We start from the raw sequence: 144,179 nt of genomic DNA on the forward strand, positions 1-144,179 counted from the left end.
GTTTCCATGCTCTTCACTATGGCCAGGATTGGACTTATTTGCTATTTCTGCCGCTCCCTACTATTGAGCTGATTTGCTGATACTGTGAGCCGTAGATCCAGCTGAAGTCACTGGGGGCAGAGAGTAGAACAGAGGATACTCCAATCCTATGTCCTTTGTCCTAAATGATATCTCTCCTAAGTCCTGCTTTCTCTTCCCTGTGTTTGTTGGGGTTGCAGGTTGCTATTCTGCTATATTTTGATAATTAGAAATGAGAACTTGGGCTGACCTTGGGATTCCTGTGGCTCTCAGACGAGGCACAGGGTCTGGAAGGGGAGAGAGTGTATGTAGGTGCAAGTGTGTGTGCATGGGGTGTGCATGTTTGCCAGGTGGCAGGGTCACTGCCTAGAAAGCTGAAGGGACATCTTCCCCACCCCTACATTGGGTTTATTCCCCTCAAAGTTCTCTGTATTCTCAGTGCCTTGGCCTTCAACAACTCAATTTGTAGTTACAGTAGTGCTTTTATGGATAAACGATGAAAGAACGAATACAACTCCAGTTCTAGATCCATTGCCTAGAACCTTCTAGAACTTCTTGACACAGTAGCTTGGATCCTGCAGGTTTACATTCAGATTTTCAATATCTTCTCTACCTTCTTTCTTCCTTCTTCCCTTTCTCCTTCCCTCCCTCTCTCCTTTCTTTCCTTCCATTGAAACTAGGAATGTTCTAACTTTAAGCTACATCCCCACCCCTTTTATTTTGAGACTTCTAGATATAGTAGCTAGAACCTTGCAGAAGCTTCTACACACAGTAGCTTGAATTCTGCTAGTTTACCTTCAGGTTTTCAATGTCTCCCTATCCTTTGGATTTTTTTTTTTTTTTTAAGCTGAGAATTGAATCCCAGGTGCTTTACCACTAAGCAATATCCTTGGTCTTTTTAAATTTTATTTTGAGTCAGGGCCTTATAATTTCCTGAGAGACTGGCCTTGAACTTATATCCTCCTGCTTCAGCCTTCTGAGTTGCTGGGATTAAAAGCATGTGCCACTGCACCTGGCTTCAATGTCTCTCCATTTGTATGTAACATTCTGGAATTTTGGAAAGAACTCGGGCTTGGAAATCAGACATACTTGGGTTCTAATTTTGGCCCTGCCTATCTGAAGCTCTATGATATTTAGGCATCTCAGTTGACCTTGCCAAGCCTATTTTCTCATCTGTGCAGTGGGATGATGCCATTTGCTTTGCAGGATGGGGAGGAAAGATCCAAAGAGGCCAGGAGCTCAGAGGCCAGCCTCAGGAGGGCCTGGTTACCTAGAAGAGCCCATTTCTTCCTGGATTTAGTTTTTGAGTATAGGTCAGTGCAGATCACCTGTCCCAGGGGCTCTCCAGGGGGCTGATGAGCTGGCCATGTGCACTGCTGTGGCCTTATGTCCCCTGCTGGGTCCCCTCTTCACTCATCTTTCAGCTTCCTTGGGGAAGTGTCCCCTCACCCTTTGCTCTGGTCAGATGCTGTTGCCCTTTTCTAGAGCTCCCTCCTGGCGCCCACGGTACATATACTTGTCTTGTGTCTGCCTCTTCCACTGAAATGTGGGTCTCACAGGCTGCAGGGCTGTGTTTTGCTTGTCCCTGTGTCCCTGTTCCCGAACACTACCAAGTACGGATGAATGGCTGGATGAAGACGCAGGGTGTGGGTTTAATGCAGAGTGTGATTTTAAAGCCAGCCTGGCCTCGACAGCTCTGCCATCCTCAGTGTGGCCTCTCATCTCAGGTTTCCTTTTTTTGTGGTAGCAGGAATTGGGTGGAATCCCATTCCCCCTCCTTTTTTTTTTCTTAGCAAGGGAAACTTTTCTCCTCTTTCAAATAAAGTATTATGTGGGACATGGACATATAGATTGCCTCAAGTGGAGCTGGAGCCAGAGGTGAAGGTGTGGTAAGGGGACCTGGCTCCCCTGCTCCCAACACCCAGCCCTTCTCACATCTAGCCCTCAGCTTCTAGGAACCCACTGAACACAGCCAGACCAGAGTCACTGTGCAGCCTTGGTGTCCCAGAGGTTGTCCTGTGGGTCAGAGAGGTGGGCTGCAACTCTTGTAGACCACAGTCTTCTGGAAGTATTTTCTTTTTTCTCTTCTTCTTCTTTTTCCTCCTCCTCCTCCTCCTTTTCCACATCCTCCTCCTTCAAGAGTTAAACTCTTGGCACAAACTGAATTTCTCAATGGCGAATGTTTAGAACTATAGAAAGTTCGGCTGAGGAATACTCTGGGCAGCTGACAGCTTTACTGTACGTAATTTACCTGGAGCAGAAGGGGCCTGGAGCATCCAGATTTGGGGTCCCTCTCTTTTTCTCCTGGTCACCAAAGTGAATATTTCTTTGCTTTCCCCAACCCCATCAGCTGGCAGAACTGAAATCCAGCTAAAAGAACAATATAGCTGGCTGCAGTGATGCACATCTGTAATCTCAGCTGCTCAGGAGCCTGAGGCAGGAGGATCGTGAGTTCAAAGCCAGACTCAGCAAAGTGAGGCTCTGAGCAACTCAGTGAGACCCTGCCTCTAAATAAAATACAAAAAAAAAAAAATAAGGCTATGGATGTGACTCAATGGCTGAGTGCACCTGAGTTCAATCCCTGGTACCTTCCCGCCACCCAAAAAAAGAAAGATGTGGTTTGGGAATGGGGTGGGGGCTTGTGCCAATCTATTAGGTGAAAATCAGTCACAGTGCTTTTTAGTAATAGTTTCCATCCCATGATCAGAAAATAGGACAGGAGGTTCAAGGGACTAGAACACAGGATGGAGACTTTTCTAGGGAAAACAGAATAGTAGGCTCCAAAGATGGACTGAGTGTGGCCTCTGTGATCACAGCCTGCTGTTCCCATCCTGGCTCAGCCGAGTATCACTGTTTGATCTCAGACACCTCTGCTTGGCCACTCCGTACATGGGGGTCCCAGTGACTCTTGGAACCATGCTAGAGACCCAGTGCACTGGCCTGTGGGACAGGACCTCTTAACTGTTAGTCATGTGAGGGGCCATAGGCAAGTCAAGTGTTAGAGGTCAGGTCCTCAGGCATTGAGAATAGAGCAGAAGGTGCTCATTGAGACCTATTTGCACCAGACTGACCTGGAAAGTTTGTCAGAATGCATGTTCCATCTCTCCTAAGCCCTTGGGGCAGAGGTGGATAATGATGGCTGATAATCTGATTTCATCTGTGAAATGGGGGATAATCCCTAGCTTTGGTAATGATGGCTGATATTCTGTAGTTTTAACCAGTGTCCTTAGGGGATTTATATGCCCCCTCAGAATGGGAAATTAGAATCAAAGGAATTGGGCTTTGGAATCACAGTATTAACTAAGCTTGTACTCATTAGCTTTGTGTTACATCAACAGAATACCTGAGGCAACCAACCTTATTATAAAGAGAAGAGGTTTATTTAATGCGTAGTTTGGAGGTTTGAAAGTCTGAGATTGGGCAGGGGTTTATGTAGGTTTTGGCCTCTAGTCAGATAGCAGTGGCCTCAAATCAGAGAGAGAGAGAGAGAGAGAGAGAGAGAGAGAGAGAGAGGGAGGGAGGATCATCTTCAAGGGTACACTCTCAAAGATCTGAGGACTACCTCCTAGTGGTTGCCCCACCTCCCAATAGCGCCCTGTGCAGATTAAGCCTTTAATCTTGGAGGAAAATATCAAAGCCTTAAATGTCGATCCTAGCCTTGCCTGGTCTCCTTCAAGCCTCAGTGTCTTCGTCTCTGAAATGAAGATAATCCCTGGCTACTTTGCCTGGCTGTTTTAGGGCTCACACAAGGCATTGAATGAGAAAGCCCTTTGTAAATCAAAGCAATATTTGGAAACCAAACATTTTCCTCCTGATTTGGAAAGATGACTTCCAAGGCTCCCTGCTATTTTGGACTTTGTCCACCAGAGGGCAGGTGATACACGCACAAGAAATATGCCCACCATTCTACAGAAGCTCAATGCCTGTGTCACATCTCTTTTTAGTCATGGAGCCCCTGGGCAGGGATCAGAGCCTCAGGGAAATCGAGGTAGCTCTGGAAAATTTGTTCAGGAATGGGTTTAGTATGTCCTCTATTATTTGGAGGCTGCAGTTAAAGTGTTTCATCCTCCCAAAGAAGAACCCGAGGGAAGTCATAGTGCCCGTCCAGGTTAGCTGCAGTGGCTATTTAATCCATTCCCTTTATTCATTCATTAGATTTGAACTGAGCCTCTTCTCTGTGCTGGGCACCAACTAGGTCAGCCTCTGGGGAGACTAAGGCCAGGCAGGTGCTCATCTTGCTTTGATGATTCTGGAACTTAAAATGTCTGGGGACCACCCCTAGGGCAGGTATTGTTCCTGACATGAGTCCTGTGAGTTAGGCATTATTCTTCCCTCCCTTTGATAAAGGAGGGAACTGAGTCCTGAAGAAGTTGACTCAAGGTCACCCATGAGGGGAGGGTAAGGGATTTGAGACAGGTCCTTGAATTGCCACACTCTCTCTGGGTTAGTAGGGAAGCAGATGTATAAAAAAGTCACTGAGGCTTGAGTCACATGTGATTCCCAGGCCTGCTGCTGCTTCCTCACTTTGAGCCCCTGGTCTGTCCATCTGCCACTTTCTTCGCTTTCTTCCTGTGGACAGTGCAGGGAAGTAGGGGTATTGCCCCTGGGAGTGATCCTCAGCCAATGACCCCAGCTCCTACAGTAGGTCAGTTCAGTAGCATGTTCTTTACTGCCTCCTAGTGTCTCCCAATGGGACTGCACTCCAAGTGTCCACAGGGCTACCCCATTCAATACTGTATCCTCCCTGGCTCCCTTCCCTATATTCCTACCATTGCTTCCTGAGATTGCCTTCCAAATAAATGATTCCCATTGAAGATCTTGGTGCATGGAACCCAGTCTGTGACACTGTATCTTTCAGAATTTTCTATCTTTTTTTTTCTTCAAGTTGTAGATGGATACACTATCTTTATTTACCTATTTATTATTATGTGGTGCTGAGAATCGAACCCAGGGCCTCACAACTGTGAGGCAAGGGCTCTACCACTGAGCTTCAGTCTCAACCCCAGAATTTTATATCTTTTAAAGAACAAAGAGTTCAGTCTTAGTTTTAGCTGTAGTCCAGCCCAGAACACAGTAGGGACAAACAGAGTGGAATCAGACTCACTACAAACATTTGGGGACATTGCTTTATGCCCATGGGGTGGGGGGGATAGAGAAGGCCTCTCGAAGGGATGACATTTGAGTTGCTGGTTCTGAACACTTCCCGCCCCTGCTGAACCTCCTATTAAATGGGGTCCTCTCTCTGATTTCCTCTTTCTCTTTAGAATTCATGCATTTCTCTGAAGTCATAGGAAGCCAGGAACCAGCCTTCTAGAGTCCCCGTACTCTCTTTACCTGGACTTTTATTCTTTTTTATTTTTAATATTTTTTAGTTATAGATGGGCACTTTTATCTATTTTTATTTGGTGCTGAGGATTGAATTTAGTGCCTCACACATGCTAGGCAAGCACTGTACCACTGAGCTATAGCCCCAGCCCCTGGACTTTTATTCTTGCAATGTATTTATCAGACATATTAAACAGTTGGCTGCTTCTACTCAACTTTTCTGTAGCCATTTAAGGCCACAGATATTCTCCTAGAGCCTTGTTCCTGTGTCAGTAAAGTGGAGACGATAAGCCTTCCCTCACAAAGGGCTGAAGAGTCTCCAGCGAGAGGTTGGGAACAGCTCAGGGTTTCCCTGAATGGAGACCTCAGCCCTCCCTGCCGCTGGCTGTGGGCTGTGTCTGGGTCAGCCTTGGTGCCCAAAGGTGGCTCAGTCACCAGTTGCTTATATCTTCAGCCCTGCTCTGAAGTTGGACACTTTTTCAGTCTCATCCTTGACCCCCTTTATGGTTTCCTGAGTTTCTAGAGGAGCCAGAAGAGATGTTCTACTTCTTTCTCATCTTTTTCATGTCCTTATCACCTCCAGAAGAAACCAAGTACCGCCTTTGAAGGACTCAGGTCCAAGCAGACTCCCTGACACCATGCCAATTTCTGTTGGGCCTCCCCGCCTTGTTTTTTTTTTTAGTAATTCCTGCATGTAATCTTTTGAAAAAAAATTTTATTGGTCAGATAACAATTATACAGAATTGTAGCATATTTGTCCATGTATATTATAGAATTTGAACAATTGCATTCCCCCTTCCTTTCCTTTCTCCTTACCACTGACCTCTTCCTCAATTTTATTGGTTTTCCTTCTATTCTCATGTGATTCCTTTTTAAAAAAAAAAACATTTTTTATCTCTAGCTTCCACTTACAAGAGGAAACATTTGACCCTTGAATTTCTGAATGTGGCTTATTTTGCTTAACATGATGCCCTTCAGTTCCATCCATTTTCCTCCAAACAACACAATTTCATTCTTTCTAGTGGCTGAATAAAACTCTATTGTCTATTTGTTACAAAACATATTTTCTTTATCCATTCATGTACTGATGGGCACCAAGGCTGATTCCATAATTTGGCTATTGAGAGCTTTGCTGCTATAAACATGGGTATGCATGTATCATCTGCAGTATGCTGACTTTTAATTCTTCAGGATAAGTATTGAAGTCTGGTATAGCTGGGTCACATGGTGTTTCTATGCCTAATCTTTTTGTTTTTTTTCCTGGGGCAGGGGGGTACCAGGGATTAGACTCAGGGGCACTCGACCACTGAGCCCCATCCCCAGCCCTATTTAGTATTTCATTTAGAGACAGGGTCTCACTGAGTTACTTAGTGCCTTGCTATTGCTGAGGCTAGTTTGAACTCAGGATTCTCCTGCCTCAGCCTCCTGAGCTGCTGGGATTACAGGCATGCACACTTCCACAAACTTCATACTGATTTCCAAAGTGGTCATACTAACTTAATTTTCCAACACTGGTCTATCAGAGTTTCTTTTCCCTGACAGCACTTATTGTTATTTATATTCTTGATGACTGCCATTCTGACTGCAATGGAATCTCAGTGTAGTTTTGACTTGGATTCCCCTGGTTGCTAAAAATGTTGAGTATTTTTTTAATATATTTATTGGCCATTTGTGCTTCTTTTGAAAAGTGACTGTTTAGTTAATTTGACTACTTACAGATTTTGGGGGCGGGGGTGTTAGGTTTTTTGAGTTCTTTATAAATCTTGCATATTAATCCTTTGTGGGAAGAGCAGCTGGCAAAGATTTTTCTCCCATTCTGTAAGCTTTCTCTTCATACTCTTATTTCCTTTGCTATGCAGAAGGTTTTTAATTGATATCATCCCTTCTGTTGATTCTTAGTAGTATTTTCCGAGCTATAGGAGTCCTATTGAGGAGGTTGTGGCCTGCATTTCTATGTTGGAGAGTTTCCCTTATGTTTTCTTCTAGGAGTTGCTAAGTTTCTGGTCTTCCTCCAGATAATCCTAACGGCAAACATTTATTAATTCTTCCTCAATTGCTAAGCGCCATTTGAACCATTTTATGAAGGAGACTCTTCCTCTTCACAATGATCTTATGAAACAGGTACTCTTTTCATTCCCATTTTACAGATGTGGAGATTGAGGTCCAGAGAGTTTAAATTACTTGCCAAAAGTTAGGGAGCTGGGGGTTGCAGAGCCAGACTTTTTTGGCTTTGAATCTTGTGTGTATGTTATATGAGAAAAGTTGACTCCCAGGGATGCCCAGGGATGAATGTGCAGATCAGCAGACAGGGACAGCAGACTCCCCTAACCCCCAAAGCCTGGTGGGGGGACCCTGGGGCCAGTAGTGAAGCATCCCTGCCAGGAACAGCTGTGACAGCTAGGAGGCCCCAGCTGCCAGCTGCTGAGTGGAACTGGGTCAATCTCCTTGGGCAAAAATTTGGGGCTCCTTTGCTTGGTTTTCAAGGCTAGCTTGGCTTCTGGCAAGGTGGACTGGGCCCAGGTACCCTCTTTAGCCACACTTGAGATTAGAAAGATCTTCATTTTGGAAGGCAAACCATAGGTCTCCCCACCACTTCCTGTTGATGTCATTGCCCAGGGTGGGATTGACCAGCAAAGCTCTGTGTGGATCATCTCCCTGTCAGTTGTGTGTCCGACTAGACCCCCTGGAAACTTACATTATGAAAGATATGATATATTATACAACATATGAGTGTGAAAATTCTCTTTCCACAAATTGAGAATATGATAAAGTGGCCATTTGCCCAAGACATATACATGTATGTCAATATACATAATATGTAATATATAATAAGTTTTATATTTATATATAACATATTGTAAGATGGCATTTATCTTTGAATGCATCTTGGCTCTTCCTTTTCCCAGTCCCCAGAGGTTGACTTCTCAAATCCCTCTGAACTTGGTATGCTCATCTGCAAAATGGGCATATGAGTGGTATCAATAGGTATTGCTCCTAGACTTGCTGTGAGGACTAGCAACAGGAGTGTATGAAAGTGCTTTAGAGCAGAGCCACACACCTGCTAAGCTCTCAGTAGTTGTGACCATTGATAATCCAACGTTGAATAGCATTGTCATTATTACTGTTACTTTTTTTTCTTGCAAAATGGCCACGGGATTTCAATGAGACAGCAGAGTAAGTGTTCATTCGTGGTGATCTATTAAATTGCTGCTGTGATTGGGTTTCACAAAGTTCTATTTCCCTCCTTTGAGCCCCACTCCAGATCTGAGGGAAAGCTGGGATTCATTTTCTCATATGAAAATCATTGAAAAAGGTGCACACAAAAAAGCAAAATGTCTCATCACAGGTTTCCTGAACAGTAAGCTGTGATTGAAATTTGGATATGTGGGCTCAAAATCCCATGCCCTCCTTCCTAACCACCAGGAATTCCCAGTCAGGGCTAAGGTCTTGAAGGCCTTCCTCAGACTGCCCCCCTGTTATACAGGAATATAGCCTTCTACCAGCTACTAACTGCCTCTTTGGACCCAGATGTTGTCCTTGCAACATTCATGTGCCAAAACCTAATCCCTGTTGTGATGGGGTGTGAGTGTGAGTGACTGTGCCCTTGGGAAATGATTAGGTCACAAGGGTGGAGCACTAGGGGGTGGGCTTAGTGAGAGTCCTTGTAGGAAAGGGGAGAGAGAAGGAGGGAGGGAGGGAGGGAGGAGGAGAAGCAGGAGGAGGAGGAGAAGGAGAAGGAGAAGAGAAGGAGAAAGGGAGGAGGAGAAAGAGAAGGAGCAGGAAGAGGAAGAAGAGGAGGAGGGAAGAGTGAGGAGTAGTACTCTTTTTGAGGATACAAGGAGGTGCCATCTGCTACCTGGAAGAGAACCTTCTCAGAACCTGCCCATACTGGCTCCCTGGTCACCCACTTCCAGCCTCCAGAACTATGAGAAAGACATTTCCATTTTCATAAGCCCCCAACTCCAATTTATGCTATTTTGTTATGGAAGACAAACTGGATTTATAAAACACTGTCCCATCCACCATCCCAATTTAATACTCTGGTGACTCCTTTGAGGCTTCTTTAGTTTGAGACCCATTTCAGATAAGAAACCTGACGTTCTAGGAGGTTGAGCATTCTGTTCAAAGTCACCCCATGAGTTGGACTGGAACTGGAGTCTTTGGTTCTGTGGTTACTGAAGAGAGCCCCTCTGTGTCTAGCAGAGGCTTGGGATATTCCAGGGAGTGCTACCTCCATAGATGGTGGCTTTCCCTCCCCATCCTGGCTGTCTAGTAGCTCCTGTGGTGTGGGATGGCCAGCTTCTGATTGTGGCCTCTGTCCCTTCTTCTAATTGATGCCTCCTGGCAGCAGGCTGTGCCTTAGAATTCAGCACACCTAGCTTTTCACAGCTCAAAGTGGGGAACTTCCTAAGAGCCTGTGTCACCATTCGACCCCTGGTTGTCCCTGGGTACTGCTCCTCTGTTCTCACCTCAGACCTGCTAGCACACAGTCACCTTCCCACCATGTAGCCAATCAAGGGCTCTCACCCACCACACCCTGCTGTCTCCAGAAAGATATGCACAGGATGGATGCTGTTACATTGCCAGCAAAGAGTGAAACAAAGAAAAAGGAGATGTCCCCCATGGGCATTAGGATACTTGGTTGCAAGTGACAGAAACCCAGCTCACCTGAGGGAGGCAGATTATTGGCCTGCGGAACAGTCTGGGCATCCTTCCAGCTCTGGGCCTGGTTGTTCCTGGAGGTTCAAACAATGCTGTCAGGAACCAGCCTTTTGCCAGCTTCTCTCCCTGCTGGTGGCAAGATGTCTACACTTAGTTCTGGGCTCAGGGTGACATTCTCAGCCCTCCAGCAGCTAAGTGCATGTGGCTTTCCTGGTTGCTTTAGAAATGGTTCTGCAACTGAGACTTGTTGGGCCCAACGTCCTGGCTTGGTCTTGCGGTGAAATGAATGATTAGCCAGAGAATGGCATCAGCTGCATCCAACTCTCCTGGATCAAGCAGCAGGGAAAACTGGCTCTGCAGGACAATGCAAAGCCACCACCAACCAGAGCAGCTTTTGTGCATGCACTAGCCCAATGGGTTCCTCAGCTTATGTCTTTCATTATAAGGAAGTAAGCTTGGGTCTGTTCAAGGTCACACATGAACTTGAGAAGAATCCACTGTGTGTTCCTCTGAGGATGCAGGAACTGGACTGCAGATTCCCTGTCTACACCAGCTTGAGTCCCGTCTGAAGCTGGTCAGGAGCAGCAGGCTCCCAACCTCCCTTCCTCCCTGAGGTCTGCAGCATCTATGGATATGACCCTGCCTGCTGGAGGAGGGTTGCTGAGGAGAACAGATGCTGGTTGTTTCTAAGGGACATACAGTGCTCTCTTCTTGGGTATAGAAAATGGATTCTTCACTAGAGTGAATGAGGACACGCCAGGCTGCAGGAGCCAATGTGGTCTACCCTCAGGGAATCGATGTGCAGACATGGGCAGGTGGCTTTGAGTCCGTGGTTGTTTGTGAGCACAAGGGAATCCAAACTCTTGCCGAGGAACAGATCTGATCCGATTATAGAAACATGAAAATCCTCCTGGATCCAAGCATCTGCTTATTTTTCTCGTTCCCCAGCTTGGCTCAGAGACAGTTTTGTCAACGAAGCTCCACTGAGTGGCTGCCCCTTACAATTAAAGAAAAGCCTTCATTTTTTCCCCCCTGAAGCACATCTCTGTAAATGCAGCAAATGATCCACGAAGGGATGGGATTTGTATTGACACACACATGTTTATCCAGATCAATTAGGGAAAATCATTTTCTTCCCCACACTCCCCAAACAGGATTTTGAAGCTAATAATGATTTTGAGCTGTGCAACATGAACGCCAAAAAATGTGTGATGAGATGAGAAAGCTGTTTGCCAGATTGCCTGTTGGGAAGACAGGGTATGGTAGGGGGGAAGAAATGCCCCCATGGCGTGGATAACTGGGAACAGAGGGCAGGGTGCTCCCTAAATCGCTCTGCATAATTAAGGAGGGAGAAATTCAGAGTCAGGGAGGGAGCCATGGGATTTAGCAAAGCAGACCACTACGTGGAGGGAGGGCAGGGGAAAGGGAAAATACCGACACTGTGGAGGGAAAAGGGGCCTAGGGAATGTTGATGTTTTCAGGTGGGAAATGTTGGAGGGAAGTCCAGGATACTGGGTGATGCACACTTAAAGTCAATAACAACTGTTAAGAAATCTCCAGGGGCTGGGGTTGTGGCTCAGTGGTAGAGCGCTTGCCAAGCATGTATGAGGCAGTGGGTTGGATTCTCAGCACCACAAATAAATAAATAAAAAACAATAAAGGCCCATCAACAACTAAAAAAAGAAAAAAAGAAATCTCCAAATGTTTGGTGGGCTGAATCTTGTAATTTTGTCTCCAGAGACACTCTCCGCTTCTCATTAGGTCTGAGCATTGGAAGGTGGTTCTGCAGGACTCCCCTGCCCACTGCCCACTTCTCCCAACTTCCTTTGGGCTCAACCAATGAGAACCCTCATTTGGATTTGACTGACAAAGACATTTTGAGTCTGACCAAGAGGGAGGGCCATGCAGTAAATACCTCCTGCCTCCCAAATTCAATGGTGAAATCCTACCCCTACCCCCAAGATGATGGTATTATGTTATGAGGGTGGGGATTCGTGCCCTGGATGGAGTTTGCTAGGGTCTTTCTTCAAGGCCTTGGTCCCACCCCCAGACCCTGGCTTCACCCCCCAGATCTGGCCATGGCACCAAATCCTACCTCTATTGATCTTCGTGAGTGTGTTTTTATTATAATTAACACATTAATTGTACAGATGAATGGAATTCACTGTGATATTTCATACATGCCTACATCATGCATTGGTCATGTGTACTTTGCCTTATTCTGCCTGCCCTTCAAGTCCCCTCTCACCCCCGACTCCAGTCCCTAGTAATCCTCCTATTTTCAGATTGAAATTTTTTGTTTCCACATATGAGAAGATACATGTCTTTCTGTGTCTGACTTCACTGGAGGTGATGTTTTCTAGTTCCATTCGTTCTCCTGTGAATGACAGGACTTCATTCTTCAGTACTGGACAATACTCCATTGTGTAGATCTGTAATATTTTCTTTACCTGTTCATCAATGGCCAGATACCCAGGCTGGTTCCATATCTGAGCTACCTTGAAAAGTACACCTGTAACCATGGGAATGCAGGTATCTCTTTTGTATGCTGACTTCATTTCCTTTCAGTATGTGCCTAGAAGTGAGATAGCTGGATCACATGATCAATCTATTTTTAGACTTTTTAAAACTTTAAAAAAATTTTAAATTTGTTTTAATTAGTTATATATAACAGTAGAATGCATTTATGCACTTTGATATATCATACATAGATGGGGTATAACTTCTCATTTTTCTGATTGTACATGTTGTAGAATCACATTGGTCATGCTGTCATGCACGCGTGCGCGTGCGCACACACACGTACACACACAAGGTAATAATGTTTGTTTCATTCTAGTATCCTTCCTATCACCACATCCCCTCCCCTCCCCTCCCTTCACTCTCCTCTACCTAACCTAACATAACTCTATTCTTCTCTAATGCCCCCCTTATTGTGAATTAACATTCATATATCAGAGAAAACATTTGGCCTTTGGTTTTTTGGGATTGGCTTATTTCGCTTAGCATGATATTCTCCAACTCCATCCATGTACAGCAAATGCCATAATTTCATTCTTCTTTAAAACTGAGTGATAGTTCATTAAATGAATATACCACATTTTCTTTATTCATTCTTCTGTTAAATGACACCTAGGGTTGGTTCCATAGTTTAGCTATTGTGAATTGAGCTGCTATAAACCTTGACATGGCTGTGTCAATGCAGTATGCTGATTTAAAAAATTTGTTCTAAATAGTTATACATGACAGTAGAATGCATTTTGACACATCATACTTAAATGGAGTATAACTTATTCTTCTGATTGTACGTGATGTAGAATTACTCCAGTTGTATAATCATATATGCACATAGGGTCAAATGTTTGATTCATTCTACTATCCTTCCCCCCCATTTCCCCCCTCCTTTTTTCTCCCCTCTATCTAATCCAAAGTACCTCTATTCTTCTCTAGGACTACCTGCCCTTATTTTGAATTAGCATCTGCATATCATAGAAAATATTCTGCCTTTGTTTCTTTGAGATTGGATTATTTTGCTTAGCTTGATATTCTCTAGCTTTATCCATTTACTGCCAAATGCCATAATTTCATTTTTTAAGGCTGAGTAATATCCTATTGTGTATATATACCACATTTTCTTTATCCATTCATCTGTTGAAGGACACCTAGGGTTGGTTCCACAGATTAGCTGTTGTGAATTGAGCTGCTATAAATGTTGATGTGGTGCATCATGGCAATATGCTGATTTTAAGTCCTTTGGGTGTAAACCAAGGAGTGGAATAGCTGGGTCAAGTGGTGGTTCCATTCCAAGTTTTCTAAGGAATTTCCATACTGCCTTCCATAGTGGTTGCACCAATTTTCAGTCTCACCAGCAATGTATGAGTCTCCTTTTTTACCACATCCTCCTTAACATTTATTGTTGCTTGTGTTCTTGATAATTGTCATTCCGATTGGAGTGAGGTGAAATCTTAGAATAGTTTTTATTTGCATTTCTCTAATTGCTAGAGATGTTAAACATTTTTTATATGTTTGTTGATCACTTGTATTTCTTCTTCTATGAAGTGTCTATTGAGTTCCTCTGTCCATTTATTGATTGAGTTTTTTTTTTTTTGGTGTTAAATTTTTTGAATTCTTTATATATCCCAGAGAAATCCTATCTGAGGTGCATGTGATAAAGACTTTCTCCCATTCTGTAGACTCTCTTCATGTTATTAATTGTTTCCCTTGCTGAGAATAAACTTTTTAGTTTGAATCTATCCCATTTAATGATTCTTGATTTTACTTCTTTTGCTTAGGAGTCTTGTTAAGGAAGTCAGTTCCTAAGCTGACATAGTGAAGATTTGGGCCTACGTTTTCTTCTGTTAGGCTATAGTGCCTAAGTCTTTGATCCACTTTGAGTTGAGTTTCATGTATGGTGAGAGATAGGGGTTTAATTTCATTTTGATACAAATGGATTACCAGTTTTCCCAGCACCATTTGTCGAAGAGGCTATTTTTGCTCCAGTGCATGTTTTTGGTGCCTTTGATTGAGATAACTGTATTTATATAGGTTTGTCTCTGTGTTTTCTACAGTGTACCATTGGTCTATGTGTTTGTTTTGGTGCCAATACCATGCTGTTTTTGTTATTGTGGCTCTGTAGTATAGTTTAAGGTCTGGTATGGTGATGCCACCTGCTTTACTCTTCTTGTTAAGGATTGCTTTGACTATTCTGAGTCTCTTATTTTTCCAAATGAATTTCATGATTGCCTTTTCTAATTCTATGAAGAACATCATTGGGATTTTAATAAGAATTATATTAAATCTGTATAAAGCTGTTGGTAGTATAGCCCATTTTGACAATGTTAATTCTGCCTGTCCAAGATCATGGGAGATCTGTCCATCTTCTAAGGTCTTCTTCAATTTCTTTCTTTAGTGTTCTGTAGTTTTCATTGTAGAGGTCATTCACCTCTTCTGTTTTTTTTTTTTTTGATGGGGGAGGCTGTTGTGAATGGGGTAGTTTTTCTAATTTTTCTTTCAGTGGATTCATCACTGATGTATAGGAACATGTTTGATCTATGGGTGTTGATTTTATATCCTGCTGCTTTGGCTGAATTCATTTATTAGTTATAGAAATTTTCAAGGAACCTCCATACGCTTTGTATAGTGGCTACACTAATTAATATTGCCACCAACAATGTGTAAGGGTTCCTTTTCTTCCTCATCAGCATTTGTTATTTTTGGATAAGGCCATTCTGAGGTGAGATTGTATCTCATCCTAGTTTTGATCTGCATTTCCCTGATGACTGATGATAATGGAACATTCTAAATATATTTATTGACCATTTGTATTTTGAGAAATGTTTATTCAGATCACTTGCCCATTTTAAAAGTGTGATCGCTCCGTTTGTTCTTAATGTTTTTCTTGAAAGTTTTTTGAGTTCTTTATATAATTTAGAAGTTAACCCTGGGTCAGTTGAGTAGTTGGCAAACATTTTCTGCTGTTCTGTAGTTGTCTCTTCACTTTGTTGATTGTTTCCTTTGCTATGCAGAAGACTTTTAGTTTGATGGAATCCCATTTATCAGTTTTTGCTTTTGTTTCTTGTGCTTTTGGGGTCCCATCCGCAAAATCATTGCCAGTACCTATATCTTAAAAGTGTTTTCTCCTTGTAGTTTCAGAGTCTCAGGTTTTACATTAAGGTTCTTGGTCAATTTTGAGTTGATTTTTATGTAAGATGAGAGAGAAGTATCTAGTTTTGATATTCTATGTGAACACCTAGTTTTCCCAGCACTATTTATTCAAGAGGCTGTCTTTTCTTCAAGGTGTTTTGGCAACTTTATCAAGAATCTGTTGGGTGTAGATGTGTGGATTTATTTTTGGGTTCTCTGTTCTATTCCAATGGTCGATGCATCTGTTTTTATGCCAATACCATGCTGTGTTGGTTACTATGGCTCTGTAGTCTTGTAATAAGGTATTATGTTGCCTCTAGCTTTGCTCTTTTTGCTCAGGATTGCTTGAGTCGGTCAGGGTCTTTTGGGCTTCCATATGAATTTTAGGATTTCCTTCTTTATAGTTCTGTGAAGAAAGTCATTGGTGTTCTGATGGGGATTGCATTGAATCTGTACATTGCTTTGGGAAGTGTGCACATTTTTACCAGCCTTAATTTATCCATCCCATGAGCATGGGAAGACTTTCCACATTTAAATGTTGTTTTCGGTACTTAGCAGTTTTTTTGTTCTGTAATTTTCATTGTAGTGATCTTTCACTTCCTAACTTCAGTCCTAGGATATTTATTTTTGTGGCTATTGTGAATGGAATTTCTTTCATGAATTTTTTCTCAGGAAATTTATTATTTATTATTAGTATATCAAAAACCTATTGGATTTTGTAAATTTATTTTTTATACTGTTTTATATATATATATATATATATATATATATATATATGTATATTTTTTTGGTACTGGGTATTGAATTCGGGGCCACTTAACCACTGAGCCACATCCCCAGCCCTATTGTATTTTATTTAGAGATAGGGTCTCATTGAGTTGCCTAGTACCTGGCTTTTGCTGAGGCTGGCTTTAAACTCACAATCTTACTATCTCAGCCTCCTGAGCTACTGAGATTATAGTGGATTTTTTTTAATTAGTTCTTATAGTGTTTTGGTGGCATTTTTTGGATTTTCTATGTATAGACTACTATCATCTGCAAGTAGGAGTGATTTGGCTTCCTCCTTCCCCATTCTAATATGCCTTTTATTTCTTTCTCTTGCCTAATTGCTTATGCTAAAATTTCTAGTGCTATACTGAGTGAGGGTGGTGAGAATGGATACCTTTGTCTTGTTTCTGAACTTAGAGGAAATCTGGTGTTTCATCCATTCAGTATGATGTTGTCTATGGGCCTATTATATTGAGGACTTATCATTCTATCTAATTTATTCAGGGTTTTTCTCCAGAAGGGATGTTGAATTTTTATCAAATGCTTTCTTTGCAGGTATCGTGATGGACATGCCTTTTTTAACCTTCATTCTATTTATGTGCTGTATTACGTATATTGATTTGTGTATATTGAACTATCATTGCTTCTCTGGAATGAAACTAACTTGATCATGGTGTCTGATCTTTTTGATGTGCTGCTAAGTTCAATTTACAAGTATTTTGTTGAGGATTTTTGCATCTATATTCATCAGGGATATTACCCTATGGTTTTGTTTGTTGTCTCCTTGTAAGGTTTTGGTAACCATATAATGCTGGCATCCTAGAGTGAATCTGGAAGGGTCCCTTCCCTTTGAATTCTAGAGAATAGTTGGAAAGTATTGGTATTGATTATTCTTTAAAAATTTGGTTAAATTTAGCAGTGAAGCCATTTGGTTCTGGCCCTTTTTTGGCAGGGCGGGGGCTTTTATTGCTGATTTGATCTCATTTCTTATTATTGGTCTATGCAGGTTTCTTATAACTTCTTGGTTCAATTTTGGTAGGTCACATGTGTCCCCAAATGAGTTCATTTCTTCTAGATTTTCTAATTTATGAGCATATACTATTTCACAATATTCCCCAATAATTAAGCTGGGCGTGGTAACTCATGCTGGTAAACCCAGCATCTTGGGAGGCTGAGACAGGAGGATCGTGAGTTCAAAGCTAGCCTCAGCAATGGCGAGGCACTAAGCCACTCAGTGAGACCCTGTCCCTAAATGAAATACAGAATAGGGCTGGGTATGTGGCTCAGTGGTTGAGTGCCCCTGAATTCAGTCCCAGTACACCCTCTCCCCCAAATGTCCCTAATAATTCTCTGAATTTCTTTAATATTATTTAATATTATCTCCTTTCTCATCTCTTATTTTATTATTTGGATCTTCTCTCTCTCTCTCTCTCTCTCTCTCTCTCTCTCTCTCTCTGTCTGTCTCTCCCCTCCCTCTCTCTCTCTCTCTCTCTCTCTCTCTCTCTCTCTGTCCACATTAGCCTAACTAAAGATATGTCAATTTTGTAATTTTGTATATCTTTTGAAGCAACCAACAGTTTTTTTTTTGGCTTTTTTTGGTATCAGGGATTGAACCCAAGGTGCTTAACCACTGAGCCACAATTCCAGCTCTTTTAAAATATATTTTATTTAGAGGCAGGCTCTTTCTAAATTGCTTAGGGATTCACTAAGCTGTGGAGGCTGAGGCTGATTTTGAACTCGTGATCCTTCTGCCTCAGCCTCATAAGCTGCTGGGATTACAGGCATACACCACTGTGCCTAGTTCAACAGTTTTTCTATTGATTCTTTGTATTGTTCTTTTGGAGCACTTCATTTATTTATGCTCTGATCTTTATTGTTTATTCCATACTATTTTGGGGTATGCCTTGTTCTTGCTTTCATAGGAACTTGTCCTACCTCCACTGATCTTAAAGACAAGCCCAATGTTAGTGAGTACGTGTCGTGCATGAGGGCTTCTCTGGTTTCAGAGTAATAGGCGCTTATTTTCTACTTTCCAGATGCTTTCCCCCTCTATTCCACCACTCCTGCAGAAAGGGATGTATTCTACTACTCCTCTGGGATCTATTCCACCACTCCCTGGAAAATGATGTGATGACATTGGGCTTCAGCCCAAGGAGAACAGGAGAGTTTTGGCAAGTTCATGGTATGTTGGTGCCAACCCATTTAGAGCAAAAACACTGTAGGTTGCATTGATATGGAAGAGCAGATGGATTCAGAGATATCACAGCCTCCCCCAAGAGACTCCTTGGGTAGTAACATCACCTTGGAGGAGAGTGAACAGAATGTGTTTGAGAAAGAATTTACATCGTGTGGTGCTGACAGGTATAGATATTCAACAGATAAGCAGATCTGGAGCTGTGGCTCTGTAGAGACCACCCATACCAAGTCAGTTCTGGTACGGGAAATGCATATCTCATTCAGTAGTCAGGGGTTCCTCATTTGTGTGTGTTAGTGTTAGAACTTTCTTAGGGCCTTTACCACTGAGTTCAGATTGGGCTCATATAAGTGCACAAACATGTACAATGTATCCCAAGTTTATGTTCTGTTGTATTATCCATTGTGAGTGATAGATGATGTCTGTGGATCTGTTTAGGGCTGCTTAGAGCCACTGGTACCCAGTAAGCAAGTATTAATGAAGTCCAGGAAAGCAATATGGAACCTCTAAGCTAGGTCATTAAATCCAAGGCTGAATGGCATAGTGATGAAGAGTTGAACTCTAACGCTAGACTGGGTTCAAATCCTGACTATGTTGCTTACTTGGTGTGTAAAGATGGGTGAGTCATGCAACCTCTCCAGGTTTTCATCATCTGTAAGATTAGCTGGATCACAGCATCTCTGCTAATGAGGCCACCAAAATAACTAAAACAGAGTCTAAGCTCTTAGTATGCAGTAAGTGCTATTAATTACTGATGGTGATGATGGTAGTGGTGATGTTGATGGTGGTGGTGATGATTGATGCTAATGGATGGTGTTGATGATGTAATAATAATGATAATGTTGATAATGGTGACATAATGATAATAGTGATGGGATGGCAATGACATTGAGACTGGTGATAATGATAAGATTGTGATGGTGATGGTGGTGATAGTGATAGCAGTGGTGATGGTGGCATGGTGATGGAGGTTGATGATAATAATGGTGAGGATGGTGATGATGATGGTGTAGCAATGACAGTGATGATGATGATGGTGACAATAGTAATGACGGTGGGATGATGACAATAATGGTGGTTAAAGACAGAAGGGATGGAGATGATCAGTGGGATTTGGCAGGGAGTCAAGGCTGGCTCCCAGAATTCTAGGGCAGAATGACTAGAAGAGCCCTTTAAAAAAAAGCACACAAAATAAGTTCCTATATTCGAATACTTTTGTACAAATAGAAAAGTTGGCCTTGTCCATTGCAGGGGCTCAGCTGCCTTCACTTTTCACTCTCACTTCCTCCTCTCTTCTTCCTCTCTGCTGTCTCTTGGGTTGGGTTCTCTTGGGGCCACTCCCCCACGGTCCCCTGCAAACTTCATTAGCTCTGTGTTAAATCTATCTCTGTTCCCTCACAATTTGCAGAATGTGCCACTTGTATTTACTTAACATTTCTAATACTGTCTTATGGTTGTACAAGGGAAACCAACATCATTTCCATAGATAGATTTGGGTTTAGAACTATAAATGATGGTCATCAAGCCAGATTATTCAATATTGGGTTGATACTCTTACCTATAGATACCCCCAAATTGAGACCTACTTGGTCTTGATGAAACTGGAGATTAGCTAATATTAGCAAGGCGGGAGGGACGGGTACCCAAGTGAGACTTTCTCCTTGACGTAACCATCAAATCATGAAAAGAACTGCTGATAGCGTATGGTGAAGTCTGGGTTTTCCCTACACTGTGAACAGTCCTGCCCCAAAGATAGGCTGTCATAGCTCATGCCATGTGACCTCACTATTCAGGACCTGTGGAAACTGACATCAACAGGTGGACACAGGTAAAAATTAGCTCAGAGCTAATCAGCCTGGCCTCTCCGCCTGGCTCCTGCAGAAAGGCAAATGGGGAGGCATTATCAAACAGAGCTTCTATTTCGAGAAGGCATCTGAGCAGCTGGGCTGTGGAATGGGCCAGACTCTGCAGAGGGGCTGCTTGATCTGCAAAGCAGACTTGCTGTGGGTGGGGTGTCGCTGCAGCCAGTGGGCATTTGCCCAGCTCAGAGGTCACTGTGAAGCAATTCCAAGCATAGGAAAGGCTCCCCTCTAGGGCCATGTGCAGTGAGGAAGAGGAAGCCTCTGCAATGAAGAAGGCAAAAGCCAGTAGATAGATCTTTCAGAAAAGAGGCAGGAAGTGAGAACAAGCGACATTTTTGCGATGTTTTTTTTATGAGTATGCTTCTTACACTCCCAGTCTTGCCCAGTAGCCGTTTGCTCAAATGACTTCCAGGGAGACTAATGAGCTCTAGAGTAATTCTGGACACCCAAACCCGGCCTTGGCTGAATATTCACATCCTCTATGACTCTCTTTCTAGGCAGTGGCTTGGCAACAGGGCTCAAAATATAGGCACCATCTCCTTCTTTTATTTTTAATTATAGAAAATTTCAGACACACTGAGAATTGTCAGAATCATGAGCCCCCCTCATCTCCAGTCCCCTGTTTCAGTAATTATGAACTCAAGGCATTACAGCCCCTGTCATCTCTCCCCATTAGGTTACTTTGAAGGAAGTCCTAGAATCGTGTGCATTCATCCGCAAATACATGAGAGTGTATCAGGCTGTGTGAGACAAGTGCATTTAAAGTGGAATTATTTCTTTGGAAGAGGATTCAAACATAGCTCACTTATTTTGACAGCACCTTCGGTCTCTGACTTTCTTCCTGGGTCCCCTCCGTTTACAGTCACCCCTAAGAGCAGACACTTGAAAAGGAGGCACATTTGACCTTAGAGCTCCCAAGCTCCTCTGGACCTTGACTTCTCTCTGTGGGATTTCTATCAATCCCTTTAGGCATTCAGAAATTGTCTATTTTCTTCCTATTTTTCATTATCTATTTATTTTTTTCTATCTGACTTTATTTTTCATTTTCATATTTTCCTCTTCTTTAAGAATTTTTATTTTCAGCAAATCATAATTCCCTGAAGAAAGAGTTTCCTATGGTAAGAGGAGAACCAGTGGTTGGGGGGTGCAGAGGCCTCCTGAGTCATTCAAGGCCTGGGGGCTGACATTTCTAAGAAAACTTTGAGGGTGGGAGGAGACCTGGGTCTGACCCTCAGCCTTGCCATTGCTCTGTGACCCTGGCTAACTCACTCAACTTCTCTGGGCTCTGGTATCTTCATATGCAACAAAAGAGAATGTTTGTTCACTTATTATTTCCTTTCTTTTCCCATCAGAGTCTCACATATCATGGGCACATGCTCATATCTACTAAGTAGGGGTCATGCTATCCACCATGGTTAAGACTCTAGCCAGGCCTGCGTTACTCAGGGCTGGATACCACCTCTCATCCTGGACTATGTTTGGCTGGTTGAATGGAGGGAGAAGTGTATGGGGCAGTGGAGGCCACTTCTTTTTGTCCTTGACTGAGTGTCCGCTTTCTGGGCAACAACCTGGGTCCCATTGCTCATCTCTATTTTGGTCATCATTTGGCATGAGTCACTGGGGCTTTGGGCCCTCAGGGACAAAAGTCCAAAATCTGCTATAAGAATGGTAATTTGAGGAAACTTGGCCCCCTGCCCCTGGGGCTTCGCTGTTCTCTGGGACAAGCGGGGCTGATATCAGGGACTTAATTACTTTCTGCATAGGGCCCTTGTCTCTGGGCTCCAGCAGTGTGAGGACCCAGGGAGCCTAATTTAGGAAAAGGAATCAGTGGGATAGCAGCTGTTTAAAGTGCTTGGCTTCTCTCTTTAGCTGGAGAATGTAAGAAACAGGTGCTTGGAGACACCTTGCAGCAGAGACAGGTCTCTCCTGAGGCTTCTGAGGAAAAGGCTCAGTTCTTGGAGAGGAGAGGCCTGCAGAGGTCATCCGGGCTAGTTAATACCCATGTCTCCGTCTTCCATGGAGATGCTCATTCTGCCTGTGTGTGGTTACATCCAGTGACAGGGAGCTCAGTCTCTCCAGAGATAACAATTTCATCATGGGATCACGTGTTAGTCGGCACCACGTGACTTCTACCTAGCCCAGATATGTCTCCATGTCACTTTGCTACCCTGGCTTCACCCTGTGGTGCCAGAGAGAACAAGGTTAAGTTCCTCTTCCTTGTACTGGCTCTCCAGATATTTGAAAGCAGCTCTCCTGTCACTCCCTGAGTGTCCCCAGGCTAAACATAGCTCTTTCAGCATGGCACACATGACATGGCTCCAGACCCCCTTACTGTCCTCATCAGTTTCTACAGGACAGGAGCCAGTTTTCACTGTTCTCCTTAAAGCCTGGGACCCCAGAGTCTCTGCTCAGAGCTAAGGCAAGTAGAACACCCCACTTTTTCCAGACCCTCCCACGTCTGTGATCGCAGCTCAGCTTGGCAGACGCCGTGTACTCTGGACACACAACAGAGTCCCCCACGACTTTCTCACACATGCCGCTGTGAAGCGGCGCCACCCACTCTTGAGATTTGGCAGCTGCACTTCAGGGCCCAGCATAGAGCTTTGCACCATCTGTCCCTGTTAAAGCTTGGTCTTGTTGGACCCGTGCTGTGTTGTTCCAAGCTGTCTGGGTATTTTGCAGTCCTAATGCTCTCATTCAACGTTTGGCAGCTCCTCTCAGTTCTGTGCCACCAACACCGTCCATTTACAGGCGGCCCATTTCCCTCTAAGTCATTGATAACCATGCTCAGCTGTGTTGGGCTTGGGTGTGGCTTTTGGGGTGTCATTCAGCACCCTCTGGGGGATGGTCGTGCTGCACAATACAGGTCATACTATGATGCAGCTCCCATTTCTTCACCTACCCACAAGAGTGTTTGGGAAACCTGATTGCAAACCAGATATTCCATAGCAACACAAGACCCCTGACCAGCGTGCCCCATCTTAGTATTAAAAGCGATGAGTTGAGTCACCCATATCCTAGGCTGGGTTAACCCCTGCTGCCTCCTAGTAATTGCTCCTTCTAGTTAGGGAGTCAGCAGAACTCTGGGTTGCCCTGAAAGCAGAAGAGAGCAAGCCATGAGGTAGCAATGGTGGTCTGGGGTCTGGGATACTGATAAGCAGGTGGTGAAGACTGTTCCAAGTCACTAGGAAGACTGAGTTTGGGGTGACAAATGGAGGGAAAGGGGATCCTTTTTCCTCCTCTGTAGGTCAGCTCCAGAAACATTTTCTGAGGCTGGGCTCAGTGGTTTTTCTCATTAGAGGGGGTGATAGGACTCATTTCTGTGCTCAGTCTTCCTTCTTCTTCCCCTCCCTTTCCTCCTCTCTCTGGATTCCTTTCCTTCCCTCCTTCCTGTTGACAGTTGTTCATATTTACCATTGCCCCAGAGGTTTTCTGTGTCTGGTTCACAAGCCACTGGGTAAGACATGTGTCAATCATCAACCTCCGTGTCTGTGCTCAGAGGCTGATCCAAAGCACACCAGGGGATTCATGGGAGCATGGCGGAGCTGGGTACTCCCCACTGTGGACACCAATCATTGAACTGCCCCAGGAAAGAACACACGTTGGAAGCCAAATGACAACTTCTCAGATTGGCTTTCATACATGAAGGAAAATAAAATTCCTCTGTTGGATTTTGAGTTCGTTTTTCAGTTTGGAAAATGTATCTCCATATTAGGTGAACTTCAAGTTAGCTCAGGTCATTTTGAGAGTCAAGATGCCGTTGAATTTGTTGGGGACCCACCAACCCAGAGTCCAAATGATAAAGAGGAACCAAAGCCAGCTATGAGCTAGGAGTGTGAGAGGACTCAGTACCTTCTGGCAAGAGGTTACACTCATGTTGGATGGTCTTGGGTTTGTATGGTGGTGGTTCTTATCTCTGTGTGGCCTTGAGCTTCTTAGTATCTCTGGGCTTCACTCTTCCCCATCTATAAAGTAGGGGGTGGTATATAGTGGGGTTATTATAAGGATTCGTTGAATGAGCATAGTACCCGGGCATCCATTAGACTGTTCCGTTTATTCACTTTTCTGTCTTGAATAGTACGATGGCTTCTTTTAAAAAACCCATGACTCTTCTGAAAAGAAAAAGGGTAGATCATGGGAATAATATAGGTTCCATAGGTGCTTGAATTAGTTTCATAATGATTTCTAATTTGTGTTTCTCACCTAGGTACATTTTGTGAGTTCACCTTTCTTTGCCATTAGGTTTTATTAGAAAGTCTTTTCAGAAGGGAAAATTCAGCTGCATTTCATAAGTAAAATCCTCTATACCCTGCCTTTGGTACTGCTGGGCCCCACAAAGTGGGGGGTCTGGTCTTATTGAACAGGGACTCGAGGGTGGGCCTGCCTTGCTCTGTGCTCCTTGCTCCAGGGAGCCTCCCGAAGTTGGAAGTACTTATGTATGGCTAGCACAAGAGGATTAAACCAGGACCATAGAGTGACATGCAAGAGGGACAGGTGGCTTTGCCACTCACTTCTCATGGCTCCTGGCCAGGATTCAGTGTTGAGGAGACTCAAAGTTGGAGAGGTTCCTCTTGCTCCTCTGACTTCCCTCCCCCTTCCATCTTCGAGGCCAAGACCTTGAAGTTCAATGTTCTTCATCCCAGTCACTGTCCCCTTTTATTTCCTGGCAGGACTCAGGCCAGCCCTGAAGCCAGCTCCTGCAGGTCAACGTGATAATTTCTCTGATGATAATTTCTCTCCTGGACAGGTCTCCGTTCTTCGTCCCTGCTCCTGAGTCCCAACACTGTGCGATTTCATTAAGATTTCCCAACTCCGCATTCCTATGACGTCCTTCCACAAAGAGGTAGGTCAGCAGATTTTATCCTATTTATAGAATGACGCCACCGCCTGGCAGATCTGGTGCCATGTCTGCTGGCCTGGCAGCCGTGGTAGAGTTTCTTTTCTTTTCTTCCTTTATTCTCTAAAGGTTTAAAGGTAACTATTCTCACACAGATACAGTCTCACTTGGAAAATATTTTAAAATAGAAAAATACAGGAAGCACCTGTAAAGTGACATATTTAGGTTCTTCTTCATTCATTTCTCACTTAATGGTATGGTTATGTGTTTTGGTCATTTTCTTTTTGGTCACAGTGACCAAGAACAACTTTGGAGGTGGATATTTTATTTGGCACTCGAGATTTCAGAGATCTCAGCTATAAATGGCCAAATCCATTGCTTTGGACCCAAGATGAGGCAGAACATCATGACAGAAGAGTTGGTGGAGGAAAGCAGCTCAGAACATAGTAGTCAGGAAGCAGAGAGAGCTCTGTTTACTAAGGACAAAATATAAACCCCAAGGCATGCCCCCAGTGGCCCATCTCCTCCAACCACATCCTACCTGCTTATAGTGGCCACTCAGTTAATCCGTATCAGAGAATTAATCCATGAATGTTTGGGGACACCATATATCCATGCTATAAATGGTATGCTTCATTTCAGTTTTATTTTTCTGCATTTATGTATAACTTATATTGTCAGCCTAAACACAAATGTGAATATGTATGCATGGGTGCAGTTAAGAGTTTTGCCTAAAAGGAAGGTCTGGCCTTTGGCCTCTACTCCTGGCAGGTGGTTTTTGTTTGCCTGGGGGCTTGGTCTACCTGGACAGTGATTTTTGGTGGGGCTGACCCAAAAGAGAGACCACAGTGTGATTTAGGGTGGGTGGGGGCTTTGTGTCAGGCATTGTCCGTGGACCTGGAGAGCAGGTCAGTCACATGGGTGATCTGTCTGTACATCCATCCTTCATGCCTGTGTGAGGTAAGGTGAGGTAAGCGCCCCCAAACCTTCTGAGCACCGACACTCAGGTGAGCTTCCCTGTCTGGTGATGCTCTGGGCATATTGCCACACAGGGATGCCAGGAGAGGATGGTGTCCCCGAGTCTGTGGGGAGAAAACACAGGGAGCTCCACATTTGAGACTTTCCCTGGATTCTGTCTGAAGAACTTCTTTCGGCTGATTTTCATCTGCGTCATTCTCTGTAATAAACTAGGCTGTAGGAGCATAGCTGCTTTCAGTGAGGTCTGTGAGTTCTTCTAGAAGATGACTGGACATGAGGGTTTGAGAACCACACCCTGAATGTGCAGTTGGTATCAGGAGGGCAGGGGGTCTTGGGGAACAGGGCCTTCTAACTTGAAAATTGGTCTAAACTCATAAGTTACATAACAGGGAACTCTGTCCATGGCCCTTGGGTTCAAGTTTTGCTTTTCATCTGCTCAGAGGCCTGCTGTAATTATTTTGTGCCTCAGTGTCCTCATGTGCAAAAGGCAGTTGATAAATAGCACATGCCTCTAGAAGGCTGTTTTGAGGAATGAATGAATACACATAGAGGTCTTAGGACAAGACAGTACCTGCCATGGGCCATGGGCTTAGGACTACAGAGTGCAGATGATGATCTCCATACCAGCCCTTACTGCTTTTAATCACTGAAGGGACTTCACTTAGTCACCTGTGGGCCTTAGAGAGTATTTGGGCACCAAAGTGCTTTGCAGGAAATGACTCTTGGGCTGTATGACAGAATTTAGTAAATTAGTCAGCTAGTCTACAACAAGTATTTATTGAGCACCAGGTATTACCTAGAAAACACTAATTTGGCACACACAATATACAGGGCCCTGCCCTCAAAACCATAGTGTTACAAAAACAAGTATATTAGGAAAAGAGAAAAGAAAAAAATAAACATCTGTGTGACCATCTACTAATTTTCTGTTGCTGTCAGTTTATTATTTCATTTAATCCTCATGCCAACCCCAGAGGAAAATTACCATTGTCTAGAAAATAGGTTAAAACTCTTGCCCAAGGTTACATAGCAACATGCTGAAGGTAGAAAGTAAGCCCTGTTATGCTTCATTTCAAAGCCTGTTCATCTTGAGTGTGTTTCAATGCTGGACAAGATGTGGAAAGGGAACTTTTTTTTTCTGTTTGGAAGAGGGGTGGTAGAGTTGGGAAAGAGGAGACATAAAGCCATCATAAAAGGCTCAGACTTTGGTAAGCACTTCCCCCCATTTTACACAATTGCTTTGTGACTCTGTGCAAATTAGTCAGCTTATGAAGAGTAAGGATTTACTTTTACAGTTTTGTGATTTCAGTTTGGTTGGTTTGGGCCTGTGGCAAGACAGTGCATCCCATGGTGGGGAGCACAGGCAGAGGAAGCCTGTCCACCTTATGACTGCAGGTGAAAGAGAGAGGAAGAGGAAGGGGATGGATTCCCACAGTCCCCTTTGAAGGCACGCCCCCAATAACCTGACATCCTCCCACTAGGCTCCACCTCTTAAAAGCTCCACTACCTTCCAATGGCATGAGGAGGAGCCCAAGTCTACAAAACAGCAATATGTAATTGCAGTTTTCAGGACAGTTCTGTAATAAGCAAGCATAAAATGTACACTTATTTGCGGGCATAAGAGACAGTTGCCTCTGTACTGTCCATAATAAGTGTACTTCCATAATAAGTGATCTTTTTCTTGAAGAGGAAGACAGGTGTGCCGTTCCCTAACACCTTTGCACCAAGCCTTAGAAGGTAGTTCGCCTATTGTGTGACTCAGTGCCTACCTACCTGGGAGTCATTGTGACACTGCAAATGTATCCCTTTGGGCTTTGGGTAATGTAATATTCCAAAATTGAACCTGAATTAAAAACAAGAGCCTTAATTAGTTTCCTTTGCATCTTTATCTGCAGCCAAGTACATGGCTGCCTCTGGAGAGTTTGCTTCAATTTTCCAGGTCTGAGTCATCAGGGCAGCCTAATGTCTGCAGAGCATTTAAGCTCTGCTGAGTAAAGTAGAAAAAAAATTCAAGTTCAAACCAGAGATGGCCACAGGGCATTCAGTGAGTGACTTTGGATGCCTTGCTTCATTACCCAAGTGTGGGCTTCAGCAGAGTGGCAGAGCTCTGAGCTGGCAGAATAAGGTCATAAATGATATTGACATTTATTTTTCTAAGTAAACTTCAATTTATGACCCACTGGTTGGATTTACATTCCCTGTAGAGAAGGCCTCATGTGCAGGGGTGGGTCTAGTTTGGGGGAAGACACTGTCCCTGGTCCCAATCTGCACCTGTGTCCTAATCCCCCTGGAATCTGGGATCTGTCTTTATGCTTCAGAATTCCAGATGAACAAGGATCATATATTGTAACCATCTGTAGGTTCTTATCCTGAGACTCTCAAGATTCTTAGGAGCTTGAGATAATTCAGGAAGTGTCTATTCTCAGAAACCTCTACTTGGCAGAAGCAGTAGCAATTAAATTTGCCCAGTTCATCCAGCTACTTTTAAGTGGGCACCCACTGTATCCAGTCGAAGAGCTCAGAACAGGGGACACTGCTATGGGCAGAACCGACTTAGACCATTTTCTCTCCCCAGGAAGCTTGAATACAAGGCATTGCTGGATTTAGACTTTCATCATGTCCAAGTGCTTGTGCAGCCACCATCTCAACTGACTTCCAGAAAGTATGTGAAGGAGCCAGGTCCCATCTTTCAGGCAAGGAAACAGGCTGAAGAAGACTTTGTAGGTTTGACAGTCAGAAACTGGTATTGGACCTGGGTCTTCGAGGTCGCAATTCTCTAAAAGCCTGGCCTTCAAAACCAATAAACTGGTATTAGTAACACTTTTGGAAAGTAACTTCAAGTTTCAGAGCCTCTATTTCCCCTGTTAGAAGATGGGGATAAGAAAATCTCTCTTACAGAGTTGCTGAGATGGTTTTGTTAGGTAATATATGTATCTTCATAGATACAGGTAGATAAAATACATGATAGTGTGCTTAAGCACTTGAGAAATAGCTGAGAATTTACGAATAATCCTGACTACTATGATAACACTGTCCTGTATTTATTGAGTACTAACTATGTTCTAGAAAATTTCTATTATTTTCCCTATTTTACAGCTAGAAAAACCTGAGTATAAGGAGGTAAGGTTTCTTGTCCAACGTTCATAATTCATTGATAAAGATCATAAAGAAAATATATAAAACTTATAATACAGATACATATTTTGTATAACTCAAAAGCAGTCTCACCTCCCGAAATAAGATGGAGCCTCTGTTTTCTCACCTGTTCAGTGAGAAATAAATCTCTTAAGGTTGTTGTCAAAATGAAGACTGTAAGAATTGCTTTGCAAGTCTGCAAGTGCTGTCCACAGAATTCCTTATTCTCGTATGTTAAGATCAGAGGGCCATAGCATAAAGGATTTGTTTAGGTTCAGATGAAAATGTATCTGCCAAGTTGACATCTCCAAAGATGGTATTTCATTGGAAATAAAGGATACTTGGTCAGCCATGTTGGAAATTTCAAGTAAACAATTTAAATTAAATACTGGTTTACTGATGACTCTATTCAAGCTGAAAATCTGACTTGACTCTCGTTTTTTGAAGATTTGTTTGGCAATAATAAATTCTGGATTGGATGTGGGGAAAAAAAGGAACATTCACCTACTGTTGTGTTTGTTATTTAATACAACCACTATGGGAATCGGTATGGAGGTTTCTCAAAAGACTAGGCATGGAACCACCATAGGATCCAGCTATATCCTGAAAAATTAAAGTCACCATATTACCACGATACATGCATACTCATGTTTATAGCATCACAGTTCACAATAGCCCAACTATGGAACCAGCCTACGTGTTCATCAATGGATGTGTGGATAACGAAAATGTGGTCTATGTACACATGAAGGTTTTTTTTTCACTCATAAAGAAAAATGGAATTATGTCATTTGCAGGAAAATGGATGGAGCTTAAGAATATTATGTAACTGAAATAAGTCAAACTCAAGGTCAAGGATCAAATATTTTCTCTCATGTGGGAGGTAGAGAAGAAAAAGGAAAAGAAAGATGTGGTGGTGGTGGTGGGGGAATCTCATGAAAATCGAAGGGAGATCAGAAGAGGAAAGAGACCGAGTGGGAATGGAACAGGGAAATACTGGGCAATGATATTGGCCGAAATATATTGTTGTATTGTGTGCTTGTGTGAATATGTAACAACAAATCCCGCATTATGTACAACTATAATTCACCAATAAAAAAATCTGAAGAAAAAATTTGTTTGGAAGTAGTTTTCTGATTCTCGTTTTGCCTTTGGTAGCCTGTCTCTTATCTTAAAATAAAGGTTGGTGTCATTGTACAAGGTACATAATTCAAAGGGAAGGAAAAAAACTATAGAAAATAAAAATTTCTTATGTCTCAGAAATGAGGAAAATTGAAATACTCTCTGCTATGACACCAATTTCCAGATGTGAAAGAGAAGAAATTTCAGGCAGTAATTTCTTTTTATAGATTTTTCTTTAATAGTATTTTTTATTGTGATAAAATAGAGAAAACATAAAATTTACCATTGTAACCACTTTAAGTGTCTAGTTCAGTGGCATTAAGTACATTCACAGTATCACACTGCTGTCACCACTATCCATTTCCAGAACTTTTTCATCATCCCAAAGAGAAACCTTGTGCCCAGTCAGTAATGACTCCCTATCACTCCTCCCCCTAGACCTGGTATCTTCTGTTCACTTTCTTTCTCTATGAATCTCAATACTTCTATTAGCTCATATGATTGCAGATTTCTCCTTTTGTGTCTGCCTTATGCATTCAGCTTAATGTTTTTGGGTCTCAGCCATGTGGTAGCAAGTTAAAGGATGAATTATATCCTTTCAGTTCCCCAAATTTATATGTAGAAGTCCTAAACCCCAGTCCCTCAGAGTGCAATCATGTTTGGAGATGAGACCTTTATAGTGGGCCCTCATCTAACATGATTGGTGTCTTTCTAAAAAGAAAATATTGGGACACAGACATGTACAAAGAGAGATGATATGAAAATCCAAGGAGAAGGTGACCATATGTAAGCCAAGGAGAGAGGCCTGGGACAGATCCTGCCCTCAAGACCTCTGAGAAGGAACCAACCATGCAGTACCCTGATCTGAGAATTCTAACCTCCAGAATCATGACAGAAAACCAATTTCTGTTGCTTATGGCACCGAGTCTTTTGTATCTTGTTATGACAGCCCTGAAAAACGTAGAACATATTGTAACTTTATTCCTTTTTAAGGTCGAATAATATTTCATTGTGTGGATATAGCTCATTTTGTTTATCCACTCACCTAGTTTTTAGTACCAGGGATTGAATCCAGGGGTGCTTAATCACTGAACCACATCCCAGCCCTTTTTATTTTTTATTTAGAGACATGGATTCCACCTGTTAATGGGTACTTGGGTTGTTTTCATCTATGGGTTGTTGTGAAGAATGCTGTTAAGAATATTAGTATACAAATACCATCTGGAGTCTCTGCTTTTAATTCTCTTGTGTATTTATTCAGAAGTGGACTATATCATAAAGCAATTCTACACTTAACTTTCTGAGCATCTACACAACTGTTTTTCAAGGTGGTCACATAATATATTCCTGTTAGCACTAAGCACAGGGCCCCAATTTCTCCATGTCCTTGTCAACACTTGTCATTCTCCAAGTTTTGGAGTATTTGTAATTCTTATTCAATCAGAGGCATTAAAAATCAAACCAGGGAGGCCTACTTGGGGAATGGCAGAGTAAACTCCTAATAGGCCAATCTTCCCTCAGAGAACATATATAAACTCTGGGTACAAAGTACGAAAACAAAACCCAAAGTCTCTGAAAAATTCACTAAAGCCAGAAGATCTTGGAAAAGGTCAGAACTTGAAATCAGCACCGGTTAAGTTTCTAGTTTGTATGTCTTTTGCTTGAAGGCGAGATCCAGTCACAGTGAAATGAGCACTAGCTAAAACTTCAATAGAAATCCCATCCAATTTGTGGCCTGGGAACCAAAGCGAGGTTCTTCAAGGCTTCTGTAATTACTGGAAAGTGGAGGTAGCATTCTGAGTGGAAGAGAAGAAGGGGACCCCACAAATGCCTTGGCTAAACACTTCAGATGCTTGTGTAAGCAGCTTATAGAAACAAAATTAATTATACTTGTACACTTTGGTAGCAAAATTTCTAAAAATTTCTGTGTCATTAGCTTAAGAACAAATTCTACCAAAGATGCCCCAAACCTCTGCAATGAAAGACATCTACAATAAGATAAGTGAAAGAAGATCTAAATAAAAGGAATGAGATACAATATTTGTGGATTAGAAAATGCAATATTGTCGAGATGTCAATTCTTTCCGAATAGATCTATTGACTCTATACAATCCCAATCAGAATTCTAGCAGGTGCTTTTGTAGAAATCAGTGAACCCATTGTAAAATTTGTGTGGAAACACAAATGACCTAGAATCAACCAAGATAATTTTGAAAAAGAACAAAATTGGAAGACTTACCCTCCCTGATGTCAAGATAGTACAGAACAGTAGCAATTGAGGCCATATGGTGTACTGGGGAAGGATAGATATGTAGATCAGAGAAACAGAAACAAAGAAGAGTCTGAAGTAGATCTGCACACATCTGATCAACTGATTGTCAACAAAGGTGCCAAAATAATTCAATGTGTTATGGTTTGGACATGAGGTGTCCCTCCAAAACTGAGGTAACAGACAATGCAGGGATGCTTCAGAGGTCAAATGACTAGATTATGAGAGCTGTAACCTCATCAGTGGATTAATTCATTTTGATTGATTAATACTCTGGACTGCGCAGTGGTAACCGTAGGTGGTGGGGTGTGGAGGAAGTGGTCACTGGGGGTGTGCCCTTGGATTATATTTTGTCCCTGGCTCCTTACTATCTCTCCCTGCTTCCTGGCTGGCACGAACTGAGAAACTGTCCTCCACCACACCCTTCCGCCATGATGTTCTGCCCCACTTCAGGTTCAGAACAATGCAGTCAGCCAACCATGGACCGAACCTCTGAAACTCTGAGCCCAAAGCAAACTTTTCCTCCTGTAAGTTGTTCTTGTCAGGTCTTTTGGTCACAATAATAAAGAGCTGACAAACACCATGTGAAAAGAATAGTCTTAGCTTTCTATTATGCCAAGTTTGTCATAGGGCTGGTCCTGGTTTATGGAGTACGAAAATAATGTCTGCCTCTTGGTGGGAGCAATAGCAAAGTCACATTGCGTGGGTCATGGTCACAGGAAAACATGAAGGCCTGAATCCATTTTAGAAATGCCATCCCAGGAAACCTAGATGAGCCATGAGGATCATTTGTCCGACAACTCTACTTGTCCTCTTGGGTTTCTGCTCAGAGGCCACCCCCTCTGAGAATAGCCTTCCCAGGCCACTCTATCTCAAGGTGACCCACAGTGACTTTCCATTTGATTTTCCTGATCAGTTCCATCTTAGCTCTTCTACAGTCTTGTTGTTTTGATGCTTCCTTTGTTTATTGGGTGTCTTGCACGTTAAAATACGATTGCATTTTAAGATGGTTTTGTGGTAAATGAAAAGGAACAAGGCTAGGGAAGTAGCCAGAGGCCAGGCTGGGAAAGGCTGGAGTACTCCACAAAGGAGTTTATAGGCATTTTGTTGTAAAGAAACAAAGAGGGTTAGAGCCAGGGTGTGACCTGATAAAATTGGCATTTGATAATAAGACTCCTGTGGCATGGGTCCCGGAGTAGGATTCCCTGGGACGTCTGTCGTGGAGGTGGTATGAAGGGTGGATGGGAGAATGAGGTCACAGTGGAAACCTTTATGGAGGTGCTATTGTACCCTGAGTCAGAGAGAATGGCCTGGCTGCAGGGGGCAGTGGGAACAGGAGCTAGGTCCCTGGGGTGGCCAGACCTTCTGATTTTCTGACAGAGTATGGACATTCAGATGTTCTATGTAGACTCTAATGATTTTCCGTCACTGCCAACTAATAAACATGTTTAAATGGTGTTGTGGGGAAGGCTGTGGCCTAAGCCCCACTGGATGGCTTTGTGGAGTTGCCTGTCTCTCTGCCAACCATAATACAGTCATGATTTCACAGGCATTAACTGCAACTTCACTTGAATGCTTGACATAAAGGTTAGGCTGTGTGGTTTGCGTGTTCAACCCTAGATACAGCCCCCGAGAGACAAGACCAGGAGGTGTGGAGGACAAGAAGCAACAGGGAATTGTGAACCCCACGGGGAGATGAGGCCCAGCTTTCTATCCTTATGTGGGACCTTGGGCTGTGACACGTGACGAATGATCAGGACGTGGCTTTGCCAGTTCCTGGCTCTGCGTGCTGGCTTGGCCAAGCCACTTCTTCACTTGTTAGAACTCCTGTTTCCTGCTCGGTGTTTGGGGAATAATAATTCCTTCGTCTCATAGCTGGCTTGTGAGGAAAATAAGAAAGTATAATTATTTATACAGGGTATCCTGTGCACTTTTGTGTACTTTGCCTAAATGAATTTGCTTAGTATTCATGGCGACTCTCTTGAGTTTATTATTTTCACAAAGACCCAGAGAAGTTTAGTCACTGGTCCAAATAGCCAAGGAGTGTGAAATCAGCCTTTACACCCAGGTTTGAAAATTGGTGGCTCCACACACTGGACTATATGCATGTATGTGAAAATATCTGATGCTTAGTAGGCCCTCAGCAAAGTCATTTTCCTACTGTGTGCCAAGCATTGCACTGGCCTCTGAGGGTTGCTTGTAGACTAAAGAAATATGACTTCTCTCCTCATTTGATTTTTGTTGTTATTTTCTTTTGGGAAATTGAACCCAGGGGCACTAAAAAACTGAGCCACATCCCTAGTCCTTTCTGTATTGTGTTTACAGACAGGGTCTTGCCAAGTTGCTTAGGGTCTCACTAAGTTGCTGAGGCTGGCTTGGAACTCATGATCCTCGTGCCTCAACCATCCAAGCCTCTGGGATTATAGGCATGTGCCACCATGCCTGGCTCCTCATTTGATCTTTGTTGAACATTCACTGAAGGTGGGCTCTGTTTGCAGGTAGGAGCTTCATTGAAATGTAGGTTTTATTATTATTCAGGTTTGGTGAGACCAACAGATCAGGAGAAGGCTGTCATTGAAAAATGCCTTTTTTTTTACAGTTCCCATTTCATGCCTTTGGGGACTGTGTGGGGGCACCAGGTTGGTCAGGAGGTAGAGAGAGTGAGGCGGAAGCATGCACATGAGTCTTTATTGTGAAGGAATGGGCAAGGCAGAGTTGGCTTGTTTGAATACTTTGGTAGGCTCTGGGCAATGGGAGTGGCACAGAGTTGCCTGAATCCTGGTTCCGGTGTGATGTTAGGCAAGTGATAATCCTTCAGCCTGCAGAAACTTTATAAAGGAGGCCCTGGGGAAATACAAACGGAAGATTTGTGGGTCTGCATGCCAGAGACATGGTGACTGGCAAGCTGTTGGCCATCTTAAAGGATTGGTGAGTCCCTCTCCCGTCAGCAAGGATCCAGATGCAGACCCACAGGGAACAGGAGTGAGCAGCTTGCTTTCCCCGCACCAGCCTGGGAGCCTCCTTGCCCAAACTGGTTCTCTAGTGCGTGACTCTGTTTCTAAAAGATCTCTCCGGCTGGGTGAAACCACCGAGGCCTTTCAGGAAAGTGGCCCCACAAGAACCTTCTTAAGGACTTACAAAGCTCTGCTCTCACCTCTCCCTGGGATGAGAGCACATGGTGGAGAGTTCTGGACCTTGAACTTCCTTTTCGCTACCATTTGGGTGAAACAGGAACAGCACTCCAGGCCCCTCCTGCAGGTGCCTTGACTCTGGGTGACTCTGCCAGGGTCTTGTTGCATTTTGTCCTGACTCCTGTCACAAGTTCCAGTCGGAACATATTATATTGTGTGAAATGCCGAGGCCCCATCCTGGTCTGTATCTTCCCGCCATTGGCTTTAGGCTTCTTACCTTTCTGAGCCTCATGGGCAAAAAAATAAATAAAGGGCCCTAGTCACACCTCTGCTTCTGCATAAGTCAAAATACTGGGCCAGGGCAAGGTACTTGGAACACACTATTTCTAGGCTGTGACTGTCCTGATATTTTTCCTATTCTAATTTTCCTTTGTGACCTGCTGAGTATCAGGTCATCTATGAAGACACCCAAGGAAGTGACACTGCTGTTTTGGAACAACAAGTGCTACTGGGAATGTCAGACTGGGGAGAAAGCAGGAGCAAGCAGGTGCCCCTGTTGTTCGAGCCCAGACGCCGAGGTCACAGTTCACGGGTTCATTGATGTCATTTCCTGCTCCATGGTGGTGGTTGATGGTACAGAAAGGGGCCACCTCAGGGTGGACTAAGGTTCCTTCCCTGACCTCAGCAGCTTGGGTGGGACACATGCCCCACGTCTCCCATCCACACAGCTCTGGCATCTGCCATGGGAACCAACAGCTCCCGGGAGGAAGGGTCGCGACATCTGTCTGGGGTGGGTTAAGAAAAACAAACACAGGGCAGTGTTTCTCTGGCCTCCTGCTCATCACCATGTGGATTGTCCAGACAGAGCGTGGGTGGTGATTTTCTCTCACATCAGACATGGGGGAAGGCGGGCTTGGGAAAGCCTCGACAGTCTCTGCACAGATTTCCAACCTCTTCTGTAGCCACTGGAGTTTTGCAGTCCCCCATCCCCAGCGACACCCTTTTCCCTCTTCTCCCCGAGTTGAACCTTCCTGTCAAATTGCCTGCTCTTCCTTCTCTCTTCTCTCAGAGTTTTTCCTTAAAGGACTTGCCGAAGAGTGGCCTGGCCAATCGGGAGGGACAGGGACCATCTCCTCCTGTCTCAGGTTTATGACGCTGTCTCTAGTCACGGATGAGCCTGTGGTTCAGTAGGTCTTGACCCTTTCCTGGCTGATCTCCAGGGTCCCTGGGGGTCTGAGAAGGGGCCTCAGAGGCTGCCACGAGAGGCAGGTGGCCATGTCAGGGGGCAAATCTCTAACTCCCCTTTCCCTAGTTCTAGGTCCTGCTTTTATTTATTTCAAGAACACTTCACAAAACTATTTGAGCCTGCCTGAATCTGCCCCTTGGGTGTTGCCAGAAGAATGTTCCTCTTAAACCAGATTAGGGAAAAGCCCCTACTAGGTTGTGTGTGGCTAGGACTCTTTGTCATTTACACAGCTCACTCCTCTCTGCTCTCCCATTTGCTCCACCTGAGATGTCATCAGCCCATTCTAAAGGTGGCTATCAGGGCTTAGGGAGGTCTTGGGTCTTGCCAGGGTGTGGTAAAGCTCAGGTCTTGGCCAGAGCTTCTTTGATTTTATGTGTAGAAACCATGAGAGAAGAACTAGAGAGCCCTAGGCTGCTATGAGAGGGCCCTGGTTAGAAAAAGCCTAAACTAGCTGGGCACGGTGGCACACACCTGTGATCCCAGTGGCGCAGGAAGCCAAGGCAGGAGGATCGCAAGTTCAAAGCCAGCCTCAGCAACAGGGAGGCACTAAGCAACTCAGTGAGACCCTGTGTCTAAATAAAATACAAAATAAGGCTGGGGATGTGGCTCAGTGGTTAAATGCCTCTGGGTTTAATCCTTGGTATGAAAAAAAAAAAAAAAGAAACAAAGAAGGAAAGGAAGAAATAAAGGAGAAAAAAGGCCTAAGTTACTGAGCTGCAGTGCCCAGACGTCAGGGTAGCGATAGAAAGATGCAATGAGAGAATTAGAATGTGTTGTTGCCCTCAGGAACCTAAGAAAGTTCTTTTCATTAAGTGACCCAGGCACTGATTTAGATGGGTCGTTTGCTGCAGGGTTATAGTATCTGCCATTTTCTCTATTCTCAAACCTTTTCCTGAAACCTTGTCATTGAATGTAGGAGAGAACAGCCCAGACGTCTGGGCTCAAGGGGTGTGTACGTGTGTGACCCCCTTTTTGCCCTCCACAGAAAGAAAGTCTGACACTAACACCAGCTGGTTACTCGCTCACGTCTGGGCTTTTCAAATAACTGCCCAGTTGTCTGCTGATGACTTGGTCATCTGGAAAATGCCATCATTGAAGAAAACAGCTCTAATTCTGTATTATGAATGACCCAGACAGGATCCAGATTAGCTCTGTCTTCTAGGTTTATGTTTTTCCCTTTGGAAAGTTTCCTAGTGTGGAAGATGCTATATTGTGTCATTAAAACCTTCGTCTGGAGCTCAGTTTGTTTTTGAACTTGGGAGTGAAAACAAGTTTCTCAGAGCCAGCAGTTCCCCGACCCTGAAGCAAAATCAGTCCCCAAGTCACTCTCCATAGGAAGTTAGGGCCATCAAAAGAGTCACATGTGCGTTCTCCTGAGAGGGACCCCTCTTCAAAATGGTAGAGGGCAAGGGCAATGTTGGCAAAATCTAGAGGGTCAAACTGTGACTTGTGGATCAACGCCCTAACTAAAACAGAAGGAAACTACTCCTGAGTACAAGTCAGAAGGTGTCTGTGGGAAACTAAAAGAAAAGTGGGTATCCCAGAGTCAGGCTGTGTGCAGCCAGGTATTTTTAGATTTAAAGGATTCAGTTGCTCACTGCTAATAGGAATTGTCTCTGGAACTATTTAACTGTTGGTTCATCATTCCAACATGAGGCATTTTCATTTTAGGCTGTAGGTAGGTGTTTCGTCTAGAACTTTTGGTATTTTCTTCCAGGCCCCTATTTTAACAATGCTTTGTTTTAAAAAATGCTTTCTTGACTGGGTGCAGTGGCACACACCTGTAATCCCAATGACTCGGGAGGCTGAGGCAGGAGGATTGCAAGTTCGAGGTCAGCCTCAGCAATTTAGTGAGAAAAAAGGGCTGGGGGGCTGGGGATGTGGCTCAAGCGGTAGCGCGCTCGTCTGGCATGCGTGCGGCCCGGGTTTGATCCTCAGCACCACATACCAACAAAGATGTTGTGTCCGCCGAGAACTAAAAAATAAATATTAAAAATTCTCTCTCTCTCTCTCTCTCTCTCTCTCTCTCTCTCTCTCTCTCTCTCTCTCTCTCTCTCTCTCTCTCCTCTCTCACTCTCTCTTTAAAAAAAAAAAGGCTGGGGATGTGACTCATTGGGTTGAGTGCCCCTGCGTTCATCCCCAGTAACTAACTAAATAAATAGTAAAGTGAATTTTAAAATGCCCTCTTTTAAAAATATGAATATGGTGCATTCTCTCAGACTGACTGGCTAATTTGAAATTTGGGACCATTCAGCCATTATTGAATAGGTTTCCTTAAGTATAGTGACACTGGCTGTAGATGATCTTTAACTTCCAAAAGGAAAGAAAGATTTTTCTCCTGCTGGTTCCAAATGGATCAAATCCATTCACTAAAGCACACCATGAAGTTTCTAGCAGGTGGACAGGCACTGCTTGTGCTGACTTTGAATTTCTGCTTGCCATCTCCTGTCGCTGTGAACCAAGGAGTCAAGTGATTCAGTGTTTTAAACCAGCGCCCTCCCTGAGGCTGGTATTTTGAAAAGAGCTGCTTCAAGTGATTGATGTCCCCATATGCATCGTTTTGCCTCCCTGTGCATGCCCCCTCCTTGAGGACAGCCTTGTGGGGTGCTGGGGGAGAAACTGCTATGTTATATGTCCACAGGGACTCCTAAGTGAATCCCCATTTTAGAGAGCTAAGAACTTCAATTTTATATCCTTTGGAACTGAGGACACAAAACAACTAACTTCTAGAATATTTACTATCTGCTCTAAGGTTATAGGGGAGGCAAGGCCAGCCTAAAAGCATTGAATAGGTTTCCCTAAGTATAGTGATGGTGTTTTAAGAAATAGAGGAATGAGTGTGTACAGAGGTGCATGCCTGTTATCCCGGGGACTGTGGAGGCTGAGACCAGAGGATTGCCAGTTTGAGACCCACACTTGGTAACTTAGCAAGGCCCTAAGTAACTTAGCGATTACCCTGTCTCAAAATTTACAAAAGTAAAAAATGTTTTAAAAAGGTCTTGGGATGTGACTCAGTGTTAAAGCACTACAGGGTTCAATTCCCAGTACAAAAAAAATAAATATAAAATCAACAGACATTGTAATTGTAAGGAAGATGATAGTCACCATTATCTTACCAGTTGGTGATAACTGTGAGCATTTTAGTCTGAAGACCACTTTGAAATGTTTATTGACCATTTATTTGTATGATATGTGCATGTGCATGAATTATCTGATCACGGTCTTTGTTCATTCCCTTAGAAAATTTTTATTTTTAATTGATTTCTATTATACAATAAAGAGCATTGACCTATTGTCTATAATATTTATGACAGAGTTTATTCCAGTTTGTTATTTACCTTTTAAATGGATATTTTCTATGTCTTTGAGGTTTCCTTTGGTAGTCAAATCTATCAAACTTTTTTCTTTAAATTCTATGTTGCTTTTATGTTTAGAATCTTCCTTATTCAAGTGCTAGTAAAAAGTCATACATGTACACATAATTCTATTTCTATCAATGTATCTTTTCTCCATTTAAATTTTTTATTTGACTCTTCAATCTATTCAAGTATTTGTAAGTTTTAGTTGCCAGTAACACTTAAAAGAGAAATTTCACATCATTACCCGAGGTACATACATAAAGACAGGAATGGTATGATTCTACTTTATGTACAACCAGAGAAGTAAAAAATTGTACTCCACTTGTATACCATGAACTAAAATGCATTCTGCTGGCACATAGAACAAATTAGAACAAATTAATTAATTAATTATTTTAAAAAGAAATTTTAATGGCTAATTTTCCTATCTGTCTCCCCTATTATATGGGAATATCCTTGAGCCAAGACATGCTTTTTGTTCAGTTTTTAATCTCAAATCTCTTTTATGAGGCTGGAATCTCATTTTCACTATATGTGTGTGGGGGTGTGTTTAATTGAACAATGAGTATAATTATTAGAACAAGTGGACTACTTGCTACCTTTTAAAGTTAAAAAAATAAATAAATAAAGTAATGAGCTTAGTTCTAGCAGCTGGTACCTGGCCTGCTCTGTGCATTTACCAATCTGCCTGGCTCCTGGAGGTCCAGGGATCTTGTCGTGGGCTTGGCAGATTCGGAAAGGCTGTTGGTGTGGAACTAGGGAGACCAGGTTGCAGTCTTAGCTCTGCTTGGAACTTGCTTTGCGATGCTGATAAATCTTCTCTCCTCTGGCCCTCGGTTTCCCCACTTCTCGGGGGAGAGGCAGACCACGGGGCTTTCACCCGTCCTTGCAACACACCCCCACGATGCTCCTCCAAGTGTGGCCTCAGACCAGGAGCCATCAGCGGTACCGAGTCTCAGGCCCCAACCAGCCCCACAAAACAGCTCTGCATTTTAACGAGCCCTCGGGAGGTTTGTCATAAACACTAGGGTCACCATCCTGGAGTGACATGAGTGGTAAACACTGGCTTTCATTTTGTAAACTTGAGGCCTTTGGGGATTTCAGTTCCTGAGTTTTAATCCTGCTTGGAGTGAGGCGAGACGGAGGGGACCGTGCCCTCTGTAGAGTGTTCCCCAGCCTGCTCCCAGGTGGTCTCTTGGGGCTTTATGGGGACCCATAGTGAGTTTGAAGGTCCATCCTGCTCCTTGTCATTCGTAAAATGAGTCCCCCACAAATCCAGGACAGGCAGTGCTTGGCTGTGAAATGGCAGGAAGGTGTCACCAAAGTGAAGTGACTTTTCTACCAGCGTCAGGATTGGAATTCAGGCTGTCTAGTGCCAAAGGCCGTGTGGCTAAGGGCCATGCTGAGCTGTGCGACATGCGGGTCTATATGGGGGGTGAGGGGAAAGACCAGGCCCGGAGGATCCCTGGGAATGGAACATAGTCTAGAAATGTGCTGGGGTTCAGGCATGATGGAGTGGACAGTTATCTGTCAGTTCCTGCTCCCATCCGAGAGACTGCAGCTCCTTTTAGGCAAGAGCCATATCTGCTTTGAAAAAAAATGGACCAGAGTGCGAATGAGTTGCCCATTGTTTGGGACACAAACTATGGAGTGTTAATACAAGTACAGCCTAAACCAGGGCCACGTCTATCATACAGTTGGTTGAGACTCTGAGAGCTGTTAGGAACCTCTGGAGTAATCCCTGAGGGCTTCCTGGAGGAGGGAGCTTTGTGCTGAACATTAAAAACAAAGGCAGCTGTGAACAGGCTGATGGCTCTGTATGGTCCCAGATATCACAGACACCTCCCCTGTGGACTGGACCACACAGGCAATGTCCTAAACAGGCAAACATCTTCCTGCTTGGGCCTGGGGCTTGGGCCGAAGCATGTCCTTCCATCCAGCTTTGGCACCTCATGGTCCCAAGCTGCCTGCCCATCTGCTCCTTTCCCGCTGTTCCCTTATCAGCTGAAGACGGACTCCACAGAACTCTTCTGTCAGCTGAAGCACAAACCATTCCCTTGTAGGGCAAAAGCCTCGCGATTCCTTGTAACAATATTTCATAATTTATATATTTGATTAAAAACCGGAGCCTGTGCCAGAAGCCTGCATAATCTAGCATATTGGGATCATTAGCTGCCTGTGTCACTCTTCTATTTTAAAACTTTCCATATTTGAACGCATGGAAGCCCATCCTTCACATTTATTAAACTTTTCCCATAAAACAGTTTAGTAAGTCTCCATCATCTTTCACGGGGTTTAAAAGAAAAAAAGAAAAAGAAAAAAAAAAAAAAGGACCGCTATAAAACCCTCTCCATAATTCCTTCAGGGAATGCCATTTTATTTAGGCCTCTTAAAATACATTTGTCTTATCTTGCCAGTAATTAAAAAAAAAATCAAGACAAATGAGCGGTTTAGTGGCGTTGTAATTACTTTAAGATGAGCCTCGTGACTTGGCCTCCTTCTGTGCTCCAGGCAGGAGCTTCCCCAAGCTTCCTGTGAGCCTCTGTTCCCAGACCTGGGACAAGCTTCGTCTCCTTGAGTCTTCGCCCCCCTCCAGCATTTTGGATTGTTTCTCTGCTTTGCTTCTGTTTGATTTACCTGAAGTTCCCTGCTGTTCTTTGGCAAACGGTGCCAACTCTCCTTTGCCCAGAGGACTTTCTCTTCCACCTCCACCTTCTGTGTTTTACAAGGAGCCTGTTGCTTGTGCTGTGCGATATGGCTGCCTCTTTTAATCCTTCCCTCCCTTCTTTAGAGGTTGGCCAGTTGGCCCATTTCAAGGCAGGGCCATTCGGAGCACCCCAGCGCTGTGGCACAGACATTAGGCAAGGGATGGGCGCATGATTCTGGTTGGGTCAAAGTCATTCCTGAAAAACAGACAGTCCTTTGCCCTTGGGCTTACTCTACCAAAAAGGACCACAGGCCTAGCTGCTGGTGGTGGCCACGTTTGCTACCATCTGTGTGAGCCTGCCTCAGAGTGAAACCAACACGGAGGAAAACAGAGGAGAGAGAGAGCAAAGAAGCCAAGTTGTGACTTGATTTCCTGGATCTAGTTGTTCCTGAAGCTGGAAATTCTTTAACCAGAAAGTAGATTCTAGAATGTAGATCCTCTCTCAGTTTTCTGTTTGAAATGAACTTCCCTTACTTGGCAACAAGAGAGAGAGAGAGAGATAGATCTGGAAGTCCAAGTTTCTGGAAGTCCAAGTTCTTTTCTGTCTTTTAAGAACCAACATTGTCCCAAAGTCAGGACAAAGGAATGTTTTATGCCCATACCTTCAGTTTCTATTATTATCGAACCAAGAAAGTCAGCCCAAAACTTTTGTGCTTGAAGCTAGTAGAATATGACCAAATACAAACTGATTAAGGAAAAACAAAAACAAAAAAACCCACACACCTCATTGCCTCAGGAGGCTGAGGAGGATCTCAAGTTCAAGGCCAGCCTGAGCAACTTAGCGAGGCCCTAAGCAACTTGGTGAGTCCCTGTCTCAAAATAATAAAAAGAAAGAAAGAAAGAAAGAGGGCTGGGGATGGGGCTCAGTGGTTAAGCACCCCTGGGTTCAATTCCTGGTATCAAATCAAAAAGAAAAGAAAAAAAAGAGGAGGAGAAAGAAGAAGAAAAAGCAGACTGTGGCAACGACCCACACAGGCAGCCTTGTCTCCGTTCTTGTCTTGTCCAAGGGCAGGGAACCATGTGAATGGCCGACCCTCCTGCTGCTGTGCAGCCTCATCTCTCCTGTAACTTTCTCACATTGGAAGCCAGACTGTTGGAGCCAAAGCATGATAACCCAGAGTATGCGGCATTCAGTGTCACTATGGCTTGTGTCCCCAGGGGACAGACTGGATTGGAAGTTGCTAAGGCAATAGACTCAAAAGTGTTCTCACCACAAAAAAATGGCAAGCACGTGGAAATGGCAAGTCTCAGAGATGCGGATGAGCTTGATTTAGCTGTCCCACGGTGTATGGGTGTATGCATATGCAGCCACACGCTGCCTGAGGATGTCTCAGAGAACAGCAGGCCTCATATAGGACAGTGGTCCTGTAAGATGGCAGTGGAGCTGAAACAGTTCATGACCTAGGGATGTGGCTGCCATCGCATCGTAGTTGCATTACTCCTATGTTTGTGGTGACGCTGGCACCAAACAGCCTACTGCCTCACCAGTCACATGAAAGAGGAGCACACACCATTCTGTACATACTGCTTGGTAACAATTCACGCTATCATTGGTGTGTGTATTTACATTATTTTAGAATGTACTTCTTTTACTTTTTAAAAAAAGTTCACTGTAAGCTGGGTATGGTGGTGCCCGCCTGTGATTCAAGCAACTCAGGAGGCTGAGACAGGAAGATCACAAGTTTGAGGCCAGCCTCAGCAAAGTTGAGACCCTGTGAGACTTAGTGAGACCCTGTATCAAAATGAAAAATAGAAAGGGCTGGGATACAGCCCACTGGTGAAGTGTCCTTGGGTTCAATCCCCAGCACCACTACCCCCACCAAAAAAAAGAAATTTAACGGTAGGACAGTAGGCATGCTACACTGGCCGCAGCCTCCTGCATCTCCTGTTGACTGAGTCTCTTGATTGCATCTAGAGGGTCCGTGGAGTGAGCCGCCACCTGGGCCACCTTTGTTTGTGTAAATGCACTCTATGTTTGCACAGCACCAAAATGCCCAATGATGCAATTTCTCAGAATGTAAGCCTGTGTTAAGTGACACGTGACTGTATCACAATACCACAAGAGCATCATAAAAATTGATGATTTTTTTTTCCTGTCAATCAAAAGAGTCTAAATGAACTAGGAAAATATAATGACTTCAGACATATAATGCAGCCAAAGAAAGCACCTTCACATCATCTGCTAATAATGACATCATTCACACAAGCTACAGTGTGAAACATCTCAGGTGTCAATCACAATTCTTTTGGCTGCAATGTACAAAATCCCTACTGGTTGGGCTGGGGTTGTGGCTCAGCGGTAGAGCGCTTGCCTCGCATGTGTGAGACCCTGGGTTCCATCCTCGGCACATTAAAAAAAAAAAAAAAGTGAAATAAAAGTGTTGTGCCCAACTACAACTAAAAAATAAATATTAAAAAAAATCCCTACTGGTAAAAAAACTATATGAAGAAGAGATGTGGAGTGATAAGAAAATGGATGAATCTTTGCAGAGAAGAAATTGTCCTGTACAACAAGTTGGGAGGCTAATTTGCCGTCTTGGTGGAACTGAGGACTTGTATCTGGGTAACCACAAGCCCTGGCGACCTCAGCTCCTTGGCATAGTTCCCTTGTCTTCTCCAGGTTCTGAGATGGGCTCTCAGGACTTCCCACCCAACGACACCCAGCTGAAGAAGAAAGTTCTAGACCTTTTTATCACAAAAGATGTTTCTGGGGTCATTGGTGACCCTCTGAGTTCCAGAGCTGGGGCAAGGAAACACCAGATGAGCCTGCAGCACTTTGTCAGGCCAGAATATCAGGTGACCAAGGCATGATGGGGACAGTCACAAGGCAGAGCAGATGATGTGAAGGTGCTTTCTTTGGCTGCATTTGGGATAATTTGAGAATTAATCCATTCTGTTCCACCAACCCAACTGTGGACCAATGGCTAACTGTGGAACCCCTTTAAAAACTTAAATGTAGTATATAATGTAATTATATAACAATATAATTATAATTCTTATACCAATATTAATGTAAATATCATTAACAATGATTATTATATTGTTACTATATATTAATTAGACACTATAATAAATTTATATACAAAAACATAAGTATATCATATAAATATTTTAATATAATGAATAATAATAAATTAATAATTATTAATGTTTTATTTTATTTATTTTTCTTTATTTTATATCTTTTATGTGGTCCTGAGGACCGAACCCAGTTCCTCACACATGCTAGGCAAGTGCTCTTCCACTGAGCCGCAACCCCAGGCCCATGATTATTGATATTTTATATCAGTATAGCTCTAAGCTCTAGATTATGATTTCCAATCTCCTTTAATGTGCCTGTGTCGATTTTGTTGCAATACTCGCAGAACTGAAAACTTGGGACTTGATGGATTGACATAAATAGGAATAGTAATAGTCTATAATTGATATAATATATGTATTAAATAATATTTATTATAAATAATAAATAATATATATTTTGTTATAAATATAATAAAGAAATTCATAATCCCAAACCAACATAAATAAATGAATTAACAAATGGGGAGTAGAGCTTTTTCAAATAATAGAATGCCAGTTAATAAATGTTAAAGGAATGACTGGATTAGAAATATCAGCATTTGGCAGCTGGCCTAGTAATCATTCATTCAATCAAGAAACAGCCGTGGCCAGGTGTGGTGGTGCACATCTGTAATCCCAGCAGCTCGGGAGGCAGGAGGATCGTGAGTTCAAAGTCAGTCTCAGAAACTTAGTGAGACCCTCCCTATCTCTAAATAAATAAAATTAAAAAGACTGGGGATGTGACTCAGCAGTTAAGTGCCTTGGATTCAATCTCTGGTACCAAAAAAAGGAAAAAAAAAAAGAAGGAACAGCAATGGATACTGAGAGACCCTGGAACCAGTGGGTGGACTTTTTATGAGGACGAGGATATTGACATAGTTTCAAAGATCTCCCTACAGAAAACTTATTAAGTGCAAAAGGAGAAAAAAGTAACTTTCTGTGGAAAAACTTGGCAGTTACTAGCATACACAGTGTTCAAAGTTAAAATTAAACCTGTGCTTTCTGATTTGATGCAACAAAAATTCAACAGCACCACTTCTGCAATATTCCTTCCCCAAAGGAGTGACCTGAATCTCGGGGTGAGCAAATACCAGACAAACCCAACTGATGGGCGTTCTACTCATTAACTGGACATCCTCACATGAGTGTTAAGGAAAGAACTGGGGACCAGTGGCTAAAGAGCCAAGGCAAATAAATGGAACGTATGAGAATCTGGACTGGACCTTTTTATCATAAAAGATGTTACTGGGGTCATTGGTGACCCTCGACTTGGATCTGAAGGTCACATGGTAGACCTGTGTCAGTGTTGATTTCTAAATTTGATGGTTGTATTGGGGTTACAGAGGAGACTGTCCTTATTTGTAGGTATGACACATGGGACTATTAGGGGTGGGCTGGGGTGTGACTCTGGTAGAGTAGCATGAGTGAGATCCTGGGCTCCATCCCCAGTACCCCTCCCATAAATAAAAATGAAAAAAGAAAATATTCAGGGACGGTGAGGCACCATTAGCAATGTCTTCAAATGGTTCTTTGTTCTAATGCTAAGTTTGAAATTCTATCAAAACAGAAAGTACAGGGAGTTGTGGCTCAGTGGTAGAGTGCTTGCCTAGCATGTGTGAGGTACTGGGTTCGATTCTCAGTACTGCATGTAAATAAAGGTTCATTGACAATAAAAAAAAGAAGGTTAAAAAAAAATGAAAGCAGGTTATTACCTCTCTTCATTAAGGAAGAAAATTTTTCTAAAGAAGCACCTGATGGAGAAGCCCCTGACCGCTGCTGAGCCCTTTCTCTCACTGAAAAGGATGCTGGGAAAGCAATGGGAAGTGGGCCTTTCCCATAAGGGAAGGGGAGCAGGGGTGTAGACAGGCTGTGCACAGGCAACCACCAGTGTCCCCCCTCAGTCTGGAATCTTTATGTTTGGTCTTGACCATTTGGGAATACAGCACCATTAGTATCACTATGTTCACCTTATAGCATCCACAGTAGCTATAATTTTTTTTTTTTTTTGGTACCAGGGGTTGAATCCAGGGGTGCTTAAGCACTGAGCCATTTCCCCAGCCAGTTTTAAAATATTTTATTTGGAGACAGGATCTCACTGAGTTGCTGAGGCTGGCTTTGAACCTGGGATCCTCCTGCCTTAGCCTCCCAAATGTGTGCCACCACGCCTGGCTGATTTTTTTTGTTTTGTTTAGTAATTGTCGAAAGGAAGGAAATTAGATCAAGGGCTGAAAATGCAGAGACCACAAGAGAGAGGTTAAAATCTGGCCTCAAGGTCTCTGACATTTGCTCACTCAATCAATGATCAGTTGGCAGTTTCTAAAATTGAGAGATTTCTCATAAGTCCCTATTTTTTAAGAGCTATGCATACTGTACCCATGTCCCCTGTGGCACCCTATGGTTGGGCTTAGGTGGATTTGTTTGAGAGCTGCCCACACTCTCTGGGTCCTACTTCCACAAGGGTTCAGTATCTGTCTCGGCTCCAAGGGCAGTTGGGTTGGGTCCCCGGCTAAAGAGAAGTTCCTCAGTTCCTGGGAGGCCACTTTCTGATGTGCCAGGAAATGGGAAGCTGTTTTCCATCAGTGATCTGGGAGTTTCTGTAATGGCAGGACAGGAGGGGGGGTCTCTGTCTGGGGAAATGTACATCCAAAGGAAATCCCGGGAGACACTTGATGAAGGGGCTCGGGAGACACTTGATGAAGGGGCTCATGAGCATTTACCGCATTTCCTGCTAGCACCATCCTTGAGGAAGATGGGGTTAACTGGATGTTGCAAAACCACCGCTGTGTTGTAAATAATTGGATAAAGGTATCTGTAGACTTCATAAAACTTTTATTGATATTTTTTTCATGCCAAAAATAGTTGTTTATTTAAAAATCCAAATTCCACTTGAAAGAAAGAGACAACAAGTGACAGTTGGGATCACAGCCTGTTCCCAGGGGAGCTCCCATGTCCAAAACACAGCTCGCATCCTACAGCTACGTGACGGGCTCACTAGGGAGAGAACTGCATTCTGGGAAATTCCCCCTAGAGCTCCCTCTCCGGGTACCATCTATGTCTTTAGGAGGCTGTAGCTGGGAAACCACCACCACCACAAAAACAAACCCATTCTAAGAGTTCTTAGAATATTTCTGGTTTTGCAACTACTGACCCTCAAGGATCCATCACCACTCAATCTAGAATATTCTTATATTCCCACTGGAAAAAAAAGAAATCACTGTTTATGTTTCTTCCTGGCTGTCCCATCTGCTCCTGAGGATGGCCTCGGCTTCTCAGAGGGACCTGGTGGTTTCTGGTTGTGGGCGGGCTGCCCCTCAGGAGCGTTTAGACTTGCTGCAAGTGGGGCACAGGAGCTGGCCCTTGGTGATGATGTAGGCCCGGCCACTCAGCAGCTGCTCACAGCCCTCACAGACAAAGTGCTTCCGGTGCCAGGCCAGATCCTCCACGCGCTGGTAGTCCTCTGAGAAGATGATCTAGAAAGGGAAGCAGAAGACACACGGATCAAGTTTTGAACCTAGGTGGAGACAGTGAACCCAGGGCCCGTTTGTGGGCTGGTGGTGCTTCCTCCCATCCCATCTTGTTTTGACCTTTAAGTGCCTCAGTGGTGAAACCTGATGCAAATCTGATGTAGTCAGGGTACTCTTTGGTGGCCTCTTAGCTTCTCAGATGGACAAAATAACAAAAAACTTTCTGTTAGAGACAGGTTTTTATTTATATGGCACCTGGGATGTTTGTGTGAAAATGCAAAGGCTGGTTGAGACTGGATTCTACATCCCCCGCGAGGATGAGGGCAGTGCATGACAAATAAGCTGCCAATCTTCAAGAGCAAGAATCCAGAGGGTCACTTGGGCTTGCAATAAAGTGACACTCTGGAACATACATACTCGAAGAGCCCCGAGGCCCAGGAAGAATGGAGTAACATGCTTAGAGACTTTGGTGTGAAAGAGGAATCAGGAATGAGCTTTCATATAGACATTTACCAGCTCCATGACTTTGGCCAAATTACTTTCCCTGAGCTTTAGCTTCCATGTTCGTAAAATGGGGACACATACATTTCCCATGCCTAGGGTTTGTGAGTGCAAAATGAACCATGACACACAGAATGCTGGGGGAAGGGACTGGCCCAAAGTTTGAATTCTGTCTGGGTACCATCCACCTTTCTCATCTGTCCTTTTCTCCTGTGTAAAATGCCTGCACCCTGATAGTCTGTCTCTGGAGGATCATTGAGAGATAATAATGGCACATGATGCCTAAAGTACGGGAATGATGGAGGGCTGGGGTTGTGGCTCAGTGGTAGAACGCCTGCCTAGCATGTGTGAGATGTTGGGTTTGATCCTCAGCACCACAAAAATAAATAAATAAATAAAGGTATTGTGTCCATCTACAACTAAAAAAAAATGCTAAAAAAAATAAAAGATGATGGACAGCTGGGTGTGGTGACGTGGGAGGCAGAGGCAGGAGGATCAAAATTTCAAGGCCAGCCTCAGCAATTTAGTGAAGGCCCTAAGCAACTTAGTGAGATCCTGTCTTAAAATAAAAAAAATAAAAAGGGCTGGGGATGTGGCTCAGTATACAGTGCCCCTGGAGTGCATCCCCAATACAACAACAACAACAACATCAAAAAGAGAAGAGGGAGAATTGAGATTTTGAGTATCCTGTTGTCCCCTCGATAGTGAGGTGATGGGGTGCGCCTGCCACAGCCCTTTTCCTTCTTCATGTCACTCAGAAACAGTGCAAGCTTTTCCCTTCCTGTCGGGACCCACAGGTAGAAGGTGGCAGGAGATGGCAGACTTTGGCTCAGACCCTTGCCTGTGCCAGAGATGAGGGGAAGTGCGTCTTCTGCCTCCAAAGAACACACTGCTATTGTAATCATATAATTATCGTTCTAGTTGTCATTATTGGTATACTGTCATGGCTCCTTTCATCTCCCCTACTGGAGACTGGACTCTGTCCGAGGCCGTCTTTACATGTGGTGTTGTGTTCCAGGAGTTCTGCCATCTCACATTCCATCACGTTCCATCACATGTCGTGGTACTTCATGGTGAGACCAACAGCGGCTCCCACTTATGAGCAGCCAGGCCAGGCCCTGTGCAAGCATCTTCCTGCATTATCTCCTTTGTCCCCATGGGGAAGGTCCTAGTCTCATTTAACGCTTTATAAATGACAAGAACCGAGGTGCAGGTGTTTGGGAAGCCCAGGACTGATCTGGCCCTGGGGCCATCTGCCTCCAGTGTACCCCACAGCGTTCTTCTGAGAACTCACTAAGTGCTGGACGGTGTGCCCAGGACAGGACCCCACAGGACTGTGTGTGACCTCTCCCAACCACACACGGGAGGGAGCAAGTGTGGGAGTCCTGTTTGGCAGAGGAAGAAACGGGGGCCTTAGCAGGGGTCTACCTCGGTTTCCCAGCCTGGAGAGCACATCCCCAGCAGAGCCGCCAACCCCCAGGCCTCAGGTTCCCTCCCTCAAAAGGGAGCAGCTCCTCTCTCCACCCGGCCAGCTGGTGCCCACCTCATCGCAGCCAGAGCACCGGGGCCGCAGGCTCTCGCAGTAGTGACGGCCACACCAGGGTGCTCCGTCCTTCCAGAAGTAGATGAGGTCCACCAGCGGCTCGGAGCACTTGACACACACGAAGCAGGCTGGGTGCCACTGCTTGCTGTAGCCTGCCCTGTCTGAGTAGACCACGGGGCTGTCGGCCGGGGCTGCTTCCTTGCAGAGCTCACAGAACTGGAAAGGTAGGAGAGAAGCACAATGATACAGGTAGTCAGGAAAGCCTGGCGACAATGAGAGCTTGAATCCCACCCCTCGCCTATTTCCTGTGCAACTTTGGACAAGTTCATATACCTCTCTGTTCCTCAGTTTTATCACCCTCAAAGAAGGATAATTACATTGTCTACCTAATAGGTTATTTGAGAGGAGTAAATAAAATGCTGTATGTAGCCCAAGAATTCTCAAATCATTTGGTCTCAGTATTCTTTGTATGGCAGAAATTATTGAGAGGTCCCAGTCCAGTTCTTGTTCATGTGGGTAACAGTTATTGCTATTTACCATAAGAGAAATAATAACAGAGAAACATTTAAATATTTATCCAATTAAAATGACCACCATGAACTTAAAGAACATGCTAACGTAGACATGTATTACTAAAATAACTGAGTCTGGGAGTGCGCTCAGTGGTAGGGCGCTTGCCTTGCATGAGCAAAGTCCCTGGGTTTAATTTCCAGCATCACAAAAATAAGCATCCCCCCCTACCCAAAGCTATGTTTTCCAAAACTAAAAATTTAGTGAGAAGAAAAATTTAAAAACATTGTTTGGACCTTTTTGCAAATTCTCTTTAATGATTTAGGTAAGATGGCTGGATTCTTCTTTTTTTTTTTTTTTCAGTTGTACTGGACACAAACCTTTATTTATTTTGATGTGGTGCTGAGGATCAAACCCAATGCCTTACACATGTCAGGCAAGTGCTCTACCAATGAGCCACAACCCCAACATGGCTAGATTCTCAGAGCGACGGCGGTGTTCCGTCTTTTGTTTTACGTTCGTTTTGGTTGAAATATATGAAGGCTACCTGGCCCGACATTGATAGAAAGTTGGAAAAGGAAAAGAGGTGTCTTTTTGTAGCCTTCCTAGATAACTGTGGATAGCATTCTCTGGTAGCATGTCAGAATCAGACAGGAGATGGTTTCTCAAAAGTCACTTGCAGCTGGATGAAACAGCACACGCCTGTAATCCCAGTGACTTGGGAGGCTGAGGCAGGAGGATTGAGAGTTCAAAGCCAGCCTCAGAAACTTAGCAAGACCCTCAGCAATGTAGCAAGACCCTCAGCAATGTAGGAAGACCCTGTTCCCAAAGAAAAAACAAAAAGGGCTGGGGCTGCGGATCAGTGGTTAAGTGCCCCTGGGTTCAATCCCCGGGACCGAAAAAAAAAAATCAGTTACAATGTGGAATCTGAGGCCTCTCAGTAGACCACTCACACTTGGTTACATTCTAATCTCTTGCTCTACCTTGCACTTTGAGTGGATCATTTATCATTGCATCATTATTTTTTTGACAAGCTTTTTAATTTTTATACAGTTTTAGATTTACAGGGGAAAAAATAGTAAAAAGAGAGGATTCTCGTACCCTACACCAAACTTTTTTCTGTTCTTTACATTTTACATTAATATGGTATTAGTGACACAACTAACCAATATTGTGCCACATCAAGTGCAGTACAGACTTTATTCAGATATGCTCTGATGTGACAGGTTTCTCCACTGTAAAGTGACTCAGTTTCCCCTCTCTGCACACTGTCCCCTTTGGAAGGAAGTCGTGTGCTGGAAAGAGTGCCCCACCTTCTCGAGTACCTACATGCTGCGTGCTTGGGTGTCTGAGGGATGTGCATCTGTCTCCTCCACCTAGTGGTGGACTGGCCACAGGGGGTTGTCTGAAGGGCTAGGAGGGTCCCAGAGAGCGCATTCTGACCTGGCAAAGGAAGAGCTTCTGCATGGCTCAGAGAAGCAAAGCAGCTTCCCAGAGTCCTCGGGGCCCTGGCTCTCTCTGGTCCTCTTTGCATCGGGCACTCTGCCTTTCATTAGCAGTAACATTGCCACTGGCTGGCTCGGGAGCCCTAGTAGAACTCGCCTCCTGCTGCTCCCTGGCTGCAGTTCCTGTAAAGTTCCTGGGGAGGGCAAGAGAGCCCGGGAACCAGACTCCAGGACTCTGCCCTCTTTCCCCAGGAGCACACAGAGCTACCAGAGTTCCTCTGTTGGTTCACTCCTTCACATGTTCATCCAACGCACATCTCTAAATTGCCTGTTTCCGTCTTCTAAAGAATGGGAACATGACAGTTTTATCCTATTAAATCTTCTTCTTCTTTTTAAATTTTACATTTTAATTTGTGCTAATTAGTTACACATGACAGCAGAATGCATTTTGACATACTGTACACAAATGGAGCATAACTTCTACTTCCTCTGGCTGAACATGGTGCCGAGCCGCGCCAGTAATCATACAGGTATATAGGGTAATAATGTCCATTGCATTCCACCATCCTTTCCTTCCCCATGCCCCTTTCCCTCTGCTCACTCCCCTTTGCACCATCCAAAGTTCCTTCACTCCCATCCCATTATGGATCAGCATCCGCTTATCAGAGAAGACATTTGGCTTTTGGTTTTGGGGGTTTGGTTTATTTCTGTTAGCATGATATTCTCTAGTTCCATCAATTTACCTGCAAATGTCATAATTTCGTTCTTCTTTATGGCAGAGAAATATTCCACTGTGTATATATACTACATTTTCTTTATCCATTCATCTATTGAAGATTGGTTCCATACTTTAGCTATTGTGAATTGAGGTGCTATAAACATTGATGTGGCTGTGTCACTGTAGTATGCCGATTGTAGGTTCTCTAAGTGGGATAGCTGGGTCAAATGGTGGTTCCATTCAAAGTTTTCTAAAGAATCTCAATCCTGCTTTCCAAAGTGGTTGCACCAATTTGCAGTCCCACCAGCAACGTGTGAGTGTGCCTTTTCCCCCACATCCTCGCCAACACTTATTGTTGCTTGTATTGCTCATAATTGCCATTCTGACTGGAGTGAGATGAAATCTTGGAGTAGTTCTGATTTGCATTTCTCTAATTGCTAGAGATGTTGAACATTTTTTTTCATATATTTGTTGATTGATTTTATATCTTCTTCTGAGAAGTGTCTGCACCGCTCCCTTTAAATCTTTGAGCCCCTCTGAGTCCTCTTCTGCTCCTGAAAGGCCCAGCAGTGATGACAGATTCCATGCCCTTATTTCCGATCTGGGACCGGTACTCAGCTCAGGACTTGGCCCTCATTGCTAATACCCCAGATGCAAATCAAAGAATTATTTCTCCTCCTAGAGTTATCTCCACATTAGGAAAATCATTATATTCCCCCTTAGAGATGGCAAAACTGAGGTTCAGAGAGATCCAGGATCAGATCCCTAGCACAAGGGACAGAAGGCAGAGCTGGGGTTGGAGGGCCAGGTCTGCATTTCGTCTTTTGTATTACGTTGGTTTTGGGTGAAATAAAACCCGACTCCAAAGCCAAGTTCTCTCTACCACATCTCGTGGCTTTTACATCCTGATCCATAAATGACACCCTGGCACTCTTCAAGGAAGTGACACGTTTTCTCCCCCACCCCAAAAGAATTTGGCTCTTCTCATTAGTAGATCTAGATTTCAAGACTAAAATACATTGAATGATTGCTGCATTTTTAATTTCATCTATAAAAATCTTGTAGAAATTTGTTTTATTATGTAAGGCGCTTACAGGATGCCATTAATTTGGGCTGGTGACTCACAGTGCCTGAAATATTTACTACCTGACCATCTACAGAAAATATTTGTTGACCTTGGACTTGAGATGATAATTTTAACTTGCTAAGCACCAACTATGGTGTCAGTCAAAATAGAAATGGTTATTATTTTTCTTTGTGCCTATAGGGAGGTAAACGTTAAAGAGTTTGCTGAAGTTCCGATTGGGAGTGTTCCCCAGGGACGAGTGTTAAAGGCTTGGTCCCAACCTGTAGTGCCACGGGGAGGTGGCAGAACCTCTAGGAGGTAGAACCTCGTGGACATAAGTTCAGTCACTGGGGAGGGGATATTGGGACCACAGTCTCTTCTTCTTTCTCTGTTTCCTGGCTGCTGTGAGGTGGGAAGCTTTGCCCTGTCACCCATTCTCGCCCGGATGTACTGCCTCACACAGACACAAAACCAGTCACACGGAGCAGGCCTGAGACGTCTGAATCCAGGATCCAAAATAACCCTTTCCTTCTTATAAGTGGATTATCTCAGGAGTTAGTGACGGTAACAGAAAGCTGGCTTGACACAGAGCCTGGACGCTAGCCAGTGCTCTCACCTGGTGTCATTTCCGTGTTTATCATACTTGTATATATGAAAGAGGACAAAAAGATTAAAATGGTGGAAATCGGGGCAAGAAAACCATGTGACAAAGAGCAGCCTTGTACATGCATCTGACCCCAAGCCGAGTAGCAGCCGTAAAGCAGATGTCTAGACACGGAACGTGTCTGCTGAGCTGGGAGGGAGGGCCCTCGGCTCCATCCTCTCTGCCTGATAAGGCCCCTCAGAACATGCTAGACTTTCGGTTTCCGTTCCGCCCACGGGAGCAGAGGGCGTCCATCCCTCACCTAAATGAAATCTCTGTTGCTCCTGCCTGGACGGAGCCCTGCCGGCCTGGAAGGAGCCCTGCCGGCCTGGAACACGTCAGAGGGTCTGAACCAGAAACAAGTGATGAGTCAGCACCCATTCATGGCCACCAGCCCCGCCGCCGCCAAGCTGGGGATTGTCAACGATTTGGCAGGGACGGTTCAGAGTACAAAGTGAGCTTTCTGTCTGTCTGGCTTCTAAGTTTCACAGAGTGAAGTTTGCAGCAGCCCTTTTCCTCCTACACAGAAGGGACTCACTGGCCCATGAAATTACACCCAGGTGGTAGCACTCCAGGTCTCCAGATGTGGCTGAATATGGAAGTAAGTGGAAGCAGAGGGCCATGAAAACACCTGGATTTGTCACCGTGGCACATCGACAGGCACCCTTAGAAGGGAGTCCAGGAAACAAGGCCCCAAAGACAGCCTGGGTGATGGCAGGTCAATTCGAATCCATGGTATGAGTTGGAACTTCACTCTGGAGGCCATAGGGAGCCACTGCAGGTCTTTGAAGGGAGGAGTGGCGGGGAGAGAACTCGGGTGGTAGCTTGGATGAAGTGAGGGAGATTCTTTCATGGAGCTGAGTCTCCACCTTCTCAACAGTCTGAAAGTGCTTCCTCAAGCCCCTCTCTCTCTCTTCCCTTGGGGGTCTCCCTAATATATCTGGCTTTTAGCTCCATTAGCCTTTTCAAAAAATGGTATCAATGGTTGTTTCATGAAAACATTTTGGGTGCTGATGGTCACTCTGTCTCAGCAAACAATTTGCTCTTCTTACCTCTGAGCTGTTTTCTGGGTCCCTTCCCGGGTCATCTCAAAGGATGAGAGATCTGAGGTGGTCCTAGGGCTGTCCATCTGGTGGCCCCTCAGCCACCGGGTACAGGCTGGCATCCCAGAGTTAGAACCCCCAGCTTATTTGGGTCCTAGGATCCTGGTCTCATCTGTCTCTGCACAAACTTAATTAACTTCCTACCATGATTTTTTGTACTGAGGTTCACTATTTCTAAAATGCATCGGGTGGTCAAGAAGGGAGTTCTCAAGTCAGACTGTCTGGACCCGTTGCTGTGTAACCTCGCAAGTTACCTAACCTTTCTGTGCCTTGGGATTTTTTTTTTTTTTAACTTGCCAAATAGGGATACCCATAACAGCAGCAGCTTAGGACTGTTATATGGCTTAAATGAGATAATGAAATCATTGGACTTTTTAAGCAATCAATAATGATTAGTTGAAATCACCTTTTATCCAAGAGAAGGAATCGAGCTGACTATCTGTTCATCACCAGCCACTACCCAGGTCCACAGCAAGCCTCCCAGCTTGGAAGGTCTGCTTCCTGCCTCTGACTCACCCCTCCTCCACCAGAACCCAAGGTGGTGGTTGTAGGCTTAAGCCTGCCCCAGATTCCTATAGAGGGTTTGTTAAAACAGGTCATAAGTCTCCTTCCTTTGCATGTCTGATCCAGGAGGTCTGAGATGGGGCATGAGAATGTGCACGCTCCCCGGGGACACTGGGATAGTGGGGCCTGCACCCGGAGAACCACTATTGTTGAGTGCTAAAACACTATTTTATACATATGTTCAGCAAAAATGACATCACCTATTTGGCTCAGTTCCCACAATGGTCATTTTGAATCCTACAATGTTCCAATCTGGACTCGCTCTGAGCAAGCCACATGACCTTTCTTACGCTGAGGATGTGGTACAGGCAAACACCTTTAGGACCAGTGTAAACAGTGTAGAGGAGAATGATTCTTAACATATTGGCTGGTTCTTGGCTCCCAACTATCTTAAACCAGACTTTGGCCATGAGGGATATTTTCACCACTTTCCATAGAACCTTGTTTGCAGAGTATTTTTCTCCTAGAGAGAGAAAATGTGGAGGAAACCTTTCATAAATAGAACATTGGCCTCTGCTGACCTCAGTGCCAATGAAATTTTTCTGTCCTATCTGGCTTCTAAGTTTCACAGAGTGAAGTTAGTTAATGAAAGAAGATTCCTAGTTGAAATTGTTGAGGTGAAAGGTTTTGACTGTTCCATGTGTGGGGCCTTGGAGATTTGTAGACAGTGGCTGTCAGCAAGATGAGATGTGGATTTGATTTGTTGCCTCCAAAGCTGAGCCCCCGTGGGGTTGTGGGGTTCCTGCATTTCCCATGTTTCCAAGTCCTGTTGGCAAATCCTTGGGTACGTTTCTGACCAACCTGGAGTTGAATTCCCTCTCCCTGAAAATAGCCCCAGCTTGGTGACTAAACTGAATGGAACAGAAAGTGGAGGAAATAATGCTTCATGGTGTCCCAGATGGTCACAAGGCAAAGAAGTTGCTCCTAGACTTACAATGGGCTTATGTCCTGATAAATCCATTGAAAGGAGAAAATTTTGTAAGTTGAAAATACCTTGACGATTCCTGACCTACGAGCATCCTAGATTACCAGCACCGTCCCCGGGAGTGCTAGAGTGCATCGACTGACTAATGTCATAATCGAGTAGCTGACCGGGGGGGGGTCTCAGTTATTGCCTGAAATCACAAATTCCTGTCCCCGTAGATGATTGGAATTTGAAGTTCAGTTCCTCCTTGAATGCCTGTCATTTTTGCAGGACTGCAAACTCAAAACAATTTTAAGTGGAGCCACTGTAAGTCAGGGGCCGTGTGGGTAGCTGTTCTCTGGGCCCTCTGAGCACTCACCCTGGGGGAGCCCTGAGCAGACAGGAAAGGAGGTCCTGGTGCTCTGTGGCTCCTGTGCTTGGGAAATCACGTGAAACCACCTTGCAGAGATAGAGGGGGAGAGATGAGGATGCTCTGCCCACCCAGCCCGGCTGTGTCCAGGCCAAACACCTCCATGATGAGAAAAACTCACACTGGCATCCCTCGATAAGCCCTGCCCAAGGGGACAATTTGTGAGCAAAGTCAACACTGTTGATTTAAGCTACTCGCCTTGGGATAGAACCCTAGGCAGCATCAGGTAACAGGGGCGTTAAATATCGACACGCAGAATTATCCCAGCTTCCGAAATGAAGCAGCCAAGATACCATGTGATTCAGGCCTCAGCAGATTCAGGAAAGTGGCCAAAGCATACACGGCTGAAGAACCATCCCTAAGCACCGAGCTGTGCTGGCCTTCAGAGAGCGATCTGCAGATAAGGAGAGGCCTCCGACCCCAGTAATAATCTCTCCCTCGGGCTTGCCAGAAATCCTGTCTCAGTCATGCTGTTTTCTTCTGGAAGGTTCTTATCCAAAAGCCTACCCAGTCTAAACCCAGAGCGCCTTGTGAAAATCTCACCATTACAATACAGTAAATATTAACACAAGGGCCTTGAATCCAGGCGCTGGGTTCTTTCCAACACAAATACTCACAATTTATTTATAAACAGCATCTCCCCAATTCCTCTTATGGTGATCAGGCACCATTTTTGCTTTGTGGCTTTTTGTATCCCAGAAGGGTTTTTTTTTTTTTTTTCCTTCCTTTTCTGGCCTAAATCATTTCTGCAACCTTAGCTCCCTTATGTTTTGTGTCCCCACACCACAGCCTTTCTAAGGTTTCTCATGGTGCAAAAGGAACAGGCTCCCCATTCTGTGGGTAGGAACACGGGCTTTGGAATGTGGTTCTCTGATCCAGCTTTGGCCGGCACGGGCTCCAGGACCAGCCAGCAGGATGCTGTTTGGTCCACGGTTCAGTAGGAAAGTCTTGATGTGTCCTGCTCTATTGGAGCCTCCTGGGTGCTCTGGAGATGGGAGCTACTGTCATTTAGGATCTGGGTGAAGTTTGGGGTGAGGCAGGTCTGGGTTCTAATTCTGGCTTAAGTGATCAACAGCAAGGTGACTAGAGAATTTTATGCTTTTCAAAATTTTCGCTCTTGTCTGTGATCCACAGTAGAAAATATACTTTATATCCTAATCTGATCATATACATAGCCCTGAAATAAATGTTTCTAGAAAAAAAAATCTTTACTACCCTGACCTACTCTTTCTACTTTAACTATTTAAAAAGAAAAGATTCTGGTTGTAAGACGCTGAATTGATGGATTGTATCCTCTAATGGATTGGAACCTGAAGTTTGTAAACACTGTTAATTTTACCAAGAAATGTCTCAATTTCCTTATCTGTAAAAAAAAAAAAAGGAGATAATATATTTTGTAGGACAATGTTTGGGATTAAATAAAATGAAATGGGAAGTCTCTGGAACACAGTGCCTGGCACAACCCAGGTAGTAAAGAATGGCAGGTGATGACATCATAATCAGCACCAACATCACCATCACCATCATAATCACCATCACCACTTCATCACTATCATTATCATCATCACCATCACAGTTATTCTCACCATCATCATCATCACCATCAAGACCATCATCACTATCACCACCACTACCCTATCATCATGATCATCATCACCACCACCATCATCATCATCATCACCATTATCACCTTCATGATCACCTCCATGGACCAAATCCATCTCCTTGCCTGTTTTTATAAATAAAACTTTATTGGAACACAGCTACAGTCGTCTGTCTAGATACCACCGGCGGCAGCTTTAGTGCTAAGTCTGCAATCCTTGTTTTAGTCAATGGAATATTATGTAGCTACTCAGAAAAAGAAAGGAGAAAAAAAGATGCTTCTGGAAGCCACCTGGAAATATGGAAAAGTATTTAGAGCATTAAAAAAAATGGGATAAAGGAAATTTTCTTTGGAAAAAAGACCTCCTTTGAATGTCATTAAAATACCTCCACTAGAAAGAAAGAAAGGGAGGGCGATGCTGAGAACTTGGTAACCATGGTGATTTTGCAGAGGGCTCCCAGGTCCATGGTACCTGGGTTGTGGGTGGGAGAAGAGAGGGTTCCAGGGATCCCTCTGGCTGAGTGCCCACCAGGTTTGTCTCTGCACCTCTCATCCCCCTGCCCTCCAGCTCAGAAAGAAGTGGCTCACAAAGTGGGTGGGGTGATTTCAGATTCCCCAGTGGGGCTGGCAGGAACGCCTGTCATTCAACCCGCAGAGCCCACAAGCCAAACATCTGCTCGGACAAAGACTTGGAAGTCCCTTGCCCACAAATATGTCCCTCTGTTGGGGCTGGAGTTGGGCTGAGCTGCCAGCTGCTGTAAGTTTCCATCTGAGAATCAGCCCTGTGGCAGGAGGGGTGGGGGCCAGGGCCTCCTGTTCCCGCCCAGCCCTCCGTTTGCATTTTTTGTGGGAGATGGAGAAACAGGATCCAGGGCTGTTCTCCATGGCCCAGCAGGGAGCTTGGAGCCCTGCGAATATCTTTGCTTCTCTCAGTTTACTCTCCTCAGTTTCTCTTTGGGACAATCCCTTGGCCTGAGATGATGTAGTAAGGGGCAAGGTGGGGACAGGCCCCTGGCAGGAAGGAGAAACACTGCAGAATGGAGATTACATTCAATGCTCTGTTCTGGCTTTCTGTCCCCTTTCTTCAGTTACAAGTTTGGGGTGTGCGGAAGGGCGGAAATTCCTGGGCAAAACAACCATGCCCAGGAAATCTGTATATTTCATTTCCAAGGGGGAAAAAAAACCATCCACAAAGCTCTCTGAATGCAGGGAAATAACTCGGAGGAGCCGTTACAAGTCAGAGTATTCAGACTGTCACCCACACTGTGCAGGTGCCTGTCAACCTCACTCATTGGGAGGAAGGGGAGAGCGGAGGGCTTGGGAGAGGGTGAGGACCTCTGGACCAGACTGGGGTGAGAAGGTGCAAAGAGCAGGGGCAGCCAGCAGTTCTGTGGCCCTGCAGCCCTCTGATGCTCCCAGGTCCCAGGACATCACGTGGGGGCCAGAACTGGGTGGGGCAGGAAGCCCTGCTGTTCTTGGCAAGCAGATAAAAGGCTCTCAGATTCCTCAGTTGGCTGGACTGTGAGGGACACCAAATGCTGCTGTGACCCCAGAACATAAACGCTGTCAGACACACGCCTGCCCTTGTGTGGTTGGAGGCCCTGCCAGGCTTCCCCAGGGCTACTGGACCCTCCAATCCCTGGCGAAGCAGAAAGGTTGGAATTGGAGCCTGAATTGGAGCCTATGGCTCATCATCAGCAAGTGGCTAACCTGGCTGAGCTGCAGGTTCCCTGCCTGGGTATGACAAGCCCTCTCATGGTTGCCAAAAGACAAAGAGATGGAGATGCCACCCAGGGCCCCTGAGTAGGACACAGTGGGGCATGAGAGAGAAAGAGAGGGAGGCTTCCTAGTGTTCCTATCTGCGACTGATTTTATTCATCTGAGGAGCACATGTTTTTCTGAGCATCTGCTATCTACATCTGTGACACCTACTGCAGATACAGAGATGAACAAGACCTCAGTATCTTGAGGGGGTGACAGACATCAGCCCCCTAATCACATAATTGGGTGTTGAGTTCACATTGTGGTTAGGACAAGAAAGGAGAAGTCTATCTTCTATAGACAGCCCAGCCCAGCCCAGGCCAACTAATAACTGCTTCCTTTGGATTCCCTGCTTTTTCTCTCTTTTTTTTTTTCTTTTTGGTTCTAGGGTTTGAACCCAGGAGCACTTTACCATTGAACCACATCCCCAGCCCTTTTTCTTTTTCATTTTGAGACAGAGTCTCCCTAAGTTGCTGAGGCTGGCCTCCAACTTGTGATCCTCCTGCCTCAGCCTCCCGAGTCACTGGAATAATAAGCATGAACCACTGCACCTGGCAATTCTCTGCTTATTTTTCTAACTCTGGCATTCATTGTCTAGCACTGTTATTTAAGCAATTCTGAAGTATCACAAGTATTTTCTAAAGTTAGCTGTAGGCAAGGACCCGGAATCCCAGGCCACCTGTGCCCCAGTTCTACGCTGAACAAATGAGGGGAGCTCATGTGATAGTAAGATCTGCTCTCAGATCAGCCTTTCTCTCCTGGGAATGGCAACTTGGAAGATCATGACAGCCTCAAAAAAGTTTCCTTCCAACATGGAATTCTCTGGAATTATGCCTTACAAACAGACAGCTATTCCGAGGGTGGACAGAGGGCAGAACTGGGGTGGGATGAGGAAAGACCAGTTTACAAAATGTGGTAACTGGAGCTAATTTTTTTTAAAGGGCTCAGGACCTCCTGAGAAATGGGTCTTTAAATATCATGGCCAAATCTGTAGTGGAAGAGACAAATTTTGTTCTTTCATCTTAGAATCCTTGGCTACAGCATTCTGAGGCCACAGTTCTTGGATGGCAATCCTTGATCCTGCTAACGACATGGAGGCTGGAGATAGAGGGCACTCAGGGGAGACAGTGTCCTGCTCTCTCTGGTTCCAGCAATGGCATCGTCTGGTGGACATTTCCCTGGGTGGTTGGATCACGGCTCTCAGCCTGGTCCCAGGGAAAAAGGTGATGAGGACCCTGTGAGTTGGAACTTTTATCTCAAATAGGGAAAGATAAGGCCACAAGGCTGATGGGTGGAAAGAACTTAAAAGATGTGAGGGGCACTAGGGGCTGGACGTGAAGTGAATGTCCATTAGCCCCATGTGGTCTCAGCTTGTCCTTTTGCCTCAGTTTCAGACAAATCAGGCTGGACGCATTTGTGGTGCATGCCTGTAGTCCCAGGGTTTGGGAGACTGAGGCAGGGGGACTGCAAGTTCAAAGCCAGCCTCAGCAAAAGTGAGGCACTAAGCAACTCAGTGAGACCCTGTCTCTTTCAATAAAATACAAAAAAGGGCTGGGGATGTGGCTCTGTGGCCAAGTGCCTCTGAGTTCAATCCCCAGCACCCCATGCCCCATAAAATACAGACAAATCTATGAGGTTTTCATCTCCTGAACACTGGGTTCTCCAAACATCCCCCAGTGCCTCACTTTCCAGTAGCACTTCTGCTCCTTGCTCTTAGAGAACACTTTCTAAAACAGAACTGGGCTCCTGTGCACTCTCTGACTGAAAATCTGCCTGTGACCCTTACGATCCATGGGTTTCTCCAACATGGGGACAGTGTCCTCTGTTTGTCTGTCTGACTCCCTGAGGCTTGGCAGATAACACAAGTTAACCAGAATTTGATTGACAGATAAATGGAGAGCATGACTCTCCAGGAAGTTCCTACTTACTGACCTCCCCAGCCTCACGTCCCCCGTTCCCCTTGCACGCCATGCTGTGTCACATGAGAACAGGAGACTGCTTTTAATCCTCTGACTCATCTCTTGAACTGATGATTTTTTTTTCACGTTAACCTCCTTAAGGGGGCACACACTGTCCCCTCAAAACCTGAAGACTTGGGTGGCTCCAAGCCTTCTCCAAGTTATTCTCTCTCTGTTTTTTTGTACCAGGAATTGAACCCAGGGCGCTTTACCATGGAGCCAGCCACATCCTCAGTCCTTTTTTGTATATTATTTAGAGACAGGGGCTCGCTGAGTTGCTTAGGTCCTCACTAAATTGCTGAGACTGGCTTTGAACTCGCGACCCTCCTGCCTCGGCCTCCTGAGCCACTGGGATGATAGGCATGTGCCACCGAGCCCGGCTGGCTGCTAGTTATCCTTCAACACCAGCTTGTGCCTCATCAACGTCTTGAAGTTTACTCTCATCCCCAAACTCGGTTAGATGCCCTTTCTTTAAGCTATAGCAGTCACCTTCCCGTGGACTGTGACCTTGTATTATTTCCCGTGGGATAGCACCTGGGACAGAGTAGACGAGCACCAACTACCTGCTAAATGAATGAAGGTACAAATGGTTGCATGAACAGTGTGGCACGAGGGGGCCCTGGCCCTGCAGCCCTGCGCCTTGGTCACTTCAGCCAGGCCAGAGGCAAGGGGACACTCACGTATTCCACCTCCTTGGACGGGTCGCCCAGGCTGCCGTTGGTGGTGGGCGCGGCCTCTGTGCCCTCTGGCTTTTCCTGCTGCTTCCCCTCCTCCTTGGGCAAGCCGCCCTGGCCCGGGAGGGCCACTTCTCCCACACCCAGGGCCTCGCTCTTATACTGCTTGACAAATTCTTCCATCACTTTCAGCTCATTCTCCAAGAGTCCGCGGCAGCGAGAGGGGTCCTGGTCATAGATGGGGAGCTGGTGCATGAGCTGGCGGCGGCGGTAGTAGGCACCCTCGGTGCCTGTCACCGGCTGCTTCTCCTTGGGGATGAGTTCCATGTACTGTAGGCCCTGGGGGAGGGGGAGGAAGAGACAGTGTCACGTGGATGGGGCTCCAGCAGTCAGAGAAGCTATGTCAGAAGCCACCTAAAGTGCCAAATGCAGTGTCTTTCAGTGTTCTTGGTGACTAAGCATGCACAGTCTTTATCTTTTAATTTAATGTAGCTTTTTTTTTTTTTTCAAATGACAAAAGCAATACCTACCTGTCTGTCATCAACAGTTAGGAAACAGATGAAAGAATCGTACAAGAAACGTGCATCTTCTAACTTGTGTGTCTAAGAAATATTGTGCATCTGACTGCTGGTGACATGGAACTGTGGAAGTCTGTCTCAGAGTTCACCAAGTTGTAACTTCGGGATGCCCGCCTTTACTAAATGCACGCCGGACTGAGAGTTAGCATTTATACCTGGGTGTGGTGACGCATGCCCCCAACCCTGGGGACTTGGGAGGCTGAAAGCATGAGGATTGCCAGCCTCAGTAACTTGAAGCCTAAACAGCTTAGTGAGACCCAGTCTCAAAATAAAAAATAAATTAAAAGGGCTGGGGATGTGGCTCAGTGGTTAAGCACCCCTAGGTTCAATCCCTGGTACCCACAAAGAAAAGAAGGAAGGAAGAAAGGGGGGAGGAAGGAAGGAAGGATGGAAGTCCTCTATCAGTAGGTTTTGGTTTTCTGATGATTACAATAGACCATGTTCACACTATGGGGGACAGAATAGCTTATTTATTTTGTGGTGGTGGGGATGGAACCCAGGACCTCACACAAGATAGGCAATCACTCCACCATTGAGCTATCAGTCTCGGGAGCTGTCTCGTGTGTAGAAAACGTTCTAGATCTTGCTCTTGGTGAGGGTGTGGTCAGGTGAGAAAGAAAACCTTCTTTGCCTCTGTTAATTTATACTCCATCTGCTCACTATCTAGCCACTTCTCCACTGCTAATAGTAACTAGTAGCATTTTATTATTTATTCTTCCCAAATTGGAGCTGTAGCTTTCATTTTTGGATGGCCCTGGGAAGAGAAAGGAATCTATGTCTACTCCTTTATATTCTCATTAGAACGGTCAATAAAGACCATTTTGCTTTGTTCTCTGACTTGCAAACAATGGTAACAATTATGATCACAACTTTTGTTCCTGTCTTCAAGTTGCTGCTTTAAAGCCTGTTTTCTGGTATCGCTGGATGGACAGTAGTCAAAAGAGGAAACTCTTCCAGTATAATAATTACAGTCGTGTGTTATTAAGCGATGTCATGTAATCCATACCCCCCCAGGACTGTCTTGTCACTCATCCCACGATTGATGTCCTTAATTTCTGCCTCTGCTCCTAGAGGTGCCCTTCCTGGAGAAAGGAAAACCCTTCTTTCCTCTTGCCCCTTCTTACGCTCAGTACCATATGCTTTGGCCACTCCCTCTTCCTTAACCATTCCTGGTATGTTCAAGTTCACCCTCTAAGGGGACCACTCCCAAAGGCAAGAGGGAAGGTTCTAAAGATGGCCTGTCCTGAACCAAAATCCCAGTTCTAGACATGCCTGCTGTGTGACTACAGCCACCTCACACCCGGTCTGTGCCCAGGTTCCTCAACTGTAAAAACAAGGATCATGAAACCTAGGGTGGTTGAGGGGGTTCGGTAATAGAGCATCTACACTGGGTGCATTATTGATTTTCCCCTTCCTTTACCTTCCTCTCTGTGTCTTTTCTACCTTTTTAAAGTCTGTCACTGTAGTCAGAGGTACCAGGGACACCCTTCAAATTGGTTTTTCCTCAAGAGACACAGTGTTTGGGAACCATGTGAAAAATTAAATGCAGATTCCCCGGCCAAGGCCTCAGTTTAGTAGGAAAGCTGTGGGGTTCGGGAATTTGCATGTTGGAAAACGTCTTATTTCAAAATGGAGATTCCCTAGGAAGGAGTGTGAATTTTATTAACAGCCAACAAGGTTCTAAATGAGCTCTCATTCTGTCCCAGGCTGTAGCCACAGATTCATGTTCTTCATGAGACTAGTACCATCCAAGTAGGGGTTCATTTCGATTTGCTGGCTCTGCAGTATGGATCTTGTTTCTTTCAAAGAAGGATATTTTTTACTTCATTTACCTCAAGGGCAATGCTCCTAATTAAAGGGAATAAAAGGCAATCCAGTTTAAAATTGCTTTTCTTAGAAAAGTGTAATTAGATCATTATGGGCATAAGGTATTTCACGGTTTATTAATTTTAAAATATGCAAAGACACCTTCTCAGAGCAGAATCCACAACGTCTCAACTCAATAACATTTGCATATTGAAATGACTGGTATTTATCGGAATAATAAATATATTAATGTGTTCACAGACAACTGTCTGATTTAGCTTTAGGGTGTGTGTGTGTGTGTATTTTAAATCTTTCCCTTGATGAATCCCAGGGATGAGATGCTGCAGGGAAGATGAAGGTCTGAGGTCACAGTATGAGAGACCAGGAGGCAGAATATTTATCCTGGATGGTGCTTTCCCATTTCTGCACCTGGCCTTGAGTCTAAACCTCACCACCAGGTGGCCCGATTCCTGTCACACAGGTGAGAGCAGCCACATTGCTCCTCTGTGATCCTGCCTGCCCATATCTCATCACCTGGGGCTGGACTTATTTTGGAACTGGGGGAATCAACATGAAAATTCAACTAAAGTCCATCAAGAACAGTCCTCAATGTTGCCTGATTTTAGAGCACAGGGATGGTATAGTTTGGGTCTTCAGTGTCCCAGCATGGAGCTCTTGGGAGGTGGTGGAACCTTTAAGAGGCGGAGCCTAGTGGGAGGGGTTTAGGTTATTGAGGGCATGTCCTTGAAGGGGATTGTAGAAGGCTTGCCTCCTCCTTACTCTCTTGAGCCTCCTGGCCCAGGTGAGTTGAGTGGTTTTGCTCTGCCAAGTTCTACCATGATGTCCTGCCCAAAGCGATCATGGACTAGAACCTCCAAAATCATGAGCCCAAACAACCTTTTTGCCTGTATAAATTAATTATCTCAAGTGTCTGTTACAGTAACAGAAAGCTGACCAATACAAAGGGGGAAAGAATCTGGGAGTGAGGCAGGTATGAGTCCAGAGCCTGGTACTTGCCAGATTTCCTAATGAATGAATTCTGGAGAGGAACATTCTTAGAAGCAGAGAGGCAGGTGCTCTGGGTCCCTGTGGGAGTCAGATGGAGGGTTGCTCACTCTTAGCCCTGAGGGCTCACAGTATACCAGTTAATCAATCCCAGGAGCATCTGTGTACTCCCAATTACTTTTCCAGGACACAGCCAGGGCAGGGGACAAAGCCCTGGGGTGGGGGTGAGGGTGTCATTAACTCTGAGTTCACATCAAGTCCTTCTGCTCTTCTCTGTGTCAAACTGAGTAAGTATCTAATCCTCTGGGCCTTAATTTCCCCATCTGCCAAGTTCAGGGTAAACTGCCTGATCATTAGGGTTCTGAGCACTGTGAGAAGCTGGTGGCCTTTTCTCTGGATCCATCACAACAAAGAACAGCAACACTGCTGACTCAAATCCACAGCCCAGGGAAGGATCCAGTGGTAGATCATAATCTGTTTCAGGCACTTCCCAAGTGCTTTACATATGTTTACCCATTTAATTCTCAGGGCAACCTTGGAGGAAGAGCTATTGCTACTCCTTGGAAAACTGGAGCTCAGAAAGGGTATGTAACCTTCCCAAAGCCACACAGCTAATATGTGACAGAGACAGTCTTGAAATCAGCAGCTTGGGTCTCATGCCCCTCTGCTATGCCACCTGGGCCAGGATTGTCAATTTCCTGAATGTGTCTGTTTTTCTGACCTTTAAGGATACACACCCCACCATGCTCAGCTTTATAAATAAACTGTGTTAGGAAGCCTGGAGCAGTGGCCCAGACAGCCAAACCATTTCTTGAACGTTGCACTCACAGTGTCTATTCACAGCTCCGTGTGGCCCTGGGTGTCTGTAGCTGCAGATGAGTTCCTGGCTGGGGCCCGAAGAAAGGGAGATTTCCTTCTCAGGGCCCAGTGTTCCTGGTGCAGCTCAAACCCCCAGCTGAGGGCTGGCTGCTTGTCTTTGCCTTGTCAAGGTCACGCATCTAACTGCCACTGGCCCTGCCTGGCTGGTCTGAGACTCCTGTCCTCAGTACCTTTCACACCCATGCAGACATTGCTACGGGATCATGGCTGAGGATCTCAGGGTCTCCCTCCATACATCCCTTCAGGCAATTATTGATTGGCAGGGACTTGGGAAGGGGATGTTAGGGACAGAGCTCTGGGTCCCAGCAGCTGCCTGGTGCTGCTGTGACACTGTAAGCGGATCGCTAAGAAGCTGACCTCATGGGCCCAAAGTCTTTAGCAAGAGGTGTTTCCTCAGACCAGTTGGAAAGATTGCTTCAAGTTTAAATTTTTCCCAGGGATGTGTGGTATCTGGTCCTCTGCAATCTGGTTGGGACATTTAGGGTGGAGAGGTGTCCAGAATCTCTCTGTGTAAGGGGACATATCACAATGCTAAGAGGAAAGTGACAAGGGGCCCTATATTTCAGTTTGGTCAGTAGGTCACATCAGTCCTGAGTCTGTGTGCTCTGCCTGATTCTCCTGTTGTCAGCTAACGACGGTCACTGGGTTTCTTGGCACATGTCAACCCCAGTCAGTTCCGGCTACCTGGAACTCTGGTGTTAAGAAGGATCCCGAGGCCACAAATGCCTGCCACGGGTATGGGAGCAGAGGGTGAGGTGTGAAATCAGTGCCACCCTGACGTAGGCTCTTCACGAGCCTCTGGTTGCTCCTCTGTGAAATGGGTCTATAGCATCGTACTCAGCACAGGGGGATTGGTGGTTGGTCATGAGGTACATTTGCAAAATGTTCAGTAGAGGCTGGCTACCTTCACCTTCTCCCTCTTGCCTCTCCCCAAATCCTGTGAGCTCGTCAGACCCTCTCAAGCTCCTTCTTTTTCTTGAAAACCTTCCCTAAAAATGCTCACCCAGGGACTTGTTCCTTCCTGCCTCACCTCCCACCTGTGAGCTCTCCCCATGGTCCAATGAGGAAGCACTGAGTTTGGGAGGCAGGGAGGCTGGAGCTCAAGGGCTGACTGTGTCATTTAAATCACGGGCGGAGCATTTGACTAGTTATCTCCTGAGCCTCTGTTACCACCTCATAGATGAGGGTCATGGCAGTACCTTCTACCAGAGCTGGGAAATTAGATGAGGTGGTATGCAGAAGGCTCTTAGCATAGAAGCTGGCACAAAGTAAATCCTCAATAAACAAAGAGCAGTTAGGCTTATTGTTTCCAGCTTCTGAGGCTGATGGATTTCTCTGGCCTGCCTTCTGGTCGGGAGGGCCGACAGACAGCAAGGTTCTGTTCCATTTCCAAAACATAATCTGTCCCCATCACTTGGTAATTAGGGGGGGAAAAAAAAGTTGGAAGAGGTAGCGGGAAGGGAGAATTGGCCAGTTTCAGACATGAGCCTTGCCCCGGCAGAGCAGAGGCCCGGCACACAGAGGGGCTCTTTATAGCCGTGTGGTTTTACGAGCTGGCATTAATCACTGCCTCAACACGCCTAGCCCTGATCACACTGGGGCCGAGGCGTTCGGGGTTTTCACCAGCCAGTTCCTGACACCTACAGCCAGCTCTTTTATGAGCTGCTTGCTTGGTTTCCACTGACATGTTGGAGAGCCACTTGATACCTCACCTAGACGGGGAGCGGGAGCGGGCCCGTGTTCCGAGCCACCTGGCCTGGCCTGGCCTGCTTCTGCTATTGCTCCAATGCCACCCTCTAGGTTTGGGGATCAGCCCCTGCCTAAGCCCCACAGACTTGCAAAGGCCAGTGATTTATTCTTTGCTTCCTCACATGTAGGACAATTCCCACCTTGCAGGGGGGTGAACAGTGAGCTCATGAATGCTTAAGCATTCTTCTAAATCGTGCTTCATGCTTTTCAGAGTGCAGTTAAAAAAGAAAAAAAGCAGGGGCTGGGGTTGTGGCCCACCGGTAGAGCGCTTGCCTAGCACGTGTGGGGCACTGGGTTCAGTCCCCGGCACCACATAAAAATAAACAAAATAAAGGTATTGTGTCCATCTACAACTAAAAAATATATTAAAAGAAAAAAGAAAAAGCAACTCAGCTTCTCTTCACTCTAGGAAGACTCCTCCACCCTCCCCTGAGGGACAGAACTGTGCTTTTCAAACTCCTTCCGGTGAAGGATCATGGCCTGTTTGGTTTTCCTGCTCACTGTAGAATGGTGTGTGGTTTCACTGCTTGTGATTAGAATGTGGCTCATGCCCCATGAGGCCCCAGGGGGGTCACTGAGATGAGTTTTCCCGTGATCACTTGGAGGTCAAGATGCTTTCAACACTTTCCACCATTTATTCTTAATTTCTGTACTGTTTTCATCGTGCACCCATCTTAAGGGGCTTTGGGAAGTGGTTTGGAATATCGCTGGCTGGAGGGTGACCTTCCAACAATACACCTACCACGTACCCTGCTGCTGAGGTTTACACCTTGAAGGTCACCCAGAGACCTATATTAAAGGCTTCATCCCCAGAATCATGCTCTCAGGACTCATGGACCTTTAAGAGGAGGAGCCTGTTGGGAGGTCTTTAGGTAACTGGGGACATGCCATGGAAGGGACTATGGGATCCTGGTCTCTTTTTTCTCTCTCTCTTTTCTCTCTGGATCATAAAGTGAGTGGTCTTGCACTACCACACTGTCACCATGATCTTCAGGCTCCAAATCAACAAAGTCAATCAATCAGGGACTCAAATCTGCAAAACTGTGAGCCAAAATGAACCTTTTCTCTCTGTAACATGATCATCTCAGGTATTTTGTTGTAGCAATGGAAAGCTGGCTAATACACCTGTACTGTATTAGTTGTGGGGATGTCCTGGTGTGACAGGATGCATGCCCTCAGGCACTTTGCCTCACTCCAGGTTGGAGAATAGGGGCTAAACGAAGCACTGAGGGATGCACAAGATCATTACAGTTTATAATGTAAGCTTCTAAGGGAGCAAGCCCCGAGAATGGGCCACATCCACTGTAAATTGGGCATTTAGGGAAGGCCTGCTTGACCCCTGCTTGTCTTGGAAAGAACTTGGCCATTCAAAGAGCAGGGAAAGGACTTTTCAAGCAAAGGGAAAAGCAAGTGAGAAAAATAAGTTCTAGAACTGGAGAGAGGAAGTCACTGTGGAGGAGCCGTGGAAGAAGCAGGCAGGGATAGAACATGCAGGACTTCAAAGCCTCTTCTTTTCCTCCCAGAAAGATTTAAGAAAATGTCAGACTCACATCTCTCAAATTGTTGAGTCTTTTTTTTTTTTTTTAAAGTCCCAAGAATTGAACCATGGGCACTTACCCACTGAGCCACATCCCCAGCCCTTTTTATTTATTTTTTTTTTATTTTGAGACAGGGTCTCACTAAGTTGCTGAGGCTGGCTTTGAACTTGCAATCCTGCCTCAGTTTCCTGAGCCACTGGAGTTACACAGCCTGCACCACCCCACCCAGCCTAGTGAACACTTTTGAATCTCATTCCTTTGTAGAAATCATGTGGCCTTTTGCTGTTCCCGGAGAGGTCTGGGGATCAGCAGCCTCAGCATCACCTGGGAGTTTGTCAGGACTGCAGAATCTCAGGACGGGACCTAAACCTACTGGATGTATTTTCATGAGCTCCCCAGATGATATATGTGGATGTGGACATTTGAGAAGCACCACTTGGGTGCTCTGGTTCTTGAAGGGGACTACGGGTTGAGTCCCCTGGAGAGTCCTTTCCTAAGCTCCCACATGATGACTACTTCTTGCTTGTGGAGGGCATATCTCAGGCCACAATGCTGCGAACACCTCACAGATAGAGATAAGCACTCAGAGAATTTTAAAATTTCCTGTTCAGAAGTAAAGAGCCCCTAATGGGACAATGAGTGCCCCTGTGTTACAGCTGGAAGGCCCTTCAGAGTTCATACGGATGCCTCTACCTATTACACTGATGAGGAAAACTGAGGCCCAGACATCCTTGACTTCAGTATGACATGGGGTAGGAACAGAGTTGAAACCAAAGCTGGTCCTGCCATTTGGCAACCTTGCCCTCTGGCCCCCTCATCTATGAAATTCAGGAACCCTCAACACAGCTCCTATTTACAAGGGCAGGAAAACAGCCATTTGATTGGAAACAGCTGTCTTACCAGTTTCTGGGTGACTCCTGGGGGAGCCCACTCATAGGTGATGGTATCAAAAGTGGGATCTTTCCCGGTGGCGATGGGGTTGGTCATGATCATCCGGTTCCTCTTGTAAATCCGGATGCCGTCCCCACCTTTCACCCGGGCGGTGAGGGAGGAGTACTTGGAGTCCATCAGCAGGCGGCCAATTTTCCGGTCATCTTCCAGGTCGGAGCTTAGGCAGTGGTCCTCCTGACTGCATTTGCACGACTTGCATATTTTCCTGGGGAGTGGGGACAAGTGACATCAACCTCTGGGAAAGAGAAGCAGAGTCTCCCCTTGGCACAGCATCTACCCTTTTGAAAGCAAGCGCCAAGCTTAACAGTAGTACCTGGAAAAGGCTAGCAGCAGAGAAGCCATAACCTGAGACAAAAAGGCCTTTGGGATTTGGATTTGTGTTTGGGAAACACCCCTCTGTCAGTCTGTTTGTGGGAACGTGGGGTGTGAATGTTGTGAAGCTTTGCAGTCCAAATTTGCTGGTAAGAAGAGTAGCCCATTTTCCTCCTGGTGGTTGCCATGGCAAAGGCTAATTCATTCATTTGAGATGCTGTTAGGCTAAAGTCTGTGCATTCCTGGACCTGAACCTGGCCCACAACTTGCTTTGTATAAATAAAGTTTTATTGGAATACAGTTGTGATCATTCACTTGCATGTTACTGAGGCTGATTTGGGGTTGGAATGGTAGACTTGAGTAGTTACAGTAGAGATTACGTGACCCCCAAAGCCTAAAATATTTACTATCTGAACATTTATAAGAAAGTTTATTAACCCCTCCTCTGAAGAATTGGTCTCTCAGGCTGGGACTGTAGCTCAGTGGCTTGCCTAGCCCATGTGAGGCACTGTGTTGTATCCTTAGCATCACATTAAAAAAAATGAAAACAAATAAAATAAAGCATGCTAGCCATCTACAACTACAAAAAAAAAATTTGTTTTGAAAATGGTCTCCTATTATTCATGAGCCCCAGACCTCCAGCAACTTTCAAACTCTTCAGCACGCACACTAAAGTGAGACTCTAGTGGAAATTTTCTTTAAGAAATGTGATGACAGCCAGGTGCGGTGGCTAATATCTGTAATCCCAGTGGCTTGGGAGGCTGAGGCAGGAGAGCCTCAAGTTGGAGGCTAGATTCAGCTTCGAATTTACTGAAACCCTTAGCAACCTAGCAAGACGCTGTCTCAAAATAAAAAAAATAAAAAGGGCTGGGGATGTAAGCCAATGGTAAAGCACCCCCGGGTTCAATCTTGAGTATCAAAACAGCCAACCAACATGTGCAAAGGAGGCTAAGGGAGAGATGAGCTGAGAGACTCCCTCCAGTTGGGAGACTGATGCTCTGTTCACTGGGAAGACTGTGGCAGGAGTCTGGGAGAAGAAAAGACATCTCGGGGAAGGTTCAAATTGCCTTGAAAGTCTGATGCTTCTTTCTGACAATTAAAGAGTGGCTGCTTTGTGTCATGGTGTTAAAGTTGAGAAATCCAGAATTGCATAGTGTGAGGGCAAAGGTGCTCTCCTTCTATGGGCCTGTCACCATAAATGTGCTGTGTTGTGTCTCAAATGCTCTGATTTAAAAAAAAAAAAAAAAAGCATGCGATTTAAGAGCTTGTTAAGCAAAGTAAGCAATGTCAAGAGCAGCTGTGGGGACAATGAAGGACTAAATAAGGGAGCTTTGCTGCAGTTGGGTCACAGCAAACCAGCCCCGGGGGCTCTCCTTTACCCAGCAAATTAATATGTTTGGTCATATATCACAAATACCAATTGTGGGGCTGACGGAGGCTTGCTTGCATGGATGGTCCACATCAGTGAAGTTCCCCAACCTAGATCAGTTCTGTTCCTCAGGGGCCATGTAGCCCACGTAGCCCATGCCATAATGAGGAACAAAGGGTGTTAATGGCATCTAGCAGACAGGAGCCCTGGATGCTGCAAAACCTCCTACAGTATGAAGCATGATCTCCGACGACAAGGAATTATCAGGCTTAAATTGGCAATAGGGCTAGGGTTGGGAAGGCTTCATTTAACTGCAATCTTTAAGGAGCTTGAGGACTGAAAGAAAGCGAAAAGCATATGGAAAAAACTGAAAGTAGGATGGGTTGGGCTATGACCGAGTTGCGTGAGACCTGGGATAGTTTTGCTGGCCCCAGCCAGCTCCCCAGGGTGTGACTGGGTTGCACCTACATAAGGGCTGAGTGCTAGGTGGTTATGAGTTTGTAGAAGTGTGGGTTCGAGTAGGTTAAACATCTTTCTTTGTGAAAGGCTACTGCTCCCTGTCTTTAATACACCACTATGCAGGGTGGCATTTTGGTGCTATTTGAGAAGCTTGCAGCCCAAGTTCACATTCAGCAGACTGCAATGTGAGAAATGCTAAAACCATCAATTTCAAGGCTTCCTTCCAGCAGTTCAAAAGGGAAATGACCCTAAGGGTGCTGCAGGACAAACAAGAGAAGTCTTTCCTTTTGGGTCTCTTAAGAAGGGTTTGCTTGTTGTACAGAATAGGGAATGTTGGTTTTTTTGTTTGTTTGTTTGGTTGGTTGGTTGATTTTTTTTGGTAGTGAGGATTTAAGCCAGAGGTACTTTACCATTGAGCCACATCCCCAATCCTTTTTATTTTTTATTTTGAGACAGGATGTCACTAAATTGTTTAGGGCCTCGCTAAGTTGCTGAAGCTGGCCTTGAACTTGGGATCCTCCTGCTTCAGCCTCCCGAGCCACTGGGATTACAGGTGTGTGCCACCATTCCCAGAAGGGAAATTTTATTCATGATCCATATTATACTCTTCCCTCTCCTTGGAGGAGCTGGGCAGAGACTAATTCTCTAAGAGTGCAGGTGATGGCTAGCACTAGAGCTTTACATGTGACAGTGAAAGCAACGGAATTGGGAGGGAGAGGAGGAGGAAAAAGGGAAGCAAAGGAAAGCCCAGGGTGGAGGGACACGGGAGTAGCCTGGATACCAAGTCCTCTGTGTCCTCTGTGACCCTCTTCTCTTCCCCATATCTTCCCTGCATGAAACTGGAAGAGGAAACCGCCCTTTGCTGTTTTGGTTAAGGTAGAATCCCAGGACTCTATTGGAGACAATGGGGATGCAAAACCGTTTCAAGTGGGAAAATGTTAACAAATCTGCCACATTCTTTGAGACTGTGTCCACCTGATTTCTCCTTTTCTTCATGCTCTTCACGTGACCAAGCAATGAGGAAGACTCTCCTCCCACCCCACCCTTGGTCTTTGCAGCCGCCCAGACTGTAAGGGACACAGACACATCCCCAAAGAACCTCGGTAGTGTTTGAAATCTGCAATCTTCATCCACAACCTGGGATTGAATCCCATCCTGTGATGACCAGCCAAGAGGCTTCCCTTCTAAACCAGGCTGGCTGGAAACTGAGCTATTGAAATCTCTTTCAAACAACTGACAATATGAAAATGTTTGACAGCGTCTCCCAACTAAGGTTGTATGGATATCACGACTTCAATAAGGGTGGAATTCAGGTGCCTACTACTACGGTGGTAGCAACCAATAGACCATCTTGATATTCAGGACCCACAAGATGCCATCTGTATATTCCAAAGACAGATTCACTTGATGTCCGAATCGTTTCCAGGGTAAGGAGGCCACAGATTTAAACAACAGACTTCTTCCAGCCATGAGGAACAGAGTCAAGAACTATTCTTGCATAAACCTTTGGAAGAGCTGATGAAATGCATTAAAAGACTGTTTTTAGATGGTAGGTAACAGGCCACTCAGGACGAATCCCTGAGATGAGGGAAAGCAGGATTCAATTCACTTGCTGGCTGTAATTTGGGGAACATTCTCCATCTATTCCAAGAACTGTACAAAGAGACTTCCTAGCCTTCCTCACGGAGCTGAAAAGAACTGAACCTTGTCTGAGACCCTGAGGAAAGAAGCTTTGGTACCAGTGGCGTTGAGATGATATGTAAGCTGATTTTTTTTCAAGATCAGGAAGAGCCCAAATGGCCAAAATGGAAATGCAGGGCTCTGTCCCCTCCTGGGATGTTTTAGTTGTAGGAGGAAATTTTTTCAAGGAATGTGAGCCAGGATGAGATGACCTTGAAGACCTTTTCCATCAGAAGACCTAGAGGGCTCTCCAGGAATGCAGTCCACAGATGGCCTCCTGCTTGGAAAGCTCCTAGTCCACCATATTGAAGACCTGAATTCAAATCCTGCCATTGAGTTCCTGTCTCCCCATCCACCACCCACAGGATCCTGATCTGCTGAATGGAGAGAATAACATCTGCCGCTCAGGGTTATTTCAACTGGGAAGATTTCACTCAGCTCATTTCAACAGCCTCTTTGAGGAAACACCTTGTAAATGTTGATTCCTCCACCCAGTGTCCAAGGTGACATGATGGCTTTGATCACAGAAACTCCTTGCTTGTTACCATCTTTCGCAGAGCTTAGCCTCCCTCTCTCAGGGCTGCAGGCGGTCACACAGGCTGTGCCCTGCACAACTCCATCCCTATAGATACTGAAATGAATACCACTGGGGCCTTCTGCAATATGGCAACCTCACCCATGTTGTCAGAATCTTTGGTGAAAAGAAAGAAAAAACTCTGCAAACCCAGCTGGATCCTGTGGGTCCTCCTGCACACATGTGAATACCAGGTCCTGGTTTTGAAGTTCTGTGGGCAGAATGGCTTTTACTTCCTGCGGGGGCCACTCATAGACCCAAACTTACCAACCAGAATGATGGTGTAATGGAGTCAGTGAGATTAATCCCCTCCACCAAGCCCCAGGGCAGGCAGCCCTACCCTCTAAGTCTCCCTGGCCCCATCTTCCCAGATCAATCCTTGCTGGGCTGGGCTCGGTGGCCTCACCCCTTGAAACTAAGCTCCCCCTTCAGATCTTTGTTCCCCAAGGCTTTTTTTCTTGTTCCTGAATTGGGACAGGCAGGAGAACCTTCCCTCCCCAGCCATCCTTCCCCAACAAGCAGTGCACCCTAAGCCGTCCCAGCAGAGAACCACCAGAAGGAACAGGCAAGAAGTGAAGGCAGGCAGGGTCCCCCCAACAAAATCTATTACCTCCATGAATGTGGCTCGAAGCCTGAACACATCCCCTTACATCTCAGACAAGTCACGCTTCGTGCCGCCTGCTGCTGGCCCAGGGACATCTGGAAAAGGAGAGAGAAAAGAGGGTGTTTTCCTCCCGGACATCTTGGACTGGAGATGCTTGACCTCTGAAAGTCTTGGCATGCCAGCAAAAGGACTGAACGGGGTTCAGAGGACACCAGATCAATAAGCCATCACTAGCTGTTTACCAGGGAGAGGGAAGACCAGCTGGGAACAGGGCCACAGGGCAGGCAAGTGTGAAGGGTGAGGCTCCTCCCAAGAAAATTGCAACTGGTGCTCATTCCCAGGCTCCGGGACAGTCCCCGAACACCAAGCCTGGCTGGAAAGGCTGTGCCGTGAGTGACCATCTGCTGCTCACCCACCCGCCCACTCCTCGATCCACTTGTCACCGGAATGACATCTTCCCACCCAGTGCCTCCTCTTCCCCATTTACTTCTGATTTGTCAATAGAATTGATTAAACCAGAGCTACAGGCCTAAGTATACATGCTGCCAAATGTTTATGGCTTAGAGCAAACCTTAAGTATTTTGTTAACACACTGAAAAATCTCCCGAGCATTTACCATAAAAATCTCCTTTGGAAGGAGAACAATGCACACCACAGGTTTGATCAAAGTGCGTTTGCCTGCTGCTGCTGCTGCTGCTAGGTTTGGACCTGAATGGGGTCTTAAACAAGCAGCCTCACAAAGAAGCTTGCTAAAAAGGGTAGACCTGCATGTGCTGCTGCCATTTATTGAGCATCTACTGTGTACCAGGTGCAGGAGATATAACATAAGCTTCAGGGGTGCCCTAGAGCAACTCACAGTCTAGGGGGAAGCGAAGAGGGAAACATACTTGTCACCTTGGAAGCCCTGAGGAGGAAGAAGGGAGGCTTCTCCTCTTGCAAGCTACAGGCTTCAAAGACTGAGATACCAGAATGCGAATCTAGCTTTTGGGTTGCATGTAGCTTATTGGTTGCACGGTGTTGGAAAAACTGAGCCTCTGTTTCTTCACCTATCCAATGGGTTTAGAGATAATAATACATGAAATACCAGATCATATTAGGCACGAGAAATGGTAACCACTATTAGTTTGCACATAGACTTCAGAAGTGCAGAGAAAGGTGTCAATAAATCCATACAGGGAGGATCAGGGAGACTTCTTGACGTGACTTTGGATTTGGTCTATGCAAATGAACAGGCAGAAGAGGAGACCAGAAGATGCCCGCAGAGGACAGAGAACAGGCAAGGGCCAAACAGTAGCAAAAAGGTACAGTGGGAGGGGTATGGCGATCTGAGCATGCTCTTTGCAACACTACTTTATTGGGTTTGCTTTGAAAGGGGATAAAAAGCATGCTGTGAAATTCATGAAGCCTTCCTCATGGTCAGTGCTAGAATCCAGAGAGAGATGTAAGAACTGTTACCCTTCACAGTACTTCTTTTCTGTACCCTAAGACTCCCCATGATAATGTCAAGCTGGACACCCCTACTGGCTACCTGCTGACTGTGCCATGTATCATGCTGCGCTCTTCTGTTGTGCACATTCAGGCTTTAGGGAGCAAGACCCACACTGCACATATCTGGAGTAGAGTGTGTTCATGCTTGTCTCAGTATTAGATCCACATTAAACATGAGAATTAATAACTTAAAAAAGCTGGGCCTGGTGGTGCACACCTGTAATTCTAGCAACTCCGGAGGCTGAGGCAGAAGGATCACATGTTTGAGGCCAGCCTCAGCAATTTAGTGAGGCCCGAAGCAACATAGTGAGGCCCTGTCTCAAAATAAAAAATAAAAAGGGGCTGTGGATGTGGCTCAGTGTAGAGTACTCCTGGATTTCATCTCCAGTACAAAGAAACAAAACAAAACAAAACAACCCACTAACTCCTCATTGCCCTAAGTGGGGGAGCCTCCATTCATAGGCAGAATTTTACTCCCTAAGGGCTGGGGTTGTGGCCCAGTGGTAGAGCACTTGCCTAGAATGTGTGAAGTACCACATAAAAATAAATAAAATAAAGGCATTGTGTCCATCCACCATTAAAATACAAGAGTCTTGTTTTCCAAAGCCTTTGGAATCTAGTGTTATGAGCTTCCACCTCTTCTTCTTGGCACCTTGAATTCTACTCATTGAAATGCATAGATCTTTCTACACTTAATCCTTGAGAGATTCCCAAGTTACTTTGGGAATTACCTCATTTACAAATAAAGCTTCATAACAGAAGAGACCTGGAAGCATTTTGTGCGGCCCAGCCCCTGGCTTGCCTGAGCACAGTTGTTGTTCCAAGAGGAGGCACTGAGTCGTCCTCCTAGGAGGGGATGGGTCCTGATGCTTGGCCTGGATTGCTGCCCTCCGCTGCCTCAGGGTTTGATTGAGCAAGAGTGAGGCAAGGAGGGTGGTACTGCAGGCCCTCAGCCCATGATGCAGGGCACCAGCCTCCAGGGCCGGCACTGGCATTTATTAGCTCTGCAACTGAAGGCAAAGGCACATCTTGGCCCAAACTAGAACTTCATAAAATGAGAAAACTGGCCTGGTTCGGATTTGCCTAATTCTAATCTGAAGGGATGCTCACCTCTAATCCATCGACTTATCTATTATTTTTAGTATGCATTTTTATGATGTTTTTCCATATTTTTTTTTATTGGAGCATGACTGTTGTACATCATGTTGGGATTTGTTGTTACGTAGCCGTACAGGCACACAATCTCACAATATAATTTGGCTAACATCATTCCCCGGTATTTCCCCTTTTCCCTCCCCTTGGTCCTTTCCTCTACTGATTTCCCTTTGAGTTTCATGAGATTCCCCTCACCTTCCTCTTCCTATTTCTTCTCTAGCTTCTGAATACAAGAGAAAACATGACCCTTAACCTTCTGAGTTTGGCTTATTTCACTTAACATAGTGTTGTCAAGTTCAGTCCATTTTCCTGCAAATGATATACTTTTGTTTTTCGTTATGGCTGACTAAAACTCTGTGGTATATCTGTATCACATTTTCTTTAACCATTCATTTATTGATGGACACCTAGGCTGGTCCCACAGTTTGGCTGTTGTGAATTGTGCTGCTATAAACATGGGTGCGTGCGTGCACCACTGTTGTCCGATGACTTTAATTCTTCAGGATAAATACTGAGGAGTGGTAGAGCTGGGTTCTGTGGTGGTTGCATGCCTCGTCTTTTGAGGAACCCCCATACTGATGTCCATAGTAGTTGTACTCATTTACAATCCCACCAACAGTGTAAAATTGTTTCTTTTTCTCCCTGGCAGGATGCTTAGTTTGTGAGATGTTACAAAGTGATTCCTGGTTGCAGATGGGAGGGAGGATTACACCAGCAAATAAAACTGGCAGCATTAGCTGAGCAATGGCTTCTCAACCTTTGGGGTGCCAGCCTGTACTTCTAGAAGCAAGGAGAGAGGTGGAGAGCAGGCAGCTGTTTCAAGTGGGCAGACCCAGGCTCTGGTACCAGGCTGCTCAGGGTTTCTGCTCTGGCTGAGCCAGTGACTAGACTTGGTGATTTTCTGTGTTCTCACTGTGTCATGGAGGTGACAGGAACCCAGCCTTCCTTTGAAGGTTACATGAAGGAAAGTACTTAGCACACACTTACTATGCACTTGGTGTTTATTATTGCTGTTGTTACTGCTTGTGAAAAATGGTTTGAGAATCCCTGAACTTAATGCTCTCAAAGCATCCCCCCCACCCCAGCTTTATATTTTTTAAATATTTTTTTTTAGTTGTGGATGGACACAATACCTTTATTTTATTAATTTATTTTTATGTGGTGCTGAGGGTCAAACCCAGTGCCTCACAAGTGCTGGGGCAAGTGTTCTACCACTGAGCCACAAGCCCAGCCCCAGCTTTAGTTTTCTAAGGAACTTCAGAGGAAGTTGTTTTCTAACTGCACACTCCAGTTAGACAATATTTCAATATTTTTCTCCCTGTATATAAGTTTTGCCTCTCTGGCTAGATTTTTATAAAAGCAAAAAAAAAAAAAAAAAAAAAAAAACCCAAAGTTGTCTCTAGCCTTTGTCCCGGTAGTGATGTACTACTCATCCACCTGAATAAAATCAATATTACAAATCCCCCAAACACTGAGAAAGCTCAGTGGAGTCAGGCAAGTGACAGTCAGGAGATCCAGCCTATTTGGGCCAGATCCTTAAACTAAATGTGGGTATAGGAAGCAGAGAGTTGGTCCTAGCATACATCCTGCTAATGGGACAGCTTCCATGCCAATAGAAGTCTGTAGGTGAGAAAAATAAATGGCCTTACAAGGAGAAATAGATTGGGCCATCAAGCCACACTTGCAGCCAGTTTGGGGCTGTTTAACACAATAAATAGTCATTTATTCATTGCATGCCATTTATCCAGGAGTCAGGCCCAACTGTGTTCAGTGAAGAGAAAAATGATGATCTTATTTATTGAGGAAGGGAAAAAATCAGCCAGATGTAGTATTCCAAGCAAGACCCACTGTTAGTGGCTTTCTCTGATGTGGACGCTATGTTTCTTGCCAGAGAGCAGACACGGGCCCCCCAGCATCTCCCAGTAGTTGACTGAGATGAGCTTAAAAGGAACCATTAATTCTTGAGTGTGATGATGTACACCTTTAATCCTAGTGACTGGGGAGGCTGAGGGAGGAGGATCACAAGTTCAAGGCCTGCCTCAGCAACTTAACAAGGCCCTAAGCAAATCAGCGAGACCCTGTCTCAGAGTTAAAAAAAATCAAAAGGACTAGGAATATAGCTCCATGGTCAAGTGCCTCTGGGTTCAATACTTAGTAGCTTAACCCCCTGCCCCGCCCCTCCAAAAAAGTAGTCTTGAAATGTAGCACCTTCTCTGTCCTTTCTCCTGAGAGGCAGAAAAAGAAATGTTCTGACAGTTTTTTGGGGGACTCAAGTAGATAGGATGTGGGTTCATCTGATGTCACCAAACTGAATCATGTCAGAGGACTTAAATCAGATGGGTGAGTCCTGGGGATGCAAGGAACAGGGGCAAAGTTAGGAGTATTCCTTGGACAGTGGCTTAGGGGACTACATGTTGAAAGTTCCTTCCTAGAAATTATAAAAATTAGAACAACACCCAAAATAACCAGAAAAGAGTCATTTCTGGTTTGATTCCTAACTGTTAATAGTTTGTCTATATTAAAGATACTAGTGTCCATTTCATTTGGAAGTTGGGCTGGATCACTTTTCAAGTGGTAGGATCATGGGGTTAAATGTCATTAGGATTCCCTGATAGAGTGCACCTCACCTGTCCAAATTTATCTATTTCTATTCCCATGATATCTCCTGATTCTATCTGGATTCTCTCTCTAATCATCTGGGTCTCTTAAAGTCTTCAGGGAAAACACCAGCTTTTTGCTCTGGCTTACGTAAACCTCACAGTGCCACAATCCTATAATCCTTTAGGGACCAACTTAAGTCCCATCTTTTCCATAATAAAAAGAAATAGCATCTGTAAAACAAGTACAATCAGCTCTCCACCCCGGCAGTTTCCACAATCACACCTTCAACCAACCTTGGATCAAAAATATTACAAAAAAAAAAAAATTTTGTCTGTACTGAACATGGGCAGACTTTTTTTTCCTCTTGTCAAATTCCTTAAATGATACAGTGTAACAACTTATTAGGTAGCATTTACATTGTATTAAGTTCAGTAAGTCATCTAGAGATGATTTAAAGTGTATGGGAGAATGTGCGAAGGTCATGTGCAAACACTAAACCCTATTTTTTAATATTTATTTTTTAGTTGTAGTTGGGCAAAATACCTTTATTTCACTTATTTATTTTTATGTGGTGCTGGGGATCAAACCCAGGGCCTTGCACATGCTAGGCAAGTGCTCTACCACTGAGCCACAACCCCAGCCCCAATACTAATCCATTTTATGAAAGGGACTTGAGCCTCTGCAGATTTTGCTGTCTAATGGGTCCTGGAACACTCCCCTGCAGATACTGGGACACCACTGAACTAGGATTTGTGGTTTTCCAGGCTTCTTGCTAAGCCCAAGCTCACGTACATGCTACATTTGAGGTGGGTGTGCAGCCTTGGAACCCAAGGTGTGGTCCCCCAGCAGCCGCTGTAGCAGTACCTGGGAGCCTGAGAGCATTGCAGAATCCTAGGTGTCACCCTAGAACTAGGAAATCATTCACAGCAGTGGAGCCCAGCTGTCTCTGTTCAAGTCCTCCAGGTGATTTTGATATGCAACGGAAGTTTGAGAACATGATATTATTATTATTAGTATCCCCAACTTGCACACGAGTCACCTGGAGGGTACCTGACTGTCCTGGTTTTGCTAAGTCTGTGTAGCATCTCACATGGAGAACTTAGCACTGAAACCAGGAAAGCCTGGGAAGAACCGGTACGGAGCTGTTTTTCCTAATTCATTGAGGTTCCCAGGGTTCAAACTAAAGTACTTGAGTTGAGTGTGAACAGGGTATCTGAATTCTGAAATCTACATTTTAATATAATTTAACATAATGCACTTTAGTGCCATGTCAAGAAATTGTTTTTCTAGATATGTTGGGGTCTCAGGCTTTTTTCCTCAAATAACTTACAAAAATTACAAGGGCAGACAGTGTCAGGAGGATAAAAACAGGGTGCCAAGAGGCTGTACCTTACTAAGGAGATGTGGCCTGGTCTGGGTATGTATGGAGCATAGCCCTTCTTCAGTTAATCAGACTCTCTGATTAACAGAAAGATCAACCTGGGATCTAGTTCCAATGCACATTTTGATTCCTCAAGTCTGAGATAAGCCTGACATTTCACAGTCCTGCCAACCTCTCCGGGGAAGCCAGTGCTTCTGGTGCAGGACAAGGGGGCTACACCCATGGTCCTCAAATTTCTCTGCACATTGGAATCCCTTGGGGTAACTTCAGTTACCTCTAAACCCAGGCTCAACTCCGGGCTAAGTTAGCCTCAATCTCTGAGGGTTGATCACAGGCATCTGTACTTTGGGAAGCTCTCCAGGAGATTCCAGTGTGAGATAAGTTTGGGAACCATTGGGTTCCCTTGGCTGCTCCAACTGGACTGTAAGGCTCCCAGCTCATTAGCTCAATAACTCACTCTCCTGAACTCTTAGACACTGTGGGTGGGAATATAAATTGGCACAGCCATTATAGAAAACAGTATGAGGTTCCTCAAAATATTAAAAACAGAAGACACAATGAAGCAATCCCACGTCTGGATGAATATCTATATTTATCTATCTCCAAAGGAATTGAAACTTTTTTTTAAAAAAGAGAGATCTGTACATCCACACACCCATTTTTTATTGCAACCTGATTCACAACTGCCAAGATATGGAAACAATCTAAATGTCTGTCAAAAGATGAAGAGAGGAAGAAAAGTGGGTGTGCACATGTACACACACACACACACACACACACACACACACACAATGGAACATTATTCCAACTTAAAAAAGAAGATAGTAATGCCATTGAGTGACCACATGGATCAACCTGGAGGACATTAGGTTAAGTGAAATAAGCTAGGCATAGAAAGTCAGATACTGCCTGATCTCATTCATACATGAAATCTAAAACAGTCATCTTTATAGAAACCCAGAATAGAATGTTGGCTTCCAGGGGGGTGGGGGGTGGGGAAAATGGGGAGATGTTGTTCAAAGGGTCATGCACAATCAGTAAGTTCTGGGAGCCAGAGACTGTAGGTAAGTTAGTTCTGGATTGCATAATTGACATTTGCCAAGTGTGTAGATGTTAGATATTCTCACTATAAGAAAAGAGGCAACGGTGGGGGAGGCAATACATACCTAGTTTGATTTATTCAAAGTGCATACAGATATCAAAACATCAACCTGCACACCTTAAATACCTTCATATTTTATTTGTCAGTTATATTTCAAGAAGTCTGAAAATCCCTTCTTAGCACGTGGATTGTCATTCCCTAAAAGAAGAGGTTTTCTCAGCAAGTCTGACTTTGTTCATCTTGTCATTTGGGTCACATCTGTACTGGCACAAACCTGCTATAAACTGTAGGGCCAAATGCAGTAGTTCTCCTAACAGCGACAGAAGGAAACCACAGCCCTTCCTCTTCCTTGAAATGTCCCTGTCTGGCTGATTCCCCTGGGCCTCTTGCTTGTACTAAGACCCTGTCCCCAGGCTGAGACCAGGGGTGGTCCTCACACCTCCCTAACTCCAGGCCAAAGGTGGCCAAGTGATCTTCCCAGATGGAGAAGCCCAACCTGGGAACATGGAAGAGCCAGATGGTTCCAAAATGTGTGGGAAATCATTGTGGTTTTTTTTTTTTTCACTTTTATTTATTTTTTTCTTAAGAAGTATGATCTTTTCCGACAGTGGTCTGGTCTGGAAGCCTTTTCTCACTTTTGCAGTTAAGAATGCTGAGGTCTTGGGCTGGGGCTATAGCTCAGTGGCAGAGCGCTTGACTGGCACATAGGAGGCACTGGGTTCGATCCTCAGCACCACATAAAAATAAACAAAGGCATGCTGTCCATCTACAACGACAATTTTTTTTTTCTTTTTAAAAGAAGTGAAGTCCAAACGTTTGTTAAGACCCCAGGATTCTTTTTTTTTGTAGTTGTAGATGGACAGCATGCCTTTATTTTATTTGTTTATTTTTATGCAGTGCTGAGGATCAAACCCAGTGTCTCCCATGTACCAGGCAAGCGCTCTGCCACTGAGCTACAGTCCCAGCCCTGGACTTCACTTTTTGAAATTCCCCAACAATTGAAGCAAATGAGTTGTCCAAATGGCACCAAATCTTAATAGAGTAATGAAATAAAAACTACTCAACTCACAATACAATGTACAGAATTTAAATTCTACATTTGCTGCTCTTCTTATATGTGGTTAAACCCTCTGATCCTTCCTCCTGGGACAGGTCCTTAAGCAGGTCAGAGGGTGAACAATCCAGGGATGGTATAGGAAGGTGAGCAGAAGACCCTTTCTAGTCACTTTGCTCATAAACACTAGGGTGACTTTGTATCCTAGTCCATAGTATACATATGGTTTTTCCTAATGCAGTATGAAATAAATGCCTCTGATCTTGCTCCCTCCACTCCTAAAGCGGATCTGTTGCTCTGTCTTTATCCTCTGGCTCCTCCTCACTCACCTCTCCAGCTTTGGAAAGACCCCAAGCTATGACTTTTGGCTTATGACTTAGAGAATCCAGTTTTCCCAAATGTTACAATTTAGATATGAGGGGTCCCTCAAAAGCTCACGTATAAGGAGATGCAAGAATTTTTAAAGTGAAATGATTGGATTATGAAAGGTGTCACCTAATCAATGTGGACTAACCCACTGACTTGGATTAACTGGGTAGTAACTGTAGGCAGTCAGGGTGTGACTAGAGGAGGTAGGTCACTGGGGGGTGTGCCTTGGGGGTTTATATTTTGTCCTTGGTGAGTGGACTCTCTGCTTTCTGGTTCCCTTGTCCTGAGTAACTGTCCTCCCCCAAGCCCTTCCCCCATGATGTTTTACCTCATATTGGGCCTAGAGCTAAGGGGTCTGCTAACCATGGACTGAACCTCTGAACCCCTGTACTAAAATAAACTTTTCTTACTCTAAGTTGCTCTTGTCAGGTCTTTTGGTCACAGTGCTAAAAAGCTGACTACCACTAAAAATGGGATTAGAGAGTGGGACATGTGGTCCAAACCCTGAAGAGTTCCATGTTTCACTGTCTCGATCCTGAAGACAGCTGGCTGAGAACAGAATGGCAATAGGTAAAGAGATATGTAGAGGTGGCTGTTGTCTTTCTCTTTCTTTGAGCTTTCTCACCATTTCTGAATTTCTCACCATGACATGGAAATCAACCATGGAAATGGCTTTGGATAAAATATTTCCTGAAACCACATTGAGTCTTACAAAGACCTTGTCTTCCTTAGAGGGCCTGCAACAGATTTTTTTTTTTTTTTTTTTTAGGGAGCTCATGTGTGTGGGAGTATATCCAAATCTATGGTTTCCACCCTGGGGTAGCTATTTGGGCATTTTGATTTCTCCATCTGTGCAAGAATGGATGTGAATAAATCCCTTCAATTTAGCTACTCTTGTCTCTCGAATTGTGTAATGAGGATAAAAACACACAGATTAAACAAATTGAGATGGACTCAGTTACTGAGATAGCACTTAGAATTCTACAGACGGAAACTTGTCCCCTCCTCCCAATCATTTTTATTTAAAGCAACAGATAAAGACAACAGATGGCGGGCGACAAGCTGGGGCAGAGCCTCAATTGACAGCGCTTCTGGGGAAAGGGCCAGTTGTTGTGTTTAGTAGACTGTATGTTAAATTCATCCTGTGAACTGGTTGCAGTTGAGAGAGTCAGATGGATGCGTCTCATGATAGGGAAGTTTCTAGTGTCCCCCCAACATAATTCCAAACAAATGCCAAACAAAAGAATATTTTTTCTTTCTTTCAGAAATATTTCCTTTCAAATATTATGTTTTTCATTCATTTACTCATTTCTGTCTGTTTTATTTATTTATTTATTTTGCAGTACCAGAGATTGAACTCGTAGGCACTTACCCACTGAGCCACATCCTCAGCCCTTTTTATTTTTTAATTTTGTGACAGGGCGTCACAAAGTTGCTTTGGGTCCTGGCTAAGTTGCCCAGGCTGACCTCAGAGTTGCGATCCTCCAGCCTCAGCTTCCCAAGCCACTGGGATTACAGGAGCGTACCACTGCACCTGGCTTTCATTTTTGTCTCTTAAGATAATTTATTCAGGGGCAGGGGCAGTGGGTCAGTGATAGAGCACTTGCCTAGCCCATGTGAGGCACTGGGTTCAAGCCTCAGCACCACATAAAAATAAATAAATAAAATAAAGGCATTGTGTTCATTTACAACTAAATATTTTTTAAAATATTAAAAATAATAATATGTTCAGGTTCAACTTTAGAACAGGATAAGTTTGGGGCAAAATATATCATGATCTCCTTCCTGTCCTCCTCTTTCCTAATTAAACACAACCATTGAAAGAGGTTTTTCAACTCTGAGCAGGTCCTGATATGCAGGACATTGGGGCAGAAGAGCTACAGAGTTCTATGAAATAATTTGCATGGCTGGTTTACCTCTCCCACTTTGTATTGGCAAAAGGCCCAGAAAAGGCATAACCTGGAAACAGTCCCTGAATATCTCTTGTATCTTTCAAAGGTGATGAGTTTGAGATCCACTTTAATCAGACAGTTGATATGGAACAAGGCAAAACAAAACAAAACAAAAAAAACTTACAAAACCTAAAGGGTGTGATTCAGGGTTGGGGGATCAGGTCTGTGTGATGGCGCATGGAAAAATCTGCAAAGTTGGCAGTCCCTGCCGGGATGCAGACTTCTTTGTTTAACTTTCTACTGGCAGAGTACAAATGTTGATGACCCAGGAGAAAGGAAACCAGCCTCTTTGGCTGCCAGCATCTTGCTGATGGGCCATAGTTTACACATCCTTGTATCCAAAGCAGGTCCACAAATCTTATGTCCAAGACCCCTCTGGACCGACGCAATAGGACTTTGAAGACCAAACTCATATTTTCCTTTGTCACTTAGCTTCCTTTATACAAGCTACAGACACTACCCAGGCTAATAAGAATAGTGAATTCTGCAAAGGCAGACAAAACCAGCCAAGAAGGGGCAAAATCATTCTCTTGTGTGTGACAGTTCCCCAAGTTTCTAGAAAAGTCGGTCTCCCCACACCAGGGGCTGGCCTTTAATTAATCAGTGAGAGGATGGTGGTTCTCCTACCACCTCTGAATATGTTAATGGATCTTTCCAGACCACTCCAGAAGGGCATGGTTTTAATTGACTAACTCCTTTAGAACTAAAGAAATGTAATTGACTATGGGAATTTCTTTAGGCAAAAGTCGACCTTGCATTTCCTGCATGTTTGTAGAAGTCCCTGTGTAATCTTTTCCCTTGATTATCTTTCCTTCCTTCCCTGCCAGCTTTTTGGAAGATAGTTCTCAGTCTTATTCTGAAAGTTATGGAAACCCCTTGGGAATCTTATTCAGAGATTCACCTAGTACCCTAGGGGAAGTCCAGATAGGAAAAAATAAAGTCCCTATGGAATTCCTTCCTTCCTCCCTCACCCCACCCCCACTTCCTAGATGAGAACAAGCTGTTGGGGTCTGCAGGCCTCCTGTCTTCTAGTTACCCCTGGAAATTAAATTCTAATTGGTTTCATCGTTCTTAGATTTCACCTCTTCATAGACATCTTCTCAAATATAAAACTATAATCCTGGGGCTAGCTATACTTAACTTATTTTACCTCTCAGTTTTATGAGACACTTCTGATTTTAGCAGCCTGAAATCTTAACATCTTAAGAATGTCATTCTGTAAAAATGTAATTTGGGGTGTGTGTGTGTGAATTCTAAATTTGCAGCATTACTGATCTTTCCAAGGATAACATACTCTCATTGGAGTTAATTTTGGAATGGGGGAAGACTAAGAAAACCAAGTCGGAGGATTTTTTAAAATCTTTCCTGTCTGAATCTTAATATCTTAAAAGAAAATATGCCATATAAATGTTCAGCTCTGTTTATTAAAAGTCTGAGGGCTTTTGCTTACACAAATGCTTCCTGCTGGGAATCTCAGACCTAAATTGCTAGTTCACTGGCAATGGAAGCATACACACACACACACACACACACACACACACACACACACACACACACACACACTCACTTCAATCAACATCAATGGCTCCATGGTAAAAGATTCTGGAAAATAACACTTGTGTTTCAGGGCTGTGCATTTAGCAAGGTGTTTTCAGGTTTAAAACAAGCATCCTACATATCAATGACTCCCACTTCTCTCTTTTTTTGCCAACATGTTTTTAAAATTAACATCAAATACACTTTTTAGTTCAAATATTTGGTCCTTCCTTTAATTGTTCTCCCTGCATAATGTGTACACACCATACACAGTTGGATTCTGCATGTAAGAAAATCACAGGTTCTTAGAAGTGAAAGACCTTTATAGAACTTATAGGCTATTCGCCCCCCCCCCCCACTAAGCCCAGTTTTATGAAAGAAATTAGTGGACGGTCAGTCACTTTGCAAATAATTCACTTGCAATATCCCATTTTTGAAACTCACTGGACTCAGTTCAAATGTAAAATGAGAATTGCAGAAGCCAAGTTATTTTTCCAGAAAATTATCTCTTGAGTAAATTCAGCCTATTCCTTTTACAATAGCCCACCCCTAGGAAAGATGCCAAATTCCTGTAGAACACTGAGCTCCCCACTACTTTCCTCTGCCTGGACCACTTCTTTCTCCCTTCACCTAACAAATTCCTCACTGTTCTTCAGTTACCTCTATGATATCATCTTTAAAAACCTGGGACCTAGCACTTGTCTCTAGTACCATCGTGATGATAACGATTACTTCAGGTCTGTTATTCTCTAATGTTACTCTTTCCTGCTCGTCTATAAGTTCCTTGAGGGCAGGGCCCCACTATGCCTAGTTCATTGCTCTTTAGAGTAAAGCCTTGCACATAGTAGCTTCTCAATTAAAATGTGTTTAAACAGCTCCTTTGATAGCAACTTTTATTTTCTCTCTGTATCAGTGTTTCACATCAAAAGCTAAAAATGTTAGATAGCCTCCATCTGAGACTGATGCCTGCAGAGGAAATTGGAGGAGGGCAAAAAAGCCACCCTGGTTTCCCCAGTTGTAGCCACCCTTAGCCATCCCATCCTCTCTGCTGTCTTTAGTGGCTCCCCTCTCACCCCAAGATTATAACAACAGGCTTTGGGGATTTACCCAAATGGATTGAATTCTTCCAGGCAGTTCTTATTTTTCTCTCCAGGTGCATCTTTCGCACCTGGAATCTCAGTGCCTGAGCACATGGGATGGCCACTTGTCCTCTTTGGCAGCAGAACCTCTGGTTCTCCCTATGTCAGTGGTGTCCCTGACTGTCCAGTTACCTGGATGTGATGGCCGAATCTCAGTCACCACTCATGGTGGACTTGTAAAAAAGAAGAAAAAAAAAAGCTTTTCTTATTATTTAAGAACCTGAGTTTTCTTTGTTGGGTGGTTCCTGACTACTTCCTGTCAGCCCTTGCATGGTCGTACCCAGAAGGTAAGAGATGATCCTCTGATGAAAGACTCAGATCCTTGACCTTCTGGAAGGTGACTTACTAGAGAGGGAAATAAGATTTCTCTAAAGAAACTCCACTGTGGGCTTCTTCATGAAGTGGAATACATTCAACTACGGGGAAATGGAGAAAACTCAGGCCTGTTTGTAAAGAATCATTAAACTTTGCAGACCTTCCATGACATTTCTGGTTTTGGCTCATTGCTTTGAAATATCCCTTCATCCACTCCTGCCCTTGAGATCATTTGCTGACCAAGGGTTGGGGTTGCTCTGTGCATGCTGGAGCCCGAAACCTTGAACTTGTGCTCTGGCTACCCTATGTACTTATCTATGTGACCTCAACTTTTTCCATCTTTAAAATAAGTCATAGTCCATACCAGACTCCCAGGGTGGTTGTGAGAATCACATGTGACGATGCATGAAAGGTGGTTTGAAAACTGCCAGGTGCCATAGAAACCAGGGAGAATCAAAAACAAGATGTTTTCAAAATCCTGCATTTCTCCTTCGTGGATTTTTATACTCCTGTGTACCCCCTTGTAATTACTTACTTATGATTTTCCAGTACGCAGATTACTTTATAAAATACAAATTACAAATGTATTTCTTGAAAAGTAACCTTACCCTTAAAGTGCATTAAAAAGTAGAAGGTAGCTGCACAAAAATACAGGAAGTGATGAGAGCACATAGTCCTAACCACTAGAGTACCAGGAAGGTTACAGGAAGTAATGAAACAACATCATTAAATTCTATGTGGATCCAGCTGCCTTGGAGAAGCCCCGAGCCTGCTCACCCCTCTTTACTGTGAATTTGGGCAAATATTTAAAGGCATCATAAATATCACACAGACACTTTCTCCTTATTACAATCAGAAGGATGGAAGACCAAGAAGTTGGAAATGTCCTGCCTGATGCGGTTCAGTGTCTTGAATGCACATCTGAGTATTGACTAAATTCCACTCATGGCCAAACTCTTAACATAAACTTCTAGAACACTAGACATGGGTTAGGTACAGAGGGAAGAGCTTTGGATTAAATTTACTATACTTTATTCCTGTTCATCAATGACTAATTTTATCATGGTGGCAATTTATTTCATCCCTCTGAATCTCAGTCTACTCACCTGTAAAATGGGATTATTATAAAGTTGAGGGGAAAATGACATAGCCCAATTCCTGGCACATGGCCCCTACATGATAAGAGCCATTAACAGGCCTCCTGCAAGAACAAGGCTTCTATTTGACACCTTCATGTCAAGGACAGGTAAGAGGGAAGTTTCTGGTATTTGGGCCTTGAGGAATAGAAAATGATGAATAAAATACTAAGAACACTTGGGGCCATTTCTCTACAAACAAGTAAAGAGGGCAATAAAAGTGATTCATTGGATCATTTAGCTCTTTAAAATATTTTCAAATACCAACCACCACAGCCATTTCACCCTGCAAAACTTTGACTAACGCAATCCTTTAAAAGAAGGTTCTTGGTTAACATGGTGTCAGAGACTTGGCTAAAATTATAAAGCACCAAGAGGTGTTGATATTCAGCATTTTTATTTTTTTTTTAAAGAATGCCAACTTTAAATCTTCAGGATAAGAAGAAATACGACGGCCCAGGGGCTTCTCAGAATTTCTTGCACTTCAAAGAGCACGGACTTGGCAAAGCTTCCCCCACTTTCCTGAGTTTGGTCAACGTGGCTGAGGAAAGGCAAAACTCTTAAAAATTCATGCAGATGGAACTTTTCCACTGGCCCTATTTTGGTATAAATATTCATCGAGAAACTTAAAAGTAGATATCAGTCTGAGCTAGGAGTGGTTTGGACTCTACTGCAGCCAGTATTTGGTCCTCTCCCTGGCTCCTGTCTCTCACGGGGGCCAAGTCCTCTGAGACATGGGTGCTGTTGTCCTGTGATCCCAGCCAGCTGCCTCCCCAGCCCATGGAAACCACTGGAGTTTGTTCTCTAGAGACTTCCAGCCAGAAAGAGAGGGCCCCAAGTTTCGGCGGAATCTCCAGTGCCTTGTTGGAATAGGGGAAACAAATCAAGGGTTGGCTCATCCGCCACCCTATAGCCAGCCCCTTGGTAGACAGGTTTGAAGGAGGTTCATAAAACCTGGGGCGGGTTGAGCCAAAAAATTCAGGGACTGTTTTGGCAGGAGGCCCTCCTCCACCCCTCTCACTTTCATTTCCTTTTCATCTTAAGATCCCTCCTAAATCCTACCAGGGAGGCTCCCTCCTATTTCTTCACCCAATTGCTGTCTCTGGCCCTGGTCCACCAATCACAGGGCTTGAGAGAAAGCCACATACATGGGGGGCCCACTGAGTGGCACTAAAAGAGGTTAATGGTCTCCCCCACTCCATTCCTCATCTGCTTTGTATCCTCCATGCTCCTCTCCTCCTTCTGTCCTCTCAGGGAGGGAGGAAGGGAGAAGGAAGCTCTTCTTTCTCTTCCCATATATATTTTTCCTTCTCTTTTCTTTCTGGTGACATTTCTGAGGGCCAGGTTTCCAGGGAGTGTACAAAGGGGACTAAGGCATGGTTTCCATCCCTCAAGGAACTTCGCCCGTGGGAAATTCCAGTCTAAACAGGGTATTAAGGTCCAGGAGGTCAGCAGGCATTACAGTAGTTGTGGATGGTCGGGGCCATTCAGAAAATTAAATGTTTGTGGAGCAGAAGAGTCCCAGTGTGCTGGAGTTCAGAGGTGAGAATGTGGTCCGAGTTGGTGGCCTCATGGAGGAGAGCGCCGAGGGGCTGGATGGAAATTGGGCCCAGGGAGGAGGAGGTTTTCTCAGCATGTGTGTGGGCAAGGAATGATATATTCAGGGAACGAGTGGAGATTGTTTGGGGGGAAGAAGGACGTTGAAGGGAAACGCATGGCTAAGAACAGATCCAGTGTATAGAACATTAATGCCCATGGAGAGATTTGGAAGAGTCTTAGTGTGACAAAGAGTCTCTTTGGGACAAAGTTCTCCCTTAAAGTGATAACAACCATGGAGCTGCAGGAGGAGCTCTGCCCTCAACCCTTCTGACCCACCTCCTGTGCTGCTATATATACGTGTGTGTGTGTGTGTTTAGATTTACACATCTATATATAGCTCTGTAGATATCTAGAGACATGTATATATATGACCATATGTATTTTTCTTTCCTACTGATTATCAAATATTGCCTTTTGTATTGTATAGCCAGACCTCAAAGTAAAAATCACAAAACAGTAAAAGTTCACAAGTTCTCACATAGGCACTTGATTACCTGTAGATTCCATGGGACCACCACACAACTAAAAATAAAAAACACCTCCTGTGCTCCAGAAGGTTCCCTTGTGCCCCTCTCTTGTCAATAACCTCCTCTTTTTATAAAGGTGACCGCTATTCTGACTGGTGAGTTTTGCCTGATTTGAACATTATGTAAAAGAAATTACAGGGTGTCATATGGCCTTGTGTCTGGCTTCTTGTGTCCAGTACAGATTGCCTGTATTGTTGCATATGTCAGATGTTTAGAAATGACTTATTGGTATCTTGTTGAATAAATAGAAAACATTTTGTTTACTTATTCTCTTGCTGATGGTGATTTGAATAGTTGGGAGCTACTTTGGGTACTGGGGATTGAACCCAGGGTGGTTTACCACTGAGCTACATCCTCAACCCCTTTAATTTTTTAGAAAATTTTGAGACAGGGTCTTTCTAAGTTGCTGAGAATGCCAGTAAGCTGCTGAGGCTGGCTTCAAACTTGCGATCCTACAGCCTCAGCCTGTGAACCACTTGGTCTGGCAGGAAAAAGTCTGAAATAAGAACTCTATGAAAGAATCTTAATGCAAGATTCTGCCCACCAAGATCCCATATTTCTGAAGGCTGGTTTTCGTCCTCACAGTGCATCTAGACTCCTACTTGAGATTTCTGTTCCCCTAATTGTTTTAAGTGACACTGAATTTTCAAGGTGAAGCTGGGGGTGCATACGTCCCCTGTTGTACTAGAGGGTGCTTCCTTGCCGCATGCATAGCATGCATATCACAGAGGATCTATTTCCTTCTTTTCAAATATTTTGCACATGATCAGTTTTCTCTCTCTTTTTTTTTTTCTAGATCTTTTCACAAAAATTCAAGTGAGTTTCCTGGAACTCCGTTGCTGCACTTGGGAGACTCTCAAGTCAAATGCCACAAGAAGTTTTCTGCAGGCCCTGTGGCAGGCCCTGCTGTCCAACCACCCCAAAGGGCTTTTGTTGATGAAAAAGAATAAGTTCCCAGATAAGAAAATAAAATATATATGTCTGTGAATGGATGGATACCCTGGAATGTATCTCCATGGTCTAAGAGAAATGATACTCCCAAGTTAGACGTCAGCTATGATGGAGAATATGAGTGTTGGATTTGGAAGGCACCAAACTGGACTGTGACCTGATCCTCATTCGTCTTTGTCTTTCAACACTGAGCTCAAATATCGCCTCCTTTGAGGCCTTCCCTGACCTCCCCAGGTAAGATTAACTACTTCCTCTTCTGCTGTTTCTCAGTCCTACTTTCAAACCTCTAGATACTAATAATTCGACAAGGCTCCTCTGATTTAGGGATTCCTATACTTTTATTTCTCTATTTCCCAAATGAAAATATAATAATTGTATAATAAACATTTAAACAAACTAAATTTTTAAAGTTGGCTAAATCAGGTAAGTAAGAAAATTTCATCAAAATAATGTTTGGGATTTTTTTGGACTGGAAATTGAATCACGGGCACTTTACCCGTGATCACTGGGCTACATCTGCAGCCCATTTTATTTTTAATTTTCACAGACAAGATTTCACCAAATTACCCAGGCCAGCCTCAAACTTGTGATCTTCCTGCCTCAACCTCCCAAGTAGCTGGGATTACAGGGGTGCACCACCACATCAGTTTGTTATCTCTTTTAATGGTAATGATAATTATGTTTAACACACAGTCACAGAATGACCAATTCTGTGCTAAGAACTTAATAGGTTAATAAGTACAGTGGTGTGTAGGCCCACTTTATTGAAGAAACTGAGGCTCAGAGTGAATATAACTTGTTTAATGGGAACAAGGAGCAGAACTGGGATCTGAATCAGTTTTCTACGCCGAGAGCCTCAGATCTCAATCCATCATAAATATATACATATATGTGTATATATATATATACATATGGGCATGTATACACATAAATATGTATGAATTTTTGTGTATATGTATAATACTGCTAAAGCTTTATCTTAATGGGGATCTTAATGTTTAGGGGGGCTCTTGGCTGACTGGATACAAAGTATCTCTTCTCAGAACAATGTTTTAAATGCACAAAATACAGTTATAAAGGAAACCAATGGTACTGAAGTAATATTCCCATATAAAAGCATCCTGTGATTTAGTAACATGTGTGCCTTTGTGAAGTTAATTATCAAGATACAGCTGTGGACCTGATTACTGTCACTTGTGAGCAGGGGAAGGGAGAGTGTAAACGGCAGGTCGAGGACCCATCTCATCTGGATAATAGGACATGAAAATACCTGATTTCATGGGTGTCAAAGGCACAGGGGCTGATAAACTTCTAGGCTTTTTGCCTTGATGCATAATAGGAAAAAAATGCCAATTTCAATTTGAGGTTATTGATATAAAGATGAATTTTTCTCCCCTCTCATTTGAGTTCCCTGACACACTTAATTCTACTCACAGATTCCTGGTTAAAAACCTCTCCTGTGTCAACTAACAAGATTTCCAAAAATGTCCCTCCCATTCTTCCTCTAAAAGAAGGAGCCCCAAATGCTGACCCCTCCTGCATTAGAGGAGACTGCTGGCGACAGAGCCAGGGCTGGGGTGGGGAACCCAGGCGTGCGCTGGTAGGTGGGCTGGCTGTCCTCCATATGAGGTGACACTGGGATCCACTTTCCCCTCCACCCCTTTCAGCCAGCAGATCACTTGGGTCAGTCACCTGGGTGGTCAGCCTCATGAATCAGTACCTAGAAACGCCACTTAGTCATGCAGCCCAAATAGATACTCTCTTCTTAAGGGCAAGTTTCTTAAGGGGGAATCAGTCAGCCAGGAGACCTTTTCCTCCACCCTATGCTTTTGCCCTTTGGTGTCCTAATATCAACACCATGAAAAAAGAAAATAGAGCCCAGGGTGTTGGGCTGTCTCTGAGGACACAAGCTGAGAGTGGACAGCTGGTCTACCTCTGTGTGTGTGTGTGTGTGTGTGTGTGTGTGTGAGAGAGAGAGAAAGAGAGAGAGAGAGAGAGAACTGGAAGGGATCCTAGGTTACCAGAGACACCTGAGCGCCACCAGGAGTCCCCTGGCCTCAGACGTCCTATTGCTTAATGCCCTGGACGTGTGAGTGTTGGGCAGTGGCAAGGTCAAGGAACACACAGAATCATTTTGTCATTATTTAGCCTTTCTCCTGCTGAATGTTAAATGAATTCCACCAGATTCACATTTACATGGCAGAGTCCAAAGCTTTCTTATATACCGTCTTGTATGGCTAGCATATAGTAGATGCTAAATAAGTTTTTGCTGCTTGAAGAAACAGACGACTATTACCATACCTTATAAGGAAGACATCTGAGGGTAAACGCCTATGTAAGATCACAGAGCTGGGGTCACAGACTGATACAGGACAAGGTGAAGGCTGCTTTTGACAGGGGAGCAGCAAGACACCCAAGGGGGAACTGTCATGATTCTGCAGAATGATGTAGTCTGAGTGTATTTCTGGCTAAGGTCAAGCGAAGTTATAGAGAGAAATTCCTGCAGTTGGATAGCTCAGAAACCACATGTGATGTATATAAACCACACTTGGTATTCCAATATCCCAGCCCTTAATGACCTAGGAGATTTTTGCTTTGTGATGATGAGGTATACAAGAGCAGGGAGAGGTATACACTGAGTACTTACTGTGCATACAGGCACTTAACCTGCTTTATCTCATCAAACCTTCTTTGAAATGCAGAAGTATTGTTAGTTTTTGTTCTCAAGTAAGGAACCAGGGGTCCAGGGAGGATTAGAAACCTGGCAAAAACTGCAAAACTGGCAAATGGCAATACTGGCAGATAGATCTAGATCTATATGCTTGCAAATGTTGTGTGAATATTTTGTTCCTTAGAATGGCCTCTGAGGACTGGAGCTGCAGCTCAGTGGTAGAGCTGCTTACCTAGCACATGTGTGGCACTGGGTTTGATGCTCAGCACAAGGAAGGAAGGAAGGAAGGGAGGGAGGGAGGGAGGGAGGGAGGGAGGGAGGGAGGGAGGGAGGAATTGTGTCCATCTACAATTAGAAAAAAAAAAAAAAGAATTATAAAGAAAAAAAATGGCCTCCAAATCTTGTGGTCAAATCTCAGGTCCCAGCCGAAATGTTCACCTGAACTTATAAAGTTTGAGGACATGAGGTTGACACAAAATTGGGACACTCTGGGTTTGGAGGTGACAGAGAAGATACCTTTTTCTCCTTCATTCAGAAAAGTTGCAGGTGAGTTGAAGTGTCCTGGTCCTGGGACCACTTAGGTTTGTCAATGTAAATTTCAGACATAGAATTTGATTATTAGCATCTACTCAGCTCTTTTATACAAGTGATTCATGTGCATTTTTCTCCAAAGATAAATTTTTAAAAGGATCCAATATTTTCAAAGAAGAGAAGGGGAAAAAAAAAAATCAATCCATAAACAAATCATGTAGATTTGAAACAGCCGCTGGGGGCCTGGAAACTGTTCTCTCTTTGTCCTACAAAAGAGTAACTTGCCAAATGGAGACTTTGGTTTCTTCCCCTTTAGCAATTTTATTTCCTTTTAAAATATGTCCTAGTGGGGGCCTGGGCTATGGCTTGCTTGTCTGATTACATGTTATCTGGTGGACTATAAGTCAGGCTAACCAGGCAAGTGGAAATTGATTAGCATTCCAAGGCAAAGCCTGTTCCCCATGCTAGAGCTTCCTAGAATCTCTGGGCATAGGAGCTCTAGGATATTTTTTTCTTTTCAGTATAAGGATAACAAATGCAATTCCTTAAAAGGTCCCTCTACCAGCCTCTTGCCTAGAAGTTGTATGAACCTTCTGGAAAAGCAGGAGAAATCTAGAAAGTCTTTATTCAATACCTGAGAAATGGCTTTGACTTGGTAGGGGTGACAGTGTACCTCTGGTGGTGACCAAGAAATATCAGAGGGGACCGGTGCCTGGTAACATTTGGATAATGCTGGGCAGCTCCCCTTAGGCAGTCAGTGAGTTTAGTAAGTTGGGAGAACATGCCTGGTGTGTGAAGTTCATGGTAGTAATCGCTGTCCTTCTCCATAAGATGTCTGTTTCTGATGAATAAGTCCCAGGTCAGTTTGACTTCTTAACCTGTCATCATGTAGACTTAGGCCAGTCATTTTAAACTTAGTCTTAATTTACTCGTGTGTAAAAACAATACTAATGTTTGTTTTGCACAGCATCTAAATGAGATAATGTATGAGAATATGTCAGACAACCTCCGAGTTCTCAAAAGATGTCTGTCCTGCCTCTCTTTGGCTTTTCCCTAAACTTGGCTGTCTTCACAGAGAACAGAGAAGTTTATCAGGAGACAGGAATCCAAACAGTTGATCAAAGTAAGAACAAACACATTCTTTCTGAGTAGAAAAAAAATATTAAAGGCTTCACTTTTCATCCAAACAAGCAGATAAGAGTCAAGGAGTTGATTCGGGAGTTTCACAAAGCTTAGCAATTGCATTTTCATTTCTGTTTTTGGAAAAAAAAATAATTCTGCATCAAATACTTGGACACTAAATATATGTTTTGGCCACTCAGAGTCTTGGTGCCCATGTGAGTCCCAACTTCCTGTCTCTTTCTATAAAAGTTTCATAGAAAGCTGGAGCTTCTGTGGACTCATGCTGTTGATAGGTTGGACTCCAAGAAGGGTTCACAACACCACAAATCTGTATCAATGAAGTTCAGGAAATTCCCTGGTCTTGAGGGAGCCCTCTAGAAGTGGCTGGTGGCCCTGCCTCTGTGAGGTGCTAGCAGTTGCCAGACATGTTTCTTGCTAATATCAACTGAAAGGTGAGGGGGCAACATTTACAAAGAAGGGCGCTTCAAGAGTGACAGCTGTCTCTTCCTCTGGGGTGTCCTAAAAATGTCTCTGTGATTCTGCTTTCAGTACAAGGGATTTGTTATGTGGGATATGGCTGTTGTGAAAGGAGGGTCAGGGTGCTGCCGGCAGAAGCAATCTTGGTTTTCACCCAAGTTCTGCCGCTTCCTAGGAATTGTGTGTGCATAGGCACTCGGTGAGTAAATGCCTGGGTATTGTAATGACTCATCCCCCCCCCACCCACACACACCAGAAATCTATTCTTGAAATAAATATTTCATTGGTGTTGGATGAATGGTGGGGGATAAGGACTCCTGAGGTCTGCTATACATCATGGCAAATTTCCACTTTATTACCCTCAAATAATTTTGAAAGCTTGGGTTGGAAAGAAAGGATGATTCTCCCTCCCAAAGTCAAAGTGAATAATACCTCTTGGGGAGTCCACTCTTTCCTCACTTCCACATACCTGACAGTTTCCTCACCCGAAGTGCCCAGAGTAAGGGTGGCAAAGGAAGATGCACACAAGTGCCACTGTGGCAGCAATCCCTTCCTGTTCCCCAACTTTGCTGGACTCAGCCTATTCTCCTTCCTCTGTATCACCTTCAGTCAGTGAATGTGAAGAGAAGATTAAATTACAGTATCCTTAGAGGCCACCACCATTCTTCTCTGCTTTCTGCCTGCATGAATGCCCGCAAGCCCTGTGCTAGTCTTTTGGCTTGGAGCTGAGATAGCTCACATTCAAACCCGGAGTGACCTGTGATCCAATCTTTCCCTGCCTTCCACCACCACCAGGGGCAGATATACTGGTGAGAGTCAACCATCAGCCCCTGAACTTACCTATTCAGACACACCTGCAGGCTAGGACGGGAATCTGCACTTTACAAAGTAATGGATTCAATATCTGTTTTTTTGGAGATGCTTTAAGACAAACTTGGATAATTCCCTCCACTTCCCTTCCCTTCCCTTCCCTCTTTCTTCCTTTCTTTGAAATAAGGCCGTCTTTGAGACTGAGTTGCTTATACACCTATGGGCTTGTATCCAATGTGTTGGCTATTACGATCTTTAAGTGACAGCTTAATATGTTTTTAAGAGTGAGGGAGCCAACAGCAATGCTTGGGGAGCTGTGTTTACGTTGGACAGGCTTCCCTGGGCCACATGCCAGCAGTTTTGCACACTGCAGGAACTGGAGGTGAAGGCAGGAAGGGCTGAGAACAGAGGGGAGAACTAACCCAGAGGGCCGGAAAGCCAGGAGGGATATGACGTGAACAAGTGTAAAAAGAGGCCCAGATGAACCTGGCAGTGCACTCAGAGATCTAAAGCCTGACCACATCTTGAGTGTGCTTGTGCCCAAGGACTGGCTCCACAGATTAGGTTCTCACCCCTCAACACAGTGCTCAAGGAGCATTAAAGTGACAGGTCTTCTTTGTCCTCTTCCCGTCCAAATTCCCACAATGGCCCCTTGACGTCAGGGGATTCTTGCAGAACCTATTAAGCTTCAGTATGCCTTTCCAGCAACTCCCAAGCAGGAGTTTGACCTCTCTAGTCTCAGTTTCCTTATCTAAAAGGTGAAAGGGAACTCCAGGTCCTCCTCCAGGCTGCATAGTGACATGCTCATGCCTGGCGATCCCTGTTCAGAAGGAAACTTCATGCTTGTGAGCAGATTTTTGCCTCTGTTGGTTGAGAATGAAGGCGAGCTCATTGGTCATCATCCTGGCTTATCAAGGCTGAAAAACGGGCTTGGGTTCAGCTGAATGAAAGTTGGTTGCTCTTCAGATTGGCAGTCATAAATAAAAGTGCATCATCCATTCATTAAAAAACCCTCTCTCAACATCTATGTACCCACTGAATATGTCATCTCTGCCAAGAATAATGATGGGTCATTTTAATTGAGTGCTCATGTGCTGAATTTTTATGTACATCATATTCTTTAATTTTCACAATCACTTTGGGAAGCAGATGCTGGTGCTGTCTCCTCAATTTTCAAATGAGGTGAGGACACAAACTCAGAAGTTAATAAGCGTGCCCATAGTGAATAGCTAGTGTACGTGAGAGCAGGGATTTGAACCCAGATCTGAGATGGGAGACGGCACTAGTGACCACTTTACTTAATAAACAGTAGAAGCACAAATCCATAATTAAGGTTGGTTCCACCAAAAGTAATGGCATTTGGCCTTCAAGGCTCTCTGTTACCAGGGAATGTTGGCAGTTTTACTAGGTTCAGCCAACTCTGTGTGCTAGGGAAGCTTCTCTTTCCTGGTACAAAAGCAGATGACAGCTTAAGAGCTGTCAGTGGAGCATTTGGCTCAGTGTGGATGAGACACTCAGAAACTGCCACCCAGCTCATGAATGTTTGTGATCCCCACTGAGTCCCGCAGCCTGTCTGGGATTTAGTCAGATGATCTCTAAGGCTACTCCAGTTTTGGATTTTTTTGTTTCTGTCTTGAAGACCTTTTTATGACTTTCCAGCTGCTGGGGATTCCCACCCCTCCCAGTCCTTTGGGGTAGGACAGCAGAGACAGTGTGTGTGCCATTTTAAGCCATTTCTCATTTTGTAAATAGGTCCCTTGCAGTTTGAAGAGTCTATGGAATTGTTTCAAAATGTCTAAGTGTGATTATGCATCCTGAAGCCAAATGTTGTAACCACCCCCCCACCGTTGCAGATTTACAAAGTAAATATGCAATAAAACTCTCTTCAGTGTGCTGTTGATATGACATAGTACTTAGTCACTGCTTTGCAGTTCAGTAAGGCGAGCTACTCCCCGGCTCCCTTCCCAGCCCTCCACTTTTTGGGTTGAACACATTGGGTAATCTACAAAGTGGATCTTCCCCCCCAGACTGTTGAAATCCCATGAGGTAAAAAAATATCTACCCTTTCATCTCTATGCGCCACATTCTTTCTTTAAGCCTGTAATTGGATCTAAATGGAAAATAAACCCTTCTCAGACCAGGGAAATTGGCACTAGAGGGTGACAAGAAGAGCATATTCCACCTCTAATTCAGATAATAACACTCTTCTATGCAAAGGAAAATAAAAACAAGACTTCCTCCAAGAGAAGAGAGGTTTCCAGAGATTTCATCCGTACTTCATATGCCCACGAGATTATTGTTAAAATAGCCAGGAATCATTTTACTTTCCAGAGGACAATGAAACTGTCACCTTAGACAGTTTAGCCTTGGACTTTTTGGAGAAGCATGTTCAAACATATATACTACAATATAACAAGTTTAAAAAAATTCATGTAATGTCACATGTAAAAACATGGGGGGCCAGATATTGTCAGTGGTTCACTCCGTTCACTTCATTTCTTTAAGTTCTACCGTGTGTGGTGTGGAGTGCTAGGTTGGGGGAGAGATCATCAAGAAAGGTCTACCCTTGAGGGCTTCAGAAAAATGTACAGACATGAGCGCAAAGCACACATAACTCACTAATAGGTAGAAATTGATAGGTATCTTCCAAAGGCCTAAAGTGTTATGGCAATCCCTTAGAAGGAGAGATGACTTGATTCTGCAAATAGTCCGAGAAATGCAACGCGGGGCTTGGTACATTCCAGAGAGATGCCCAGATTAAATGTGACTTGGCATACACATTCACAAGGATTCACTGGCCTCTCAGGAGGTCTGCGGCAGGTCATCTATAGAAGGGCACAATTCTAAGTTGATAAATGTTGTGCCTCTAAGGAAATAACTGTCATTTTGATTCTGATGTGTTTTTTCCCCCTTATTCTACCTCACAATTAATAGCAGATATCTAAGGAGGACTTTGTCCTGAAAGACTGAATTCTCTGAAATCAGAATTTAATAATTACTGCTTTGTGTAATTATTACACAAAATGTTACCTTTTGCTGTTTTATGGCTATTCTGAGGGAGGTGGGGGTCTCTCAAACCTACTTTAGAGACAGGAAAACAGGCTCAGAAAAGTAAGTTGGTTAACATTGTGTGTAGCCTAAAAAATGCAGGGCCAGGGTTTGAATACCTAAGTCTGTGGCCTGATGGAGCCAACTCCCTGTGGCCTTGACCCTCAGTTCCTCCATCTCTCAAGCCTAGCTCGACTCTCTTCCTTTACTGTTCACGACTTTTTAGCCTCTCTCCCAAGTGCTTTCAGGTGAGCAGCCAGAGGGTTTTGGAGCTACAGGGCACAGCTGCACGTTCTTCCTGCAGTAATTTACCCTTGACCTTCTGGGCTGCCAGCCAGCCATTCTAGAAAGGGGAATGTGCAGACCCTGGGGACAGAAACTAGTTCCCTTGTGCTAGAAATGCCGCCACTGCCAAAGCACCAACTGAAGAAATTGTGTGTGTGTGTGTGTGTGTGTGTGTGTGTGTGTGTATAAAATTGGTGGAAATCCACAAACACTAGGATAGCAGCAAAAGGGGAGTCTTCTCCTGAAAATATATCACACGCCCCCAATTCTCACGTTAACCATTCCACAGGTGTCCAGGACCCGGGAAGCTAGGACTTCCCCCTCCTCAAACCAGAGGAAAAAACGCCCTACAAGTTTTACCTTAATTCAGTCTTAATTAGCATCATCAAAGATCAAACACACTTTGCAAATACTTTTCCTAACAATGGCTTAAAGAGTGGATTTGGGGGGTGTGCGCCTGTTAGCTCAACACAAGTATTCCCAACTATTTTTGTTTTCTGTTAAAGTCTTGGAATTTTACGATTTTTTTTTCTCTTTACCTCTCTGCTCACTGATGGGAAGGGGAAGCAGGAAAAATAATCTGGGAAGCTACAGACAGATCTCTGCTCACCTTTTGCAAGCGTGGGCTGAGGTTCTTCGCCACTTTTGCCATCTTCGTCTGGGATGGAGAGGCAGCGCCTGGCTTCTCAGGCAGAGGCGCAAGGGCGCGCGGCAGCGACAGCGGGTGGCTGAATGGCCAGGTTCGCTGGCCCAGGTGGGGGGAGCTCTGGGCTCCGCTGGGCCCAGCCGCGCTGCTTTAATTGGAGAGCGGGACTCCCTCTAAAACCTCTCCAGCCAATCCACGTGGCCACTCACGCTGGGCCAGCCAATCCCAACGCGAGGCTGCTCCCCTCCCTTTGGGTGGCCTCTGCCGGGAGGTTGCCAGCGGAGCCGAGCTCGGTCCTGACGTCAGTGCGGCCGCGGGCCCCTGTCTGCCCGGGGCGGCTCACATCTGTCCCCGCTGGGGCAGCAGGAATCCGTCCCCACGCCCTTCTCCTTTAAAGGACAATGAGCAGAGGGTGGGGCTGGCGACAGGCTGGGCGACCCATTCAGGTCAAAAGGGAGAGTGATCAAACAAGAAGGCGGAGGTATTTTTAGTGAGCTGGGTCCAAAAATAAATTCTGAGCAGTGTTCCCCTTGCCACCCTTTCTGCCTCGTCCCGGGAGGTGTGGGGAGGGAGGGGCGGAGGCAGGTGGCTTGCTGCAGCGTTAACTTGGGCTAACTTTTCCCAACTTGGGCAAACTCTTCAGCCACCGATAGAAGAGGAGATTTCGGATGAGTTTTTTTTTTTTTTTCCCCTTTTAAACTAAACATTTCTAAATTACTAAACTGTCTTCTTGTAACTTGTTTGAATGCAAATATTATCTTTTACTCCCCCCTTATTATGCGAGTAAGACAGCCCCAGCCTTATTTAATAGATGCCCCTGTGGCCTCATAATTGCCTCATGGATTATTAGGATTGCAAATAGTAGATGAGGAAATTTACCCTGCAAAAAAAAAATGAGATTGAAAAATTATCTGGGGGAAAAAGGGGGGGCACAGGATTACAAACTATAAACTAGGAAATTAGTAATGTCATGCAGGCTTGGACAAGCAAGTTCCATCTGATTTTAAGCATCCTTAGAATAAGGTACCCCAGTGACATCTAACATAACTAGTCTTATAAGACAGAATTAGCCAGGTTTCCCTTACTGTGCCATGGTATTAGCCTGTAAATCCACATCTCTGTATTGAGCCAGTTCTGCAAACTAGGATTTCCAGAGGCATTTTCCTCTCTTGTCTTGACAGTGGATTAAACCCAAGCCCTTTATCCTGGAGAGAATATTGCTCTGTCTATGGTGAAGTGTTCATCCTGTAGCCAGAGGCAGTGTCTCCTGCTAGAAATTGGAACTTGGTGGGCTACAATAAAATCTAGTTGCAGGGAGACTGAAGAAAACTATATCATTTAGTTTTTGTTTTTTTTTTTTTTTTTTTTTTTGTACAGGGAATTAAACCCGGGGGGCTTTACCTTTGAGCCAATTTCCCAGTCCTTGTAATTTTTTTTACTTTAAGACAAGATCTCGCCAAGTTGCTGAGACTGGCCTCACACTTGTGATCCTTCTCCCTCTGCCTCCCAAGTCATATACTGAAAACTAGTTTTTTAACACATCACCAACTCCAATAATCTCGAATCTTGATCTGGGACCCCAAATTGTGATTCCTTTTTTGACATCCTTCAAAGGGCTTTTTTCCATTTGTGATTCACCCTTTTCTAAGATGAAGTGTGGTCCATTGCTCTCTTCATGAAATTCAGCTGTATTTAATCTTTGTCTTGCTTGCTTTCAGGTGTAGCATGCAACAGAGAGAACACAAGTTTTTTTAAAAAAATATTAATTTCTTTAGTTGTAGTTGGACACAAACCTTTATTTTATTTCCTTAGTTTTTATGTGGTGCTGAGGATCGAACCCAGGGCCTCGCACATGCTAGACGAGCGCTCTACTGCTGAGCCATAACCCCAGCCCCAGAGAACACAGTTTTTGAATGAGTGGAGATTGGGTTCTGCCTTTTAATCAGCTTCGAACAGCTACAGTATGGCTAGGGAGAGATGGCACAGGATGTGGGAGGACTTGGAGGATGGGCTGCATGTTAAACCACTATGTCAAGAGACAGTGGCCAACAGGAGAAGCCTGCCCTGGAACAGAAGGTTTCCAGGTGAATAGCCCTAGAACAATAGCTCTGAAAGTGCATTGTCCTGCTGGAAGCCGTTATATTTCAGAGTATGGAAACAGAAGCCAGGAGTGTAACCAGGGCAAGCTTTATCCCTTTCAAACTGGGCAAAGGCCTTCTCAGTGAAGTCATTTCCTACTTCTTTCCCAGCCACCCTGCTTGCCCCATCTTGAGAAATCATTGTTCCACAGATTAGTGCTACTCTTTAAAACTTTCATGCTGCTTAGTTCCAACCACATGAACTCCCTTCACTACTTCTTATCTAATTCATTAAATTATTTATTTATGTAGCTAAATAGGAATGTATTTATTTATTGTGGTACTGGGGGTTCAAACCAGGGGTGCTCTACCACTGAGCTACACCCCCAGTCCCTATTATTATTATTATTATTATTATTTTAAATTTTGAGTCAGGGCCTCAAGAAGTTGCAGAGGCTGGCCTCAAACTTTCAATACTCCTGCCTGAGCCTCCCAAGTCTCTGGGTTTACTGGTGTATGCCACTGCACGTGGCTCCTCCTTATTTTTACCCTTAGCTCTGGGTACAATGATGGAGGCAGGTATTTCGACTTCTCTCAGAATGTGAGAATTTGGATCTGCTGGTATGAGAATCAAGAGCCTCTGGTTGGGGTGGTATATCTCCTCTTTTCTGCAAAAGGCCCTGCTGTAGGCAGAAGAGGGGCCCTGTGCTCTCTGCTACAGCTTGCTCTCAGCCCAGCTGCAGATCTGACTTTGATCCTTTAAACCCAACTCTCAACTTATATATTCTGGAAGTCCTATGGTCCCACACCTGCTTGGGCACCTGAACAAAGTATTACAATTTAGGATTATTCAGGAACCTGGAAGAAATGTGGGCATTGCACCACAACATCACTCTATCTCTGAGGTCATTCTTGCGTCTTTTTGGAAGAAAAAATAGGGTCTATTCCAGATTGGAACTGATTTTTGGAGATCTGATTTCCCCAAACTTATTTATTGTGGTGCTGGGGCTTATTGAACGCATTCACTCATTCATTCTTCAAGCAGTTTTGCCTTAAGCCAAGCCCTGTGCTCGGTGCTGGAGACGCCCCACAGAATCTTTCCCCTTGAAGAACACATTTGTCTGGTAACTAACATTGGGGCTCTCTGATTGTCAAAGCTGCATCTTACTGGAGCTTCAGGATGACTACTCTCAAGGGAAAACAGATACTCAAGGGCTTTCTCCAAGATTGTACATCCAGACAGTGGCAGAGCTAAAATTCACATTCTGGGTTTCTCATTCCAGATTGTATCCTTTCAACTGTCCCATGTTTCCTCCTATAATGATCGCAAAGGATAGATTATAGGGAAAAGACTGAGCCCTAGGCATAAGATGAGGCCATCCATTGTCATTAGCACCCCTGGGTTTGTTCTAACTGGGATTTTTAAATGAATCACATGTTCTTTTAACCATCCACAAATTAATGAAATAAACATTGGACTGGGAACTAGTGTGGATTGAGTCCTGAGCTGAGATACAGCAACAACTAAGACAGGAAGGGTCTCTGCCCTCACACAGGTGAGGTATCCACAGCCTGATGTGTCTGAGAGAGAGTTAGGTCAGTGTGGCTAGTGTGTAACGAGAGTCAGGGAGAATGACCTGAGGTGTCCAGGAGGAGTTAAGCAGGGCTGGATCTCTGGATCCTATAAGCCACACTCAAGAGCTGAAACTCACTCTGAGAAAAATTATATTTTCTACATCAGTGTTTTCTAACTGGAACATACCATGAGCCACATAAGCTGTTCAAAACTTTCCAGTAGCCACATTTTTTAAAAAGCCAACAGGTGAACTATTCATAGAGTATTTATTTAACCCAGTTTAACCAAATGCAGTCATTTCTACTGGTGATTGATATAAGAAATTTCTGAGATGTCTTACATTCTTTTTTTCTTTGAAATTTGGCATCTTCATTCAAATCTGCCACATCACAAAAGCTCAATCGCCACATGTGATTAATGGCTCTTGTACTAGACGGGGCATTATATAGAAGTCATACAGTCGAATGACAATATCTGACCTATTATGTAACTCATGGCAAAGACACGAGGAGTTGTTGGTGGAAATCTGGCAGGTGACAGCAGGTGGAAAAATTGAGGGCTGGGAACTAATATCGATGAGTCCACTGTGTGTTTACAACAGTGCACTGGGAGGGACAAATCATTTGCCCCAAGTCACTAGAAAGAGGCAGAACAAGAGCTTGAACTTTTAGTGTTGTGCCAGATACTTTCGTAAGTCCCCAATAATCATGGCTCACAATGATGGCTTTGTTACAATATAGTGACCATGACCCAAGTTTCTTTAATGTGCCAATGAGTTACTTCTCTCTGATTAGGATTTGTTCTTACATATAGTATTCATTAAAAACACCTAACACTTAAGAGTAGATAGATATAAGTAATCCATGGACCATCTAGTATATTTCAGTTAACTGATATAAATATACATGAGCTGCACAATACACTATTTTGAATCAGCTCGAACCATATGTAACTGAATTTTTCACAGTTCAAGTTTTTATGTTTGTTTCTTTCCTTCCTCCCGACCCTCACAGGAACTTTAATTTTCAAATAACTTGTCTAATTTCCCCCAGACTTTTGATAGCCTCCTAGATCTGGAAAGCCTTTGCCTATAATACCAAAATGTCTGGATAAAAACAAAACATGATCATTGCCCAGGTCTGCCTTCTAGTCTTTGACAGGGAAAGACACAAAGAGAATCTGCCTGTTACAAAATAAACAGTGGATTAGGAGTTGGAGCCCTGCATTTGGATCCCAGTTCTGCTAAAATTGATGTGGCGGCCCATCAACTTGCAACTTCAGGCGCCATATTTATTTCTCCCTCTTCTTCCCTGTTGGGCTGGGCAGGGTTTTGTGTTTCTTGCATTCATTTCCTACCTACTGCCATAGCTCCCACTGGTCTGGTGACAGCTCTGCCCCTTGACCCCTTCAGATCTCTACTATTGCTGGCCCCAGCTGCTTCCCTCTTCCTTAAGGATCCTTTGAACCCTATTTTCCCAGTTATGAACAACTCCTTTATTTCCTCCCCTTCAGCGATTCCAGCAAGGATACTGGCTTATGCAATGATCCTACTGGGGCATCTGCTAGATCGAGGTACAGCTTGCCCTGTGTGCTTCTTTTATATTTCCTGTGTCTGTTGGTAGATGAATTAATTAAAAAAAATTGGGGGGGGACTTGGCAATTAATTAAATGGGAAAAACCAGTTAGAGGTGCTGGGAAGGCAAGAGGAAAATTTGAACGCCTTCTCCTGGGCTGGACTGACTGCTGGCTGCTGTGGGGTCAGGATGAGACTGACTGTGATTTCTCCTTTTGCCACCAACAGTGATTTTGGCACTTAAGCCCTTTGAGCCTTCGTTTTTTCATCTTTAAAATGGAGTTTTTTCATCTTTAACTCTTCCCCAGTTATTTTCATGGGTCATAGCAACTGGCACCAGGGCTTATCTCATTGGGTGATAGGGTAATGGGTGGTCAAATCCTTGCAAAGAGTTTCCTTCTTTCTCCTTTGTACTTTTCCCTCAGGAGAAATAATGTCACCTTGGATTGTCAGATTCCTCATGCTCAGGAGTGCCTGCACATAGAAACGATGTATAAATCGAGGGTGTAAGAAAAAAATACTGCTATTAAACACTGTCAAAAAGAATTGCCGGACTGGGGCTGTAGCTCTGTGGTAGCACACTCACCTAGCATACGTGGGGCACTGGGTTCGCTACTCAGCACCACATAAAAATAAATAAAATAAAGGTATTATGTTCATCTACAACTAAAAAAAATATTTAAAAAAGGAATTGCCACTAAAAGAAAGGGGTCTATTTTGAGAACTGAATGTGGGGTTGTAGGTAGAGTATCTTTGTCCACTATCAGTTAGTTTCTTCCTTCCTTCCCTCCCTCTCTTCTTCCTTCCTTCCTTCCTTCCTTCCTTCCTTCCTTCCTTCCTTCCTTCCTTCCTTCCTTCCTTCCTTCCTTCCTTCCTTTCTTTCCTTTCCCAGGGATTGAACTCAGGAGCACCCAACCACTGAGTCACATCCCCAGCCCTCTTTTTAATTTTATTTAGAGACAGGGTCTCACTGAGTTGCTTAGTGCTTCGCCATTGCTGGGGCTGGATTTGAACTCGTGATCCTCTTGCCTCAGCCTCCCAAGATGCTGAGATATGGTGTGCCACCACACCCAGCTCACTTTTCAATCAAAATACCTGAGAAGAGGTAACTTATAAAGAAGGGAGTTCATTTTGCTCATGGTTCTCGGAGGCTGGAAATTCTAGAAACGTGGTTCTGGCATCTGCTTGGCATCTGGTGAGGGCATTCTTAACTATAGCATAACATGGAAGAAGGCATTTCATAGCAAGAAAGCAAATATGTTAGTTTTGGTCTCTTTTCTTCTTATAAAACCATTAATGTCATCAAGGAGCTCCAACCTCCCAATCTTATTTATTCCTGATTTCTTCTCAAAGGCCCCACCTCCAAATACCATCAACATATGAATTGGGGGATTAAATGTGAACATGTGAGCTTTTGGGAGACATATCCAAGTCATAGCACATGGTTTAAACTGCCAAGACCTTGTCACATGCATGAAGGTTGGGGGAACCAGCTAATATTAATCTAGCTTTGGTTCTTTGAAGATTAAGCTGAAGTCTGAGACACTGGGGAATCCAGAGCAATTTCTGCTCTGGACCCTCTCACTGAACTTGTGTCACTGTAGTTTGCTGACATCTGTGGAGTTTGCAGCCAAGATGTAGCACAGTACTTGGGAGTGAGGTGTTGGTATGACTCACTGAGGGGAAAGCATATTGAATAGGATTAAAAGGCCAGAGTGCAATTCCAAATTCCTGACCTAAGAATCATTTTGTTCCTTGGGGGAAGGGAGGGTTGTGGAGGGTGGGGTAGCTTGGATGGGGCTGTCTCAGGGATTTACAGTGGCCTGTCAGAGCGGACTGCCTTTCTGATTGAAGCCATACACACTTAGCATGATTGGTACCCACTGTCATTTCTGAGCTGACACCCACATAGCTTTCCCAGACTCTGTCTGCACAGAATCCCATGGAGTCTTCCTGTGGCCTTCCTGAGGTTGGAGGTCATCTCATCCTCATCTTCCTGAGCCCTGGAAACATTGAGTAATTTCCCCCCAAGATGACATAGTTGGATTTAGAGTCTGAATTTGAACTCATGGGTATCTAACTCCAGAGTTAACACTAATTAGAAACTACAAAGCAGCTACTAAGATACCAGCCATCATTTCTTGGGTGTTCCAAGCAGCTCTGTGCTGCAGGGCCTGGAACCTTGGCACAGAAATGCAAATCATTTCATCTCACTTAACACCTATGGGCTAATTGTACCTGAACCTCAACAACCTAATTATGGGGACTATTTAGAACAACATTCCATTTTAGAATAATGTTCTATATACCAGATAATGGGGGATGCCACCTGTCCAACCTACCAGGGAATCTCCAATTAGTGAAGGATTGTAGCCCTTCTGGTTCCCAGGAGAACTTCAGAGACAGACAAGCGATAAAAATCACTATAGTTAAAGGCTTCATTAGCATTTTCCCCATTATCACATTTTCCATCCTGTTGGCCATGTTGGCGTTTTAATTTTCCAAAGCCTTCTGGAACTCTGTTACCTGGTAACATCTACCCATAGGACATCAAAGTTACAATTCTCTGGGGAAAAAACAAAAAAAATAGAGCTGATGAAGATGCTTCCACATGTTTTACCAATGGGGACAAAGGTGCCATATGTGGACTTCCTTCAGATCAAAATGTCTGAGGTCCCATCTGTGAGCTGGCCTCATTTGTGATTTGGAAGCATTTCCACTGTTTGGGTCCGGGCCAAAATTAGACTCGGTTGTAAAGGAGGGATATCAGGCTGGATCAGTTTCCTTCTAGGGTCTGACCTATTCCCTTGGGACCTTGCCTATGCTACAGTCTTGTTATTCCTTTTCTATCCATTGAAACTGATCTGTCCTACATACAGGTCTCTCCATGTCCTCCCCAGCCTTCTCCTTACTGGGTTTGACAGCCTACTGTTGAGAAAAGAGAGTTTTCAGGTCAGGCTCTCTGAATCTGAGCCCTAAATCTATTGCTATATGGACACGGGCCAGCTAACTTCTCTCTCAGATTGTTCGAACCTTAAAATGGGAATGAGTCTCATCTCAAGAGGACTTACCCAAGTGGCTTGAGGGAACTGTGTGCTAAGTAAGCTGCTACCCATTGCTTGGCACATGGTAGCTTTTGGAGTTTTCTTCCTCTTCTAAGTTCCCCTTTCCTTCTAATGTCCACTCCGTTTTTGCTTATTTATCAAAATAGGTTCAGAATGCCAGGCATGGTGGTACATGCCTATAATCCCAGTGACTTAGGAGCCTGAGACAGAAGGATCACAAATTTGAGGCTAGCCTCAGCAACTTAGCAAGACCATCTCAAAATTTAAAAATGAAAAGGGCTGGAATGCAGCTGAGAGGTTAAGCACCCCTGCTTCAATCCCAGGTACCAAAAAAAAAAAAAAAAAAAAAAGTGTAGGTTGGGTATAAAGATTCCCCATATTCCTGCCTTTCCCCCCAAGAAGACGAATCTGTCACATTGAACTGATTCTACAGAAACCATTCTACATGCATGCCTGTAACAGATGGTGACTAGATGCAGGTAGGGCTAGACTCTCAGATGATTAGGGAGCTGGACAGAACCTTGAAGGCATCCCACCTGCCATCTCCATGGTTCCCAGATAGGATATGTTGCCCTCTGCTTGGATGTTTCCTGTGTTAAAGAGCTCATTCTCCCACCAGACAGTTCTGAGGATTTGGGGGACAGCCCCTATTATTAGAAAGTTCTTCTTCAGCTTGCCCTGCCTTCTGCCTTCCCAGAGCTGTCACTCATCTGTCCTTTTCCAGCCTTGGGAATTTATTTGAAGGACTCTCCCTTTGTCACATGATGACAGTTAATCCATCAGCAAACTATGATCATATGTCCAAGAAATTCTCTCTTCCTCTTTCTTCCAGTGTTAGGAACTATTTTATTCTACCTAAGTAGAATTCCAGTTTAGTATTCCACTTTGTTAGCAGGCATTTCTTCTCTCCTATCTTGGTGGGACTGGTACAAACTGTAGACTGTTTACCTGTCTATAAAATGGAGATGATACTGCCCTTCACATAGATCATCATGCAGATATATAAAGCATGCAGTCTAGTGCCAAGCACAGGAAAGGTGTTTAATTACCTACACAGATATTTTGGAGGAAGATAGGATAGTAAGCCTACTGTCCAGTGGTCTTTGTAAGCATGTAAGTTCAGGATAGTTTGGAGACACAGTTCAGTGTCCCCTGGCTAGCCATGCACATCCTCAGAGGCCCTCTGAGAAGGCACTGGAATGCCCAGACTGCCATGGGCAGGGTTCCAGCGTCTCTGAAAGATGAGTGTGTCCATGGCCAGCCGATGAACAAGGTATGAAGACACCAAATCCCCCTGATGAGGTCCATCGATGCCTCTCTGCTGATGAGCCTTTCTGGAAAGACTGGATGAGCTCACCCAGCAGAAAGGAGTGGGGGGGGGGGAAGGGGGGACTTCAGGGAAGAGTCTTAGTTATCAGAAATTAGGTAGTAAAGGCTCTGGGCCTTCCTGTCGATGTCCCCAGTTGTTGTGACAGCCCTAGATGCACAGTCTGGCAATGATGTCATCAGACACGAATAGACCTGCTGAGGCCAGATGGTGCCAAGTAGATCCTGGCTTGCAGTGGATAGTGGGAGGGACGTGCCGTTTGAGAGCCACGTGAGTGTAGAGTGTGGAATGATTTCCAGTAGGGACTTATCACCTATCCTGTCACTAATAGAAACATAAAAAGAATCTGACTCTTTAGGATATTAAAAAACAAAAAGTTATCTATTCCCCAAAGAGCTTATTCTTTTCCATTGAACACACGGTACTTGGTTGTCCTACCTTTTTCAATTCCTTTCATGTCCAGTTGGAAGTAGATGACCAATGTCAATCACTTAGTTCATTCATTCATTCATTAACATGTTCAGCTGGACATTTGGTCAGTCATTTGCTCTGGGAGCCTGTCATTCCATTGGTCTGTTGGTCTGTCAGTCACTCAGCCAATATTCCTTGTCTGTGTCTTTCTGTATATCTTTCTCTGTATATCTGAGCATTGGACAGACAGGAGTGAAAAATGGCACATGTAGAGAATCCCCTCTCCTGAGGAAGACGGGCGTTAAATGAGCAATTATAACAAAAGGTGATGAATGGGAGGTTTTGTGATAGGAAAGGTATGGCCTTCTGGCGAAAGAAGTTCTATGTGGCTGAAGCTTACCGTTTTCTCTTACCAAAGCCTTCAGATTCCAGTGGCTTAGCTTCTAGGGGGTCTAAATAAATAACTCCAAACAGTCCTCCATTAGAAAGACTAAGGGCTGACATCTGTGGGGCTCTTGCCATGTGGCCAGGCACTGAGCCAGGCCCTTTACAAAGATAGTTACACTTAATCCTCCTGATAATCCCCTGAGTTAAGGCCTCTAAGTATCCCCATTTTACAGATGAGGAGCCTGAAGCTCCAAGAGGGTGAGCAAACTGTCCATCATCAAACAGAGCCAATCGCCACAGCTGGGGATAGAGCCCTGGTCAGTCTGATTCCAGAGCTCATGGTAATAAACACGCATGCTTCCCCTCCCATTTGCAGGATCTGGAAAAGCTTGACCAAAATTGCCAAGAACTCAGGGCAATTATTGTCTTAAAACCTTCCTAGTTTGGTGATTTTTTTGTTGTTCATTTTTGATGCTGCAGATGGTCCACAGGTGTGCTCTGCCACTAAGCTACAACCCCAGTTTTTTTTAATTTATTTTTTATTTTGAGAGAAGTTCTTACCAAGTTGCCAGGGCTGGCCTCTAACTTGGGATCCTCCTGCCTCAGCCTCCTGGGTTTGTTGGGATTACAGGCAGGTGCCACCATGCCTGGCTTGGACCTTCCTGGTTGAGTCACAAAGAGCCAAGAGCCCTGTAGTGAGACTCAGAGCCTCTGAGAACAAGAGCAAGAACTTGGAGTTGCCAGGTCAGAGAGCATTTGGGGGAAAGCTATACTCTGCCTCCCAGAAGGCATGAGAAAGCATTGTGGGAAGTTACTTGTGACAGTAGAAAGACTTCAGGCAATCCCACCGTGAAATGAATCAGTCTCATGCTCACGTGAATATTTTGGATGTAGCTAGAATAATATAAACCAACTTAGAAAGCTTCAAGTCCACATGACATCTTTATTTGGTTGTAAAGCCATCCGTGACACATGCTCTCTTTCCTTTTCAATCATAAAAAAAATGAAAATAAAAAAATAAAGTGAGTCAGTCAGTTATTTTTATAAAAATAGATACTCTATTTCAAAAGAAAATTAATTGTGTTCTCGGAGAACATGGGCTTCTATTTTTTCCTTCCTCACTCACGTCCCCTTCCGCCAACTCAGTGAGATGTACCTTTGGTCCAGATGTTAGATCGTTTTGAACTAATTTGGAAATCTTCATGCTTAATTTAGAAGTGATTCACCCACAAACTGAGTAGTACCTATCATTGGCCAGAGTTGGGGACAGTTGCTAAAGGTGGCGGTGATTCAGGTTCACCAGCAAGTGACTTGCCTTCTATCATTTGCCATATTACTGGATGGCTTGGGTGTAGTCTGTATAACTGTGAATACCACAATGAGCTCCTCACTTTCTCTTGGTGTCCCCTGTATCACTGGAGATGGGAACTGCTGGCACTGTGTTCCATATTCCAGCAGAGGCATGAAGGATTCCCGTGTCCCTGTATCTCCCTGTCAGCTCTCTCTGGTCATTCTGCAGTTACTGCAGGCTTAGTCCATATCCCATCTTTTTCCCCAGAGGAATTTTTTTTTTTTACCTACTATCTCAAAACTGACTCTTGCTGGGTGCAGGAATGCACACCTGTAACCCCATCAGCTTGGGAGGCTGAGGCAGGAGGATTGCACTTTGGAGGCTAGCCTCAGCAACTTAGACCCTGTCTTGAAATAATAAAAATAAATTATAAAAGTTTTGCGGATGTAGCTCAGTAGTCAAGCACTCACTCCTGTGTCCAACCTGCAGTGCCAAAAAGTAAAGAATAAAAATTAAAAAGAAAAAGGAAAGCTGACTCTTTCCTTACCAGACTCAAAAGTGAACCTCAGAGTTCAACTAATCTATACCTCCTAGTACTAGTACTACTTCTTGACCTTAACTAGTACTTCTCAACTAATGTAATGCAATTATTAACCACTACCATCACTACTTCTATTGCTACTGGTAAGCAGTACTTTAAAACAGGTTCCCTGTCACAGGCACTGGGTTGAATTCTTTATTTGCTGTTCCTTTTTTATTTTTACTTTTTTGGTACCTGGGATTGAACTCAGGGGCACTTAACCACTGAGCCACATCCCCTGCCCTATTTTGTATTTTATGTAGGGACAGGGTCTCACTGAGTTGCTTAATGCCTTGCTATTGCTGAGGCTGGCTTTGAACTTGCGATCCTCCTGCCTCAGCCTCCTGACCCACTGCCATGGCACCCGGCTCACTTGTTGTTTCTTTAGTTCACCTTCATACCAGTTCTATGTGGGAGGTGCTGTTTGGATCCCTCTTTTGCTTAGAAATGAGGCTCAGAATAAGCAATGGAACTCCCCTGAGGTCTCACTGGTAGTGACATGTGGCAGGGTTGCCCAAGCCTGACTTATCTGCTTCTACGATATTAATGATGACACAATGCTTCCTGTATTCTAGACCTTTCTCATGACCTCATGTTGTCATTGTGGGTATTTACTTAATGTCAGGTGGCTACCAGTCATGAGCTCGTAGGAACAAGGCTTCAAGAGCACTTCAAGAGCATTTTGAGCCTGTGGTCCTTCTACATCGTGATAAATCAAGCCCATGAAGGAAAACAGAAATGTCCACGTGAGGGTGGCCTCAGAGTGCGAGTGGGTCAAGCTTCTGGTCTCTGCTGTGGCAGGGACTATTTTATGGATCCCCAGGCATGAGAGCCATTCTCTAAGTACGCTTTGCTATATATTTTCTGGGCTGTACTATAATTTCATTTATCCTAGTCAGAACCTCAGTTCTTTCTAGGAATAGTCTGAGGGCATCTTTAAGGTTTTTTGCAAAATTTCTTTTTCTTTTAGTTTGAATCACTCTTACTTCAGACTGAGGAGCACCTGATAGAGCACTTGGAAACTGAAAATCATCCCATGGTTTCTAATTGCAAAAGGCTGTCAGCGAGTGGTGGCTACCAACATTCCCCATAGATCTAGGCAAGAGTGACTCCAGTCCTGAGGATCATACTCTGGTCACCCACCTTTTCTAGGTCGAACTTTAAGTACCTTGGACCTGAGAATTCCAAGGTACTTACAGAGCAGCCTGACATTTACTCCTAGGCCCAAGGAATAACCAAGAACTGGCTATTGACAAGGTGTGGATGAAGTAGGACCATCCCCTGTACGTGAGCAAGACCCCTTGAGGTTTAGGGCAAAACAGAAACTGGAATCTAAGGACTTGGCATCGCAAGCTGACCTTCCAAGTTGTTTTGAAAACATTTGTCCTGGGAGGAGGAGAGAGCATATTTCTATTCAGTCACATGTTAAGCTTGATTTATAACTTCTGTATATTTAGAAATATGCTATGTGGGCCTCCACTTGTACCCTTTTGCCCTGGGACAATCAAGGGGTTGGGATATGCCTGTTAGCTATCACTGACATAACCACCTGTCCTGGTTTATTTGAAACTAAGGGGTTTTCCCAGGATGCAGGATTTAAAACGCAGATAGAGAAAGTTCCAGACAAACCAGAACAAGTTGTGTTGTTTATTATTATACTATTATATAGATAGTAGACCACCCACTATCTGTAATATGTTGACTGCTACTGGTTTGTATATCTACATGAGAGCTAGTATTTTTCTTTTGGAGGGAAAAAAAAAAGCCCTTCTATTTCCATATTAGACTACTGTAAATTTCGCTTAGTGACAGTTCAGTTCTCATAGTTAGGTTGTAATTACAGGTCCTTTGATCAAGGACAGGACTATCTTCAGGGCAGGATGAAACATGTTCATAGTGGCCTTTGTGAAATTGCCACCAAAGTCAACAATGAGCATTTATTGACCACCTAAAGAAGAAGCCCCATCAAAATTGTTGCTGGAAGTCAGAATAGATTTCTCTACCATGGACTATCTTTTTTTCTCCCTCCAAGAATAAGGAGACTTGGATGGTTTCCTGTGGTATTATTTCTATTAGACTTTGATAAAGATCAACTCATGTGGCTCCTTTATAGTGAGCTTCCAGATAACCAAAAGCTATGGATAATTTTGAAGTATTTGGCAGAAAACTGTAGAAAAATATCTTTAACCAGATAACTCTCTAGGCAAAATTGAGAAGTAGGTGAAGTTAATCTGTACTCATGAGGCTGCTTCTATTTTTGCCGCCATCTTCTTTTCTAAGCTCTTAGGAATCAGGTATTCATTGATCCATTCACCCACTCATTCATCCATTCCTTCTTTCAGAAAATAAGGCTAAGAGTAGTAGCAAAGGGAACTATAAGGACAAAGGCCCTGTGGCAGGTGCATGCTTACTAGAAGACCTGAAAGTAGTCCAGAGGAGTGGGCAGGAGAGAAGGAAGGTGGAAGTAGATGGGGTCTAAGAAGTGGGCAGGAGCTGTATGTTATAGGACCATATACACCATAGCAAAGACGTGAAGTTCATAAAGTGAAACAGAGAGACAATGTGATAGATTGAATAATGGTCCCCCAAATTCTCATCCCTGGAACTCATAAATGTTATAGGAAGCAACAAAAACAGACTTTGCAAGTGTGATTTCGCAAAGGATCTTAAGATGTGAACCCTAAATGTAATACACACATCCCTAAAGGAGAGACATAGAGGGAAAGTTGACACAGACCAAAGAGGTGGGTTAGTCAGTTTCTTGTCGCCGTGACCAAAATATCTGACAAGAACAACTTAGAGGAGGAAGAGTTTATTTTGGCTTCTGGTTTCAGTGATTTCAGTCTATGATTAGCGACACCGTGGCTCCAGGCATTAAATGAGGCAGGACATCATGTGACATGGCAGAAGAAAGCTGTTCAATTCTTAGAAGCCAGGAAGGAGAGAAAGAGAGGGAGAGGGAGAGAAACCAAGGGCACACCCCAGTGACCTACTTGTCCTATGCCCCACCTGCCTACAATGACCACCCAGGAGTCCATTCAAATTATTAATCCAGCAAACGGATTAATCTACTCATGAGGTCACAGCCCTCATGATATAATCACTCCCTAAAAACCGCACCTCTGAACCTTGCTGCACTGGGGACCCTGCTTCCCACACAAAACATTTTCAGCGGGTCTTTCCAGATCCAAACCATAACCAGAGCAGAGGGCAATGTGACCAGCAGAGGCAGCGCCTGGGGTGGTGTGAACATAAGCCAATGAATGCTGACGCCTTGCAGAAACTGGAAAAGTCAAGGAGCAGACTTTCTAGAGCCTCCAGAAGGAGCACGTTGATGGGGTCTGAACCGGGGATTGATAGGCAGGCACAATGTCCCATGGAACCATCCCGTTCAGTCTTTGTTACAGTTGTCTATTGTGACTCCTTTACAGCCAGCCTCCACGTAACTAAGTGCTGTGGCTATTTTAAGGTATTTGGTAACTGAAAAAAGATTGAGTGGAAACATCTTTAACCAGATAACTATCCAGGCAAAATTGAGAAATGGGTGAGGTTAATGCTTCTCTATTCATGAGGCTGCTTCTAGTTTTGCTGTCTGTCTTGTTTCTTAAATTCTTAGACTTCCAACTTGCAGAAGTAGAATCCAATAGGTTTCTGTTGTCTAAATTTACCATGTTTGTACTAATTTGTTATAGCAACTAAAGGAAACTGATACATGCAATTCTTAGCTTTGGGTTGGAACGTGGCTTTCAATGACTACTTTGAGTGCTTTGTGGTGCAGAGGCCAGAGGAGGCAGAAGTAGAAAGCAGGAAGACCAGCCTGGTTTGTTTGCTGTTTGTTTTTAATATCAAGGATTAAACCCAGGGGGACTTAACCACTTGGCCACAGCCCCAGTCCTTTTTTATTTATTTATTTATTTTTATTTTGAGGCAAGGTGTCACTAAGTTGCTTAAGGCCTCACTAAGTTGCTGAGGCTGGCTTTGAACTTGCGATCCTCCTGCCTTAGCCTCCCCAGTTGCTGGGATTCCAGGCATGTGCTAATGTGCCCGGCCAGGCTGGAGTTTTTGTAGGACATGATGTTACAACAGAGATGAGGAGAAGTGGAGCATCCAAGATTTTCTCTGGGTAATGAATGACAATACTTGCTGATAGATTGCCATCAAGTTCAGGCTCTGAACTGTCACCAACGACTTGTGTTCTTTTGTCCAGGAAAAAAAACCAAAATACCATTTTTTAAAAAAAGAATTACAGAATTCACCCAGTGGTGAGATTTCTGTCTCTGTCCTGCCCAACCTGTGGAGAGCACTGCTCAGAGTATTGACCAGGAGCTTCCCTAGAGCCCACCCTGTTGTGCTGGTCTTCCCAGCAGACCACCTGCTCTGCCTATAAACTGTCACCCGTCCTTTTTAAGAAGCAGATAGATTGCAGGTCAGCTGATGACATTCTCCTTGCCCTCTCAGATGGCATCTGTATGACACTCTCGGGGATGAGAGGCATATGAAAGACATGGTTCAAAGCTACGGCGTTGAGATTCTCAGGATGTCTCCCAGGTTTCTTGCCTCATCCATCTGGGGAGCTTAGGGATGAGGCAGCTTTGACATCTATCGCTTTAGGAAATCCCATTCACCTGGTGGGGGCATGGTCAAGGATAGTGTTTCTCAAACTTCAAAGTAATGACCAGGGAACTTGTTGAAGTGCCCATTCTGGTTCAGGAGGAGCCTGGGATTCTGCAGTTGTGAGGAGCTGTAGGTGCTGCTGCTGCTGCTCTCTAACCTTCTGGCCCCTGGACCACAGTTGGGCCAGTGAGTGCCCTAGGGCTCGTTTTCAGAGCATTCTGCCCCGTGTGCCAAGGAGGAGCCCAACTCCAGTTTGGCTGTGTCAGGAGACAAAGGCTCTCTTGGACACAGGCCAAGTCCTTCTGTACGATGCTCTAGCCGTGGTGGTCTTGGTTCAGCAGAGAGTCTTTTCCTCTCTAAACCAGTGACACTCTGCGTTCCCTGCTGCTGAGCTCATGAGGGTCTCTTTGCCAAACCCAACAGAGAGGAGACTGGGTTAGGAGGAGACTGAGGCTTGCCAGGCACACCCCTCTGAGAGTGCCAATCGTGGGCTAGACGACTTCCTCTGCCATGCTCTGCTCCGGCTCCAAATCCTGCCCTGGCTCCCATGGACCTCCCGAGAAGATCAAGCCCACTGGCCTCTCTGCAAAGCTCCGTTTCCATCCCCAGTCATTTCCATCTCAAACCCACCCCTCTGTAGGGAACCACCCTCCGCAAGTTCCTTGATTTACATACTCATTGTGTCTCCCCTCCAAGCCCAAGGACTCCCTGTTTAATTCAGAAACCATCTATGTACTCTGAGGAAGGAGCCCTGTGGTAAGGAGAGAGAGGGACCGCATTGGCTATGGCATGGTCTCGTGGTTAAAAGGGTAGGCTTTGGCACCCAGTCCCAGCTGGGTCATAATTCAGCTGTATGACCTGGGGCTAACTCTGGGCCTCAGTGTTCTCTTCTGGATAATAGAGAACAGGAAGACCTGTCTCCCGGGTGGCCAAATGGTTTGATGAGATCGTGCTTTTCCAAGTCTTCACTCTGCACCGGGAACATCAGAAGCATTCATGTTTGCAACCTCTGTTTGCCCCTCTCCTCCCTCTCCCCCTTTTCTTCTTGGCTCTTCCTCTCAGGATCTTGGGGACCATCCTGGAGGCACAATTCTTGGCGTTTACCTCCAAGTGAAATTCCAAGAGAATAGGAAGTATTGATTGTTGTTGAAAGTTGACCTATGGGAGAAGTGCTGGGCTCTCCGCTGAGTTGCCTTACCAGGCGTACTTTTAAAGGAAATGGATGGAAATGTTCATTATTCCGGCCATTAGACCATACTTGGAGCTAACGGGGACCTCTAGGCCCAAACATTTCCCCAGTAAAGCTTTGTTTCCCTTGGAGACCAACATCAACACAATTAGGTTTTGACATCAACAACACTGGGAAGGTTGGAAGTCCAGGCCAGCGGAAGTCTTTTATAAATCCGGTGTCCACAGCTGCAGTTAAAAACCTGCCATTCCACATTGGGCAAGGTTTCTTTTGCTGCAGGGCATCAGGGGACATTTTCAGGGTTCCTCCATTAGATTAAATTACCAGGGATTGCCACTGGATTCCAGGTATGGCTCTTAACAGAATGATGTGGATGAGGGAAAGCCCTTGATGTGGGGCAGGCATCATCCAGAGATGAGTCCTTGCTAAAGCCCAGCCACATCCATTGCTGACCTGATGAGGAATCATTTCTCTGTGGGTAAGACTGAGCCAAAGAAGTACAGGCTTTGGCTGGGCTTGTTCATCTGCTCCACAAAACTTTTCCAAGTACCTAGTATGTGTCAGCCACTGTTCTAGCGGGTGGTGACACTGAAGTGAACAAGGCACACACATTCCTTCCTTCCTGAGGCCTACCTTCCTGTGAGAGCATGCCTCTCAGTATCCACCTGCCTCAGCCTGAATTCAGACATGTATATAGGAGCCCAGGTCTTATGGATGGGGGAAGAATCCTTAAAGGTCATCTATACTATTGAGTCCTTTCTTTGTTGGGGTCACTTACTTCTTGGAGAATATGAAGAAACTGTGAACTTGCATTTGAGCTATTGCAAGCTTGTGCCTTTGGTTTCAGTTCATTCACCCTGCCTACCCTGCGTCAAGCCCGGGGGTTAAGAACTCTAATATGGTTCCACCATCTTGAGCATATTCCTCAGCAACCTCGTCCAGAGGAACCTAACATGGAACAGGGATTGATTGATTTCTTTCTCCTCCCTCCCTCTCCTCCCCTCCCTTCCCTTTTCCTCCTTTTCTTCCCTCCTCTCCTCTCCCTTGCCTTTCTCTCCCTCCCCTCCCTCCCCTCCCTCCCTCCCTCCCTCTCTCCCTCTCTCCCTCTCTTTCTCTTTCTCTGTCTTTCTTTTTCCTCTACCTCCCTAGGCACCCCATCACATCCTAGAGCTCTGAATATAGGCTGTACAGATAATTTTGGGGGGTACATGTGTGTCTGGCACTCTGTTCCCTGATGTCCCCAATTTTTTTTTTCCTGAAGTACAGAGAGAAGGGCTCACTTCTGCTCTGCCCCCCGAGCTTTGAAGTCTGTTATGGGCCTGGCCACCACCCTTTTCCCTGAAAGGGAAAGACTTCAGAAACATTTCTTCTCCCTGTCTTTCTGTAATGATACTGGCCTGAGCTAGGCCTTCTTAATCCCCTCCACCCTCTGTTTACCTTCTTATCTGAAAATATTACTGGAGTGGCCAATTTGCCAAAGGAAACAGAGACGTGTTCTTAAGGCTGGCGACTTGTTTTTTGAGCCTGCCAGTATTTATAGGGCTTAAATGGCTTCTCTGTTCCCTGCATCACAGGGGAGCGAAAAGAAAACTCGTACCTCCAGCTGGATGGAAGAGCAGCATCCACAAGGCTTCTCCGCCCTCTGCACACAGCCTGGGTCCAGGCCAGGTGAAAACCTTCAAGAGAACAGGGCCCAAGACCAGACTCTGAGAGGTCCTTAGGGAGGGAGGGACAGAGCCCACACATCTCAGTGACTTCAAGAGCTCTCTGTTCACAAAGTCTGCTTTGGGGAGTAACTGGACCTTGTTATCTGTCCGACAAGAGCTGCACAAGTTTTAAAAGGGTGGAGAGATGCTATTTACTCATGAAATTGGTAGGGCCACAGGTAGAGGGGGGTTAGAGTAAAAGGATTTTATTTTCCTTAACTCACTTGAAGCTGTTTTTAAGCCACATATGTATGTCACAGCCACCACCAATTGCTGGTTCTTATTATGGGCCTACTGTGTGCTGCAGGGTGCTATGGGATAAATCCTCCTGGTAACCCTGCCGAGCAGGAATGCTATTGTCATTGATCCTCAGTTTTGCAAAATTAAGTCAGGAATGAGTTTTGGTTTGTGAACACATTGCAGATGTTATATTTCAGTAATGTAGTGAGCTTTCACGTTCTCAAAGTTAAAACCGAAGCTCAGACTTTGACAGTAACTGACATCTAAGCCTAGAGCTGCCTTCCCCAGCTCATCTCTGTCACCCATCAGAGGTAACTATCATCTTGAATCCTGTGCCCAACACTGCTAGGTTTCTTTTTAATATCATTTTATTATTTATTTATTTATTTTGGTACCAGAGGAAAAGCTCAGGGCACTCAACCACTGAGCCACATCCCAGCCCTATTTTGTAGTTTATTTAGAGACAGGGTCTCACTGAGTAGCTTAACACCTCACTGTTGCTGAGGCTGGCTTTGAACTCACGATCCTCCTGCCTGAGCTGCTGGGATTTCAGGTACATGCCACCACACCTGGCTCATTGTATTATAATTTTAAAATAATTTTATTACATACATGTCAATAAACACATGTATACATTTTATTTCAGTTGTCTTTAAATTTGAATAAAAAGACAATCATACTTTACATTACTTTACATTTAATGCATCAATGAGATCCATTCATATCATTGCCCTTCTTTGTAGGTTATCCATGAGGACAGCTGTTTTCTCTCTTTGTATGTTCGGTGTGCATAGAGATTGCATTATGGGAACATCCCAGCCTATTCATTTTCTCTCTCTTTCATGGACTTTTCTGTGTTTGCCAGGTGTCTGCTTTTGTTAATAGCATGTTAATATACATTTTTGTGAGTCTCAGTTTTCCAAAATGGTTACATCAATTTATAGATTTGCTAGAAACATGAGAGACCCTTTTTATTACATCCACCCTGTTATGGTTTAGATATGAGCTATCCTGCAAAAGCCCATGTTTGAGACAAATGCAAGAAGGTTCAGAGGTGAAATGATTGTGTTATGGGAGCCTTAACCTCATCAGTGCATGGATCCTCTGTTAAGGATTAACAGGATGGTAACATGGGCAGGTAAGGTACCGCCAAAGGAGGTGGGTCGTCAGGGGCGTGCCTTTGGGATTTATATTTTGTCCCTGATGAGGTGAGCTTAGTCACTATCTGCTTCCTAGTTGCCATTTCCTGAGCTGCTTTCCTCTCCCATATTCTTCTATCATGATGCTCTGTCTCACTTTAGCGCCAAAGCAATGGAATCCGCCATCTATGGACTGAGACCTCAAAACAAACTTTTTCTCCTCTATATTGTTCTTCTCAGATCTTTCGGTTACATCAGTGAGAAACCTAACTAAAACACAAAAGTCCAGAATTGTTAGATTTAATTTTTTCCAAAAACTTAGACATAACATACGACTGGTCTTTCCTTGTAGTCTTGATTTCCTTGAGCATATATATTCCTTGATATATTGGATATACACATATGTCTATTTGGGGGTTTTTTTGCCCACTTTTTCCTGTTGTATTTGTTGTACTTACTGAAAGAGGGACTCTTCATATGTTCTTATTAATCCAAAAAGATAATTAATATCTACATTTTTGTCAAAAAAGACACAGTGTCCAGTGGTTAAGTGGTTTGCATAAAATTGCACAACCATGCACAGAGCCCAGCATTTGTTCCCTGTCCTCTTAGACTTTGGGTACATCCATAATACCAGGTTTCTGCTATCTTCCTGCTGAGAAACCTATGGACCAACAATGTGAGGGCTGATTCGAGTTCCTGCCATTCCATGAATGGCCTAGGGAGCCAAATTGCTTCACTATCTCTTTGGGCCTTAGTTTCCTTATTTGTTCAATGATAGGTTTCTTTTCCAGGAAAGCTCTGAGGACTAGTTGGCAGATTTTCTGATTCTTTCTGCCTTGAAGTATCATGGGGGCTAATGTGGATGGGGGGAGGAATGTTCCCCACCAGTCTGCACTCCATCTTGTCCTATCCACAATGTGGCCTGCAAGGCTTTGGACAAACTTATCCTGACCAGCAGCTACAATGGTTTTCCTTGCTTTGACACCTGGGGGACCTAGGGTGGACAAATACTCTTCTACCATCTCTTTTATTCTTCCTTGGTTATCATTTGCTATGAATGCTTATTTTATTTCCTGGATAAGGTAGTTTCCAGGGAGCCACTGGTGGAACATAGCAAAAGGAATGAACGAAGGATAATCATCATGATAGCTATTTTTTCATATATGTTTAATTGATGCATAAACATTTTATGTATTTATGGGATACCATGCAATATTGCAGTACACCACAGTAGCTTTTATTTATTTATTTATTTATTTTCACAAATATCATTAAGCACTCATAGTACACCAAGCGCACTGGGCAGATAGTGCCCTTTGGGTTTAGATGGACTTGAGTTTAAGGGCTTTTACCAGTTGTCGGGACATTCATCATGTTCCTTAACCTCTCTGGGCTTCAATTTTCTCATTTTAAAAATGAGAGCAAGGGCTGGGATTGTGGCTCAGCCATAGAGCGCTTGCCTAGCACATGTGGGGCCCTGGGTTTGATCCTTAGCACCACATAAAAATAAATAAATAAAGGTAATGTGTCCAACTACAACTAAAACTTTAAATGAATAATGAAATTGAGAGCAAATATCCAGGTAGTGATTTTAAAACCTGCCTGGAAATTCTTTCTTCCCATCAAGAAGTGGTGTCAGCATCTCCTACCCTTGAACCTGGTTGGGCCTTTTTTAGCTGCTTTGAAAGACAGAAGGGATAGGAGTGACACTGGTTGATACTCAAGGCCAAGTTAGGAAAGCCTGTACAGTTTCTGCTGTTCGGCTAAGAATTCTGGGGCTTAGCCACTAGGTATGGAAACTCAGGGACTCAGAACCTCTCCTGTGAAGACAGGGTAGGGTATGTAAAGCGAAAATGTAGGGGGTGAGAGAGGTCCAGGAGCCCCAGCTCTTCCCACCTCAACCTCAGTGTTGGAGTCCTTCCAGACATATCTAGACACAGATCTAGAACAGATCTAGAGCCTTTGAGATGGCTCCATCCCAGCCACCCTCCAGCTGCACTTAGCTCCACAAGAACTACCTCTTTGAACCCTATCAATCTCCAGACTCAAAAACCAAATAAACCATAGGTGGTGTTTTACACCGTTGTTTTAGGGAGGTGGGACAGTGCATCTCAAAGATCCCCACCCCAAGGAGATTGGAATAAGCGGTCCCAGAGGGAAAGGGTGGGGGCAGTGTGCTTTGTTCCAGATAGAGACTCCTCCATCTTCTTTGACTTCTAGACACTTCAAAGAACAGATGGATTCTGTGCTGTGGACCCCTCAGATCAAGAAGGGAACCTGAGGTAACACAGAAATAGGGAGAGTCACTGGGATAAGGAGCATGGATCCCCACAGTGACACAGTGGCAGAATGAGATGCAGAACTCAAAGTTTGCAAGATCCAGCTTTTTTGAACACAGAGAACATTCTGGCATATTCTTGTTCTTGGACAAGAAGAGACAATGTTATTGGAGATTTGTCACATTATTTAGAGTAAATAGTGTTCCACGATTTTTTTTCCCCCTGAAACAAATTATAGGAATAAGGCCTACTATCTCAACTCAGAAATGTCTAACTACTAAGATGCCCAAAGACCAAACTTCTCTGAAGTCCCTGGATGAACCATCCTATTTCCTGTCTCTATGATTTTGTCCACTCTAGGGGCCTTGTATGAATGAAGTCACATGGTATTTGACATTTCATGACTGGCTTATTTCACTTAGCACAGTGACCTCAAGGTTCAACCATGTGTTAGACTGTGTCAGAATTTCCTCCTGTGCTGGCACAATGGCTCACGCCTGTAATCCCAGCAGCTCACGCCTGTAATCCCAGCAGCTCAGAGGCTGAGGCAGGAGGTTCACAAGTTCAACGACAGTCTTAGCAGGATCCTGAGCAACTTAGAGAGACCCTATCTTTAAATAAAATATTTTAAAAGGGCTGGGGATATGAGTCAGTGGTTAAGTGGCCTTGGGTTCAATTCCCAGTACCAAATATATATATATATATATATGAATCTCTTCCTTGTTAAAACATGTTTCTAAGAATTCCAGTGTATCCATTGGGCTCTGGGAAAGCTAGGTTCTTTTGGAATATTCCTTTTTTTGACTTGAACCCCTTTTTGACTAACATGATGGGGCTCTGGTGCATAGACACTAACAATGTGATTGGGGATAGAGACTCTAAAATGAGGCTTCTCTCTACTTTCTGATCACCATGATATGAGCTGCTTCCCTCTGCCGCCTTCTCCCACCATGATGTTCAGTCTCACCTCCACCCCCAAGGAATGGTGCTGGCTTTCTATGGAGTAAGACCTCTGAAACCGTGAGCCCTCAAATAAATGTTTCCTCCTCTATAATTGTGCTGATTGGGTACTTTAGTCACAGCAGTGAAAAAGCTACTTAAAACATTCACCTATAAAAGGAAGGTTAACAAGTACTGAGAAGACCAGATGAGACACGTGTTGAAAACTTAGTTCATGGAGAAACCAGACCCATTCTCTTGTCTCAAGGAGTTAATAATTAAATAATCAGTCATGAAGCAAACAATCCCCTTTCATATATCACAGCAAGGATGCACACACTGGCTTCTAGGTAAGTCTGGATTCCCCCTCCAGGCTCCCACTTAATTATGTAAGACTTGGGGCTAGTTGCTTTACCCCCCTCAGTTTTACTATTCTCATCGGTAGACTGAGTATAAGAGTATAAACTCAAAGAATCAAAGAAGGAGACATGAGGCAATTTATATAAGCTACTGTACACCATGCCTAGCATGTAGCCAACATCCTTTTTAAGGTGCCGGGACCAGCCCTGATTCCTGGGCTGGGGGGAGGTTGGATGATACCAGTAGAGTGGATTAATTCATTGAGGCTGAGAATGAAGGGTATTTTATAGCTAAGCCAGTACTAGTATGGAAATACTGAGGTCTCTGCCTCTAGGTATCCAGGAAGTGCTTGCTAAATGATTTTCCCTATTGAGAGGATTTGCCTGGACAGACAGATGCCACGGCAAATATCACTGAATGCACAAGAGAAGCCAGGTGCCAGATGACCAGGAGTAACCTCTGCTTTCCCTGTGTGGCCAGGATTGTGCCATGGACAATTAGCACGTAGCCCACATGAATTCTCCTGCTGTCCAAATTCCCAGCAGCTGAGTGGAAGCACACATGGTATTTTACTGCCGTGACCTCATCAAAGAAAGCACTTAAGAAACAATGGATGGTAGTGTGGGAGTCGGGGTGGGATTGCTCGGGCCTGCAGGGTGAAGAGCTGACTCCACACAAGGAGCAGCCAGCCACCTCCCACCAAGAGGAGGCTGCTGTTCATCCGGGATCTGCTGTGGCTCCAGACTTGCTAAGTAAAAGGCAAATCCTACAAAAGCCATGGCCAGGAGCGAGAGTGGAAGAGTCAGGTTTGGTTGCAGCTGAGAGTCTTGCAAATCCCCCTTGGAGGCCATTAGCAGATACGAGCTGGAGTGCCATATATGATCCTGGTTTCTCTTCACTTTCTCCCCACTCTAACCATTTCTGCTCCAACTCATCCTTGCCTGGTGCAAAAGTAACTCTCAGGTCAGCCTTGTTCAGTCAGCCTGAGAAAAGTAAAGAGCTCCCCATCCCCCAAACTGACCCATCCCCCTAAAATATATTCCTCACTGTCTGCTTGCAAGGGCCTGAAAGTCACTCTCTGCCAAAAGGTGCTGAGATTTCAATAGGCCCATATTGTAGAGGAAGTAGCTCACTCAGGAGCTAGCATCCAAACCCACTGAGGTTCAATGTGTTGGTCAGCTACTGCTGGGTAACAAATAAACCCAGAATTCTTTCTTTTGCTCAGAGTTTTGTACATTGACTGAGGTGGCTGGATTGGATCTGTTCCATATATTCATTCTGGGACTACCCTGAAGGGACAGTGTGAGACTGGGGGAGCCCATCTTATGGGGATTATAGGGGTATGCAAGGTCAAGTACACAAGCACACCTCAAGCCCTTGGTTGAACCAAGTCTGCTAACATCCTATTAGCTGAAGAAGTCACATAACCAAGACCAAAGAGATCACTGGTCCTTGCCTCCAGACTTTCTCATACAGTTGATCTGAGGTAGGGCCTGAGAATTTGTACTTCCTGGGGATTCCTAGGTGGGGCTGATGCTATTGGTTTAGGAGCTGTAGGTTGAGAACCCAGGGAAATGATTACCAACTGAGCCCGATAGTCATTAGTGATGGGGTCTTCCCTGAGCTCAGTCAGCCTCTGCCCTTGGATTTCATGTTTCTCTCATTCTGACATCTTTTGCTTCTCATTCTCCCTCATCTCTCTCTGGATTCTGTAACCCTCCCCTCCCACCTCCCCCAGAGAACTACTCTCTCCTCCTTCTCTACAGCATTCTGACCCGTATTCCTCTTCTCTTTACTCCCAGAAGATGTGAGAAGCCAGAGAGTGTGGGTGGGCACCTCCTGCAGACACACTGGTCCCAGACCAGGCCTCTGGGTCAAACCTCCCATACTCAGGGTAGAGATGGCCCGACGATAGCAGATTATTTCCTAGGAAGAATGTGGCTCTCATGTCTCCATTCCCTGACGGTTTATTTATTTATTTTTGCATCTGCTCTGCATCTTTGTCCTTATGCTTCAAAAACATGCTTGGTGCCCCTGGGGCAGCCGTCACAAGACACTGCTCTTAATGACTTGCGAGGAATGAAGATGGTTCCCATGGGGCTGTGACCAGTGTGTCATTAAACTTACCCAGGAGTTTGGCAAGAGGGGACTTGCAACTTAAATTCGACAGAATATTAGCATTTTGCAGAGCCATGGTACAACTCCCAGTGAGACCAGCTCAACTCCCTGGACTGGGCTCCCAGGGAGACCAAGACTGTAGGTGCCTGAGCATGCCCTGGAGCTCCCACCAGAACCAAGTTGGTGATCTGAGAATGTTCCCAGGAAGAGAGAGCGCATGTCTGTTATATCGGGGCCCACCAGTGGCTCCTTTACCACCAAGCACCCCTTTCCTATTTGGGGCCCACTTTATGCACAACAGATCTTCTTTTTCCCTTCAGCCCCAAAGTCTCAGCCTGCTGTGTTCCCAGTAGCTGTGACCACTTAACCCATCTCTTGGGACCTTCCCCACCCTGCCTCTCTGGGGAATGGAGCCAGTCTCCCGATTCTCTTTTTCGTGCCCCTTCAGAAATAAGCCCATAGGGACTTTTTGCTTCATTTGATGCAAATTTCCAGGGAAGAACACCACTGTACTACTTGTCGTTAACAATCCATCATCATCTCCATGATGGTATCTATAAGCGTCATGTATTTTCTTTTCTTGGATTTGCTGTGTCTTTTTAGCACAGGGGATTAAACCCAGGGGAAGTGCACCACTGAGATACACCCACAGCCCTTTTTTATTTATTTTGAGATAGGGTCTCACCAAATTGCTGAGGGTATCCCTAAGTTCCTGAGGATGGCCTCAAACTTGAGATCCTCATGGCTCAGCCTCCCTGCTGGGATTACAGGCATGTGACCCACACCCAGATAGCTCTTTAAATTCTTATAACTCCTGACTTTCTCATGATGGACATCTTTTCTAAAATGCCTTCCTGACTGTAAATGGACCAGCAGAAGCCCTCTGCATTTGTTTTCTCTTGCTGTAGAACAGTGAACCACAGGGTTAATGACTTTAAACAGCAGAGACGATTTTCTAAGTTCCTGTGGGTTTGGAGTCAAGGCACAACTTAATTGGGTCTCAGCACAACTTAACTTGGTGTCCCAGCCAACAGTCTATGTGCTAATGCTCCTTGTCTCACCATGGGTAATACCGCAATAAACCCATTGCAGGTTGTAAAATGTAAGTAAAATGTAAGTAAGAAATGCATTTCATGCACCAAACCTATCTAATATGCTAGCTCATCAGCCCAAAGCACTTTGGCAGACTGTTTCCCCTTGGGGTCATGCGGCTGACTAGGGCCACACGGTACCCAGCGCTGAGAAGGAACATGGTATCACATGTTGCTAGCCCAGGAAAAGATCAAAATTGAGAATTCAGGGTACCCTTTTACTGAACATATGCTGCTTTTACATCATCATAAAGCATCATTCTAAATCGTAGCCATCATAAGTCGGTGACTTCTCTATTGGCCAGCGCCGTGGTCTTATGAGAAGCTCAACTGTGGAAAGATCCAACCACTTCTAAGGATGGGCAGGCTGTTGACAGGATGAATCTGTGGTGGTTGTAGCCCTGAAGTCCCTGTTTTCTGTCTCTTTGTCAGCTATAGCCATCTTGTAGCTCCTAAAGGCCATTTGGAGTTCTCTGTCACGTGACCTCTTCAGAGACTGCCTCACAACATGTCTGCTGAGCTGGAGTCTTACATAGCACAACATATCCCAGGAGTGAGATTTGCCACGTTCATTTGGTTAGAAACAAGCCATATGTCCTGCCTAGGGGGGACCTTCCACGGGAGGAAATTCCATGAAGGCATGAACGACAGGAGAGTCTTTCTGTCACATAGGAAATAGGTTTCCAATCTGATAAGGTCAGACAGGCAGAATGGTAGGCACCTCTTAGCCCCCAGAGTCACTTTCTTCTCTTGAGGACATGACTCAGTTCCGGAAAGCTCTTGGTGCATTGAGAAATGATACCACGGGACATCTCCATTCTGATCCTACTATTTTATTTTTTAAAAAATTTTTTAGTTATAGGTGGACACAATATTGTTTTTTTTTTTTTTTAATTTTTATGTGGTGCCAAGGATCGACCCCAGTGCCTCATGCATGGTAGGCAAGCACTCTACCACTGAGCCACAACCCCAGCCCTTGATTCTACTATTTAAAATATGAACTCCAAGACTATCAGACATCAGACACCTCTCCTTAGTTCAGCCACCTGGCTACCTGTTAGGACTGGGTATCATGCCAGATACTGGAATGGTAAAAGTGACAAAGTCTCTGTTCTCGTGAATTTAAGTTCTAGTTAGATGAGAGAGACAATAAATAACAAAGAAGTGCTTAAGTAAGTGCCAAGTGTCACGACAATCATAAAGTATGGATAGAATGTGTCAGAGGAGTGCTTTAAAGGGGGCAATCAAGGAAGGCTCTCAGAGTAAGTGACTCTTGAATTGAGTCTTGGAGGATGACAAGGAGCCAGCCATGAGACAACTTGGGGAAAGGCGTTTGAAGTAGGGAGTAGCAAGTGAAAAGGCCCTGAGGCACAAAAGAACTAGCCTGTTTGAGGCAATGGAAGCCCATTGGCTGGAACTGAGAGAATCAAGAGCGTAAGTAGAGATGAGGTTGAGAAAATAGGATAAAGACTGATCTTTGAGGGTCTTAGAGGCCTTGGAAGAGAGTTTGGACTTGATTCTTGTGTGATGGGAAGCCCCTTGGAGGGGTTTCAGCAGGGGTCATTGGTAATCTCTTTTATACCTTCTGAGGCTGCTCGATGGAGGACACAGTGTAGGGCAGCAAAACAGAAGCCGGAGTCTCCTGGGCAGCTCCCTGTCTTTCTAGGTAGGGATGCCCGGTGGGCTTGGCTGAGGGCTACAGCAGGGGACTGAATGGACAGAAATGGTTAGGGCGGGGCCTTACAATGCACTAGGTTTAAAAAAAAAAAATCAGTTCTCAGGTAAAATTTGTGTAATAGAAAGTTAAAGAAATGTAAACCTTTCCCATGTGCCATCCCCTGGCTGACAACTTGGAGCCTCAAGCCATCGGCTCAGTCCCAGCAGCACCAGAGCTGACCCAAATCATTAGAAAGGACTGGAGTTCTGCTGACTGGAGAACTGCACTTGCTAGACCCTGGTGCAAGCTGACTTTGGCTCCCGCGGTGCCTCCGTGGGGCTCCTGTAAATCACAGGACAAAGGAGGGGGCTGTATTTGGGGTCAAAACTTGAAGCAAACGCTGTTGTCGACATAGAGACACAGTCTGGCTTCCGGCTCAGAACGCAGAGACTGGAGTTGGAACATCTGGGTTTGAATCTCTGCATGATCCTGAGCAAGTTAGTAAGCTTTCTTGTGCCTCAGTTACTCCCTTTATAAAGTGGAGCTGCAGTTAACAAAACAAATAAAACAAAAAACTTCTAGGCTGTTACTAGAGTTAAATGAATTAACAGTTGTGAAGCACCATTAGAGAGGAAATGTACCTGAGTGAAAAGTGGTAAATTAAGAACAACAGATCAGATTCTTTGGTTCTTTTTAAGATCCTTTAATCTATAAGACACCTATTAACAATACAGGCCATTTTCTCATTCTTTACCCTGATGCTAATGCATATATTATGGGTGGGAAAATAAAAGAATATAAGAGCTTAGGGTCAACCCCCAGCTCTGCTGTTTCCTGGCAGTCCTTTAACTTCTCCATCAATGTTATTTTCTTCATGGATAAAATGGAATATTTAGAGTAGTGTGCTCACAGTGATTAATAACTGGCTCTCTAAAAATAAAAAACCCTTGTTGGTAATGTTGGATGATTTCTGTGGTGTTGATGCATCCACTATCACTGACTTTAGGCTACGTAGTGTGATGAAGGCAGAGTTAGGAAGGCCCACACACAGTCTGGCCCCAGAAAACTCATGAAGGAAATCAAAAGCTACCATTTATTGAACACTTAACGTGTGCATAGCACCAAGCAAATCTAAGTGAAATAAAGCCTTTTGCACAATTTTCCAAGCAGCCCTAGGTGAAGTTGTTATCATTATGTTCATTACAGTAGTTGCAATTGACACAGAGCTAAGTAATCTGCTGCAGGTCACACTGCTAGCAAGTGTCTAAATTACTCAGTTCAGTGCCTGACCCCTGAGGATCTCATGCAGAGGTGGATGCTGATGATATTGCTTCTGCAACAGAGGGAGAGTGGCTTCTTTTTTATTTCATTTTATTTTAAGAAAGAGTGGGAGAGAGAGAGAGAGAGAGAGAGAGAGAGAGAGAGAGAGAGAGAGAGAGAGGGAGAGAGAGAGAGAGAGAGAGAGAATTTTTTAATATTTACTTTTTAGTTTTCGGCGGACACAACATCTTTGTTTGTTTATATGTGGTGCTCAGGATGGAACCCAGGCCGCACACATGCCAGGCGAGCGCGCTACCGCTTGAGCCACACCCCCAGCCCCCGGATATTAAGTGGCTTCTTAATATTAGGTCATTTCTACAGTGTGACATTGGTTTTCATGAAGTCCACCTGCAAGTGGCATACTTTAATGCAACTAAAATATATAGTTCCTTTTGTTAAAATGAGGATGAGATTATGACCTCCAAAGAATCACTCTGAGATATTTGGATATAAGCTGAGCATCTGGTTGTGTTACCTACTTGGAAGAAGTATTTGGGATGGAGAGAAGGGGTGGCTGTTGAAAGAATATCTCCTACATGCTGAGGCTTAAATGCATTACATCATTTTAATCTTCTCATAAGTAGAACGGATCATCCTTGGTCTGTCCCTTATTTGACAGATGAAGATAATCCAGTTCAGGGAAATGTAGGAACCTTCCCGGTTTTCCATCACTAGTATGCTGGGATTTGAACCCTAAAAAAACTGAGGGAACCTGGTTGTTTTCTTTGCACCAGGCTGCCACAGTTGAGCTCCCCTGTCTTATAAAATTTGATGAGATTCTTTCCTAGAACTCTGGTCACAACGCTATAAAATAAAGGACAGATCCTTGCCAATCCCAGAGCATCTCTTGGCAGCTGGCTCAGCCCTTTTCCCGCTGACCCCCATCTGGAAGAATAGGCACAGGCAATGTCCTGACCGGTGGCCTAGAAAAACACGGGGCCCCGCGCTATGGGCCTCTGGGGCTGTTTATATATTAAACTGCCTCAGACCATACCCCTGGGATGCCCAAAGCCCTAGCCGGTTGTTGAGAGAAAATATCAGCCAGTGTTCCATTTCTGGTCACCATCTGTACCCATTCCAAAAGACAAACAGTCCATTTTAGCTCATGAGCAAGTTAACTTGGAGACCGGGTTAAGCCAGAGGTACTTGGCAGTGTTCACGGTCATCTTATTTGCTTTAGGTCCAGAGCCTGTGTTCAGAGCCTTGTTGAATTCTTATCTGAAAGGCCAGAGGGCCTAAGTGGAATTGATTACACATGAAAGCACCTTTATAAACACAGACAAAAATATTAGTACTCTAGTATCTTGTGTTTTCTGACCCTGACAATCGAAGAGAATGGGTTGTCTTCAATTCCTGATTATTGGAAATAGCCACTCAGCTTATTTTTCAAGCTTTTCAAGGAGCCCTAGAATATAAAAATAAATGGAAAGGGTCTTCCCTCTCTTATTCCTTCATTCATTAAATATTATTTGAGCATCTGCCATATTTCAGAAATTATTAGGTGTCTAGGTGAAAAGATGAATTTGACATAGTTCCTGTTACCAGGAAACTTCTGGTGTGGTTGAGAAAGAGGCTTAAGTAAGTAGTCCTATAAATACATCTGACAGTGCAATTGTGAAAAATATTATGAAAGAAAAATACATGGTCCCAGGAAAGTAATTAACAAGAGGGTCTGACCTAGATGATGCGGGTCATGGAAGGCTTTCTCAAGGAAGTATCATGTGAATAATGAAACAGAATGAAGGCGGGTAGGACAGAGAGTTCCAAACAGAAGGAACAGCAAGTTCAAGGCCTGAAGATAAAGCTAACATAGCTCTAGAGGGGAAAGATCAGAGTGGATGACTACTGAGTTCAAGGGAGATGGTAGGATATGAGGAGATTAGACAGACGGGTAAGAGCCAGGTTCTAGAAGGTCTTGTCATCACGTGAGAGCAATGGAAAGGACTTTGAAACACCGTGATGATGTGATTGCTGCTGTCCTTATATCACAGAGCTTCTTCAGACAATAGTATGGAGGGAGAGAGAGACGTGGAGTATTAGGCTACTGCTAGATCAGATATATTATCTCAGCAATCAAGGGGAAGAGGGCTGATGAACAGATAGTTGTTAATCTCTTTTTCTGGATGTGGTGACATTTAAAAAGATCAAGTTTATGTAGTTCATTAGTCAGTTTTGGCTAAGTTATGCAGTGGTAACAAATGATCCCCAGATCTAATAAGTACTTCTTGTGAAAGAACGCATCTAACCATGGCAAGATTCATTTGATATACATATTATCATCCTCACTTTACGGATGATGATGTTGAAGTTGAAAATCCCCTCTGGTAGATTTTTTGATTGCTCAAAATATTTGTTTTTGAGATTCCCCAGATCTCCAAAACAAAGGTTTATTTCTTGTTTGTGCTCTATGGCCATGTGGGGCCAGCTGTATCTCTGTTTCACATCGTCTTTACTCTGGGCCCCAGGGTGATAGAGTATAGAAAACCATATGCTGGTTCTCAAAGATTCACTAATGACATATCCCTTCTTAGTCTTCAAAGGACGAAGCAAATCACACTGCCAAGTTTGAATGGAGAGTCTTCCTATAGGAAGGGGGCTCTCTGGGGCAGGCAACAAATATTTTGAGCAATCAGAAAATCTACCAGCAGGGATTTCAACTTAAACATCATCATCCCTAAAGTGAGGATGACAATATGTGTATCATGTGAATCTTGTCACGATCACATGTGTTCATGCACATGAAGTACTTATTAGAATAGGCTCACAATAAACCCTGTGACTTCAGAGAGGGACAGAAATTTGTCCAGTGATATTTCCTAATAAAGAACACCTGCTAGACCCAGATTCTGGATGGGTGACGAGAATATAATTTCATCTGGCAAATATTTTTTTACTCAGCATATACTAGGTTTTAGGCACTTGCCAGTCCAAGTTTTGGAGATTAAGAAGGGAAGAGATTCCATTCAAAGAATTTATGGCATCATAGAGCCAAGGGATGTGTCAATAAGTCCAAAACCCAAAAGTGAAGAAATAGTGCCACATCTTCATGGTCACGTGTCTGAAATGCCCCACGATTTCTCAGAGGTGATGATTCTTTACCTGGGTCTTGAAACCTTAAGGTTTAATCATAGAGGTGATGTGAGGAGGGTATTCTGGGTAGAGGAAAGAGCATGTGCATTCGAGGTGCCAGGTGAACCTGAAGATGTGGCACTATTTCTTAACTCTACCTGTCCACGGTGGGATGAGCTGAGCATCAGTGTCCTCCCCTCCCCAACCTTGGACTCATCAGGAAGGATGAGTGGTCAGTGATTTTGTCTAATGATCTGGTTTCAGTGAAATTTCTCAGCTAGTTCCCTGGCTTTCACGTTGTTCTGTGTGTGATAATTGAACTAGAAGAGGATTGAGAAGAAAGCATTCACTTCACTTGGAGAGCAGTTCTGGGATAAAGAGGGAGAGTGACATTTAACAGTTATCGTAGGGAAAGGAACTTTGAAGAAATATTTTACAAGTTTTAAAAGGACAAATTTGGGGTTGAGTAATGCACAGAATTTCTTTCTTCAGTTTTTCTCTCCATTGATCTTCAGTAGAATTTCACTTTATTGTTCAAAGATTAGAGGTGATAGATATGAGTGTCTATGAATGTGTGTGTGTGTGTGTGTGTGTGTGTGTGTGTGTGTATGTGTGAACATGTGCATGCTCAGGATGAGGTGATATATTGAACTTGACTGTAATGCAGATATTTCAAGTAAATAACCAACTTGCTGAATGAAGAGTGGTCCCCAAGGCATATCTACAGCCTGCCTTCCAATGCCACTACCATTTGTGAATGATGCAGCATATCTTATTTCTATCTGTCAAATGTATGCATTACATTCATCAGTCACGGTTGACTTTTTAAGGGGTATATTATGCTCCAGTGAACATGAAAGTCCAGTAAATTTGGGTCATTGATTGAATCGCTCAGTACTGTTAGCATGTAAAATAAAAATGTAAACGAGGCTAGGCTATGAATCTATAAAAGTAGGCTGGGCCATCGTGAATGACTGTGGACATTGAGCTGAGAACTTGGACTTATACCCCAGGTTAAAAACTATAAGTATTAAGGATTAACATCATATGGGGGACTGAGGAGAGCTACAGTCCCTTGGTAAAGGTGGTTGCGTGTCCTCACACACCCTTGAGAGAAATCGCCAATCCAAGTGTGACTATGGAAGGAGAGAAAAGGAGGGGGAATTTAGTTTAAGGATCAACAATGTTGCTTTAAAAAGAAAAGAAAGAGAACCTGCCATATCTCTATGTAATGTTGCCATGGAAAGAGCTATTTTCATCAGATATGAGAGCAGGAAGCCACATAAAACAGAAAGAAGGGGCCAGAATGTGGCCTTGAAACACCCTGGGCTGCCCTAACTTAGCAGCATTTTTAGAGACAGCAGTTTCTTCGTGTTTCTATGACAGGAATGAGAAAAATGAAAGGTCTGCATGACTTATTTCTTCCGTTTTCCCATTGAGTAAGAAAACACGCCTACAATCCACGGAATGGAGGAGATATTTCCAAGTAAATAACAACTTGCTGAGTGAAGAGTGGTCCCCATGGCATATCTACAGCCTCCCTTCCAAAATCACCACCATCTGTGAATGATGCAGCGAATCTTATTTCTATCTGTCATCTACGTGCATTACATTAATCAGTCGTGATTGACTTTTTAAGGGGTATATTATGCTCCAGTGAAGTCCGAAAGTCTGCAGTGAAGACGTACAGATCTTTCCAACAAAAACATGTTTTAAAAAAACAAGCACTTTTATAATATTGGGGGGAAAATGAAAGCATAGCCAGAACTTGATACCAGATGCTGGAGCCACCTAGGTGTCTGATTAGAATGATTAGTGCTCTGTGAATGGTAAACTTATTGTCTGGAATTGGAATTGGCAGGGCTTTGGGACTATAGGAGATGAAGGCTCTTGTTGAATGCACCAGAATCCAGGGAAACAAATAATGTTTGTTTACCACATCTGGCTCCTCTGGAGCCTGTCATCACAACCTTAAAGTTGACACAGTCTCTGGAGCTGAGGAAGGGAAGGGGTGGATAGTTTGAGACAGCAAAAGGCTGGGACATGGGCTGAGGGTGTGGCTCAGTGGTGGAGCACTTACCTGTATGTGTGAGGCACTGGGTTCAATCCTCAGCACCACATAAAAGTAAATAAATAAAATAAATCTCCATTGACAACTAAAAAAATATTTTAAAAAAATGTCTGGGACATTAGGTCTTGTGTTTTCCAAAGTAGATCTCAGCTTAAGAAGTGAATGCGAAGACGTACCCATTTTAGAGAGACATCAAGCCAGCGTTATTTCCTGTCCACTCTGTGCATTTGCTCTCAGTAACCTCTTTAACACTCACGCTAATAAATATGGGCTCGGAGGGTAGAGCGCCCAGACTAGAACTTGATTGAAAGCAATTCCACGAGTGTGGGAACGTGGAGTGTGATGATTTTCTCACAGCTGGCCACATTTCTTCTTCATTTTTGCTTGTGACATAAACTATTTGGGCTCTTCTTCTCTGCATAGCAGCAGATCAAGGCAAAGTACAGAAGGTGCTCGAATGCTTGGGTGATGTTGGAAAGACATCCAGTTGAATTCAACACAAATTTATTGAGCACCTAGTGTTTGATGCAAAGTGCAAGTCGTGAGAACATAAAGAGAAACAGAATGTCATCCCTTCCTCAAAGCATGCACAATATGTTGGCCTGCACATCCACAAATGGCTGTGATTAATGCGACAATCCTAAAACAATGATATGAGGTCATGGGGCTGGACGTTTTTGTTTGTTCTCATTTAGTCCTGAAAGAAATCCTATTGGTTGGTGCTATCATGGTCCCCTCTTTTTAGATGAGGAAACAGAAGCTCAGAAAGGCTAAACATCTTCCTAGGTACCCATAGCTAACCAGTTTAGGAGCCAAGATTGAAACATGTGGCTCTCTAACTCAAGGAACTGTGTTATTTCTATTATCATGGGCTGAGGTGGGGATCCAGGCAAGCTACAGAAAGAAGGTGACATTGACCTTTATGAATGGATGAGACTCATCAGATACCAGAAGTGTGAAGGGAGGTTAGGATGTGTGGTCTTGGTAGAGAAAAGGCCTCTGGAAGGGTTTGGAGTCTATGTAAATAGGCTACAGCCCAGGTATGGGTGTCAGTGAGAAGGGACCACAAATAATGAATTCATCTTTTCAACAAATATTTGTGGCCAGTCACTGGTTGGGGTGCTGGCCATCTCCTGGTGACTAAGATTGGACCAGGGCTCTGGCTTCATGCAGCCATCCTTAGTCTGCAGGCCTGCCAATAAACCAAGCACACATAGACAGGTGGTCTGCTGAGAAACCGAAGAATGCCATCAGAAGCAAATCATGGGGCCTGTCTCTCTGGCAAGGAGGCTTTAAGTTGGGATCTCAAGGCTGAGGATAAATCAGTTATGTGTGCATCAGGTGGGGGGAAAAGCAGGAGCAAAGGCCTATGGTGGGAATGGTGGGCTAACCAAGCCTACAGACATATATGCTTATCTTTGTCCTGTGACATTCTGGCACCATGATGCCTTACATAGGCTCAGGGAGGAGGGTCATCCCATTTGGAAATCTTCC

The 144,179-nt window shown here is 44.3% G+C and overlaps 1 protein-coding gene and 1 long non-coding RNA gene across 2 annotated transcripts; both read right to left on the bottom strand.

The window, feature by feature from the left end:
* Positions 1–1,779: 1,779 nt before the first annotated feature.
* On the bottom strand, positions 1,780–10,754 carry LOC144371177 (uncharacterized). The gene is made up of 2 exons (XR_013431330.1): positions 10,012–10,754; positions 1,780–8,296 (listed from the first exon to the last, which is right to left on the bottom strand). It is a non-coding gene; the product is annotated as an uncharacterized LOC144371177 (long non-coding RNA).
* A 38,374-nt stretch (positions 10,755–49,128) lies between these two features.
* Positions 49,129–106,749, bottom strand: Lmcd1 (LIM and cysteine rich domains 1). Its single transcript, XM_005333845.4, has 6 exons — positions 106,567–106,749; positions 78,714–78,802; positions 73,659–73,914; positions 65,210–65,542; positions 51,825–52,040; positions 49,129–49,786 (listed from the first exon to the last, which is right to left on the bottom strand). Exons 1-6 carry the CDS (start codon positions 106,606–106,608, stop codon positions 49,628–49,630), a joined length of 1,095 nt encoding a protein of 364 aa, XP_005333902.2. The 5' UTR covers positions 106,609–106,749; the 3' UTR covers positions 49,129–49,627.
* Positions 106,750–144,179: the final 37,430 nt, after the last annotated feature.

This window comes from Ictidomys tridecemlineatus, chromosome 16, assembly GCF_052094955.1.
Source record: "Ictidomys tridecemlineatus isolate mIctTri1 chromosome 16, mIctTri1.hap1, whole genome shotgun sequence".
In the NCBI taxonomy this organism is placed as follows: Eukaryota; Metazoa; Chordata; class Mammalia; order Rodentia; family Sciuridae; genus Ictidomys; species Ictidomys tridecemlineatus.

Excerpts from the sequence above, each read along its gene's own strand:
- Lmcd1 (XM_005333845.4), bottom strand. The coding sequence starts at position 106,608 with ATGGCAAAAGTGGCGAAGAACCTCAGCCCACGCTTGCAAAAG. Across the intron at positions 73,915-78,713 it reads TTCGAGCCACATTCATGGAG|GAAAATATGCAAGTCGTGCA; the intron begins GTAATAGATTTT and ends CCCACTCCCCAG. Across the intron at positions 52,041-65,209 it reads CGTCCAAGGAGGTGGAATAC|TTCTGTGAGCTCTGCAAGGA; the intron begins GTGAGTGTCCCC and ends CTACCTTTCCAG.